General features: G+C 43.3%; 5 protein-coding genes and 1 pseudogene across 7 annotated transcripts; 3 read left to right on the top strand and 3 right to left on the bottom strand.

Moving 5' to 3' along the window:
* Window positions 1–12,262: 12,262 nt before the first annotated feature.
* On the bottom strand, window positions 12,263–23,981 carry LOC129829257 (disintegrin and metalloproteinase domain-containing protein 8-like). Its single transcript, XM_055890959.1, has 23 exons — window positions 23,741–23,981; window positions 23,313–23,419; window positions 23,084–23,157; window positions 22,919–22,997; window positions 22,717–22,793; window positions 22,096–22,294; window positions 21,882–21,947; window positions 21,113–21,175; window positions 20,694–20,863; window positions 20,231–20,455; window positions 19,938–20,115; window positions 18,143–18,232; window positions 17,403–17,598; window positions 16,980–17,082; window positions 16,622–16,787; window positions 16,440–16,520; window positions 16,262–16,346; window positions 16,003–16,123; window positions 15,703–15,877; window positions 13,758–13,805; window positions 13,583–13,633; window positions 13,381–13,452; window positions 12,263–13,217 (listed from the first exon to the last, which is right to left on the bottom strand). Exons 1-23 carry the CDS (start codon window positions 23,784–23,786, stop codon window positions 13,155–13,157), a joined length of 2,535 nt encoding a protein of 844 aa, XP_055746934.1. The 5' UTR covers window positions 23,787–23,981; the 3' UTR covers window positions 12,263–13,154.
* Window positions 23,982–24,044: 63 nt separating this feature from the next.
* On the bottom strand, window positions 24,045–40,885 carry LOC129829252 (gamma-tubulin complex component 2-like). The gene is made up of 18 exons (XM_055890952.1): window positions 40,782–40,885; window positions 39,656–39,816; window positions 39,409–39,537; window positions 39,113–39,283; window positions 38,706–38,865; window positions 38,310–38,517; window positions 37,905–38,104; window positions 36,061–36,250; window positions 35,748–35,893; window positions 35,399–35,579; window positions 35,121–35,301; window positions 30,901–31,073; window positions 30,583–30,711; window positions 30,354–30,474; window positions 29,896–30,039; window positions 27,977–28,105; window positions 27,539–27,702; window positions 24,045–24,484 (listed from the first exon to the last, which is right to left on the bottom strand). The coding sequence occupies exons 2-18, from the start codon at window positions 39,803–39,805 to the stop codon at window positions 24,409–24,411; spliced, it is 2,652 nt and encodes an 883-aa protein (XP_055746927.1). The 5' UTR covers window positions 39,806–39,816; window positions 40,782–40,885; the 3' UTR covers window positions 24,045–24,408.
* A 170-nt stretch (window positions 40,886–41,055) lies between these two features.
* Window positions 41,056–50,135, top strand: LOC129829256 (BTB/POZ domain-containing protein KCTD5-like). Its single transcript, XM_055890958.1, has 6 exons — window positions 41,056–41,729; window positions 42,022–42,130; window positions 44,652–44,743; window positions 44,959–45,054; window positions 45,251–45,376; window positions 45,980–50,135. Exons 1-6 carry the CDS (start codon window positions 41,376–41,378, stop codon window positions 46,007–46,009), a joined length of 807 nt encoding a protein of 268 aa, XP_055746933.1. The 5' UTR covers window positions 41,056–41,375; the 3' UTR covers window positions 46,010–50,135.
* Window positions 50,136–56,877: 6,742 nt separating this feature from the next.
* On the top strand, window positions 56,878–87,144 carry LOC129829254 (monocarboxylate transporter 6-like). Of its 3 annotated transcripts, XM_055890953.1 has the most exons (6): window positions 56,878–62,905; window positions 64,928–65,014; window positions 73,783–74,237; window positions 81,427–81,570; window positions 84,127–84,957; window positions 85,623–87,144. In XM_055890953.1, the coding sequence occupies exons 3-6, from the start codon at window positions 73,877–73,879 to the stop codon at window positions 85,898–85,900; spliced, it is 1,614 nt and encodes a 537-aa protein (XP_055746928.1). In that variant the 5' UTR covers window positions 56,878–62,905; window positions 64,928–65,014; window positions 73,783–73,876; the 3' UTR covers window positions 85,901–87,144. The 3 variants fall into 3 exon arrangements, with proteins under 3 accessions (XP_055746928.1, XP_055746930.1, XP_055746929.1); XM_055890955.1 differs by lacking the exon at window positions 64,928–65,014 and having other exon boundaries at window positions 56,878–57,052; XM_055890954.1 differs by lacking the exon at window positions 64,928–65,014 and having other exon boundaries at window positions 56,878–61,222.
* A 10,465-nt stretch (window positions 87,145–97,609) lies between these two features.
* Window positions 97,610–125,895, top strand: LOC129828532 (medium-chain acyl-CoA ligase ACSF2, mitochondrial-like; annotated as a pseudogene).
* Window positions 99,530–122,294, bottom strand: LOC129829255 (chondroadherin-like). Its single transcript, XM_055890956.1, has 4 exons — window positions 121,262–122,294; window positions 107,564–107,727; window positions 107,278–107,424; window positions 99,530–100,811 (listed from the first exon to the last, which is right to left on the bottom strand). The coding sequence occupies exons 1-3, from the start codon at window positions 122,045–122,047 to the stop codon at window positions 107,283–107,285; spliced, it is 1,092 nt and encodes a 363-aa protein (XP_055746931.1). The 5' UTR covers window positions 122,048–122,294; the 3' UTR covers window positions 99,530–100,811; window positions 107,278–107,282.
* Window positions 125,896–126,607: the final 712 nt, after the last annotated feature.

The raw sequence follows: 126,607 nt of genomic DNA, 5'->3' as shown, positions 1-126,607 counted from the left end.
AAATTATGTGGCTAAATTGAAGCAACATCTCAATGCTAACAAATACTAATTGAGTGTATGTAAACTTCTGACCCACTGGGAATGTGATGAAAGAAATAAAAGCTGAAATAAATCAAATGTATTTATATAGCCCTTCTTAGATCAGCTGATATCTCAAAGTGCTGTACAGAAACCCAGCCTAAACCCCAAACAGCAAGCAATGCAAGTGTAGAATCACTCTACTATTATTCTGACATTTCACATTCTTAAAATAAAGTGGTGATCCTAACTGACCTAAAACAGGATTAAATGTCAGGAATTGTTAAAAACTGAGTTTAAATGTATTTGGCTGAGGTGTATGTAAACTTCCTACTTCAACTGCACCTGTAAGAAAGAAACATTTGCCCTTGAACAGAAGATGTAAACAAAGACCCTCCAAACTAGTTCTGTCCATTTAATCTGGAGGTTGGCTAAAACACCTAACAGAGCATATGAATGAAAGGAGGTTAAGTAGTCCTCCAGATGAGCAGGGTGAGTTCGTGCCCGCATAGGCTGTTCTTCAGTCGCAACCGTTTGTGGCTCTGGCCCTTGGGGAGCCCAAAGCGGCTCGGGCTCAGGTGGTGATAGGAGTGGAGGAGGTCCATCAGGTGGTGTATCTGGCCTCTATGTCCATTTTGTGGGCATTTGTATTACTTGAGGGGCAGGGACTTTCCTGAGGTGGCTGGCGTGCCAGCGTGATCCATTTCTCAGCATGAAGGTGGCGAGCCCCAGTTGTCGACTGACCTGCAAGGGGTCTGATCAGAATGAGGCCATTCTGTTGCACCGCTGAGGCCGTCTGGCTCGGACCCAGTCTGACACTTGGATGATCGGCTTCTTCACCTTGTGTGCCTTGTCGAAACACTGTTTCATTGCTCTTTGGTGCCTGGTCACTGCCTGCTTTTCTTGGGTGCGCCTAGTCGTCTAGAGATGACTGCTCTGAGAGATGATGTTGCATCTGGACCCCTTTCGGATTGTTTGGCACTGAACTAAAAAAACAAAAGTATTTATCAAGTGAATATGTTGCAGGTACGCTCAGAGGATAGAGGTCTCTAGTGCCCAAAAGCCTGTATAACATGGGCAGCACCATTGAAGACTGATACATTGGGATCTCTATACATCTCCATGGCTCAGGGGTGCCAGCAATTAAAAGTTAGAGTTAATTGTCCTTTTGAATTTCACTTTTTTGTTAACTAATTTAAAAAACAGCCGCCCCCAAAAGTGGTCTCTACTGCTTTTGCTCTTGCTGCTGAAAGTCTCTTCAAGCAGCCTGGTTTAATCTGGGTCGTCCTTGACCTCAGGCAAGGGAATCATACAGGCTACCGGTCTGAGGTAAATTCTGATGTTTTCCCAGAAGTGTTCCGCCAGGACTTGGCTACTGTCAGTATAGATAGCTTGAGGCAGCGAGCTGTCGTGCCACCTCATGAGGAGCAAGTTCGGAGTGACTGGGTCTGATCAGGCAGGAGGATGATGAATGGGAGTCACCCCATAGAGCACCATGGGGTGGTTCTGGAGTAGGGTGGCTTGCCTGAATGGCAATTGGAGGAAGGAGGTATGGTTTGCCATCTGTCGGAACACTGAAGATCTGAGTGGTGGAGTTGGCCTTCACATCACAGAAAGGGGCCTTGGAGGGTCCTCTTCACCAGGAGCCAGGTTGAACTTAGGTGAGAGAGTGAGATGACTGTTTGGAGACAGAAGTGGCCTTGGGAGTCCTGGGTACGGAGAGAAGCTACGGTCCCATAGACTCACTCTGATGAGTCACAGAAAGTGTGCAGTTCACATTCTACCATCTGGTTGTCTGCCCGTGGGGGCACATAGCATCAGGGCAGAGGTCTGAGAGCTCTTAGCATGTTGGAGAGGTCTGAGAGCTCACTTTCCCATGTCTTCCTTCTGTCCATCAGGAAGTCAGGCTGTATGGGGTCTTCCCAGCCCCTCATGCTGTACCAGAGGTCCTGTGCAAGAACCTTTGCCTGGGTTGTGAAAGGGAGGATGTAGCCTAAGGGATCATATTAGCTGGCCAGCTTTGTGTAAATGACCCTCAGAGTTGGTTTATCTTCTCTTTGGACAGCTCGTTGTTTGTAGCCGAGGGTGTCTGGCTGACAGCTCTTGCGCAGTCCCAGAGTTGGTTCTTGTGGATCGATGGTGGTCTAGGAGAGCCATAGCTCACTGTTCTCAGACCTCGCTTCTGGAGGAAGGTGTTCCACAAAAGAGGGTTTGTTACTGGACCATTGCCTGAACTCGAAACCCCCCCGACTAAGAGGCAGCAGTACAGCCTATCCGCCAACAACTTTCCCTCTGTCTCCGTGGGTAGACTTGAGACAGTTGTCCACATAGAAGGTGTGCTTGACTCCTGAACATAAGTGTTGCCATCATGGAGCATGTTTCTGGAGGGCATAGATGGCAAAGCAAGGACAACACGTCGTTCCGAAGGGTTGGACCTGCCATTCATAGGTGCTGGGCTCTGCTTTTCAGTCCAAATCCCTCCAAATGAACCTGAGGAGTGGCTTGTAGAAGGGAAGAAGGCACACCTGGTGCAACATGCCTTTGACATTGCTGCTTATGGCCACTGTGTGTTGCCCAAACCTGAGGAGCATTCAGAGCAGGGAAGGGCCAAGTGTTGGTCCTGGTAGGAGGCATTCGTTCAGGATCTGACTGATGTGCTGATAGGAGCAGTTGAACACTAGTCTGCATTTGCCGGTGTGTTGCTCAACAAGGTGGTGTGGCAGGTACCAGAATTCCAGGGATCCTTCCCCAGCATCAGGAGGGAGTTTGGTGACAGCCTGATGTTACCAGCTTTTAGATCTCCTGATGGTGGACTTCGGCCAGCCTCAGATTTCTTAGCAACCGACGCTCAGTGCCACGAATGGAAGGCATCACTGCTCGTTTTGTAGCATGAAGCTGTGGGCTCTTGGGGGCCCTGAGTAGAGGCTTTGCATATCTCTGGACCCCATCCACCAAGATTCTTGTGGTCTTTTCTTCCAGTAGATTTAAGGCACACTGATCTTGTTTGGAACGTATGACTTCATTTTCGTCTCGATGGAGGAATGTGTCCACTTGCCATAGCTTTTCCACATTCTTCAGGAGTTCAGTGGCTGGGGGAACAATGGTAGAGAATAGGCATTGCTGGACGTCTGTGTGTGGCATCAGGCTTGCCGGGTCCTGCACAACCCAACCAAGCTGGACAGTGACAGGGCCTCCCAGAGGGCCAATATGGACTGGATTGATGGGAACCAGCAGGTGTGGATGGTCAGACCCTATGAGCAATAGAGGCTGTGCCCTGTGGATCTATGGAAGCGGCAAGGCCTTCAGGTGTGGGTTCCTCCTCTGAAGCATGTCAGTGGAAGGTGTGCTCGGCTAGTCTGAGACTGCCTGCTTTTGGACTTGATACTGGGTGCAACGGTCTCCATCAGGGTATATGGTGAATGACGCAGAAGTTCCGCTTACTTGGCGTACATCTTGATGTACAGGTATCCCTCGTTTATCGCGGGGGTTACGTTCCGAAAATGACCCGCGATAAGTGAAATCCGCGAAATAGAAACCTTTTTTTTTTTTTTACAATTAGCAACTATTACATGTATACAAATACAGTGACTCACGTGTAGGCCGTTTCACTGCTCTTCAGAGCGTTTCGTCGACATTATGGGTTTAGGAGATGTTCGAAATTACAAGATAATTTGGCCAACTTAATGTAAATTTGCCAAGCTGTTTTATGTACGTACACATAACTGCACGAGACGACAAAATGATAGCACAATTCGTAGCATGTTTTGATACAAGAAGCGGGAGTGAGTTTTTAGCGAATCAGAATGCAGAGCACAATGCACCAAAAAAAAAAAAAAAATGCATTATGAAAATCCGTGAAATAGCGAATCCGCGATAAGTGAACCGCGAAGTGGCGAGGGATCACTGTATAGTTCAAAGGCTCAGTACCTCTGGTTCATCCTCTACTGTAACCCAAGGCAGTAGGCAGCAGCAGGAAGAATGGATCGTTCAGAGCTGTCTTCAAGAATGTCTCCATCGCCTTCTCACCATGATGTAGGATGAGTGACCACTTTTAACGTCACTCGTGGTGAGCGGTTTGGGCGGTCAAGGTATAGGACCCCCGTCTCGGCAGTGTCGGTGCTGACCATAAGGACATTCCTGTGTTCTTGCGGTATGACCTCATGTAGCACGGTGAGGTGTAACTCCTTGAAGGTGTTGCATGGGGGGAGGCACACCTCCAACAAAGGCCTTTAACTAAGACCAATCCCTGACCTTCTCCCTCGAGAGCTGCTTAAACTCAGGAAAGGAGCATAGGATGTGTTCTTCTCCTTCACACTAAGGACAATATAATTTCATTCTTAGGCTTGTTCTAGTTCGATTGTTGCTGCTTACCACACAGAGCTGTAACTGGCTTGTTTGTCAAGTTCACTGGTCAGGAACATGTTGGTGGTACCCAGGCAACGTGGTTATTTCCAGTTAACTTCCTTCTTGTCCTGGTAGTGGACAGAAGCTGTCTGAGAGAGTCTTTTGGCCTTTGCTTTCACCAGCAACCAATCAGACAGGTTCTGGAGGGTATAGATTTGGCCTACTCTATCTCCTAAGATACCACAACTCAAGCAGTTCTCAATAAACCCATCACGGTATGCAGGTGGAAGTTTACCCAGCAACCAGTTCATGTGATCACACTTGAGCTCATCGCCCTGGTCACCTTTCAATGTCCGCAGAAATGCCCATCAACAATTGGATGGAGAGGGCTAATTCTTAGAAGGCTGTGGCATCTACCCTCACGTGGCACATTGAAGATGTTGCCAATTTCACTCTGTACGAGCTGACAGGGCTGCCCATACTTGGCATTGAGAGCTGAGGTGTATCGCCTGGTTTCGTACATGCATGATTTCGCCAGTTTCTGTGCACTTGGAAGTTCCAGACGATCCAGGAGCACTTGAAACTTGTACTGCTTTCAGAGGTGACCATGGTTACCTAGGAGCCTGTCTAGCGCTATTTTCAAGGGGATGAAAGCACTCCCTTTCCCACTTTCGAAGTAAGACAGCTTAGGCCTGGGTATACCATAAGCGGAGGCGACAAGGAGCTCCATCATGTTGGCCCCATTGTCTGGCAGTGGTAGCGTATAGTTAGAGAAAGGAGCTAGGGTGCTCCACCCCTGCCAGTTGCTTAGTGGAAGGCCCGAGAGGATAGTTGTGCTGGTGGTTCAGAGCCAGGGCCAGACTTGGCCCCCTGGCATTTTTCTGGTGGGTGTGGCCCAGAAGCTTGAGGTGGGTTTGGAACCCAGCTAAGCAGGGAAGGCTGGAGTAGCTCCCTCATTTGGACCTTACTAGTTATCATTGGAAACGATCGGTAATCAGCCTTTTTGGACGCCGATTATGGCCGATTACGTTGCAATCCATGAAACTGCGTGGCAGGCTGACCACCTGTTACGCGAGTGCAGCGTCAAAAGGATCTTGTGGCTGCAATGAGCCAAGGTAAGTTGCTAGCTAGCATTAAACTTATCTTATAAAAAACTATCTTAACATAATCACTAGTTAACTACACATGGTTGATGATATTACTAGGTTAACTAGCTTGTCCTGCGTTGCATATAATAAATGCGGTGCTGGTTAATTTATCATCGAATCACAGCCTAATTCAACTTCGCCAAACGAGTGATGATTTAACAAAAGCGCATTCGCAAAAAAGCACATCCGTTGCACAAATATACCTAACCATAAACCTCAATACCTTTCTTTAAATCAATACACAAAAGTATATATTTTTTAAACCTGCATATTTGCATAAATGCATGTTAGCAGGCATGTTAGCAGGCAATATTAACTAGGGAAATTGTGTCACTTTTGCGTTCAGTGCAAGCAGAGTCAGGACATATGCCACAGTTTGGGACTCCTGGCTCGTTGCGAACAGTGTTTCTTCCTAACAAAGACCGTAATTAAAGGTTGTGCAATGTAACAGCAATATTTAGACTTAGGGTTGCCACCCATTCAACAAAATACGGAATGGTTACGTATTTCACTGAGAATAAACGTTTTGTTTCGAAATGATAGTTTCCGGATTTTACCATATTAATGACCAAAGGCTCATATTTCTGTGTGTAATTAAGTCTATGATTTGATATTTGATAGAGCAGTCTGACTAGAGTGGTGGTAAACAGCAGCAGGCTCGAAGAATTCATTCAAACAACACTTTATTGCGTTTGCGAGCAGCTCTTAGCAATGCTTGAAGCACAGCGCTGTTTATGACTTCAAGCCTATCAACTCCCGAGATTAGGCTGGCAATACTAAAGTGCCTATAAGACATCCAATAGTCAAAGGTATTTGAAATACAAATGGTATAGGGAGAGATAGTCGACGAGTCAGAATTTCTATAATAACCACAACCTAAAACGTCTTAACTGGGAATATTGAAGAACTGGGAATATTGAACCACCAGCTTTGATATGTTCTCATGTTCTGAGCAAGGAACTTAAACGTTAGCTTTTTTACATGGCTCATATTGCACTTTTACTTTCTTCTCCAACACTGTTTTGCATTATTTAAACCAAATTGAACATGTTTCATTATTTATTTGAGACTAAATAGATTTTATTTATTTAAGTTAAAATAAAAGGGTTCATTGTTCATTCAGTATTGTTCTAATTGTCATTATTACAAATATATATATATATATATATAAAAATCTGCAGATTAATCGGTATCGGCATTTTTTGGTCCTCCAATAATCGGTACCGGTGTTGAAAAATCATAATTGGTCGACCTCTACTTTGGACACCAATCTGCTGAGGTGGTTTTGGAGCCGGGCGTGGTGTAGGAGAAGGTGGGGTTTGAACCCTACTAGTCTGTGGACGAAGTGGTGGTTTCGGGCCGGGTGTAGGAAGAGACCGATAAAGTGATGTTGAAGGAGATCATGGTGATGGTAACTAATCCTGTGATCCAGCCGGATCTTGAACCTCTCACTTCTCTGACTCCTCATCTTGAACCGGCATCTCCTAATTTTTTTTACCCCTCTTTTTCTCCCCAATTTCGTGATTACAATCTTGTCTCATCGCTGCAACTCCCCTACGGGTTTGGGAGATGCGAAGGTCGAGTCATATGTCCCCAGAAACATGACCCACCAAACCGCGCTTATTAGCACCCGCTCGCTTAACCCGGAAGCCAGCTGCACCCACCAATGTGTCGGAGGAAACACAGTTCAACCGACGACCTTAGTCAGCCTGCAGGCACCTGGCCCTCCACAAGCACTTGCTAGATTATCCAAGTAAAACCCCCCTGGCCAAACCCTCCCCTAACCCAGAGGACGATGGGCCAATTGTGCGCCGCCCTATGGGACTCCCGGTCACGGACTTTTTAAAATATTTTTTCTCCTTTGCGCCCCAGTATCTCCACTTGCACATTCATCTTCTGCACATCTATCACTCCAGTGTTTAATTGCTAAATTGTAATTACTTCGCCACTACGGCCTATTTATTGCCTTACCTCCCTAATCTTACCTCATTTGCACACACTGTATATAGACTTTTCTATTGTGTTATTGACTGTATGTTTGTTTATTCCATGTGTAACTCTGTGTTGTTGCTTGTGTCGCACTGCTTTGCTTTATCTTGGCCAGGTCGCAGTTGTAAATGAGAACTTGTTCTCAACTGGCCTGTCTGGTTAAATAAAGGTGAAATCGAACCCCAGGCTGTAGTGATGCCGCAACACTGCGATGCAGTGCCTTAGACCGCTACGCATCTCCTCCTGGTCTGGATCTTGAACCTGTGACCCCCCCTCTGACTCACTGGCAGAGGAGAATAACAACATGACAGGTTGTGGTGCTCTGCCTACTCCTGTAAGCCCCGTCCCGCTGTTGAAGAGGGCCATGAGCTCTATGGTGGGGGTCAGGCTCAACCATTTGTTCTTGTTGCTGTGGGTCAGATTCACCGCTTTTCTGTTGGTTCCTTTCTAAGAAGGCTGCTATCATCTAAGCCTCCTCCAGATCCCTTTCAACTTGCCTTCGACGTCACTGTCTTTCTAGCCGTTTGGCTATGATTTCATGTGGTTCAAAGGCTTGTCGCGTTTGGGTGTCCAAGCGTCGACACTCCTCGTCAACTTGAGTGTCCTTTATGATTTGTCGTTTTACCTTTAGTTTGAGGAGCTTCATACACTTCCTGAGAGCGGCAGCTTGAGTCACTCAGGGCCTCTGATGGGACTCCACTCCATACACTCGCACGGCTCTGAGATGACCGGTATGAAGAGCGGCCCTCTGTTCTCATTGAATGAGATGATTTAGTGGATACGAGAGATGTATCAGAATGTTGTTCTGATCCCCCAGTGTGCCTCCACCGTGAGGAGTCTTCCAGAGACTGGTGAAATGGCAGGCCTTCTTGTGTTGGGGCCTCCATAGGCTTTGAGGAATAGGGCTTGGATGGAGAGTGTTGAGCCAGGTAGGCCGCTGTGGTTGCGTGGATAATCTCTCCTGAGATCGGGTTATGTGGGGGTAAACGTCACTGTCTCTCAAATGGTCTGGGGGCGGTTTCCCCCTCCGTCTCTTCCCACCCAAAACAGGCTCCTCTTTAGGCCTAGCTCCTGCTGAATGTGCGCTTGCTGCACTTGGCTGAGACAGTGAAGGTTCAACTTGCTTGCATCTCACATGGGCCGGGCCCACTTTGGCGGAGTCAGGCTGTAGTTCGCCATTGAGGGTGGAGGATTTGAGGTCCCTATCCATGGGAACACGTGTCCCGCTCCATATCCAGCCAAAGGACCATTTGTTATTTTCTATTTTGAATGCACTGGGTGAGGAAGGAGCTGATACAGGTGCAGGTGTCCCGGTTAGAGGACAAGGATAGGGAGAGCGACTTGAGGTTGCATTTTAGAGGGTCAATCAAACATATTCCATCTTATTTTCCCTTGACTTGAGTATGTGTGCTAAATGATAAACAGGAAATAGAAAGTAAAATATATCTGCATTAGGAAATGTTACAAAGAATTCACATATCTTGGATCATAAACATATCACTTGTCAAGCATTTCACCACTAAATTATACACAGCACATCTTAAAATGTGCATCTATACGTACATGAAAAATGTTAACAATATTTTGGGTGACACACATACAGATAACATAAATAAAATGGATAATGCTGGAGAGGTTCTTTACAACTGCCTGGATTGTTTGGTACTGAACTGAAAAACGAAGGAACTCCAGTATTTAACAAGTGAATGGGTTGCAGGTGCACTCAGAGCATTGAGATGTATTGAGATATCTAGTGCCCAAAAGCCTGTATTACATTGGCAGCGCCATTGAAGACTGATATGTTGGGATCTCTATACATCTCTATGGCTCAGCAAATAAAGGAACAGTTAACAAAAAATGCAATTAAAGGGTAAGTTAACTAAAAAGTGTGAGCAAATTAAAGCCTTTTCTACACTGTGTGCAATAAAAGTGTTTAACTTGATTTCTAAATGACCACCCCAGCTCTGTACCCCACACAATTATCTGTAAGGTCCCTCAGCCGAGCAGTGAATTTCAAGCACAGTTTCAACCACAAAGACCAGGGAGGTTTTCCAATGATTCGCAAAGAAGGACATATATTTGTAGATAGGCAAAAAAAACGAACAGACATTGAGTATACCTATAAGAATTGTGCAGGGCCTCCCGAGTGGCGCAGTGGTCTAAGTCACTGCATCGCAGTGCTAGCTGTGCCACTAGAGATTCTGGGTTCGAGTCCAGGCTCTGTCTACCGGGAGACTCATGGGGCGGCGTACAATTGGCCCAGCGTCGTCCGGGTTAGGGGAGGGTTTGCTTGGCAGGGATGTCCTTGTCCCATTGCGCACTAGCGACTCCTGTGGCAGCCTGGGCGCAGTACACGCTGACACAGTCGCTAGGTGTACGGTGTTTCCTCCGACACATTGGTGCGGCTGGCTTCCAGGTTAAGTGGGTATTGTGTCAAGAAGCAGTGTGGTTTGGTTGGGTTGTGTTTTGGAGGACGCACGGGCTCTCGACCTTCGCCTCTCCCGAAGTCCATACAGGAGTTGCAGCGATGAGACAAGACTGTAATTACCAATTGGATACCATGAAAATATATTTTTTGTCCTTAATACAAAGTATTATGGAGCAACACAACATTAAGTACTAGTCTTCATATTTTCAAGCATGGTGGTGGCTGCATCATGTTATGGCTATTCTTGGGATAAAATAAATGGAATAGAGCTACGCACAGGCAAAACCCTAGAGGAAAAGTTGGTTCAGTCTGCTTTCCAACAGACACTGGGAAACAAATTCATCTTTCAACAGGACAATTACCGAAAATACAAGACCAAATACACACTAGAGTTGCTTTCCAAAACGACATTGAATGTTCCTGAGTGGCCTAGTTACAGTTTTGACCTAAATCAGCTTGAAAACGGCAAGAAAATGGCTGTCTAGGAATGACCAACAACCAACTTGACACAGCATGAATCATTTTTTAAAGAATAAAATGGGCAAATATTGTACAATCCAGGTGTGCAACGCTCTTAGGGCCCGATTACGACTTAGGAAATTACACCTTTCTTACTCACACCTTTCCTATGCACTTCTCAGTAGTTGGTATTCAGACTTACCTTATGAAAGTGCATAACCGGCTTTGCAGGCGTGGTTCCCTTACGAGCTCTGAATAAATGTAATTCAACCGCTGAAATCTGCCCCACTTGCTGGCCAACAGATTTTCTTATGGAGTTTTCATTCAGTAAGGATTTCAGTACATTGAACTTCAGCTATCCCTTTGAATAAGGTGTAAGAGAAAATATATAGAGTACAGGTCCAGAATATAGGGATCAATGAAAAAAAGTTATCAAAATATATGCATATTAGTCTCCGTACCAATTGGTAGATTTAAAAATACTCATCTCATAGATGATTTAGGGTTACCAAAAAAATGTCTTGGAAAGCCTTCACACACCAAAAAAATAAAAGTGTTTTGATTAATTCTGAAAATTGCCATTTAATTTCTTAAACCCCATGTAATGTTGGAAGATTAGTGTACATATAATTACAATAGGGAGAATAGTGTACAATAAATATTAGGGTGTAATACAAACTCAACATGTAAAGCGTTGGTCCCATGTTTCATGAGCTGAAATAAAATATCCCCCAAAATTTTCATACGCACAAAAAGCTTATTTCTCTCAAATTTTGTGCACAAATTTCTTTACATCCCTGTTAGTGAGCATTTCTCATTTGCCGAGATAATCCATCCACCTGACACGTGTGACATATCAAGAAGCTTGTGCTTGGAACAGTAAAAGGCCACTCTAAAATGTGCAGTTTTGTCACGCAACACAATGCCACGTCTCAAGTTGAGGGAGTGTGCAATTGGCATGCTGACTACAGGAATGTCCACCAGAGCTGTTGCCAGAGAATTTAATGTTCATTTCTCTACCATAATCTGCATTCAACGTCGTTTTAGAGAATTTGGCAGTGCGTCCAACCGGCCTCACAACTGCAGTCCACGTGTAACCATGCCAGCCCAGGACTTCCACATCTGGCCTCTTGACATGTGGGATCGTCTGAGACCAGCCACCTGGACATCTGATGAAACTATAGGTTTGTACAACAAAAGAATTTCTGCACAAACTGTCAGAAACAATCTCAGGGAAGCTCATCTGGGTGCTTGTCGTCCTCACCAGGTTCTTGACCTGACTGCAGTTTGGCATCGTAACCAACTTCAGTTGGCAAATGCTCACCTTCGATGGCTACTGGCTTGCTGGAGAAGTGTCCTCTTCATGGATGAATCCCTGTTTCACCTGTACTGGGAAGATGGGATCGTGTGGGCGAGCGGTTTGCTGATGTCAACATTGTGAACAGAGTGGCATTGGGGTTATGGTATGGGCAGGCATAAGCTATCCTGAGGCCCATTGTCGTGCCATTCATCTAACCGACCCTACGTTTTTTCTAAGGTATCCTTCACCAACTGATGCATATCTGTATTCCCAGTCATGTGACTAGGGCCTAATGAATTTATTTAAATTGACTGATTTCCTTATATGAACTGTAACTCAGGAAAATCTTTTAAATTGTTTCATGTTGCGTTTATATTTTTGTTTGTACAACTCTCTTATCCAAACAGATTACTCATTTCTGTAGCACTTATCAATAGCTGTTATCAAGTTGTAAATTATAGTGCATGGAGAGAATAGTGTTATTTCCATCCACTTGGAGCCGGTAGGTTTGTTAGACCCTATTCATGGTTTCCTCGCATGTAAATGTGGTGGAATTATTAGGGAATTAAGTCAAGGTCAGAGTATGGCATATCTGTAGACACACCTTCATTTATTCGATGTCTACCCAAACTGAATAGCATGCTATTCTCCTGCTTAAGTTCAAGGTCAGAATACGCATAGAGAAAAGTGCAGAAAAAGGAATTACGTTCCATTTATGTGCTTAACTCGGGTCGGAATCTGGCCCTTAAAATTACCCAGAAAGACTCACAGCTGTAATTGCTGCAAAAGGTGATTCTAACATGTATTGACTCAGGTTGAATACTTATCTAAATCAAGATATTCCACTTTGACATTAGATTTGTGTAGATCGTTGACAATAAATGACAATTAAATCCATTTATATCCCACTTTGTAACACAACAAAATGTGGAAAAAGTCAAGAGGTGTGAATACTTTCTGAAGGCACTGTACCTCTCATATGTACCATTCATTTGTAATATCTTGAAAAAAGAACATACATCAATGTAATACTTATTTTTTTAAAGGCACACTGGCTTGAGATCATGAAACAGTAAATTAACATTCATAAGTACAGGAATTCCAAAGTAGAATTAGGCTTTCCCCCTTGTAAAAAGTGTAAACAGAGGCAACCTAAGTGCAACTGCTAGGTTCATGTCAAAGGGAATGGTCTACTGTAACATGTTTTCTACCATACAGTAATTGAAGAAAGAAAAACACTGCATGAGAAATGCACCAGCAATCTGTTCCAGCATTTTCCAAACCACTTTTCCACAGTGGTTGAGAAGCACATTCTGAGACATCACTATGTTGATGTTGAGTTTTCAAAGACATTCTCCACAGTTGATATTAGGCTCGGTCATTCAGGACCTCCTAGAGTCTGAAACAAGAACTGGACTCATCAAAGGTCTGTCTTCCTATGAGTCAACATATGCACATGCAGTAGTCATCATCGACGTGGCATGGGGGGAGGCTTCAGTGCAATCTTGTGGCCTGCTCCTCCTGAGGTCTGCTGAACACACATCAGTTAGACGGCCATCTTGAAACATGCCCTTCAATTCTGGTTTCATAAGGAATTACCAACAAAGTAATTTTTTTATTTTACTTTTGTGCTATGTCATGGTTTCAGGAGACAAAAGACATGACTACAATAAGTGTGTTAAATGAACACTTACCTGTGGGTATTTGCTGGGTACCATTGGTGCTGTGGCCTTGACTGGTGGCACTAGGACAACATGCTTGATTTTCTAACAGAACAATATACAGCAATTGATAATGAGTTCATGATAAGACTGTGTAGAGACCACGTAGTTAATTGTTATACAGTTGTTATTAAATGTCAACAAGTTATTAACTGTAATGGCTGAAATGACTTACCGGTGTGCTACTCAGAGTCGGCAAAGGCTTTGGTGGAGGTAGGGGTTTAGTCTGATAAAAAAATGTAATAAAGAAACTGTTTGTACAAGTTTGGTACGTCAGTATACAGTACGTTTCTAAGATTCCTGAGTTTAGTAACATGATATGTTTCAGTATTTCAATTGGCATAGCTCACCGGTTCAATGCAAGACTGTGGCAGCACTGCAGGCAAGCTCTTTGGTGGCTGTAAGACAGAATATTGCTCTCCACTTAGTCTGCATTTATTTTCCTTTCCAAATATCCTTAGTTTACTCAAAACATAGCCTGCCTAAAGTAAAGTGGGTAACTCTACAAGTTCAGCAGCTGTTTCAATTCTTGTTGATATTATTATATATTACATAGGAACTACATACAGTTGAAGTTTACATAGGCCTTAGCAAAATATAATTAAACTCAGTTTTTCACAATTCCTGACATTTAATCCTAGTAAAAATTCCCTGTCTTAAATTAGGATCACCACTTTATTATAAGAATGTGAAATGTCAGAATAATAGCAGAGGATTTATTTCAGCTTTTATTTCTTTCCTCACATTCCCAGTGGGTCAGAAGTTTACATACACTCAATTAGTATTTGGTAGCATTGCCTTTAAATGGTTTAACTTGGGTCAAATGTTTCAGGTAGCCTTCCACAAGCTTCCCACATTAAGTTGGGTGAATTTTGGCCCATTTCTCCTGACAGAGCTGGTGTAACTGAGTCAGTTTTGTTGGCCTCCTTGCTCACACACGCTGTTTCAGTTCTGCCCACCAATTTTCTATGGGATTGAGGTCAGGGCTTTGTGCCACTCCAATACCTTGAATGTGTTGTCCTTAAGCCATTTTGCCACAACTTTGGAAGTATGCTTGGGGTCATTGTCCATTTGGAAGACCCATTTGCGACCAAGCTTTAACTTCCTGACTGATGTCTTGAGATGTTGCTTCAATATATCCAAATAATTTTCTTGCCTCATGATGCTATCTATTTTGTGAAGTGCACCAGTCCCTCCTGCAGCAAAGCACCCCCACAACATGATGCTGCCACCCCAGTGCTTCACGGTTGGGATGGTTCTTCTGCGTGCAAGCCTCCCCCTTTTTCCTCCAAACAAAACAATGGTCATTATGGCCAAACAGTTTTATTTTTGTTTCATCAGACCAGAGGACATTTCTCCAAAAAGTACGATATTTTTTCCCATGTGCAGTTGCAAACCGTAGTCTGGCTTTTTTATGGCGGTTTTGGAGCAGTGGCTTCATCCTTGCTGAGCGGCCTTTCAGGTTATGTCGATATAGGACTCGTTTTACTGTGGATATAGATACTTTTGTACCAGTTTCCTCCAGCATCTTCACAAGGTCCTTTGCTGTTGTTCTGGGATTGATTGACACTTTTCGCACCAAAGTACGTTCATCTCTAGGAGACAGAACACGTCTCCTTCCTGGGCGGTATGGCGGCTGCGTGGTCCCATGGTGTTTATACTTGTGTACTATTGTTTGTACAGATGAACGTGGTACCTTCAGGCGTTTGGAAATTGCTCCCAAGGATGAACCAGACTTGTGGAGGTCTACAATTTCTTTTCTGAGGTCTTGGCTGATTTCTTTTGATTTTCCCATGATGTCAAGCAAAGAGGCAATGAGTTTGAAGGTAGGCCTTGAAATACATCCACAGGTACACCTCAAATGGACTCAAATTATGTCAATTAGCCTATCAGAAGCTTCTAAAGCCATGACATCATTTTCTGGAATTTTCCAAGCTGTTTAAAGGGACAGTCAACTTAGTGTATGTAAACTTCTGACCCACTGGAATTGTGATATAATTGTGATACAGTGAAATAATCTGTCTGTAAACAATTGTTGGAAAAATGACTTGTGTCATGCACAAAGTAGATGTCCTAACCACTTGCCTAAGCTATAGTTTGTTAACAAGAAATTTGTGGAGTGGTTGAAAAACGAGTTTTAATGACTCCAACCTTAGTGTATGTAAACTTCCGACTTCAACAGTATGTGTATGTTATGTGTAACATGATACTACTAGTGACTCCACATAATAGGCCTTTATCTATCTGCCTGGACTAGTGGCAATGTTGAGATAATGTTGTGGTAATGTAGCTCACCTGTGGAGGGGGCCTGGAAGGGACCACAGTGACAGACAGAGGGGTGCAGGCTTGTGTTGCAGATGACTCCATGAAGGTGGGTTGGCTGATTTGGGGGGGCTTGCTAAGAGGATTACCCTTTCCACTCCTCTCCTGGAACATTGGGTTCAACTGGCCCGGAGTAGAGTGGGCTTTCCTTCAAATACAGATCAATATATAACACATCAATATGTTGATCGTGTACCAAATCATTTGAAATGACAACTGAAGAGGCATTCACAAAAAAAATACAAATAATACGTTGGCGGGAAAAAAACTTGCCTTTTGGAAATGTAGTTCTCTCTCTTGTCCTTCTTGCAGCACATCAGTCCTGCAACCAGGAAAGTAAGCAGCAACAAGACAGCTATCGCTGCAGAGACACCAGCTACCACCCCAAACTGGTCTGCAAAACCAAAACATTACTAATCATTAAAAGATGTCCATTTTTGTCAACTGTTCAGGTTTACCTTTACAAAATGTAACGCATGATATGAAATACATAAACCACAATGCATGTCACAACGGAGTGAATGAGGCATACCTTGAGGCACGTCTGAATACTTGACGTCACAGTAGGGTGGAGCCCAACCTGGGTTACAGTGGCACTGTCCCTTGTTGTTGCAAATCTAACAAAAGTGAGCGATGATTGTGATGACTACGTCCAAACAATTCGAGCGGAAGTTTACTGACAACTCAAAATCAACAATCAATGCACTCACCCCATTGTTGTGGCATTTTGATGAACAGTCCTCCGTTTGACCATAGACTTTGACATCTTGGCATTTGTGATCATAGCAAACCTATGGAAACAAAGATGAATTGTTCACTTCATTTGCACACTCATAGGAATTCCAATAGGCTCTCTCTCGAGGGATGATTTGGAATTCCGAAACAGTCTTACCTCATTCATTCCACATTTGGTTCCTGTCGGGACCATGTCGAGGGCTCTTATCTTATCCTGGTCCACTGCTATGTTGCATGTTCCCCTCATTGTATAGGAGGCCTTCTGCCCAGTGATGGGATACTCATCCCCTCCCGAGCAAAATAGCGTTCCACATTTTATATTCCTAGGAGAAGAGAATAATATGGCAATGTGTTTCTTAACAACACACACTTACGGAAGTCTTGTAATAGCTGTTTTCTATTATTTGTAAATTGCCTTGGGAGGGACATTGTGTGGTCATATTGTGATGGGAAATGTCAGGAAATGGAAATGTCAAAACACAGGAAGTCAATGTGACAGATGGGAGTGGACATACTGTGGCGTGCAACGCGCAAAGCCGTATTTGGTCCTTCCGCAGTGGGCTCCTTCGATGCCACCCAGGTTTAGATTAAAGCAGGAATCCGTGCCTACTTGTGCCGCTAGAAGATAAGAGAGATGACAGTTATGACTTTTTGGTTCCACAGGATATGACAGGAATTCTTACTGCAGATTATCATCATTGCACAAATCACAATATGACGTTTAACTTGCACTAACTGAATGAGATTATATCTAGGCCTATTTTGTTTCTGGAAGAGTTCTGCTTTGTGTTAATGAAATAGCGTCATACGGCTATGGATGGTTACGCTGTGTCGTAACTCGTGTAGTGTAAATTAATAGATAATTGATAGATCCAGTTTTCCATCACGAGTGGAAGAAACATCATTGGCTATATACTTAAAACAGTAAAGACAAGTACCTGGTCCCCACAGTCTCTTGCAGTGTTGCTGAAGTGTTGGGCATTGCCCATTGTAGCAGTACCCCTGACTATAGTTGCAAGGTTTCCCGTTCATTTTGAAGGTATCTTCTGGGCAATGCTCTGAAGTTCCAGTGCAATACTCTGCCAGGTCACAATCACTGGAAGCTGTTCTACACAAACTGGTTGCCTGTTTAAGCTGAAGGTTGAATGGAGAACAAATAGTTCATTGGTTGAGTAAGTAACATCATAACAGATTAATAACTAATACAGCTAACAAAAATTGTCTGCTAAAAATCTGACACTACTACTACAGCAAAGTGTATGATTCTTGGTTAGATGGCAAGTTTGGTTCATACAGTACAGATTTTATTTGATGACTGACTAGGCCCGCTTCTTACAGTCCCCTGACTGTCATATTGAGGAAGGATATGGACAGTACAGTACAGGGAAACACAAGGGCATCAGTCTGTTTCCTGGTATTATTGCTAGTATTCCAACCCTGGTTTCTCAATCCACCCATCTGTTCTTTATGGAGCCGAACCCTACTTCTCTTATGGCTATGTTATTTTTTATGCTGGTGGTTATTAGTTGTTGTTGGTTGGGTGTGTCTGTCTGAGTTGTGGTGAGCAGAGAGAGATCAGAGATGGACGTTACCACCTGGTCTGAGTCATTCAATCATACGTTTAATAAAGCACCCAGATTTGAATATGGCTTGACATAAAGATAAAAAATGCACGTACTTGGCAGTTTTCGCAGCATGTTCCATGATCACAGCTGGACCCCTCAGTGAGGCGACAGGTTGTGGGGTCACAGCAGGGATTCTTACACTCCTGGGAGGGACAAAAGACACACCAGGCCGAGACAAAAGACAAAATAACAATTTCATCTTACCACTGTCAAATTAATCTTTTATAAAAAGTCAGTCATCCCAAAAATGTCATTTACGGTGCAAAGCATTCATGCATGTGTATATTTTGTCTCCCTTTCATAAGCTTTTGAAAATGTTTGTCATCCTTATAACAAAGCCAAACCTTTGATTGAGTCAGAGGAATAGTGTAAGACAATATAATCAATGGCAGTGTACATACAGTACCAGTCAAAAGTTTGGACACACCTACTCATTCAAGGGTTTTAGATTTTTCAAAGTAGCCACTCTTTGCCTTGATGACAGCTTTGCACACTCTTGGCATTCTCTCGACCAGCTTCATGAGGAATGCTTTTCCAATAGTCTTGAAGGAGTTCCCACATAAGCTGAGCACTTGTTGGCTGCTTTTCCTTCACTCTGCAGTCCAACTCATCCCAAACCATCTCAATTGGGTTGAGGTCGAGTGACTGTGGAGGCCAGGTCCTCTGATGCAGCACTCCATCACTCTCCTTGGTCAAATAGCCCTTACACAGCCTGGAGGTGTGTTGGGTCATTGTTCTGTTGAAAAACAAATGATAGTCCCACTAAGCACATACCAGATGGGATGGCGTATGCTGCTGAGTGTTGTGGTAGCCATGCTGGTTAAGTGTGCCTTGAATTCTAAATAAATCACAGACAGAGTCACTAGCAAAGCACCCCCACACCTCCTCCTCCATGCTTCACGGTGGGAACCACACATGCAGAGATCATCCTTTCACCTACTCTGCATCTCACAAAGACACGGCGGTTGGAACCAAAAATCTCAAATTTGGACTCATCAGACCAAAGGACAGATTTCAACCAGTCTAATGTCCATTGCTCGCGTTTCTTGGCCCAAGCAAATCTCTTCTTCTTATTGGTGTCCTTTAGTAGTGGTTTCCTTGCAGCAATTGGACCATGAAGGCCTGATTCATGCAGTCTCCTCTGAACAGTTGATGTTGAGATGTGTATGTTACTTGAACTCATTTATTTGGGTGAAGCATTTATTTGGGCTGCAATCTGAGGCTGGTAACTCTAATGAACTTATCCTCTGCAGCAGAAGTAACTCTGGGTCTTCCTTTCCTGTGGCGGTCCTCATGAGAGCCAGGTTCATCATAGAGCTTGATGGTTATTGCAAGTGCACTTGAAGAAACTTTCAAAGTTCTTGACATTTTCTGGATTGATTGACCATCATGTCTTAAAGTAATGATGGACTGTCGTTTCTCTTCGCTTATTTGACTTGGTCTTTTACTAAATAGGGCTATCTTTTGTATACCACCCCTACCTTGTCACAACACAACTGATTGTCTCAAATGCAGAAATTCCACAAATTAACTTTTAACAAGGCACACCTGTTAATTGAAATGCATTCCAGGTGACTACCTTATGAAGCTGGTTGAGAGAATGCCAAGAGTGTGCAAAGCTGTCATCAAGGCGAAGGGTGGCTACTTTGAAGAATCTCAAATCTCAAATATATTTTTATTTGTTTAACACTTTTTTGGTTACTACATGATTCCATATGTGTTATTTCATAGTTTTTATGTCTTGACTATTATTCTACAATGTAGAAAATAGTACAAATAAAGAAAAACACTTCAATGAGTAGGTGTGTCCAAACTTTTGACTGGTATTGTACATGGAGCCTGACTAACCTCCACAGTTCCACAGTCACACTCCTCTCCAGGGTCCAGGAAGGCATTGCCACAGGCAGGCCCCACATACAGCCTGTCAGAGCCGGGTGTGTCCAGCAGACAGCTGGGATTGGCTCTCTCCAGGAAGTCACTCAGCTGCTCCTGACTGCAGCCACTGAACAGCTCTGGGTACACTGACCTGAAGGTGTGGGAATGATGGCTCACTTTAGAATGATTAACATAATAACATAGGAAATGCCTCAATTTGTCAATGTGTGAGTAATTGTGTAATGTATAAGTGTTTTTGTCTTTACCTGAGCCGATCTGCCATGACACAGTTGTCGTTGTACAGCGATGTCCCACAGGTGCAGCCTGAAGTATCATGGGACATGCCCAGGTTGTGGCCCATCTCATGAGCGATGGTCGAGGCAATGCCAATTGGGTTTCTATTGTGGTCCTGGTTGACTGCACCTGAACTTCCAGTGCACATGGCAAGTTTATTTGCCAGTCCGACAGTATCGCCCAAGAAATCTTTACCACTGTTAAAAACGACAACAAAATGTTGGGGGAAAGCTTTAGAACTGTGATTAGCTTTGCAAACCACACAAAACGAGACATTTGTCCATCGTTCCAATTTTATGCATTAAAAACAACATTTTATATTTACATTTTTTGCAGTACATAATATCAAACAATAATGTCATGGAAAAATTGTGATTAATTGCAATCCAGTTCCTTTCATCAACACAAAAAATAAAGATAAGGCTAATTACTCACGTGACAAACTGGGCATTGTCATGCTTTACCCTCTTTAGAAGGTCGTCTTGACGCCACTGGAGAAACCTATCCAGGGTGTTCTCAGGACTGGCTGTGACGTCAATGTGATCCCTGGTAGTCCACATCTCCAACCCCACCAGCATGACCCGGATGTTCAATGGCCGATACAACTAGGAAGCAGAGACGGCGATCTTTTCAATAACCCCTTCATGAATATAAGCTATACGTACTAGAGCTAGGTGGGAAAACTCCTGGCCCTAAGCCCTGAATATAAACAGTAAGCAATTCAATAAAGCATCCTAAGAACCTATAACTAGAGCCTGGACCTGGTCAGGTAAATCTCCTGGCCCTAACTATGCTTATGCAACATTCAAACATACAAAATGACAAACAAGTAGATGACTTCCTAGAAAAGGTACCTTATCAACATGATTGGCAATTTCCAGCATCCGAGCTTTGGTTTCGCTTCCAAATATTTTGGACTGAAAAATAAAATAAAATACATATAGTGAACAAAAATATAAATGCAACATGCAACCATTTTACTGAGTTACAGTTCATATAAGGAAATCAGTCAATTGAAATAAATTCAGTAGGCCCTAATCTATGGCTTTCACACGACTGGGCAGCGGCGTGGGCCTGGGAGGGCACAGGCCCACCCACTTGGGAGCCAGCCACCCACAAAAGGGCATTATCACAAACAGAAATACTCCTCAGTTTCATCAGCTGTCCTGGTGACTGGTTTCAGACGATCCTGTAGGTGAATAAGCCGGATGTGGAGGTCCTGGGCTGGGGTGGTTACACATGGTCTGCTGTTGTGAGGCCGGTTGGATGTACTGCCAAATTCTCTAAAACAATGTTGGAGTGACTTATGGTAGAGAAATTAACCTTAAATTCTCTGGCATCAGCTCTGGTGGACATTCCTGCAGTCAGTGTGCCAATTGCACGCTCCCTCAAAACTTGAGACATCTGTAGCATTGTGTTGTGTGACAAAACTACCCATTTTAGAGTGGCCTTTTATTGTCCACAGCACAAAGTGCACCTGTGTAATAATCGTGCTGTTTAAATCAGCTTCTTGATATGCCATGTGGATGGATTATCATTTTGTGCACAAAATTTGAGGGAAATAAGCTTTTTGTGCAAATGGAACATTTCAAACTATAACATATATGTTGATACATAATATACCTCTGTGTAGTCAGCCACCAGATACATCTCCACAAATCTTTCAGGCCCAGTGATGGGTTTACTTTTCTAAGAAAAAAAAGGGAGATAAGAAAACATTGGACTCTCCTTACAAGATAAATATAACTAGTAGAAAACATGAACCCTGAACACTATCTTTGGATGTGCATTGTTTCAACTAAGTAACAAAAGGAAGCAGTAGTAAGTAACTGCATACCCAGCCTTTGGACTTGAAGAGGCCCGAGAGTCTGGGGGCCGGGCCCTGGTCATGGTCATAGACCGTGCTGTCGTTGGAGTGACCACAGCTGGCCCTGTTGGCTCTGAGGTGCTCCTGCCTGTACAGAGCATGCTCCCCATCGGCAGAGTCTCCTAAAGGCTCAATCAAGTAGACCTTCTGCTCAGCCCTCACAAAGCCACTGGAAAGACACATCGGCGAGCGGTTTACTGAGTGTTGAGTTGCAAGGCACGGACAAATCAGTTTCTCCCCAATTAAAATAGCATTGTTACTCCAATTATATGATATAGTATGAATAATCAACATCAAAAGGCAGTAAGTTATTCAGTATAGCAACTCTAATCATTGTCTTGTAGGTGAAATGTCAGCAGAGGCTACGTCATAAAAGACAGGTACATTTCTAAATGTCTAAGACCGCTTTCAAAAATTATTTCAACCACAAATTTCTCAGTGATTTGAATTACACATATGTGGAAATGTAGCAATTTTGAATTTCTCAAACGAGAAGTTTGATTTCCTGAGAAATGTATTGATTGCCAACGAGTTCAGAAAGTTCAGAAAGTGCCGATAGTAAACAGGAAATATGCTGAAATACTCACTTACCTAATGCCAGAACAGATTCCAACACTAACGGATGAATCTTCAATGCCTTGAATATGACCATGATAATAGCAGTGGTCCTACAGGAAGTTGAAATTAGTAAAAGTATTGGTTTAGAGCTTCTCTTGAAATACTGTACACAGCATGCAATGAAACAAAACAAAGTGACACAAATCTGGGCTATTATATTTAATGGCTCAGATACCTCATAATTTGGAAATGTTGTCACCCGCTTTCCATCTTCAGAATAGTTCGTTTCAGTGTAATGCCTCCCAATAAGTTGCCTATGAAAATAACAATTAAAATAACTGCTACTAAACTTGCTACCAAAACACATCTAGTAATTAGTGGATGGTTAAAAATAATGTACCTATTCTTGTCAAGATGAATTGTGTAGTTCTCTCCAGAAATGGTTAATACATATTGTAGCCCATCAGGATAAACCTATAGGTAAGATGTTGTTAGTTGTCGACAATGAAACGCTGTTCTCCTCTTTATAACAGCCCCCTCTTCATTGGGGATTTGAAATACTGTATTTCCCTAATTTACAGGAACCACCGTTACATAATTATAGAGAAAAGATAACGGGATGTAAGCACCTGGTTTGAGAAAATGCTTCTTTTGACCCGACCAGTCAGTCTCTGAGGTCGGACGACATCGTAGCGCTCCACATGATCTAATGTCCGTGCGCCCTTGACCAGTACAACTAAAAGAACAGACATCCAGACCTATTATAACGTTTATCTATTTCGTATAGTAATTGCTATTCACTTAAAGTCTAGACATTGACCATACGACGAGCATCATACGAGTTCTAAACATTGCAATGTTGTATATAATGTCTAAATGCGTTATTATCCTAACAGATGCGCTAATTAGGTAGCCTTACTGTCCTTATAAATACAGTACCGAACAGCAAAATACACCTTTTTGTATTTCATTCAATTGTTTATAATTAGCCCATTATTTTATATATAAAAACTTCAGACAGTACATATTAAACCATAATTATATATGTTAAACTTACCACAATAGGTGATGCATAACAGGAATATATATAGAGTGTATCGCATGGCTGGAGCGTAATATCCCTGAGTTTCTCAAGTGTGCTGTATTGCACGGATACTGAACACAGACATTAAGCAGCTCTGTAAGGTACCAGTCCCGCCTCTCCGTTATGTAGCCTACGTTATCAGCAAAGGGCAGCCGTTGCGTGTAGCAATCATGACATCACATTTGACCGGAAAACCGGTCCAGATTATTAATACTGTTTACGGTTACCTAGGAATGGTTGAATTCTGTAAACAAAGATCACAAAAGAGAATGCTTGGTGACATTTCATATTTTTTTATTGAACAATAAAACACAAAAACAATTTTCATGAGGTAAAAAAGAAGTTACCCATAGAGAGGTCCAGGTTTTCTTTAACTTCTTCTGAGAGAAATTCATACAGTTCATGGTTATTTAATCCTATGCCCATATAAAAGGTAAAGGGGGAAACACCATATAGCCGTATAGTCAAATCTATGGTGATAGTTTCTTGAATCAAACACTAAACAGCTTTATGTTTGACAGCTTCATGCTTGATGTGGAGAGGAATGTCGTCGTTGAAGTTGGGTTTTATATGGGCATGAGTAGGAGAAATACATACTTATAGAGTGGATGACCATCATGAACACTCACATAAAAACAGTGCTATGTAGCAGCCTTCTGACTTCTCTCTATAGCCATCCTCTCAAGGCGCTCTGTGTAGAACCCGTTGAAATCCAACCTATGGAATCAAGTTCAAAGCAGTTTTTACTAGGATTGTAACTATAGCTAAGCCTATCCATTTAACTAACTAAGATCTATAGACCAGGGGTTCCCAACTCAGATCCTGGGCCCTTTTTCCCCAAAAGCAAGCTGTAATTATTTTTTTTTTTTTTAAAGCTTCATATTCATCATCTCCAGCACCATCCCAATATCAACATATGTGAAAATATGTTTTTCCAAAGGCATCAACCAATTATTAGACAATTAGTAGGCAATGCCTTAACATAATTGGTTAGAATCACACGATGCACACCGATGAGGTCAAGTGTCTTATATCGGCTGAAAGCTTAAATTATTGTTAATATAACTGCACTGCCCAATTTACAGTAGCTATTACTGCGGAAAAATGCCATGCTATTGTTTGAGGAGAGCGCCTAACAACAAAACACTTTTTTCACCGCAATAGGTTTGATAAATTCACCTCTGAAGGTGAAATGTGTACATACATTCTGAAATCTTGCTCTGATTTATCATCCAAAAGGGTCCCAGAGATAATATGAAGTGTCGTTTTGTTAGATAAAATCATTTTTTATATCCTAAAAAGACCCATATAGCATGCACTATCGATTTTGTATTTCCACTCGTTCAATTTGCAAAGAAAGGAATCTGTGAAAATCTAACCCTAAACGTTGTTTCAACCAGTCAAATCACATTTGTATGTATTCCTCAGAGATCCTAGAATGTAACCAGACTTCACTATATCATTAGGGGTGTAGTATATCCTATAGGACACCAAATTTGGTCAGAGAGCGACGCCTTCATGGCACGCCGATGACGCAGGCGGTCTTCACTTGATCGACTCTAACTTTGTCAAATAAGCACCAATCGGGGTCAAACAAAGCTAGCTAGATAGCCAATGAGCTGGGATTTACGGTGGTATCCGGAAACCCTGTATGTGTCGCAAAATGTAGCTGCTAACCTTGTGCGACAGCATGCCTTTTCCTTTTGGACAACAATTATAAGAATATTCAAAGTTATGAAAACTGGTTGTTTTGCAAATGTTGAACTTATAATATAATACTAATACTGGAAAAGCTAAATCAAAGTCCAAGTATACAGATTTGATGATATTTTTGCAGAAAAATGTCATATGAATGCAAATGTCTCCTTCAAGATTTGCCCAAACGTACCTGGGTGACTTCACACTAAATGTCATGTAGTTCGCTCATACTTCAAGAAACTTTGCACATACACAGCTGCTATCTTGTGGACACCATTGGAATTACAACCAGAGTGATGGCTAGAAGTGGGACCTTTCTGTTGCATTTCAAAGATGGTGGTAGAATAAAAATAAAAACAGTTGGTTTCTTCTTTGTATTTTCTTCTACCAGATCTATTGTGTTATATTCTCCTACATTCACTTCACATTTCCACAAACTTCAAAGTGTTTCCTTTCAAATGGTACCAAGAATATGGATATCCTTGCTTCAGGGCCTGAGCTACAGGCAGTTAGATTTGGGTATGTCATTTTAGGTGAAAATTGAAAAAAAGGGGTCTATCCCTAAGAAGTTTTAAAGGGAAATGTAAAAAAAAATGTCACTTCATATTCATCATCTCCAGCACCATCCCAATATCAACATATGTGAAACACATTTGGAAACACTTCTGTTCCTCTACCTTTTTTACTACAAAACACAGAAACACTGCAATTTTTGCCCTCCCAAGTTACTTTACAAACAGAAGATCTCTGCTAAACATAGAATCACATGGTTTATCAGTCTTACGATAACTTCAGTTGACGACAAATACAAAGTTGCCAACTTCTTTGCAATTTCTACAAACACGCAAAGTATATTGAAATCAAAACTGAGATGACTGCATTAAATTAAACAGTAAGCTATAGGCCTATTTCAATCATACTGAAATACATTTCATGTTCAATCAATTGAGTTCTATTGTGCTACTTGTAGGCTACATATTTCATGATGAGTAGCCTAACGTGCGCAATTATGTGCCAAATCTGTGATTTTTATAGGGTAAGCATTAGAATAAGCAGTGTGAGCGTTTGCAGCCGTGGTCATCTCTCTCTAGGAGCTGATCCATTGTCAGTATTGTGAAATTATTCTAATGTTAAGGAAAGATTTGTATGGAGAAAGCTGATCCGAGAGCAGCGCTTCCTTTCTTTCGATCCTATCAGTATTGACACATGCTCCAACAACACACTTAGTGACCGTTCTCTCTGCATGTTATTTTGGAAAAGGCATGTTACATCTTCGACCGTTGTAGGAAAGATGCATTGTTAAAAACACCCGTAAGCCTAAGTTCCATTGAGAGTTGCACTTGAAAACAGTCGTTATTTACCGACTGCCTCAGACCACTCGTAGAACGGCAATTGCATCGTTGGATAATTTTTTGCCCTTCCACGTCACTTTATACACAGATCTCCACTGAACATAGAAGACATTCATCCGTCTGTCTCTCTGTGACCGCTGACAACTTCAGAACGAAGTTTACTACAAATAAAAAGTTGCCAATGTCTTTGCAATTGTTACAAATAAGCGAAGGATAAAATGATGCTTCAAATGAAAACTGAGATGACTGCATTAAAAGATAAATACAGTAGGCTATATAGGTCTATATATTTAAATCAATTTCATGTTCATAATTGTAGACATTTTTGCCTTAATATATTTCATGATGTGTAACATGATGTGCCAAATCTACGATTCAGTGCATTATTATAGAATAGGCTAAGCATTAGAATTAGCCGCCTCAATATTTGCAGCCAGATGGGTGATAATGTATCTCTAGGCTGATCTGTCGTCAGTAGTGTGGAATAATTATAAATGTTATGGTAAGACGTGAATGGAGAAAGCTGATCCGAGCGCTGCACAGCGATGATCTTTCTTTCGATCCCATCATCAGTATCGACACATGCTCCAACGACGCACTTAGTGACCGTTCTCTCTGCGGGGTGTTTTTGCGAAACGCATGTCACATCTTCGGCCAAAATACGTCTAAGTCTAGATTCCATCGCTATCGAAAACCGGGCGCTGTGCAGTAGTAGACCCACCTGTAGATGATGTTAATCATGCTGTGCTCACAGTCGTTGGTGCTGTAGACGCTGAGCTTGTCCAGCAGGTCCAGGAGCAGTGTACTGAAGTTGCTGTCGAATTTGCTGACGGTGGCTTCGAAGCCTGCGTCTGACTGCAGGGCGTCCACGTGCTCCGCTAGGAACTGACAACGTGAGAAACCACATAGGTAAGACACTTGCTGATTGGAGAATAGCATAGCATCTCACATCATCAATCATGCTATATTTGATAGGTAGCATTTCTATTCTGTCTCAAATGCTAATTGCCATCATTACAATACTACTGTATTTGGTTGTTGTTCTATATAACATACTCATGTAAAACACTGATTTTCATACATGTTTAACCTTTGAAAACACTGCTACAAGTTGGTTAGTGAGTATCTGCTGTAAATGAGTGAGTATGTGTGTAGTTACCTTGGAGGTGAGTCTCTTCTTCTCTTGCTCCTCGGTGCGTTCGCTCTGGGTGGGAGGACCCTCCATGGTGCCATGCTCCAGAGACAGCCGGTTCATCTCCCGGTCCAGCTTCATGCTCCGGGTGAAACGCTATACCAGGAAATACAAAGTATTCAGACCCCTTGACTTTTTCCACATTTTGTTACGTTACAGCCTTATTCTAAAATGTATAAAATATTTTTTCCCCCTCATCAATCTACACACAATACCCGATTATGACAAAGCAAAAACTGGTTCTGAATTTTTTGCAAATGTATTAACAAAAAGAATCTGAAATATCACATTTACATAAGTATTCATACCCTTCTTCACTCAGTACTTTGTTGAAGCACCTTTGGCAGTGATTACAGCCCTGAGTCTTCTTGGGTATGATACTACAAGCTTGGCACACTGGTGTTTGGGGAGTTTATCCCATTGTTCTCTGCAGATCCTCTCAAGCTCTGTCAGGTTGGATGGGGAGCGTCACTGCACAGCTATTTTCAGGTCTCTCCAGGGGCATTTGATCGGGTTCAAGTCCGGGCTCTGACTGGGCCACTCAAGGACATTCAGAGACTTGTCCCAACAGGTGAAGGTTCACCTGTTGGAAGGTGAACCTTCGCCCCAGTCTGAGGTCCTGAGTGCTCTGGTTTTCATCAAGCATCTCTGTACTTTGCTCCGTTAATCTTTCCGTCAATCTTAAATAGTCTCCCAGTCCCTGCCGCTGAAAAACATCCCCACAGCATGATGCTGTCACCACCATGCTTCACCATAGGGATGGTGCCAGGTTTCTTCCAGACGTGACGCTTGGCATTCAGGCCAAAGAGTTCAATCTTGGTTACATCAGACAAGAGAATCTGGTTCATCATGGTCCGAGAGTCCTTTAGGTGCCTCTTGGCAACTCCAAGCAGGCTGTCATGTGCCTTTTACTGAGAAGTCCGTCTGGCCACTCTACCATAAAGGCCTCATTGGTGGAGTGCTGCAGAGATGGTTGTCCTTCTGGAAGGTTCTCCCAACTCCACAGAGGAACTGGAGCTTTGTCATAGTGACCATCGGGCTCTTGATCACCTCCCTGATCAAGGCCCTTCTCCACCGATTGCTCAGTTTGGCCAGGTGGCCAGCTCTAGGAAGAGTCTTGGTGATTCAAAACTTCTTCCATTTAAGAATGATGGAGGCCACTGTGTTCTTGGGAACCTTCAATGCTGCAGACATTTTTTGGTACCCTTCCCCAGATCTGTGCCTCGACACACTCCTGTGTCGGAGCTCTATGGACAATTCCTTCAACCTCTTGGCTTGGTTTTTGCTCTGACATGCACTGTCAACTGTGGGACCTTATATAGACAGGTGTGTGCCTTTCCAAATAATGCCCAATCAATTGAATTTACCACAGGTGGACTCCAAGTTGTAGTTACATCTCAAGGATGATCGACGGAAACAGGATGCACCTGACCTCAATTTCGAATCTCATAGCAAAGGGTCTGAATACTTATGTAAATAAGGTACTTCTGTTTTTTTTTTATAAATTAGCAAAAATTTCCAATAACCTGTTTTCACTTTGTCATTATGGGGTATTGTGTGTAGATTGATGAGGAAAATATTTAATTTAATCATGATTAGAATAAGTATGTAACTTAACAAAATGAGGAAAAAGTCAAGGGGTCTGAATACTTTCCGAATACACCGTAGGCACACATTTAATAAGGATCACCAGTGAGAGACACTGTGCAGTCATACACTGCACACTGGGGGGGAAGATATTAGGCTACATATCATAATACTGCAGTCAGATTATCTAATGTGGCATGAGATGCACGTCAATTCAAACATTCAAAAACACTACATGTAAGCTCCAACAAGCTGCCTTGACGTTCACGGTTTTGCAGTTGCGTCCCACATCCACGCACCTGCATGCAGTTGGTGAACATGACACACACGGACATGAGCTTGGAGAAGATCTTAAGCAGCTCTGGGTTGGTCAGCATGCAGTCCTTCAGGCAGTTGTCCAGGAAGCTGGTGTGATGACACAGCACGTCGTCTATGTTGGAGGCCTGGGGAAGACGAGATGGCCTATATTAAGACATTCCTGATCAATGCAGGGCTTGGGACTGTTACGACAGTGTGCACTAAGCCACAGCATGGAGTTATTAGGAGCAATGAAAATAAATGTCATTGGGACTGGAAAAAACGTTTGACCATAACAATCTTGGGTCAAAGCAAAGTAAAGCCTCACGCCTGACATTTGTAATGGATGCCACTACTACAACATGCACAGAACAATTATGTTAGAAGCAACTATAGGCTAATACATAATAGCACTGAATGCTATCAAGGTGAATAGCAGCCTTGGTTACAATCCACTCACAGATTTCAAGTTCTTCTCCATGATATGCCAGGTGGGCTCCATGACTTCAAACATCATGTAGTACTGGATGTTCTGTACAAAGTTCAGCATGCGCTGTCTCAAGGCAAACGCTGTCGCAAACCTACAGGGAGGAGGAAACCAGATAGTTTATATCAGAACTTGATATTAGGAAGCTGGCACTAGAGAAACAAACAAGGAAGGTTTAACTGAAGGAGTTTCGTCGACTCACCACTTGGCCCTGTGCAAGGCGTACTGCTTGGCTGTTTTGTTGCTGATCCACACGTTGCACAACAGCCTCTCGACATGCTTGCAGTAAAAAATGTGTCGGAACAGCATTTGGTATCTCGTCAGCGCTTTCCTGAAAAATACAAAAATATATATATACAAGTTCAGAACACATGATTATAGCATTAGCATTTGGCACGCCCTGGTTTATCCTATCTTCAAAGGAGCCTTTTTTCACCTTCTTTTAACCAGGTCATACTGAGGTCCGAAGACCTCTTACCCAAGGGAGACCTGGCCTTGGATATAGCCCCGGTGTACCTACCTGTTGATGATGAGCGACAGCGGCCACTTGACGATGTAGTCAAAGGAGAAGGCCTCCAGGCCGCTGAGGGCCACCTCGGTGGGGTCGGCATTGATGATGGCCTTCTCCTGCTTGGTCTCGATGGCCAGCACCCGCAGCAGCTGGGTGATCACGTCATGAGGCATTAAGTCAATCTGGGAAACAGGAACAGAGGGTGGGTGGATGGGTTTAGTGTGAAGCCCCTCCCAAAACAGTCATATTACATACCGGTTGTTTAACTTAAGTCTTTTATATGTATAGCCTATAAACAATTGTGATTCTGCCCTTCAGCAATTTTCTATTACTGTGCTAAGGTGCAGCTATAAGAAATGGTTCTAATGCAGTAAACAGCAATGACGCCATTTGAATAACAAGATAATAAATAACTTTAGGTTCTCCTTAAAGTACTCAACAGTGTGCCCAGCTGCTGTATTATTTCGTATTTTTTATTGGGATCCCCAATTAGCCAACACAAATAAAATACATAATATAATAACATAATATACATAACACTGAGGCCAACTGCTTGAACAGACAGTTTGGTACCTTCAACACATCAACACCTCACACAAAGATCAATAGTGATGCAGTCAATCTCTCCTCAACTTTTGAGCCAGGAGAGGTTGACATGCATTGTTACTGACATTCACGCTCCCTGTACATTAAGTGAAGTACGTGCTGCTCTGTTCTGGACCAACTGCAATTTACCCCATGTCGCTCTTTGCCGCACGACCACACAACTGGGCAGTAGTCCAGGTGCAGCACAACAACGGCCCGTGGGAGGGTCACGGAGAGACCTCTTCCCATTTTAGCAACCATTGAGTCAATATGTTGTTTTGACCATGACCGCTTGCTATCTAGGTTTACACCCAGCAGTTTAGTCGCCTCATCTTGGCTCAATCGCCACATTATTCGATAATAGATCTAGATGAGGTTTAGGGTTGAACGAGTGATTTGTCCCAAAAACGATGTCTTTTTATATTTAGCACCAGCCTATTGCTAGTTACCCATTCTAAAACTGACTGGAGCTCAATGTTAATGGGTACATTTATTTATTTTTGTGTAAACGCCAACATACATACTGTTGAGTCGTCAGCGTACATAGTTTGACACACAGGCTTTATTCAAGGTCAGTGGAAGGTCATTAGTAAAAACGGAAAACAATAATGGCCAAAGCCGGCTGCCCGGCTGTACACCAATCCAACTCTCAGTCCATAAGTAAAAGGATACAAATCCATAACACCTATGTTTTTTTCAGCAACAGGTTATGATCAATGATCTCAAAAGCTGCACTGAAGTCTAACAGCTCCCACAATCTTCTATCAATTACTTTCAACAAAACATTTGTGTCAGTCCCGAGCATGTTGAGTGCCCTTCCTTATAAGCATGCTGAAAGTCTGTCGTTTGTTTTCAGTCAAATAAGTTTGTATTTGTTCAAACACTATTTTTCCCCAAACGTTTGCTAAGTGTCGGTAACAGGCTGATTGGTCGGCTGTTTGAACCGGTGCTCTGATATTCTTGAGCAGCGGAATGACCTTTGCCTCCCTCCAGGCCTGAGGGCACACACCATCTTCTAAGCTTACAGTGAAGATGTGGCAAACAGGAGTCGCAATGTATTCCGCTACCAACCTCAGCAATTTACCATCCAGGTTGTTGGTACCAGTTGGCTTGTCCTTATTTATAGATAGCAACAACAACAAAAAAATCACCTCTTTCACTCCCACTTTGTGGAACTCAAAACTACAGTGCTTGCCTTTCATTATTTGGTCCGTTATGTATGAATATGAAGGCTCAGCGTTTGATGTTTGAATGTCATGCCTAAGATTGCTAATCTTTTCAACAAAACGTTATTAAAGTGGTTGGCAATATTATAGTTATTATTGTTATGAACAAGCCATGTGCCTCAATGAAGGCGCCTGCCTGATGGATGGAGCGGAGTTGGCTTTCTAGAATTTAATTTAAGGTACTCCAGAGCTTTTTACTATCATTCGCTATTTTAATTTATCTTTGATCCATAGTATAGTTTTTGCTTTTTGTTTAATTACGTGATTTCTCAATTTACTGTGTTTCACAGTCTGCTGTGTTGGCAGACTTATTTGCTATTCCCTTTGCCTCATCCCTCTCAGCCACAGTTTTTCAATTCATCATCTACCAGCCACACGGGACCAGTGGTCCCCATTAATACAGTGGTCCCGTGTGGTTCAGTTGGTAGAGCATGGCGCTTGCAACGCCAGGGTTGTGGGTTCAATTCCCACGGGGGGACCAGGATGAATATGTATGAACTTTCCAATTTGTAAGTCGCAATAGATTGACTCAAGGCTGTAGTCACTGCCAAAGGTGCTTCAACAAAGTACTGAGTAAAGGGTATGAATACTTATGCAAATGTGATCCGTTTTTTGGTTTTAATACATTTGCAAAAATGTCTAAAACCTGTTTTTGCTTTGTCATTATTGGGTATTGTGTGTAGATTGAGGGGGGAAAAAACGATTTAATCTATTTTAGAATAAGTCTATAACGTAACAAAATGTGGGAAAAGTAAAGAGGTCTGAATACTTTCCGAATGCACTGTATTAATGGGGATTTGGTAGTTCTAACAGTTTCTTGATGGGCACATGCCTATTAGAAACCGGAAGAAGCAGTTTCATAAATGCTTCATGTGTGGCATCAGGTTGTTCCTCATTACATACATCAGACCAACAAATATTTTTCACATCTTCGACATAGGAATCATCATTACACAATTTTAGGTCCAGTCTTTGGAACTTTGGTTTTTATAGATATGGCTATTATATTATGATCACTACATCTGATGGGTGTGGATATTGCTTTAGAGCAGATTTATGCAGCATTAGTAAAGATCTGATCAATACACGTGGATGATTCAGTTCCTATTCTGTTTGTAAATACCCTGGTAGGTTGACTGATAACCTGAACCGGATTGCTGGCATCGGTTACAGATTGAAGCTTCTTTTTGAGTTGACAGCTTGATGACAACCAGTCAATATTTAGGTCACCCAGAAAATAGATCTGTTGATATCACATACATTATTGAGCATTTCAAACATCTAGTCCAAATACAGACTTTTAGCAACTTCCTACGAGAATAGGAGGCAGATGAACCTGTAGCCATATTATTTCTACATCATCTGACAGAGGCTGAGAGAGGAGCACAACAGGAGTATGACTCGACATACATAGCAACACCTCCACCATTTGCATTTCTCTCTTTTCTATATATTCTAGAACCATGTATAGCTACTACTGCATTAAAGGAATTATCCAAGTGTGTTATAGAGACAGCCAGAATATGAATGTTTTCTGATGTTAGTAAGTTGTCAATTTCATGAACCTTGTTCGTCAGAATACATGTTAACATGGGCTATTTTTAGTACTTTTCAAATCAAATTTGATTTGTGACATGCGCCAAATACAACAGGTGTAGTAGACCTTACCGTGAAATGCTTACTTATAAGCCCTTAAAAAAAAAACCTCTGCATTATTGGTTAAGTAAGAAAATATTTGCTCAAAACATTAATACAATAACATTTTATTATTATTTTTTACTATAAGGAGGCAATATACAGGGGGTATCGGTACCGAGTCAATGTGTAGTGGTAGAGGTTAGTTGAGGTAATTGAGGTAATATGTACATGTAGGTAGGTTGCTTGCTTGTTTTTAGTGCTACTCTGAGAGGCAGATGCGAGGTAGACATGTCAGTGACATTTACATTTGAGCCAATTATACTGATTGGGCTGCCCACAGCGGGCATGTGATTATTGCTGACAATACAATCTGAGTTAACAGTTAAAGGAACATACATTAGGTTACTTACATTGAGTGCACTTTTATTTCTCTGGGATATACTGTAAAAGGATTTCCATGTCCTGCTTATAATGACAGGGAGGACTGGAGCGCTACCAAACCCAGACCGTCACTCTCAAACTTTCTTCAAGTACTGTAAGCTGTATGCTCAGACAAAGAGAACTTTCTTCAAGTACATCTTTTGGGAAGGTTACATGAGCCTATTCATTCATCATAATGCATGCATGAAATAATATTTCAAAACATACTGTGTACAGTATGTATTTTAGGTCATGAACCGGAATAAATAAGGAATTAGGCTCCTCTCCTTAATAACCACTAGATAGCGCTGTTGTAATCAAAATAGCATAAATTACAGACTGGTACTCTAGCATATTTACCTTCAGGTCATCTTTGAATGGGTCTGTGTTAGCAGTACTCATCCTCAGAGCCAGCTCTAGCAAGGCCTCCAGTCGGGGAGGGACAATGTCATCCACTGGCTTTTTGAGCTCCTCTTCCGTCAGGTCCATGAAATGGACAAAGAAATCTCCCTTGTCCATCAAGAAGTAGTGCTTGATTGACCTAGGAAGAATACATCTCTTAGCATACAACAGAACATACCAAATTCGAAAAACCCATCAGACTTTATTGACATATTTATGGTTTTGTTGTTGTTTACCTAAGGCGTGCAACCAGCTCCTTCTCCTCCATCAGGAAGTCTAGGAGGACCTTACTGGCGTAGTAGTAGGATTTTTCTATCTGCTCCACATAGGCTCTCTCCTTCAGAGTGTAAAGGACCTCTTTAGCATCCGGACAAGTCACGTCCCGGCCACACTCCCTCACCACATTGAGATATTTACCTATAGAACAGGACGAGAAGAAAAACAAACTCTAACAACTCAGCAAATGATCAAGAACTTGATACTATTCGTTTTTCACAGGAACACAGTGAATTGCACTGGGCATTGTCAGGAAGCAGTAAAAAGTGATCGGAACAAATCTGATCCGAATAGTATGACGTGTCGTACCTGTACTCAAAATTTTGTCTGCCATTTTCTGAAGAAAGGATGGAATTCTGTGCTGTACGATTGTGTACCGCTGATCCCAATACTTGTCGTTGTAGTCCTCTTGGATCTTCTCTTTCTGTAGCTCGTGCTCTTCTACCATGAATTCACTATGAAGACAAAATAAAATCACCAAAAATGTGCTGAACTAACTCATCGTCTGAAATCTAAATTGTGTCTTAAGTCATATCCAAGCCTGTGACCCGGTAGAAAAGTACTGATGTGATTCAATGTAAGAATTGTGGTAAATGAGTTGAGCGACAAAAGTAACCTGTACCTGTAAGGGTCCTTGATGATGCCTCTATAGATCCATTTCTCCAGTATCTCAAAGTAAGGGACACTAGCTGCTTTCGTGAGGTAGAGGCATAGTTCCTGGGCCTGACTGTCGCCAGTGTAGTTGAAGGTACGATCGTGAAGGAGGCTCAACGTCGACCCACCCATGCAGTCTCCTTTGTCCACCGAGGAGGCTTTGAAAACAGAACATGCAACCCACTGATTAAATAAACATCAATAACCTTTGGATAATTTTTTTTAATACTATGAGTACTTTTTACTTTGGGCAGTCTGCAACAACATACCTTAATGACCATACCATACACACAACCATCACCAAATCATCATAGACCATAAAACAAGACCGGCATAACACCACTGACAGGTCAGTTTAAGCATAATACAATTGAATGTCCAAAAGTGTGTCCAAAAGTGCAACGCAAATATATCTACCAACCACATTATATTGTATGATCGAATATATGATGCATATATGATGCATACGCAGACGACACTATTCTGTATACTTCTGGCCCTTCTTTTGACACTGTGTTAACAACCCTCCAGGCGAGCTTCAATGCCATACAACTCTCCTTCCGTGGCCTCCAACTGCTCTTAAATACAAGTAAAACCAAATGCATGCTCTTCAACCGATCGCTGCCTGCTCCTGCCCGCCTGTCCAACATCACTACTTTGGACGGCTCTGACTTAGAATATGTGGACAACTACAAATACCTAGGTGTCTGGTTAGACTGTAAACTCTCCTTCCAGACCCACATCAAACATCTCCAATCCAAAGTCAAATCTAGAATTGGCTTCCTATTCCGCAACAAAGCATCCTTTACTCATGCTGCCAAACATACCCTTGTAAAACTGACCATCCTACCAATCCTCGACTTCGGTGATGTCATTTACAAAATAGCCTCCAAAACCCTACTCAATAAATTGGATGCAGTCTATCACAGTGCCATCCGTTTTGTCACCAAAGCCCCATATACTACCCACCACTGCGACCTGTACACTCTCGTTGGCTGGCCCTCGCTTCATACTCGTCGCCAAACCCATTGGTTCCAGGTCATCTACAAGACCCTGCTAGGTAAAGTCCCCCCTTATCTCAGCTCGCTGGTCACCATAGCAGCACCTACCCGTAGCACGCGCTCCAGCAGGTATATCTCTCTAGTCACCCCCAAAACCAATTCTTCCTTTGGACGCCTCTCCTTCCAGTTCTCTGCTGCCAATGACTGGAACGAACTACAAAAATCTCTGAAACTGGAAACACCTATCTCCCTCACTAGCTTTAAGCACCAGCTGTCAGAGCAGCTCATAGATTACTGCACCTGTACATAACCCATCTACAATTTAGCCCAAACAACTACCTCTTTACCTACTGTATTTATTTATTAATTTATTTTGCTCCTTTGCACCCCATTATTTCTGTCTCTACTTTGCACTTTCTTCCAATGCAAACCAACCATTCCAGTGTTTTTTTTAGTTTTTATTTTACTTGCTGTGTTGTACTCACTTCGCCTCCATGGCCTTTTTATATTTTTATTTATTTATACATATATCTGTTTGCCTTCACCTCCCTTATCTCACCTCACTTGCTCACATTGTATATAGACTTATTTTTTTATCTTTTTCACTGTATTATATGTTTGTTTTTACTCCATGTGTAACTATGTGTTGTTGTATGTGTCGAACTGCTTTGCTTTATCTTGGCCAGGTCGCAATTGTAAATGAGAACGTGTTCTCAATTTGCCTACCTGGTTAAATAAAGGTTAAATAAATAAATAAAAATAAATATGGATCATATATAGATGTTTTATTGTTTGATCATGAAGGCTTTACCAATGGAGGCTAGGATCTCCATGGTCCTCATGGTGGGCTGGATGTAGAACCAGAGCTTCTGCAGGGAGAGCATGCCCTGCCTGTGGAGGTGCTCCAGCTGGGTCACCAGGATCAGGTACTCCTTCATCAGGGTCCTCATGGCTGCCGTCAGGGCGTGGTTCACCTGGCCGTACTCAAAAGACGACTTCTCCTCAATGAAGCTGCCAGACATAACACAGACAAACAATGTTAGCAGCCAGACATAACACAGCCAAAATGTCATGCCAGAAAACATAAACCAAATGATTTGACAACACAATAGACATTTTCCTTTGATACATCTCCAGATGGTGTAAGGATCTACATTTGAGTCTAGCAAATGAGACAAAACAAAGTAGCTATATTCCCCTTTTAAAGTTCACTCACCGTGTTATAGTAGAGTAGTATGAGGCGACTGGTAGTATCCTATTGACCAGCTCCTTGATGGACATGTCAAGGGTTGGGTCAACGATGAAGGAGCGATTCTGCCTCCCGAGGACAGGCTGGGCTGTGATGTCTCTGCCGTCCACACCGACCAGCACAAACAGCAAATCATCAACCAACGCCTGCTCCTGGGCTGGCAGGGGCATTGTACCTGATAATAAAACACCAACGAGATTATTTGTGGCGTGCTCATCCTCATAACCACTAAACCTACCAGGTACATTTTCACACATTTTGTTATTACATGAAAATGAGCAGCCACTCAGTCAGTGAAACAATGCAGGAATTTCATGAAGTCAATCAAAATATGTCAAAGTGAGATATGAGGAGCCTTCATACCAATGGCCACTGCTGGGTCTCCTGCTGCTGTGGCACCGGTGATGAAGTCCCCAATCAGAGCAGGACGGTCATACACCCAATTGGGAAACACCGGGTTGGGCTGAGTGGGGTTCTTTTTGTTGTGTCTGTCCCTCAGCATCTTTCGTGTGACTTCAGCAGACTGCAAACATGGGGGGAAAAGTAGTAGAACTTCGATATGTATTCAACTCTAGCCTTTTCAAAACAAATTGGTCCGGCTCACTTGAGGTAGTCACATGCGGGCCAGGAATTTTTCCTCAATACATGACCTGACCTAGTAATAGTAAAAATATGTAATAGACTATAATAGGGCATCAGGCCTTTCCTGGTCAGGAAGAAAATATCCTGGCCCTAATCAAAATTAACCTTAAAATGACACGAGTACACACCTGGGGCACATTGGAGCTGGCAGTGACGTTCCCCAGCTTCTTGCGCAGCTCTTCAAGTTCCTGCATTGACATCTTAGTGCTGGTTGGAGGGATAGCAAAGGTTGTAATTGTTGTCGCATTAGCAGACGCTTCAGACCTTTCTTTGGCATTCTGTTGCAGACATTGGAGCATCTGGAGAAGATCAACGCACAACACAATGTTATTGGGACATAACATAATATTGTACTGTACTTGACATTTGAACAGCGCAGTTGTCAGCATCTGAACAACATTAGATGTGAAATGTTAGTGATTACCTCTTTATCCTCACTAAGCTTTGATAGGAGGTAGACCAGTGGGTCCAGATTGCGGACATTTTTTGACTTGAGCTCATCATATTTCCTGAGGAAGTCCTCTGGCGTCTTTGAATACTCTGCTATTTTGACCTGTGAATGAAAGTTTAATCAACGTTGAAAGTTTAATGAAAGTGTAATCATCTGTAGGAAATGCATAGGAAAATCATAAACCTATGAAACATTTGCCAATAACTTCCCCATCAATCACCTTTGCACTGTGTGCAGACACTGTTGTGGTGATGTAAGGTGTCCTGTTCTTCTGCAGTAGATCAATAAACACTTCTGCCCCATCACCTCCTCGCACATGAAGCAGACTGAGCAGCTCATTGACATCATGGTGTATCCGAAACTCACTCATGGCTCAGGCAGCTGAAATGAGAAAGGTGGTGATAGTCAAACCTCTGTCAACTCTCTAACAACCAATCGGTTGAAAATTGTCATACTGGCACTTCAAAGTTGAAGCATGCAAATGTGTAAATGAATGTGGTAAATTGCTATCTTCCACCACGGTCCTGATGTTGCAACTTCTCTGGCTGCATAGGGACACGACTGGTGTTGTTTCAGATTCTAGCGGGTGCCCTAGTACCGTACGGTTCCCAACCAGTGGTACTACGACCCTTGGGGGTACTTGCCCTAGCCACAGGGGGCACTTGAGAAGACTCATGAAACCGTAGGCCTACTGGTAAAATTCATGTCAGGGGGTACTTCAGGGGTACTCTGGGCTGAGCAAAATTCAGTTGGTGGTACAGAAACCGAAAAAGGTTGGGAACCACTGTCTAAATCACATTGCTAGATTGCCATTATTCCCGAGAGCATTATATAGCTATTTCCAAAACTAGCTATGAAGCTAACTTATTCGTCTTCAACTTGGCTCAATTTGGCCGAACTAGTGAACTAGCCAGCCAATGTTACCAAGCAAGCTAACGTTAGTTGGCTAACTTTAAAAAAAGTTTAACCTTTATTTAACTAGGTAAGTCAAGTAAAGAAGACATTCTTATTTTACAATGATGGCCTACCCAGGCCAAAGCCACCCCCAACCGGGGCGACGCTGGGCCAATTGTGCGCCGACCTATGGGACTCCCAATCACGGCCGGTTGTGATACAGCCCGGGATCGAACCAGTGTCTGTAGTGACGCCTCTAGCACTGAGAAGCATTATCCTTATACTGCTGCGCCACTCGGGAGCTAGCTAGTTACGTTAAATTTAAAGTAGGGTCTGAAAATAGAGCTTTGAACTATATAGCTCCCTGGTTAGCTAATGAACGAAATCTTAGCAATGGCATTATGATTAACAGCATGCAACATTGATCGCTAGCTAGCTGTGTAGCACATTACCTGAAGCCTCTGTTGACTACAAGCAGTTACCGCCACGCCAACTACCTGCAAGTGGCAACCAATGGTATCAACACAACGTTTACTCAGTATATGATTTTTCATAATAAAGGTTCAGATATAAAATCCTCTAATTAAAAGTACTTCATATAAGGAAATTTACAACATCACCAACAGAGAACACATTTTTAATTTTAAATCTCTATTGTATGACTGACAGCAAGCAGAAAAAAATGTATATTTATTTATTAACTCTTATTTTGGAGGGGGAAAACGACATAGCGGAAGTATACAGTAATGACGTTACAACCCGGAAGGATTGCCCTCTTCTGATTAACGTTTGAATAAACAAGAATGACCAATTTGTTTTAGGAAAAGATTGCAAGCGACGTGTCAAAACATATTTAGTATATTTCAACTGAGTAATATCGGTGTCTTGTTTAGAGGGTTTATGTGTGGAAATTATCGAATGTGTATAGCAACGCCCTAATGTCAGCCACCTTGTTGGGGAAAAAGAGCCCCGTTGTGTTTACAAATCGATAAGCATTATTGTTACCCTGAAGTGTAATAATAGTGGTGGTTTTTGACGAAGAAAATATGGCCGAATTGCATGTTGTGGAGCAGAGTGTTGCTGCCACAATAGAACAAACCGAGCACCGTGATGTCCGAGGCTCTGTTCGGCTGGCTGCTTCGCCCACTCTCATGGTTTCACCGCGGAGTAGCTTGCCCACCAGTCCTGGGGTGTCGAGTTCTAGTAGAGCGGTGTTTGGGTTCCCAATGAAGAGCAACCTCAGTTCCCCATCGGAGCCAGCCGAGAAGCCAGAATCCCGCTGGGTTTGCCTAAATGTCGGTGGAACCTATTTTGTTACAACCAAACAGACATTGTGCAGGGACCCCAAATCGTTCCTGTACCGATTGTGTCAAGAAGATCCGGATTTGGACTCTGATAAGGTAACTTAATCTATAATAATAATTTTTGGCATAACGTTCTATCATCAATAAAGGTGCATCAATGTAGCATTCATAATGCACTGCCGCTCATCGCGCACGAGATGACACCCAAACACTTTAAAATGCCTAGCTAAAATGTTAGACAATTGTAACACTTATTAAAGTGTAATGCTCAGCCATTTTACAATAATGCATTATTTTATGTGCATGTGAAGAAACACCAGAGAAACCTTTATCTGACACTCAATAACAGACATGTGATTTGCATTTCACACTTTTATAAATATCCTAGGATGAGACGGGTGCTTACCTAATCGACAGGGACCCCACATACTTTGGCCCCATTCTGAATTACCTGCGGCATGGGAAACTGATCATGGACAAGAATCTGGCAGAGGAAGGTAAGACTGTACAAATGGTCCCCGAAGTGTAAAATACAACCCCTATCACACACCATGCTTTATTTAGAAGCAATGGGATTCTGCAGATGTGTAATACAGGCCGTTGCCCAATGGTTAGTATCATTTAAACAAAACCAAAAATAATTTCACCTTTATTTAATTAACCAGGTAAGCTAGTTGAGAACAAGTTCTCATTTACAACTGCGACCTGGCCAAGATAAAGCAAAGCAGTGTGACACAAACAACAACACAGAGTTACACATGGAATAAACAAGCGTACAGTCAATAACATAATAGAAGAAAAAAAAGAAGGTCTATATACAGTGTGTGCAAATGGCTTGAGGAGGTAAGGCAATAAATAGGCCATAGTAGTGAAGTAATTACAATTTAGCAAATTAACACTGGAGTGATAGATGAGCAGATGGTGATGTGCAAGTAGAGATACTGGTGTGCAAAAGAGCAGAAAAGTAAATAAAAACAATATGGGGATGAGGTAGGTAGATTGGGTGGGCTATTTACAGATGGGATATGTACAGCTGCAGCGATCAGATAGCTGATGTTTAAAGTTAGTGAGGGAAATATAAGTCTCCAGCTTCAGCGATTTTTGCAAATCGTTCCAGGCATTGGCAGCAGAGAACTGGAAGGAAAGGCGGCTAAAGTAGGTGTTGGCTTTGGGGGTGACCAGTGAGATATACCTGCTGGAGCGCGTGCTACGGGTGGGTGTTGTTATCGTGAGCTGAGATAAGGCGGCGCTTTACCTAGCATAGACTTATAGATGACCTGGAGCCAGTGGGTTTGGCGACGAATATGTAGCGAGGGCCAGCCGACTAGAGCATACAGGTCGCAGTGGTGGGTGGTATAAAGGGCTTTGGTGACAAAACGGATGGCACTGTGATAGACTGCATCCAGTTTGCTGAGTAGAGTATTGGAAGCTATTTTGTAAATGACATCGCCGAAGTCGAGGATCGGTAGGATAGTCAGTTTTACAAGGGTATGTTTGGCGGCGTGAGTGAAGGAGGATTTGTTGCGAAATAGGAAGCCTATTTTACATTTAATTATGGATTGGAGATGTTTAATATGAGTCTGGAAGGAGAGTTTACAGTCTAGCCAGACACCTAGGTATTTGTAGTTGTCCACATATTCTAAGTCAGAACCGTCCAGAGTAGTGATGCTAGTCGGGCGGGCGGGCGCAGGCAGCGAATGGTTGAAGAGCATGCATTTGGTTTTACTAGCATTTAAGAGTAGTTGTAGGGCACGGAAGGAGTGTTGTATGGCATTGGAGCTCGTTTAGAGGTTAATTAACACAGTGTCCAAAGAAGGGCAAGATGTATACAGAATGGTGTCGTCTGCGTAGAGGTGGATCAGGGAATCACCTGCAGCAAGAGCGACATTGTTGATATATACAGAGAAAAGATTCAGCCCGAGAATTGAACCCTGTGGTACCCCCATAGAGACTGCCAGAGGTCCGGACAACAGGCCCTCCGATTTGACACACTGAACTCTGTCTGAGAAGTAGTTGGTGAACCAGGCGAGGCAGTCGTTTGTGAAACCAAGGCTGTTGAGTCTGCTGATAAGAATACGGTGATTGACAGAGTCGAAAGCCTTGGCCAGGTCAATGAAGACGCCTGCACAGTACTGTCTTTTTTCGATGGCGGTTATGATATCGTTTAGTACTTTGAGCGTGGCTGAGGTGCACCCGTGACCAGCTCGGAAACCGGATTGCACAGCGGAGAGGGTACAGTGGGATTCTAAATGGTCAGTGATCTGTTTATTAACTTGGCTTTCGAAGACTTTAGAAAGGCAGGGCAGGATGGATATAGGTCTATAACAGTTTGGGTCTAGAGTGTCACCCCCTTTGAAGAGGGAGATGACCGCGGCAGCTTTCCAATCTTTAGGGATCTCGGACGATACGAAAGAGAGGTTGAACAGACTGGTAATAGGGGTTGCAACAATGGCGGAAGATAATTTTAGGAAGAGAGGGTCCAGATTTTCTAGCCCAGGGGATTTGTACTAGTCCAGGTTTTGCAGCTCTTTCAGGACATCTGCTATCTGGATTGGGGTGAAGAAGAAGCAGGGGAGACGTGGGCAAGTAGCTGCGGGGGGTGCGGAGTTGTTGGCCGGGGTTGGGGTAGCCAGGAGGAAAGCGTGGCCAGCCGTAGAGAAATGCTTATTGAGATTCTCGATTATCTTGGATTTATCGGTGCTGACAGTGTACAGTGGGCAGCTGGGAGGAGGTGCTCTTATTCTCCATGGACTTTAGTGTCCCAAAACTTTTTGGAGTTAGAGCTACAGGATGCAAATTTCTGTTTGAAAAGCTAGCCTTTGCTTTCCTGACTGACTGCGTGTATTGGTTCCTGACTTCCTTGAAAAGGTGCATATCGCGGGGACTATTCGATGCTAGTGCAGTCCGCCACAGGATGTTTTTGTGCTGGTCGAGGGCAGTCAGGTCAGGAGTGAACCAAGGGCTACATCTGTTCTTAGTTCTACATCATGTGACTAAACTATTGGTTGGCTCTCTCAGGTGTCCTTGAGGAGGCGGAGTTCTACAATATTGCATCACTAGTAAGGCTGGTCAAGGAGAGGATACGGGACAACGAGAACAGAACATCTCAGGTATGTCAGGGAAATGCAGACATAATGAATGGAAAGGCCTTGGACTGGGATGGATGATGCCATTGATGTTGTGAAATAGCACATGCTAAACCAAACACTAAAATGTCAGAGGATGAGTGTGTTTACATGACACTGTTCAAAAGCAAAACATTTACTGGCAAGCTAACCCTCATGTGTACAGGTGGCTTTTATTGTAGTGTCTGTTTTTCTCTCAGGGACCAGTGAAGCATGTGTACCGGGTGCTGCAGTGCCAGGAGGAGGAGCTCACCCAAATGGTGTCCACAATGTCAGACGGCTGGAAGTTTGAGCAGGTGAGCCTAATAGTCCTCATGTCACACTTGCCTTTAAATCTATAGGTCATTGGTGGTAAGTCTGGTAATGTCCCTCCCTTTTTCCAGTGCCTTAAAAGGTTATTTTGAAATCTCAAACTTTGCCTAAAATTTCATTTGAAGATGACTTTTAAGATTATTTACAATCCCACTTACCCTTTACCATTTCCCCTCACAGCTCATAAGCATCGGCTCGTCCTATAACTATGGCAATGAGGACCAGGCTGAATTCCTGTGTGTGGTTTCCCGGGAGCTCAACAACTCCACTAACGGCATTGTTATCGAGCCCACTGAGAAGGCCAAGGTGAGATCAGCATTTGAGAGTGTCTGGAACTCATGTGTTGGGCATGAAGTCAGAAGATTCTCGCTTGTAGGGATAGTTCACTGCAACATCAAAGTTTGTCAGGCGTTTCCGACTTCAAAAGTGGTCTAATGTGTAGATTGAGCTGCATTGTTTCCTTCAAATAAGATCATGAAATTAGCCGGTGCCTAATCTCGGAAACCCAGAACTAAAGTCTTGCATAATTATGTCAGATGTTCGATTAGGTTCTGGGGGCAGATGTGTTAGAAAAAGATACAAGAACGAGGAATGGAAGGAGACCTGTAGCTCCATCCCCCTCTTCAAGTCTATGGGCAAAAAGTCCCCTCTCCTTCCTAAATTTGAAAGGTGCGAACACCTGCGAAACTGTGATTTCTCCAAATGATCAGTGACGAAAACACCTGAGCATCGGAACAAAGTTCCCCGTTAGTCGTCGCATCCCACAGTCTGTTGACAGATGCTATGATACCATTTATATTGCGTGCGTCTGTCCGTGAGAGATTAGCCAGTGCCTATCTCTCCCACTCATTTTGGATTGAGGTATATACTGTTGCTGGATCTAGACTGACACGTTTTCTCTCCCTACAGATCCTCCAGGAGCGAGGTTCACGGATGTAAAGAGACTCCCAGGCCTGAGCTTGCCCTTCTCAGCTCATGTGACATTTCCTGACGTCTCCTGCACCACCTCAGCCATGGTTCATATCTTCACCCCTTCCACCACCAACCCCACTCCCCCCTTCACCTCCCCCTCCTCTGGATGTGCCTTTCCACAGTGGGGGGGGTTCCCATCCTCCTCGCCTACAATGCTACAACATAACCCCATTGCCATTTCTTATTTTCAGTTATATTCGTGAACATTTGAGGGATTCTGAAGAGATGACAATAGAGTATTTATTATTAAATGTAATACCTTTTGTCATAAGTTGGATTTTGAAGATTCCGGTTTTGCCCCTGATCATAGCCCCCCATCTTGTCCATAGTACATCCACACAGAGCTAAATCATTGTCACTGTCCTCATTCAGGTGATCACACAGTTAATGGGGAGCCGTTTCCTTTTCTGTCTGGCTTTGTCGACTCGGTGGAAATCTGTGATCATCTCCTCAGGACTTTCAAAGGACAAAAAAAGAAAGCCGAAAAATCTACTGACTGTGACCTGCCCCCTTCTACAACCCTGAAGATTCACCAATGGGGTGAGAGGATGCTGTAAGCAACATAGCCCACCCTCTGACCTCCACTCCTAGTCCTTACATCTCCACAGCTGGAGCGCTAAGGCAGTTCATAGTTGCTTGGGAAGCTGAAAGCCGAGAGGTGGGGCTAAGGACAGAGAAGTCACTGGAATATTCTACAGCCCTCAAATTCAAATCTGGACCTCAAAGCCAGTTCTACTGCTTTTTTTTGTTATTCTTCCCCTCTAATCGTGGACTGATTTTTAACCTGGGACACCAGGTGGGTGCAATTAATAATCAGGTAGAACAGAAAGCCAGCAGTAGTCCGGACCTCGTTGGGTAAAATTTGAACACCCCTGTTCTACAGCATCTCTCTTTTGGTCTTCTTGTGCAGTCAGTCCTGCTCTCACAGCAACTCTTGCCCAATAAGACCAGACGATAGTGGGGAGATACAGACCCTTGTCTAACAGAGGCTCCACCCCACCATAGTTCATCAGTGACTTCTACTGCTGAGCATCCATCACACACATTTTCTTTTTGGCTCGGGTCAAAGTTCTTTGTCACCAGGAGGGCACATATTTTCTTACAGCCGTACTAAGGATGTTTCAGTGCAAAAGAAAACACACAACTTAAAAGACTAAACCACACACACATGTACACAATTGTCAGGCATGTGAGGAATATAAATCTATATATAATGAAATTATATGGAGAAAAAAAATGAATGCAAATGATGTAGTTATTCATTTCTGTTTCATAGTTGTTATATTTGTGTAGTATGGGGAGTTCTATTCCATTGAGCGAGGAAATATCACTCCAATGTTTCCCCCAATGACAAAGGTGTACGTTTGTGTATGTAGTGCCTCTGCTATTCATCAATGATTTAAATTATGATCAGCGACCCAGTTTTTCAGCGACACATCTTCTAAGTCGATTTTTTTTGTTACTTTTAACCCTTTCAAATGATCCGTCTTGCAGATATACTATTATGTTCTCTTTCATATCTTAGAATTGTAATCGGAGATTAAAGAGACGGGTTATTGAATAAGCTTTTATTTGACATCGAAAGATGGTATGTGTCCTATACAGTGGTCTTGTGACCCTGTTGGACTTGTATTCGTCTGTATGATGCCTCAAAGCCTAGAGCCCCTTTTCCCTCTGGCGTTGTTTCCTTTTCATGCCAATTGTCACTCACTCTGCATTTGCCTGTTACACACCTTGGTGTACATTCAGTTGAACAGCTTTGCTTTACATTTTTGCAGTATTTACTGTATTAATTCTGTAGTATGCTGAAATGAATGTTTTAAATACCTACGTTTGGATCTTTTTATAGAGTAGACGTAACCACAGGAACATTGGGTATTGAAAATTCCGCATGGATGTGACTTCAGCTTTTGACTTGTTACGTTGGGGGAAAAGAAGGAAATTATACTTTGTTTCTCACAGTGTCACATCTCTCTGTGCCAACCAACAGTGATGGGTACGAGCTTGTCTGGAGTATAGCTCTCTTATTCACATATCATTGTCCCAGGAGTAAATCCTGGAATTACCCCATTTGTAATACTTCTGAAAAGTTAAATTTATTCTTTCAATCTGACTGTGTACTTAAAAGAAGTACCCTACAGGTAACCAATATCACATCATTTTTGTTTTACTGGCGTCACAAAATCCATACACCTTTTCCTGTGTATAATGAATATTTGGTGCAATTATGTTATATCAGCATGATTTAAGAATGCGTTCGGCTTAAAACACACACAAATAATTACCTGTGCTGTTGTCATGCTCCATGACTGTTTTATCAGACTCTAGAGCTCTGACAATGTTGCTGTGACTTTTATTTCTCTTCTTGGAGTGGATGTTGTGCAATTCTACTATGAAACTGGGACAAAAGTGCAGTAGTGCACAGACTGTGCTGCTAGAAGAATGCCTGACTGACTGTCTGATAGAGAGACACCTTCTCCTCTTTGGGCCTTTTTCAAAGCTCACAGAGGTTGTTCTATTTCCCTTTGTCGTGTCCAGTGTTGTGCCTTTGACCTGTGTTGTGCACAGTTGTCCCCCCCCCGCCCGTGGTTTATGAGGCTCGTATCGGAAATGAAAAGCTACAAGACACAGAGGGACTCGTGTTGTGTGGTCTTCGGTTGGTTCAATCTCCCATTTATTAGTCAGTGAGAGGAAAAAGCCCCCTGGAATAGACCTTTACGAGTCTATTCTGTCGTCAAGACTAGGGCCTGTTTGTTTATGTGTAATGCAGATTCATACTTAACTCCTTTTCTTTTAATGCCAATACTTTTGAACCAAGCCTCCTGTATTGACCCCTGTAGCTCTTGAACCTTTGCCTGTGTTTGTCGCTGCATTCTTCCGGTTTTCTTTCCTGAAATGTGTGTAGACTGTAGGTGTGGTTGGCTTTGTAAGTTTATCCCACAACCAAGGCAGAGAAAAGGAGACCGTAGTTGTAATCAAAGCAGGGCCCCAGTATATCTTAGTAAAAACCAGCAGTGCACTTTTCTTTTGGAAAAACGTCAAGACTGCATAAGCCACGTTTATTTGGCTTTCTCTCTTGAATTGCATGTTTAAGGTAATTTATGCTGTTTATTTTGATGCCATGATAACTATACTGACAGTTGTTTTGCTGTATTGTTTGCGTTCACTTTTGAAGCACTTATTTTTACGTTCAGTGAACCCAAATGTCTCCATTTGACATTTATTTGTTTTGTTTATACTTGCAGATTGATTCATCCGATTTTGAAAAGGAACTTTTTATTCGGATAAAAATGATCATTGCAAAAAAAGAAAGTGTTCCCCATCACTGCACCATTCAGATATTTGTGCAATTTTAACAAATCTGCAAAAACAAATACTCTCATTCTGGCACGTAAAAACATGAGAGCATGCATTGTACTAGAGATGATGTTATGTACTGGAATTTGTCTGACCTCTGTGTTAGTGCAACGTGTATTTGGTGCATGGTTGGAGAGCAGAGGGAAGGCATGGCTATGTGTTAGGTGTAGATTTCTTGTGTGGAACAGTGGGTCTGCAACTAGAAGTATTCTCTAATCATGCTTTGTTTTTATGTTGTTTTTGTATCCTGTCATGTCAATTTAACAGTAGGCCTAGCTAAAAAAAAAAAAGAACTAGCTTAAAGTTAACCTCAAATTAACATTGTCTAATGAAAACTGAACAAAACTGCATACCCCAACCTTGGATTTAGTATCAACTCAAATTAAAACTACACATGCAAAATGAAAAGGATCATTTGAATCCTGGCTCATTCTGCCGTAGTTAATCTGTAACACCTGCATGCATTTATAAACATACACACACACACACTTAGACGTACTGAAAATGTCAACTATTAACAGTTATTTTAAGTGTATTAATTTATCAACAGTATTAATGTCAAATGTGATTATTGTCAATGGAGACTGTGTAGAGTGAAACTTTTTGTCTGATGTCCTTTTGCTTTTATTTATTTTATATTTTGGAATTTTGTCTACCAACGTAGTTTCTTTAAATGTAACATTTTTAACAAAATCCAGTCTGGTTTTTAATCATAAAATGTGTCTGTGTTTTAAAATGTGTGTGTGTAACTTGTGTTTTGTACAGCTGTCTACTAGCCCCAACGGTTCCGCCAAACCCAACGGTTCGCCAAGGTTTACATCGTCTGGCCTTGTGCAATACACTCCTAACCCCCCCACGTCCGGTTCGTACATAAAACATCCTCCATTCAGGCTGCAAAGACATTGGTTTCCTCCTTAACTTGATTTAATGGGGGGGCTGGACTAAAAAACCTGGGAAAATATGTGTACTGTCTAAACATCGCTCATTCAATAGCCAACCATGCTCGAAAGTAAAATAGACCTGTAAATATAACAAATATTTTACAGTATGAGTAGGCTACAGTATTGCTGTGCAATAGGAGCCCGACATCATACCTATTTAATCTCGGAGCAGGCCTGGAAATGCAGGACAATCCACATTTATTTCAAAAGAATGGACTGATTCCACAAGCCATCCAATGAAACAACAGCTGACATATCTGATTGTCCATTTCACCAGCACTGCATAAAATATGATTCCTAGGAGAAAAAGAAAATGAGATTGAATAAATATGGTAGAAGCATATTTTGTAACAAGAGTGAGTAACGGTCGGTGACATCACATGAACCGCTTATGTGTATTGGTGTGAAGCGAAAGAGATGTCTGCAATGGTAACTTGGTGATAGTTGGTTTTAAAATGGCTGGTACACCAACATCTGTGAGTATACATTTGTGTTAGGCTCTGTTTCAAAAGGGAGAAATGAGAGGCTGACACTGTGGCGTTACCTTTGCCAGCAATGGCTGTCTAGTGCTGCCTTCTGTGGTAGTCAGTCTCACTGTTGTTTAAAGGCCCTGTCTTAACTGGGGAGAACAGGAGAGAGATGAGAGGGGAGGAGTTCACAGGATGTAACAGCAGAAATTCTCTGTGTGTGTGTGTGCGTTTGGCTCCGTTTTAACTAATTAGGAAAGGGGAGAAATGAGAGGGACAGAGGATTCAGTATACAACAGCTGAAACGGTGTGTTGTGTTACCTTTGCCTGCATGGCTGTCCAGTGCTGCTGCCTGCGTTTGTCAGTCTCACTGTTGTTCATAGGCTCGGTCCTAACTGGGGAAAGAGATGAGAGGGGCAGAGTTCACAGGATGTAACAGCACAAACGCTTTGTGTGTGTGCATGAGGAACTGTGACAAAGGAAATAGTAAGTATGACCGAACGGTTACTTGTTATCATTAATCCAACTCAATGAAAGGGGTCATACTTGGAACAGAAACAAACTTGATCGTTGTTAAACATCGTTATTAAGCCCATATATGCGGTATTACTAATAGGCTGTCAACTAAGTCACATGAGTAAGGATTAGCCTATGTAATGATGCACTATTAAACACTGAAGACATAACTTCCTTTTTCCTTTTATTAAATATTGATCATCTTTTCTCTCTATCCTGAAATTTAAAAAACGCATCTCATTGGTCCGAACCATGCAAATGGCCTCATTGAAGTGACAACACTACAAAGCTCAGGTGTTGTGGTGCGTTCCACACAAGGCTCCGTTCCAGATGAAAAAGTAAAAAAGCTGACCCCACCCCCGGAAAATGTAGGACGTAGAGTAAAGGAGGGGTATACTATAACTGAATAAAAGGGGTAATTTGGGGTTAAGGGAAACAATAGCCATGTAAGCATTTTTTGTCTAAAAACACAGAAGAAATGTATATAGTAACACTGAAAACACACCTATACATGACAAGAAAGTATGTAAACCTATACTTGATGTGAAGTTTATGCTCATCGTTCATCTTCTCCCTCAGTGCTGCTCGGATGAATTTGGTGGGGATATCTGGAAACTTGTTTTGCACCGTTTCTAGAAATCCAAATCGGGTCACAATTCAAACATTTTATGAGTTAATATATGGGTTTTGCCACTGGAAATCACTTTCTAGTGCTGCATTAGGATCTAAATGTTTCCCATACCAATTATCAGTTTGACTTTTCCCTCATCAAGGGCCGGCTTTGCTGAAGTCCCTTTATTGGCATTTCCAATTTTTGCAGATAATCTATGGGTAGCAATCACCTCCCTCCCAAACACAGCCACAGCCAGGTCTTTAACCATGGTTGTGCTTGGAGGTGCCACCTCTACCGCAGGCCTGCAGCATGGCATTACTTATGCCCAAAGGGGTAATCCCCTCTGACGATGGTCCTGGCTGTATAAATGTTAACATAATCATACACTAATATCTTAGCACTGTTCAACGTTGAAAGATGACAAATACAATTTCTGAATGGCTAATTAAGCACTTACCTTTGTAAGTGGTTGGGCAGTGACCTGAGAGGGTGGAGGCTGGGGCACAGCTTCAAGTTTTAGAAGCAAGGCTATTCATGAGATTGAAAAACAGAAACAAATAAACCAATTCAATCATTTGTAAGGAGTGAGAGACAGACAGAAGAGAGAGACATTCAGATTATTCCTTAATAACAATACAAACATCCCTATAGCAATACATACCTCTCTGCGGAGACATGTTCAGGATTTTCAGTTCCTGGTTTTGGACCTTCAACTGTTTCACCTCTTTTTTTAAGAGCCTTAATATCATCTTCCTCCTCTTCCTTAGCCTTATTTTCCCTTTCTGTGATCTTCTCCATAAGGAGAAGATCCTTTGTCCCGTCAGCAACCTAATCAGTCAAAAGTTTAATGTGAGAAAATAGAAGCTCCTAGATATTGAGAGAGCAATTGAATTATTACATTTAAGTATCTGCATAAGAATAAAAACTCTTTGGCCTACCTTTCTCGTCTTTGCCGGATTGGTTTCAGTGCCGAGGAGAGTGTATGAGCTCTTGGTCGATGTTTGCCTTTTGCGTTTGGCTTCCTCGTCCTTCCTTTGACTCTTAGGTGCCTCTGGTTTGAGCAATTTCCTCATCAATTTTGTCTTTGTGCTCTATAAAAGTGGGAGTTGATAGACAGCAACAATTAGGCAAAAAATTACTTAAGCATTGTAATAATAGAAGAGACACCAGTTTAACATATCCATGCAAACATTAGAGACAGACGTGAGAGAGAACCAATGTCACATAAGTTACAGACAGAGCGAGACCTACCACTTGTTTCAATCACTTTGGCAGGAGAACTCTCGTCCTCCCACACAACATCGTCCCCACACAACTCTCGTCCTCCCACACAACATCCACTATATCCCCCAGGTGGAACTCCTCTTTAAGTATTTTGTTGTGAGGTACAATATCAAAATTGGGTGGCTCCTCCTGCCACTCTGTTAGCATGGAGTAATCATTACAACGGGGGAGCGGTAGGTAGACTGGCGGGTAGGAGCATTGGGCCAGTAACCGAAGGATTGCTGGATCGAATCCCTGAGCTGACCATGTAAAAATCTGTCGTTCTGCCCCTGATCAAGGCAGTTAACCCATTGTTCATCGGGTGCCGATGACGTGGATGTCAAATAAGGCAGCCCTCTGCACCTCTCTGCTTCAGCTTAACTTAACTGTATACACGTTTTTTTTTACATTGTATTTATTTATTCAGAGTGTATATCAATGAAGGTGTTTCTTAAACTGGCAGCATGATATATAAATGCATTATTACATTGACTGAACTGTGGGCCTACTGAAATCATTATCAATTGTGTTGGTATCTATCAAATTAAAAAAGCATATACTATATTTATTGCATATGAACATTGTAATTTATTACATTTCTCATCTGCTGAGTTTAAATGTCTGATATTGCACTATATTTCAAAAGTCTATTTTCTCTGTTGTTACAATATACTGCATCTCAAATACTGTAGGAATATCAAAATCCTGCAGTTTTTGGTTCTGCAAGATTGCTGCAGGAATGTACTTGGCCCTGCAGTTATTGCCATATCCTATACGAATATCAAAATCCTGCAGGGTTTGGTCCTGCATGATACCTGCAGGAATATTCATGTTTGTGCAGGACTTTCAACATTTTTGCATGACAAGTCATACTTCCGCAGGAGTCCTGCAGGAGCATCAGGGACTTTTCCTGCAGGATTTTGTCATCCAACAGGATTCCTGCAGGACACCTGCACAATTCCACCACAAAAGGTTGAATTCCTGCAGGATTCGTGTAGGACTTTTTTGTAAGGAGCCAGTGTTATTGGCACTCGTTATATTTTTATGCAAATATAAAAAAATGCGACATGCATTTTCAGACAGTTCCAACATTCCAAATCCTACAGGAAATGAGGGTGTTTTTGTTATCAAAAAAAGTGAACTGTTTGATAAAAGTTAGATAATTCCCAATAATATGCTGCGCGCAAATCCTATAATCTCCCATTACATCTGAATTTAGTGAGAAATGTACACACGGTTGATAAATAAAGCCCCTGGACTCTATGCTATCACCTGAACTCTGGTGAAGTTGTGGTCCAAATTGTTGAGAACTAACGGGTTCCCCTCTATGGAGGACCAAACCTGTCATAATTAGAAATAAATGATTAAGTTAATAAATCCACATATACAGTACATTTGGAAAGTATTCAAGGTGAAACTTCGCTCCCAGTCTGAGGTCCTGAGTGGTCTGGAGCAGGTTTTCATCAAGGATCTCTCTATACTTTGCTCCGCTCATCTTTCCTTCGATCCTGTCTAGACTCGCCTTCCCTGCTGCTTCACCGTAGGGATGGTGCCAGGTTTCCTCCAGGCGTGACTCTTGGCTTTCAGGCCAAAGAGTTCAATCTTGGTTTCACCAGACCAGAGAATCTTGTTTCTCATGGTCTGAGAGTCTTTTAGGTGCCTTTTGGCAAATTCCAAGCGGGCTGCCATGTGCCTTTTACTGAGGAGTGGCTTCCGTCTGGCCACTCTACCATAAAGGCCTGATTGGTGGAGTGCTGCAGAGATGGTTGTCCTTCCCATCTCCACAGAGGAACTCTGAAGCTCTGTCAGAGTGGCCATCGGGTTCTTGGTCACCTCCCTGACCAAGGCCCTTCTCCCCTGATTGCTCAGTTTGGCCAGGTGGCCAGCTCTAGGAAGAGTCTTAGTGGTTCCAAACTTCTTCAATTTAAGAATGATGGAGGTCACTGTGTTCTTGGGAACCTTCAATGCTGCAGACATTTGTTGGTACCCTTCCCCAGATCTGTGCCTCAATACAATCCTGTCTCAGAGCTCTATGAACAATTCCTTCAACCTCATGGCTTGGTTTTTGCTCTGACATGTACTGTCAACTGTGGGACCTTATAGAGACAGGTGTGTGCCTTTCCAAATCATTGTAGGATGTCATTGTACATAAAAATTTGTTCTTAACTGACTTGCCTATTTAAATAAAGTTTTAAAAAATCAAATAAAAAATCAATTCCAATCATTTGAATTTACCACAGGTTGACTCCAATCAAGTTGTAGAAACATCTCAAGTATGATCAATGGAAACACGATGCACTTGAGCTCAGTTTCGAGTGTCATAGCAAAGGGTCTGAATACTTATGTAAATAAGGTTTTTCACTTTTCACCTTGTCAATATGGGGTATTGTGTGTAGATTGATGAGGAAAGCAATTGATTTAATCCATTTTGGAATAAGGCTGTAACGTAAAAAATGTTGAAAAAGTGAAGGGGTCTGAATACTTTCCAAATGCACTGTAAATAGAAACGTTTATAGATCAATAAATGCACACATAAATCAATGAAATACAAAAATAGTGACCAAAGTTCATTCCTGTTTCTCCACATATTTGTATGTATTAAATTATTGATCTATGTATCATCTAAATATTCACACTTTCATTCATATATATATTTATTAATGTATTTCTTCCTCTGATTTGATAATGTGGGGGTGTCAATCAAACATCTGTGGGTGGTAAGCATGCACACCATTGGTTGCTCAATGTTTTGATCAACCAATGTCTTGCAACGTCTTGCTTTTGCCTGGCTCTGATGGTCCAAAAAGAGAGATGTACAACCCGTAGATAGCTACATTAGCCCAGTTTTTCTGGCAAGTAGTATGGCTGCAATCTTGGGTCAGCTAGCTGCTACAAGGGACAGAGAGGTGAACCCATACATGTTTTACAATTTGGAGGAAGTTGCCTAACGACTTCACCAGAGTTCAGGTGATAACAGAGACTCCTGATGCAGCACAACATAGACAATTGGCCTCTGGGCCACCATAATCACAGTTTTTCAAATGGTCATTCAATACAATACTGTTTCAAAACTGAACGCACCCCAGGCAAATGCACCGTGGCATTGATCAACCAATGGTGTGTTAGATACCACCCACATACGTTTGTTTGACACCCCTTCATTATCATATTTGAGGAAGAAATACAGAAATAATATAAATGAATAAAATGAAAGTGGGATTAACTATTTAAATAATTATGTACCCTATGTATGTTTGCATCATTTATCCATGTATTAATTAATATTTTTATGCGTGCATCTATTTATGTATCTCTTTATTTATATATTTGTATATTTATGTGTGCATTTATTCAACTATTTCTAACTATGGCAGGTTTCATCCTTCATAGAAGCGGCTTGTACAGTAATGCCAAATCGGATAAACTGTGTTGGCCATTCTTGAGCATGTAATGTAACGGTATACTGGTAAATATGACTGCTAGTATAGCTCAGAAAAAATAAACCGTCCATCACACAAGGAAGTACGCCTCACATTGCAATTTCTTTGACCACTCTATTTTTTAAAATGTCATAATCAAGCAGATTTTTCTACCCCTCATGTCCACGACAGATTGGTCTGGATTGGCAGTACCAATGGACCAAAATGTGACTGTTCGTAATGCAATCTGTGATAAACATAGCCGCATCAAGGCTCTTACATCCTGGTCTCCTCCCACCCCACCGAGAACGCGATATTGTTGCTCCAAGGCAGAGGCTAGGAGTTTCAGTTGGTTTGTGTATGATGTGGTAGAAAGGGTAAAAATGGTCGAAGCGAAGTAATGGCCGTCAGAAATAATACTTAACCTCAAAAAGGTAAGAAACTTGCGCTATGGGTGGCTTGCCAACGTGTTTATGTGTAAGGTATACAAGCCTTTCTAGCCGACCTTAATTTGCTGAGCAATGTGACAGTCTACTGAAAAACAATAGGCTAATTGTGTTGCTTTCCTATTATGTCAGTGTTTTTTATTATGCGACTGGACATAAATTAAACTAAATGTAACCTATGTATTTTTGACGGGAAGTAGGCTATTTGAGCCAAGAAGATAATCTTCAACAATAATAACAGACAGTAAACTATAGGGCAGGCAAACTGTTTTCACATCGCCGTAGTCGACGAGTTGTGATCTCGAGCGTTGTGCTGTTGCTGTACATTTGATTCAAAATAGCCGCTCTGTAATTTGGAGTTCGCATACGGTCAATGGTTTGGATGTAACGAGGTCTAGGTCTTTCTTGACCCAGATAGATTTTGATCTCCTACAGTTAAGATTCCTAATATCAAATAGATTGATATTGGCATGCCACGTGGATATGCTACTAGAGCGCCAAAGGGACCAGAAAACCAATTGCTACTGAAAATTGAATTGGATGTTGATGCCCAAATTGGACCATGGCACCACAGTCTTTGAAGATTGTCCAACTACTCACACATTTAAGTTTTAGAATGGGATAAATGACAGCTGAGTTACATGCTTCTCATCCTGTCATGAATGTGCGCCTAAATGCAAATTATAGGCAATGTTTGGAAATATTTAAGGCTAATTACGCACAGTCGCAATGTGAATTTGTGCCACTAAACAAAGATTACATCCATAAATCTTCACTGGAAAAGGTATTGCACAGTAGGCCATTCATTCGAATTTGTAGACTTTCGCAAGCATATGCAAATATGTGCCATATATCCTACTCCCTTCCCCCTTCATGAACAGTCAACAATAGGGGAATTCTATGGGATTATTATCTAATCAAAATTGATTGGTTGCATACACATGATTAGCAGATGTTAATGCGAGTGTAGCGAAATGCTTGTGCTTCTAGTTCCGACAGTGCAGTAATATCCAACAAGTAATCAGTTCAACAGTTCCCCAACAACTACCTAATACACACAAATCTAAAAGGGAGGAATGAGACTATGTACATATACATATATGGATGAGCGATGGTTGAGCGGCATAGGCAAGTGCAGTAGATTATATAAAATACAGTATATACCTAATGTAAGATATGTAAACATTTATTAAAGTGGCATTATTTAAAGGGACTAGTGATCCATTTATTAAAGTGGCCAGTGATTGGGTCTCAATCTAGGCAGCAGCCTCTCTGAGTTAGTGATTGCTGTTTAGCAGTCTGATGACCTCTACCTTTGCTGCACCTGTACTGACATCACCATTTGGATGATAGCTGTGTGAACAGGCAGTGGCTCGGGTGGTTGTTGTCCTTGATGATCTTTTTGGCCTTCCTGTGACATCGGGTGCTGTAGGTGTCATGGAAGGCAGGTAGTTTGCCCCTGTAATGCGTTGTGCAGACCGCACCACCCTCTGGAGAGCCTTGCGGTTGAGAGCGGTGTCGTTGCCGGGATACAGCCTGACAGGATGCTCTCGATTGTGCATCTTTATTTTTTTACCGTTATTTAACTAGGCAAGTCAGTTAAGAACAAATTCTTATTTTCAATGACGGCCTAGGAACAGTGGGTTAACTGCCTTTTTCAGGGGCAGAACAACAGATTTTTACCTTGTCAGCTTGGGGATTTGATCTTGCAACCTTTCTGTTACTAGTCCAACGCTCTAACCACTAGGCTACCTGCCGCCCCATCTGTAAAAGTTGGTCAGGGTTTTGGGTGACGAGCCAAATTTCTTCAGCCTCCTGTTGCGCCTTCTTCACAACACTGTCTGTGTGGGTGGACCATTTCAGTTTGTCTGTAATGTGTACCCAGAGGAACTTAATACTTTCCACCTTCTCCACTACTGTCCCTTTGATGTGGATAGGGAGGTGCTCCCTCTGCTGTTTCCTGAAGTCCATGATCATCTCCTTTGTTTTGTTGACGTTGAGTGAGAGGTTGTTTTCCTGACACCACATTCCGAGTGTCCTCACCTCTTCCCTGTAGGCTGTCTCGTCGTTGTTGTTAATCAAGCCTACTACTGTTGTGTCGTCTGCAAACTTGATGATTTAGTTGAAGGTGTGCATGGCCACGCAGTCGTGGGTGAACAGGGAATACAGGAGGGCGCTGAGCATGCACCTTTGTGGGGCCCCAGTGTTGAGGGTCAGTGAATTGGAGATGTTTCCTACCTTCACCACCTAGGGGTGGCCCATCAGAAAGTCCAGGACCCAATTGCACAGGGCGGGGTTGAGACCCAGGGCCTCCAGCTTGATTATGAACTTGGAGGGTACTATGGTGTTGAATGCTGAACTGTAGTCAATAAACAGCCTTCTTACATAGGTATTCCTCTTGTCCAGATGGGATGGAGCAGTGTGATAGTGATTGCATTGTCTGTGGACCTGTTGGGGCGGTATGTAAACTGAAGTGGGTCTAGAGTGGCCGGTAAGGTGGAGGTGATATGATCCTTGACTCAAAGCAAAGCACTTGATGATGACAGAAGTGAGTGCTACGGGGCGGTAGTCATTTAGTTCAGTAATCTTTGCCTTCTTGGGTACAGGAACAATGGTGGACATCTTAAAGCATGTGGGGACAGCGGACTGGGATAGGGAGCGATTGAATATGTCCATAAACACACCAGCCAGCTGGTCTGCGCATGCTCTGAGGACGCGGCTAGGGATGCCGTCTGGGACAGCAGCCTTGCGAGGTTAACATGGTTAAATGTTTTACTCACGTCGGCCACGGAGAAGGACGGGGGGGGGGCAGTCCTTGTTAGCGAGCCACGACGGTGGCACTGTATTATCCTCAAAGCGGGCAAAGAAGCTGTTTAGTTTCTCTGAAAGTGTGACATCGGTGTCCGTGACGTGGCTGGTTTTCTTTTTGTAGTCCGTGATTTCCTGCTACATACGCCTCATGTCTGAGCCGTTGAATTTCGACTACACTTTGTCCCTGTACCGGCATTTCGCTTGTTTGATTGCCTTGCGGAGGGAATAACTACACTGTTTATATTCAGCCATATTCCCAGACCTCTTTCCATGGTTAAAAGCGGTGGTTTGCGCTTTTCAGTTTTGTGTGAATGCTGCCATCCATCCACGGTTTTAATAGTTACAGTGGGTACAACTTCTCCAATGCACTTCCTTATAAACTCACTCACCATGTCAGCGTATAGATTGATGTTGTTCTCTTGAGGCTGACCAAAACATATCCCAGTTTGCGCGATCAAAACAATCTTGAAGTGTGGATTCCTATTGGTCAGACCAGCGTTGAATGGTTCTAGTCACTGGTACATCCTGTTTGAGTTTCTGTTTATAAGATTTGCCGAAGGGAGGGTGGGGGAGGCCTTTGTATGCATCGTGGAAGTTAGAGTAGCAGTGATCGAGTGTCTTACCCCCACGTGTAGTGCAATCAATATGCTGATAGAATTTAGGTAGCCTTGTTCTCAAATTTGCTTTGTTAAAATCCCCAGCTACAATAAATGCAGCCTCAGGATATATGGTTTCCAGTTTACATTGTCCAGTGAGTCCAGTGAAGTTCCTTGAGGGCCGTCTTGGTATCTGCTTGAGGGGTAATGTACACAGCTGTGACGATAACTGACGAGATTTCTCTTGGGAGGAAATATGGCCGGCATTTGATTGTAAGGAATTCTAGGTCGGGTGAGCAGAAAGACTTGAGTTCCTATATGTTGTTATGATTACACCATGAGTCATTAGTCATTAAGCATACACCTCCGCCCTTCCTCTTCCCAGAGAGGTGTTTATTTCTGTCGGTGCGATGCATGGAGAATCCCGCAGGCTGAACCGATTCCGACGACATATCCCGAGAGAGCCATGTTTCTGTGAAACAGAGAATGTTACAATCTCTGATGTCTCTCTGGAAGGCAACCGTTGCTCGAGTTTCGTCTACCTTGATATCAAGAGACTGGACATTGGCGAGTAGTATACTCGGAAGTCGGAAGAGGTGGGCGATGTGCATGTCTACGGAGCCTGACAAGGCCGCTCCGTCTGCTCCTTCTGCGGTGCTGTTTTGGGTCGGCTTCTGGGATTAGATCCATTGGGTGGTGGTCCAAACAGAGGATCCGCTTTGGGAAAGTCTTATTCCTGGTCGCAATGATGGTAAGTTGATGTCGCTCTTATATCCAATTGTTCTTCCCGGCTGTAGGTAGTAAGACTTAAGATTTCCTGGGGTAACAATGTAAAAAATAATACATTAAAAAAACAAAATACTGCATAGTTTAAGGACTCGAAGCGAGGCGACCATCTCTGTCGGCGCCATCCTGTAATGATAACAGCATTACGTGAGTTTGTATTTTAGATTTGTGGTTGCAATTACGATTTGCAAATGTGTAATTTTTATTTCGCAAGCTTGATGTGTGAATAAATGTAACAACTATCGCAAACTTGTGACTTGACATTTGAACACGTTTTATAAAATTGGCAAGGATGATTTATTTTCAGAATTATAAAAATTCCATTTATGACATTGAATATTCTGCTGTGAATCAAAAACACACTTGCAAATTTTGAATCTACGCATTCTCAGATTTCTGTCGATGCGATCACAAACCCAGAGATTCGTACATTTATAGACAGTGTTTCGCAAGGACAAAATTGGGGGCAGGACCTTCAACACCTGACCAATCAGTTCCCTCTGTCAAAACCAATATCATTGGCTGTCTTGTTCCATCAACCAAACCGCATGCAACAACAAGAGCTGACCAGGAAGACCTGATGGAGGAAGATGGCAGGCGCGCGACCATAGGTGAGGTCTGGAAAGTTTGCTTTCACAGTTTGTATGAAGTGATGTTATCACCTTCGTATACGGTCGTGTGTGTAACCTTAGCACTATATAATGTTCATCCCTATAGTTAGATACATCCCCAAAGTTCATCCATTGGCTAGTCAGCTCCCGTTAGCTAACTAGCTAGTTATTTGTCAATAACAAGTTAGATTATCTTTAGCCAGATCCTACCCCACTACAGTGGTAATTTACATCAGCTAAATTGTGGATTTAGCTAGTTAGCTATATGTTTTCAAAATGTCACGTATGAATAAAAGATGGCTAATTGGTGAGTCATCCCTAGATGATACCAGATCTAGCTAATCTTCATGTTTGTATGCAGTAACTTTTACAGGAGAATTATGCAAACATAGTGTTGCCCACAGTCTTCTATCTATCTCTCATTCTAGAGCATAGAACCCTGAGTTAAATGTCATTGTTCATCATTTTTATTACATTACATGTGTTCACGTTGTCTCTTTTACCTATGATCACAGCGTTGTTTGAAACACAGCATATCTAATAGTAAAAGTTCTGGTCTAATTAACGAATCACCAATAATTCCAAATAGCTGAGAGATTTTTTACAAACTTACAGCAATTTTTTTTTTTTTAAACCAACCCCTTCCCCTTTCAGGACTGCTCTCCAATATGTGGAAAATAATTCTGACGAGATTTCATACAACATGAATGTTTCTGTGGCGGAAGGTACAGCTCTTAATGACACTGATATATTGATCATCTGATCGGTTTCTATTTCAATTAGGCTTTTTGTTACGTACACAGCATGGCTGATCTGAGGTGAAATAGTTTGAAAGCAAAGGACAATGTATCTCATAAATATGGAAAACTAGGAATTTCATGACATGCTTTGTTTAAATACATATTATTTGTATGTTCGAAAGATTGTCCACAGAGGTGTCAACATCCTTGAAGGGGGTGCTGTGGAAGGGGGTGCCAAGGAGGGGAGTGCCTCTGAAGAGTGTGTAGCTGGGCCATCACACAAAGCACCAGAGCCTGGTTTGGATTTAATTGTTTTGTTTCTCAGTTGTGTCTTTAAGCACTATGTGACAAAACCGATGTCACTGCATCTTAACAACAAGAGGATGTAGGGGTGCATGTCTTGTCACGTTAACACAAAATTCTGCGTTTTTCACACAGAAAAGAACGCATAAGAAATATCTTGCTGCGTTTTGTAAATGCAGATGTAAAATGTTTCTTAATGTAATTTCTGCTTGGGATCAGACCCATTTTTGTGCTTCACTCGGAGGAGAATTCACGAACGGGAGTGAAAGAACTATAGTTACATGCCCCTGATCACTTTATTGAAGCCAAAAAAACTATTGACTTTCAATATAAAACGCAGGTGAAATGGTTGAAAAGGCAGATTTCTGAACTCTAAACACGACCCCTGTGTCAATGATAGTATTGCTTATTGTATTGTCATTACCATGGATAAGATTTTACTACTAAAGAGTTCAGACCGATAAAGTCTGTGTAGTGGTTACATCCTGTCCAAGGTAGTTAGAGAGCAATAGAGGAAATTATATATTTGTATGTAGGCTTACGTTAAATGTACCGTGCATTCGGAAAGTATTCAGACTTCTTCCCCTTTTCCACATTTTGTTACTTTACAGCCTTATTCTAAAATGTTTGAAATTGTTTTTTCCCGTCATCAATCTACATACAATACCCCATTTTTTTTTTTTGCCAAATGTATTAAAAATGGATATCTTAATTACATAAGTATTCAGACCCTTTGCTCAGACTCGAAATTGAGCTCAGGTGCATCCTGTTTCCATTGATCATCCTTGAGCTGTTTCTACAACTTGATTGGAGTACACCTGTGGTAAATTCAATTGATTGGACATGATTTGGAAAGGTACACACCTGTCTATACAAGGTCCCACAGTTGTCAGTGCATGTCAGAGCAAAAACCATGCCATGAGGTCAAAGGAATTGTCTGTAGACTTTTGAGACAGGATTGTGTCGGCACAGATCTGGGGAAGGGTACCAAAAAATTCTGAAGCATTGAAGGTCTCCAAGAACACCGTGGCCTCCATCATTCTTCAATGGAAGAAGTTTGGAACCACCAAGACTCTTCCTAGAGCAGGCGGCATGGCAAAACAGAGCAATTGTGGGAGAAGGGCCTTGGTCCGAGAGGTGACCAAGAACCCGATGGTCACTCTGACCGAGCTCCAGAGTTCCTCTGTGGAGATGGTTGTCCTTCTGGAAGATTCTCCCATCTCTGCAGCACTCCACCAATGAGGCCTTTATGGTAGAGTGGCTAGACGGAAGCCACTCCTCAGTAAAAGGCACATGACAGCCAACTTGGAGTTTGTCAAAAGGCACCTAAAGACTCTCACACCATGAGAAACCAGATTCTCTTGTCTGATGAAACCAAGATTTTGGCCTGAATGCCAAGCGTCACGTCTGGAGGAAACCTGGCACCATCCTTACAGTGAAGCATGGTGGTGGCAGCATCATGCTGTGGGTATGTTTTTTTTTTTTTAGCGGCAGAGACTGGGAGACTAGTCAGGATCGAGGGAAAGCTGAACGGAGCGAAGTACAGATAGATCCTTGATGAAAACCTGCTCCAGAGCACTCAGGACCTCAGACTTGGATGAAGTTTCACCTTCCAACAGCACAATGATGTCCTTGAGTGGCCGGACTTGAACCCGATCGAACATCTATAGAAAGACCTGAAAATAGCTTTGCAGAGATGCTCCCCTTCCAACCTGACTGAGCTTGAGAGGATCTGCAGAGAAGAATGTCAGAAACTCCCCAAATACAGGTGTGCCAAGCTTGTAGGCTGTAATCGCTGCCAAAGGTTCTTCAACAAAGTACTGAGTAAAAGGTCTGAATATTTATGTGAATGTGATATTTCAGTTTTTTTAGTTTGAATAAATGTGCAACTAGAAAAACATTATGGGGTATTGTGTGGAGATTTGTATTTATTTAATCCATTTGAGAATAAGGCTGTAACGTCTGCATTGTCTGACAGGTTCAAACAGTTTATTTCAAAACCTACTTGTGTTATAGGGGATGCTGCCGTCGGAGACAGGGTCAATCAAGACTTCATAAGTTTCGCTGTGCATACGTTGCAAACAGGCTTCCACGTGAACTATGGTATGTTGATCAATTATATTATTTTAGGCTATAGTTCTCTTGAAAGGACAAATCCGCACACTGCTAGTTTTCTTTTTACAACATTTTACGTGTCTGCCTCTGGGACAAGCTCTGGTGAAGGCCAATAGGCCGTCACATAAGCTTTAATAAAGTGATACTAGCAAGATCATTGTGTGGGTTTCTCATGTCTTTCCAGATCTCATTGTTATCTGCAACAGGATTGCTCAGGTGTGTGTGTGCCTTTTTGAATTTTGAGCCTATAGTTTTCTCACATGGTGACACCTGAGCTTTAAACCGATCATTCATGTAATAATAAACACTGCATTGATCATTTGAAAATAGTGTGTTCCTGAGTGCAGGTACATCAGCATTTCTGGAGATATGTGACCAACACATCTGATTATGTTGAGTAACAGAAAACGATGGAGCTTGTATGTATTACAATAAAGATGTAGTAATATCAGCAGGCTGGATGTATTTGCTCTACAAATTGAAGTGAAAAATAAGTCACTTTTGACATGTTTATTTTCTGAACCTGGGGGAGTATGCAGAGCTGTCTGATGACCAAAAGGCTGTAATCGGGTGTTTGGCTGACATGTGGGACCTCCCTGAGGTCACAGCCGAGAACAGCAAATGGCTATTCTACCGTCTACTACAGCATGCAGTAATTTTTACTGCAAACTCCATGAGTAAACATAGTGGGAAAAGTAACAAGCTGTTTTGAACTTACAAAAATGTTTACAGATGTGACCATCTCACAACATACATCTCTACTCCCTGTCGGTCTCCAGCTTGTTGATGAAAAAAATGTAACTGAACCTTCAGTTGATCTCTGATCGTTATTATAATAGAGAGCTGGTCCTCTGCATAAGTATCATTTAGTTCTAAGGCTGAACAAGGGTTTAGAACCTGTGTCACTGTGCCACTAGTGACACAGGTTTTGGGCTAGTCTAATGTTGACACACTCAAGCACTTCTACTTGCCACTATCCTGACTGTGTAGCTTGGGAGACATTCCCAACAATCTATATTCAAGTTCGATTAAAATCAAGAACATAGACTTTTTTTTCCTGGCAAACCTAATAATCCTGGAATGTGTCATTTTAAAAGGGGCAATCAACTGTTCTCCCTGCTCTGTTTCGGTAAAAAGATGAGGGATGGGTCTGGAGTAATATAACCGCTTTCAAATACGTAGACCGAGCTATGTATGCAAGGACTGACCATCCATATCAAAATTATAGTTTTAACCATGTTTTGAGGCAATATAGTGTTTTGTTTACATTACTTTGTTTACAAGAATTGAAATAAAACAAGCTTATATTTTGGATTTTGACGGTGTAAGAGTTGAATTAATGAGGCATTTATAGTTAGTCTTCAAGAATCCATGGGCACAAATCATTAATTTGTAAGCCCAATGTATGTAGCAACTGCAGATTGACCATTTTAAGTCAGTAAAATGGCATGTTTACTTATCACTTGTTTATGGCATTCTGTGACATTGACCTACTGAACTTTATGCTCCTTTGAAATATTTGTGTTTAATTGGCTAAATAATTTAACCGTGCACCAGGGGTACTTGTGACTGATTCCTGATATAAAGAGCCTGTTGGAGGATTTAATTTACGAACTTGATTGCTGCATGTGTTTAACAGTTTTATATAAAAAAAATGTAACCATTATTTAACTAGGCAAGTCAGTTAAGAACAAATTCTTATTTACAAACCCGGACGCTGGGCCATTTGTGCGCCGCCCTATGGAACTCCCAATCACGGCCGGTTGTACTGACGCCTCTAGCACTGAGATGCAGTGGCATAGACCGCTGTGCCACTCTGGAGCCCGAGGTGTTACATGGCCTGGACATATAGATCACGTCCGTGTGACTCTGAAGGGGATAGGGGGTCAACCACTGACAAAAGCGATGTCATCTCTAGCATTTAAACTCAGGGATTACAAGTCCTCTTTCTGAGGCCTCATAGGTCATCAGTGCACTCTCCCAGTCGATGTCTTGAAGTTCTTAGAAAATTAAAACACCTTAGATATAGATGTCTTTGGCAGTAATGGAATCTTTTTGTAAGCACTATGGGAAAATTAGGCTTTTTGGATAATCACTGAAAATAAAGGTCTGTGGTTAACAGGCTGAGGAGATCTTGTCTGTTTTGTTCTGAGGGACTCATTTTCTGCTAATGTCAAATTTGAAGCATTTATGTAATGATTTTTTTTTAAAGCACAAGGCTTCATAATGGTCTTGTTAACTGACTGATATCTCATAGAACAAAACGTGTAAGACCTAAGCCTGTATTAACCTCTGACCTTATTTTCGGTGTTTATCCACAAACCCTAATCTTTCCCCATTCATGTTGTACAATGGCTTAACAAACCAGGTAACTCATTTACGTTTTTTAGAACTACAAGCTGGCGAGCTCTATTGCTTAACACATACAAGTGTTGCTGATGGTTTGACTGGTTTACTGCCATGTGGCACATCAAAACCCTGATGACTTCAGAAGCAGGTGTGATAGTAACAAAACGAGGGAAGGGAACATGAAGTAAACATTTCACTTGGAAACAAATGCACCCAGGGACTTTACCTCATTGTGCACACACAGGTGGAAGACCGCTAAATCAACAAATGACGTTGCAAGATGGCTATTAAAAACATTCTATGCATGTTTCCTTAATATTTATGTAGAAGTGGTAGGGGTTTTACATTGTGATACCTACTTTTTTTTTTTTTTTTTTACTGTCACAGCTGTATTAATAATTGATTAATGGTGATTTATGCTTCATTTGTCTGATAAAAAGACATGCCTTGATTGCACACCGTGGACCCTTGTGGACTGAATAAGTTGAAAGCCGTTGATGCCCTGTTGTTGGTAGCTGCATCCAAGTACAGGATCTGTATATACCAGTAGACAGAAAACACTCATGGTGTTGATAAATGTAAAATCATGACAACATTGCATTGATGATCATGAAGAAAAAATAACTAACTATGCTTAGGCTACTATTTTAATCATATCAAATATACATTCTTCAAAGAGTTTTGTAAGGGCTTGCACATTTTAGTATTTGAAATCATATTTCATTGTTCACAAACAGCGTGTCTGACTAGACTAGAAGCTGCCCTGGACTGTAACTGTAGATCAGAAGCATGAATGGACATGTTAGCCTACTACCAGTTTGGAGTCTCTGTTTCTATCGGTTACTCTAAGAGTGCTAGAAGTCTCACCCCAGACCATAGCGGCTAAACAATTGTCCTCTCCTTTACCCCCTTCCTCTCCCCGCTGAGCTCAGAAGACAGGGGCCTGTATTCACAAAATGTCTCAGTAGGAGTGCTAATCTAGGATCAGGTCCCACCTGTCCATGTTATCTTATTCATAATGATCACCCTACAAGGCAAACTGATCCTAGAACAGCACTTCTACTCTGAGACTCTTTGTGAATACTGGCCCAGATGTGACCATTGGTGTAGTTGTGCCTGGAGAACTGGGTATACTCTAATTTTGCCCAACATTTTTCAAACGGTCCGCCCAGCAAAGGAAAGAAGCAAATAAGCAAAGGAAAAGGAAAGGCGCCCTGCGTGAACATTTTTACGAGTCAGAAATTCACAGGTTTCAGATGTTTTCTAAGTCACACTTTTTTTAATAGAAAATCAACAAAATTGGATGCTTAAACCACATCAGGAGTCCACTTTTGAGGTCTAAAAAATATATAAAAGATTTTTTTGGTGTAGTTACCCTTTAATTATAGTGTGCAGGCACCTAGCACAGTTGTTTGGTTAGTGGTGTTTCTGTAGCACATGAGATTTGAGTTTGCAAAAAAAATGGCCACTGGATTGATGCAAATAATCACGATCGCATTCTGCCTGGTAGGCATGGCTACTTTGTATCTGGTTAACATTTAATTGCCAGAAGACGTTTAGGCCTGTCATTTGCATCGCTATATTTGACCTGTTCCTTAATTGTTTGAAACTTGTATGTTTACTTCATTATGCGGCATGCATATCTTAGCTTGCTTGAAAGTAGCCTATAGCCAAAATCTCATCATAGAAACACGGAGGCAATTATTTCACAATGATTTACTCATGCGTTCTCCTGTTCTATTGGTTTGTCTAGCAGCTAAAGCCATTATCCTAGTCAAATGCAAATAGTTTGGGTAGCCGTTTGATTAGCTGTTCAGGAGTCTTATGGCTTATGACAATTTTTAGGGCCTCCCTCTGACATTAGTATGGTATAGAGGTCTTGGATGGCAGGAAGCTTGGCCCCAGTGATTTACTGGGCCGTACGCACTACCCTCTGTAGTCCCTTGCTGTCTTAGACCAAGCAGTGATGCAACCAGTCAGAATGTTCTCGATGGTGCAGCTGTAAAACCTTTTATGGATCTGAGGACCCATGCCAAATCTTTTCAGTCTCCTGAGGGGGAATAGGCTTTGTTGTGGCCTCTTCACGACTGTCTTAGTGTGTTTGGACCATGATAGTTTTTTGGTGACGTGGACACAAAGGATTTTGAAGCTCTCAACCAGCTCCACTACAGCCCCATCGATGAGAATGAGGGGGTGCTCGGTCCACCTTTCCTGTAGTCCACAATCCTTTCCTTTGTCTTGATCATGTTGAGGGATTGGTTGTTATCCTGGCACCATACGGCCAGGTCTCTGACCTCCCTATAAGTTGTCTCATCGTTGTTGGTGATCAGGCCTACCACCTACCACTGTTCACCCATAACTGCATGGCCTACCACTGGCCATGCAGTTATGGGTGAACAGAGAGTACAGGAGGGGACTGAGCATGCACACCTGAGGGGCCCCCGTGTTGAGGATCAGCGTGGCAGATGTGTTGTTACCTACCCTTATCACCTAGGGTCGCCCGTCAGGAAGTCTGGGATCCAGTTGCAGAGGGAGGTGTTTAGTCCCAGGGTCCTTAGCTTAGTAATGAGCTTTGAGGGCACTATGGTGTTGAACGCTGAGCTGTAGTTAATGAAACGCATTCTTACGTAGGTGTTCCTTTTGTCCAGGTGGGAAAGGGCAGTGTGGAGTGCAATAGAGATTGCATCATCTGTTGGTGGTATGCAAATTGGAGTGGGTCTAGGGTTTCTGGGATAATGGTGTTGATGTGAGCCATGACCATTCTTTCAAAGCATTTCATGGCTATAGACGTGAGTGCTACGGGGCGGTATTCCTTTAAGCAGGTTACCTTAGTCCCTGTGCCCAAGAACTGCTTGAAACATGTTGGTATTAAAAAATAAGTGAGTATACGCAATGCCCTCTGAAAAATAAGTGGGTATAGACTAGGGATGCACCAATTATTACATGTTTGGCCGATATCCGATATTATCCTTGCCAAAAAAAAATGATACCGATATTTAAAAACTTTGCGGCCGTTTTAAGCATTCTAGTACAGTTAAATAGTTCACACACACACGGGCGCAGCGGTCTAAGGCAATGTATCTCAGTGCAAGAGGTGACACTACAGTCCCTGGTTTGAATCCAGGCTGTATCACATCCGGCCGTGATTGGGAGTCCTATAGGGCGGCGCACAATTGGCCCAGTGTCGTCTGGGTTTGGCCATCACTGTAAATAAGAATTTGTTCTTAACTGACTTGCCTAGTAAAATAAAGGTCACACGCACCACACTGACAAAAAAGTTAATTTTTGGGGCATTTACATATGTCCCCATTACCAGTAAAACATCATCAAAACCTATTTCTTTCACTTACTTTCTGTTTCGTTGTTCATTTGTTCAGTCTCAACCAGGATTTCATCATACATGTCAACCTGTAAAGTTTCAGCTATGTCTGACCGTGGCCTTTCTTTCACGGTGCGCACTGTCACTGTGTCCGTTTCCATCTTGTCCAGCTGTGTATAACAACATTTCATTTTAACCCTGTTTCTTATCTGCATCAAAGTAGCAGTCCTTGTACCTAGCATCAAGCATGGTGGCGACACAGTAAAGAGGCTCAGAGAGAATGCCACCGAATCGCTTGTTCACAGCCTCGAGTACTTTTGTAAGTTTTAATGGTCTGTGTTGGCAGTGTTGTTGAGCAGGCGTTTCTATGCCATGACCGAGGGTATCACGTCTGCTGCAGACGCAGTTGATTAGCTTATTTCTTGAGTCAGTTGTTTGAATGGCGCTAGGAATGTGTTCATGTTTCAAACATGTTCTCAAATGCCATTGAAATGGCAGCAGCGGTATGAGACCCAGTACGTTCTTGAGCATGCAATACGGCTTTCCTCAGTACGAAATCCTCGTCCACCCACTGTGCTGTCAGACTCTGCATGCTCATGGGGCTGACATCGCTGGTCCCAATGTCAGTGATGCCCATAGCAAGTAGCTCATAGATGTGCATTTCAACAATACTGTGTAACTCCGGTAGGGCAACATCTGAAAAATAGCACCTACTTGGTAGTGTGTACCTGGGCTCAAGGTGCTCGACCAGTCGGTGAAAGCCAACATCATCCACGACCGAGAACGGTTGATTGTCAAGGGCAATGAATTCCATTATCTTGGCGTTAATGGTTTCGCCTTTGAGTTGTCTCGCTGAAATGTTCTTACTCTTTCAAATGACTGCTCGACTTGAACTTGTTTAGTTGTTGGAAGTGTGCGCTTAGTATTTTTCTGCTTTTGTTCTGTGTAGCGCTTTATTTTTCGTGGCGTCATTACTTCATCTACCTACGTTATATAGGTATGCACGTCAGCTTTGACATCGGTTTTGCACATCGGCGTTAAACTAGACATCGGGCCGACGTTGGCATTTTTAGCTAATATTGGCCGATTCCGATATGCGTCACCGATATATCGCTCGCGCATCCCTAGTATAGACGTGACTCAACAAAATTCATAACCAGAAAGTAATACAGTTTGGCTACCTTTTTCTTGAAAATCCATCGACTTCCCCAAACATGACGATGTTGTACCTTTCAATAAAATAAACAAGGAGAACTCGCTAAATAATTATTCAAAAACGAAACAGTTTAATATGCTCAATATCTTATCAAAAAACCATGTACCAGAAAATGTTTAAAAATCAGGTTGCCTGATTAGTTTATGATTGGTGTCTGTGTGCACCAAGGAAAGGGGGCTTTGCACTGAATAACTTAGTCGCACCACACATCCAAGCCTGGCAAGGCGAGACAGGATCTCAGTTGCACCCACACGATGCACTGACACTCTCAATCTCCACCACTGAACATGGAAGCCCATTGACACCAACTGTCCCTTGACCATATGATAGCCAGCATTTGGCTTCTGGGACTTGATGGTTGTCACAGTGTTGTTGAGCTCTTCATCACAAATAGTACTATATAACCTCCACAGGTAAACCATAATTCATGCCTTCTAAATATGCTACACTTGGAGACCCCAAATAACTCTGCAATGCATGGTACTGGAAGGTACATTTTGAGTATATTCTTCACCTCTTCTGTTTGAATGACAAGTTTTGGACTGCCTGTTACCCCAACAACTGCCTCAAACTGATGTTGTTGGGCGAGCCTCAATTTCAGCTTCGACAAGATTTGATTGAAAGATTAATGTCTCTGTGATCATTGGAGGGAAATCAACCTGATCAGCAAAGGATTCAATGAGGATATGCTCATTATTGAACAGGAATTCCTGGTAATCCAGGGGTTGTATGATGGCTTGCTGCAACCTGGACTGCAACCTCTCCAAGAGCTGGTCTTTCAGAATGTTCTGATAATAGAAGACAAACACAATTCGCTAAGCATACAGTTCACTTATGTTTTTGGCCATCAAATATTTACCCACGTATTCTTGAATAATGTCTTAGAAATGCCCGATGTCATTACTGCCTCTAATGGACTGTTTCACTCCTATTGCTTAAGTGTTGCTGTATACAGGTTGCATGGCTGTAATGTGCAGTAGGTAGTTAGCTAGCTAAAAACCAAGATGCCACCATAGAAGTGTTGCTGAAATTATCACAGGCTACACTGCTCTATGGATGCCACTGTGCTGTAAATTGGCGGTATCTGGCTAATCAATGTAAAAAAAAAAAACGGTATCTGGCTAACCAATGCATGGATGAACTTGGGGGGGGGGGACTTCAATTTGATGATGGATGATTTTGAAAACCAGTCACGAACGTTAGCTACCCAATGCATCTGAATTCACACATTAGTTTGAACTTACCCTAGGTACGGGAACTACTGCCTAGCTAACGGGAGTTGGCTAGCCAATGCATGAATACACGTGGGGGGTGTAATTAATGTCAAAGCGATGAACAAGATCAAAACATCACTTCATACAAACTGTGAAAGCAAACTTTATAGAACTCGACTGCCGTCTTCCTCCATCACATCATGTCGTCCTGGTCAGATCTTGTTTGTTGGGATTTGATCGATGGAATAATCCAGCCAATATTGGTTTTGGCAGAGGGAATTTATTGGTCAGGATTGAAAGATTTTGCCCTCAATTTTCAAAACACTTTTCCTTCGTACAAATGTACGACTCTGTGCGTCACGGTGACAGAACTCAAGAGTGCGCGCAGATTCAATCTTTAAGTGTATTTTTAATTCACAGAAGAATATTAATTGTCGTAAATGGAATTGTAATAATTCTGAAAATGAATTATCCTTGCAAATCTTATGAAATGTGTTCAAGTAAAACATTTGCGATAGTTACATTTATTCACACATCATGATACAAGCTTGCAAAATTAAATTACACATTTGCAAATCGTAATTGCAACCACAAAATGAAAATACAAACTCATAGTTCTGTCATCATTATAATCCCATACCCCTCTCCCCATTCACAGGTGAGAAGGAGAGACATGGTGAGATGGAATATACTAGTGAGTGTCATCCACCCTGGCAAACTACTAGGGCATTGCCTCAGCATCTGAGAAGAGTATGAGCCGGAGGAATCCCAACAAGGTGGCAGGGGACTGTGACAGCTTCCAGATGGAGAGCAAGGCCCCGGAGCAGGCACCCAACATGGAGCAGAAGAATGGCGAGATCATGGACTCTGAGGAGGTGGAGAATGGCAAATTTGAACCCATAAACCCTCTGGCTATGGATGGGGCCGTCACTGCACCTGATGGGGGTTGGGGCTGGGTGGTGCTGGTGGCCACCATCCTGGTGCTAGCCTTGACTCTGGCCTTCCCCTCCTGCATGGGCATCTTCTACACGGACCTACAAACAGAGTTCCAGGCCAGCAACCAAGAGACCTCCTGGGTGCCTTCTATAATGACATCAGTGCTTCATGCTGGAGGTATGGTAGTCGAGTCACATCTTAGTTTCCATAGATTTCCATAGTTTCACCTTAAGAATTTAAGTAGTATTTTTTTTCAGGGTTCTTTTTGCAGTGACACATTCATATATGCTTGCAGGGAAATGTGCTCAAAGTAAGTTAAATGATCACTGACAGTAAGTATAGTATAAGACTATTAATGTAGGTGCTTCAGTGGCCGAGCCAGTCTAAACATGGTACAGACTTCCTTCCATTTAAAACCACTTAAAGCAGAACTTCTAAACCACTCAGCAGACTAGCAGTTCAAAGAGACTTTAAAGGTCCCAAACAGTCATTCTGATTCCCATGTAAAGTTTCCATTTGTGACTAAAATATCATCCATATTAATGCTATTTTTTTGGTTAAAATTAATTTCTCTAATGGCTAACTACCAGAAAGTTTGAAAAGACAAGGCTGAGTGGGAAGGGAGCTTATATTCATGAGCTCGCCTTGACTGACATTTGTATGAAATGCCTATGTGAAGAAACTTCGATGCAGTTTTGCAGTAAAATCATCTCAAGCTAATTTCTCTCTTCTGATGCGGTTCCAAGCAGCACTGACGGATGTGTTGACATGCCAATTGCTTCAGAGTTTTGAACGACCCTTCCCCCATTTGTTCCATGCTGGCCGTTGACCTAGCCAGCCATTAACTAGCTGACACCAGACACAGAGGAGACACATACGTGACTTTGCCATAGATGAATAGTGTAAACTTTTAACTATATTTGCTGACACCCTACAGTCAAATTTTGCCACCAGTACAATTGCTTTCTAGCTATATAAACTATACCCCTCTGCAATCACGCATTCTCTGATGTTGGTTACAAGACGGTACTTATTTAAATTAGGTAAGAAAATATCATGTAACCATTGGTGTATTGGAAGAGATGGCGAACGCACACTGTCAAAAATAAATGCCAAAATCCAAAATTTAGGCTTAAACGCAAAATAAAGATGTTCGTTAATAAAACGTTGTGGTGCAAGAAACTGCATAAATGAAAGGTAAAAACAAAACACAAATGTTTCGGCTTCAGGTCATCATTAGTGTGAATGTCGGCACACACATCTGGCTTCTATTTCAAGGCTAATTGCATGTCACATGATCAAGCAAGAAAACACATAACATCTATGAATTAGTGCCTGGTAGAATAGAATGCATGACAGATTATATACTAAAGCGGACAAAAATATAATCAATTATTGCTTTTACATAAACTATGAACATTTCCTCAGAATAAATAACACAGGATATTAAGAGTAGGGAGCTAGAGATACGACTAGATAGAGGTATCGAACACCAAGAAGAGGCTATATACTGTATATGACATTAGAAGAGCTGCATGTGAGGAAGTGTTTGATAATGTAATAAACAACTTTATTTTGCATTTAAGCCTCAGTTTTAAATGTATTCATTTTTTTCGACAGTGTGTCCCATCTTTTCCAGTAGTCTTATTTTGACTCCTACGCACCTGGAACAGACACTATTCAGTAGTAAGGAACTTAAAAGAGCGCAGAATGCCTCTTACCATTGGTGTATTAAAAAGAGACTTCGGGTGATATCACCCTATCCTCTTAATAATCCTGCTTGCTGAATCCAAGTGTTTGCCATGGGGGAGGGGACCAATAACTTATGATCAAACTTTATCAATGTAGAAGCAGTCGTCATTTTTCATACTTTGGTCATCATACTCTGATCTGGTTTCATCACAATATCATCACATTTCATGGAAAACATGCTTTTGATTGTTCATGCCCTTTAAGACCAAGGTGGAGTGTTTGTCCATCAGGAAATATTATATTAGACCATATGGATGATGCTAGGCATACATTTTCTTTCCAATATCTTTTATTTGCCGTATTCATTACAGAGACAGTGTGGCAGCTGATATATGTGTTTTATGACATGTCACTGTACAGTTTGTATTTGTTTCACTCTTGAACTACACTGAACAAAAATATAAATGCAACATGCAAAAATTTCAAAGAGTTTAATGAATTACAGTTCATATAAGGAAATCAGTCAATATAAATAAATTGGGCCCTAATCTATGGATTTCACATGGGTGGGCCTGGGAGGGCATAGGCCTACCCACTTGGGAGCCAGGCCACCCATTGGGGAGCCAGGTCCCAACCAATCAGAATGAGTTTTAGCCCACAAAAGGGCTATATTAAAGACGGAACCACTCGTCAGCACCCCTCCCCCATTCCAACGATCCCCCAGGTGAAGAAGCCGGATGTGGAGGTCCTGGGCTGGCGTGGTTACATATGGTCTGTGGTTGAGGCCGGTTGGACGTACTGCCAAATTCTCTAAAACAACGTCCTGACTTATGGTAGAGATATTAACATTCAATTCTCTGACAACATCTCTGGTGGGCATTCCTGCAGTCAGCATGCCAATTGCACACTCCCTGAAAACTTGAGACATCTGTGGCATTGTGTGACAAAACTGCCCATTTTAGAGTGGTCTTTTAATTAGCTTCTTGATATGCCACACCTGTCAGATGGATGGATTATCAAGGGCAAAGGAGAAATGCTCACTAACAAAGATCTAAACAAATTTGTGCACAACATTTGATAGAGAAGCTTTTTGTGCAAGGAACATTTCTAGGATCTTTCATTTCAGCTCATGAAACATGGGACCAACACTTTACATGTTGTTTATATTTTTGTTCAGTGTATATGACACATCATGATCATTCATTGTGCAAACATTTGATTTACAGTGAGTGCAGAGGTTTGCGGTCTCAAAGTGACTGGTCAGATCAGACAGTCTTGTATAACTGACCTTGTGGGGGGACACAATTCAGTCCCATTCAAAATCCTATTTTCCCTAACCCCAAAACCTAACTAACTCTAAACTTAATTCTAATTTGAACCTTAACCCTAAACCCCCTAGAAAGAGCATTTGACCTTGTGGGGATGAACAAAATGTCACCAGTTGGTCAAAATTTTGTTTGTTTACTATTCTTGTGGGGACTTCTGGTCTCCACAAGTATAGTTAAACACGGCCGCACACACACAACCCATGGAAAGTGTGTATGAGAGTCAACACAGCCCCTGTTTGTTTATTTGATAAGGGAGATTTCAAGGGATTGTGTTTCACCCTTACACACCAATGCTGTGTAGCGCCACATGAGCTTCCTTCCTTTGTTCAGTCACAGGGGGTCTGTTTCTGTGTGGATTTCAAGCCCAAAACATCTGGGAAAGTGTGTATGCGTGTGTGTGTGTCGACTGCTTCAAAGCAACAACAAAGACTCACCAGCATTTAATTAAGTTGCTGAGTTAGAGGATTAACTCCTGAGCAATGTGTGGAGAAATCAGTAAGCTGGTGGGCATTTCCATCGAAAAGGACCCAGGAGCACCAACATGGAGGATATCAAATTAGGTGTCCAATGACAGTTAAGAGTCTTTTTGGCTGCCTCCCGGGTGGCGCAGTGGTCTAGGGCACTGCATCGCAGTGCAAACTGCGTCACCAGAGTCTCTGGGTTCGCGCCCAGGCTCTGTCGCAGCAGGCCGCGACCGGGAGGTCCGTGGGGCGACGCACAATTGGCATAGCGTCGTCCGGGGTAGGGAGGGTTTGGCCGGTAGGGATAACCAGTACGGCTGGTTGGGTTGTGCTTCGGAGGACGCATGGCTTTCGACCTTCGTCTCTCCCGAGCCCGTACGGGAGTTGTAGCGATGAGACAAGGTAGTAATTACTAGCGATTGGATACCACGAAAATTGGGGTGAAAATGGGATAAAAATAAAAAAAAGTATTTTTGGGAAATTGAAGGCATAGATACAGTTGAAGTCGGAAGTTTACATACACCTTAGCCAAATACATTTAAACTCAGTTTTTCACAATTCCTGACATTTAATGCTTGTAAAAATTCCCCGTCTTAGGTCAGTTAGGATCACCACTTTATTTAAAAAATGTGAAATGTCAGAATAATAGTAGAGAGAATGATTTCTCAGAGTTCAGTGTGTCAAATCGGACGGCCTGTTGTCCGGACCTCTAGCAGTCTCTATGGGGGTGCCACAGGGTTCAATTCTCGGGCCCACTCTTTTCTCTGTATATATCAATGATTTCGTTCTTGCTGCTGGTGATTCTCTGATCCACCTCTACGCAGACGACACCATTCTGTATACATCTGGCCCTTCTTTGGACACTGCTAACAAACCGACAAACAAGCTTACAACACTCCTTCCGTGGCCTCCAACTGCTTTCAAATGCTAGTAAAACTAAGTGCATTCTCTTCAACCGATTGCTGCCCGTACCCTCCCGCCCGACTAGCATCACTACTCTGGACGGTTCTGACCTAGAATATGTGGACAACTACAAGTACCTAGATGTCTGGTTAGACTGTAAACTCTCCTTCCAGACTCACATTAAGCATCTCCAATCCAAAATTAAATCTAGAATCAGCTTCCTATTTCGCAACAAAGCCTCCTCGACTCATGATGCCAAACGGCCTCATAAAACGGACTATCCTATTGATAATTGACTTTGGCGATGTAATTTACAAAATAGCCCCCAACACTCTACTCAGACTACATACAATTTGCTATCAGTGCCATCCGTTTTGTCACCAAAGCCCCATATACTACCCACCTCTGCAACCTGTATGCCCTAGTCGGCTGGCCCTCACTACATATTTGTCGCCAAACCCACTGGCTCCAGGTCATCTATAAGTCTTTGCTAGGTAAAGCCCCACCTTATCTCAACTCACTGGTCACCATAGCAACACCCACCCGTAGCATGTGCTCCAGCAGGTATATTACACTGGTCATCCCCAAAGCCAACACTTACTTTACCCGCCTTTCCTTCCAGTTCTCTGCTGCCAATGACTGGAACAAATTGCAAAAATCTCTGAAGCTGGAGTCTTATATCTCCCTCTCTAACTTTAACCATCAGCTGTTTAACTACAGCCAATCTGTAAATAGCACACAGCTACTTCATCTCCATATTATTACTTACCCTCATGCTCTTTTGCACCCCAGTATCTCTACTTGCACACATCATCTGTACATCCATCATTCCAGTTTTAATGCTAAATTGTAATTATTTTCGCCTCTATGGCCATATTGCCTACCTCCCTACTCTTCTACATTTGCCAACATTGTACATGCGTTTTTCTATTTTTCTTTTCTTTTGTGTTATTGACTGTCCGTTTGTTTGTGTAACTCTGTTGTTTTTGTCGCACTGCTTTGCTTTATTTTGGCATGGTCGCAGTTGTAAATGAGAACATGTTCTCAACGGGACTACCCAGTTAAATAAAGGTGAAATTAAATAAATAACATTTATTTCAGATTCTATTTCTTTCATCACATTCTCAGTGGGTCAGAAGTTTACATACACTCAATTAGTATTTGGTAGCATTGCCTTTAAATTGTTTTGCTTGGGTCAAACGTTTTGGGTAGCCTTCCACAAGCTTCCCACAATAAATTGGGTGAATTTTGGCCCATTCCTCCTGACAGAGCTGGTGTAACTGAGTCAGGTTTGTAGGTCTCCTTGCTCGCACACGCTTTTTCAGTTTTGCCTACAGATTTTCTCTAGGATTGAGGTCAGGGCTTTGTGATAGCCACTCCAATACCTTGACTTAATTGTCCTTAAGCCATTTTGCCACAACTTTGGATGTATGCTTGGGGTCATTGTCCATTTGGAAGACCCATTTGCGACCAAGCTTTAACTTCCTGACTAATGTCTTGATGTTGCTTCAATATATGCACATAATTTTCTTTCCTCATGATGCCACCTATTTTGTGAAGTGCACCAGTCCCTCCTGCAGCACACATGATGCTGCCACCCCCGTGCTTCACGGTGAGATGGTGTTCTTCAACTTGCAAACCTCCCCCTTTTTACTCCAAACATAATGATGGTCACTATGGCCAAACAGTTCTATTTTGTTAAATCAGATCAGAGGACATTTCTCCAAAAAAGTACGATCTTTGTCCCCATGTGCAGTTGCAAACCGTAGTCTGGCTTTTTTATGGCGGTTTTGGAGCAGTGGCTTCTTCCTTGCTGAGCGGCCTTTCAGGTTATGTCGATATAGGACTCGTTTTACTGTGGAAATAGATACTTTTGTACCTGTTTCCTCCAGCATCTTCACAAGGTCCTTTGCTGTTGTTCTGGGGTTAATTTGCACTTTTCGCACCAAAGTACATTCATCTCTAGGAGACAGAACGCGTCTCCTTCCTGGGCGGTATGGCGGCTGCGGGGTCCCATGGTGTTTATACTTGTGTACTATTGTTTGTACAGATGAACGTGGTACCTTCAGGCGTTTGGAAATTGCTCCCAAGGATGAACCGGACTTGGAGGTCTACATTTCTTTTCTGAGGTCTTGGCTGATTTCTTTAGATTTTCCCATGATGTCAAGCAAAGAGGCACTGAGTTTGAAGGTAGGCCTTGAAATACATCCACAGGTACACCTCCAATTGACTCAAATGATGTCAATTAGCCTAACAGAAACGTCCAATTGCCATGACATCATTTTCTGGAATTTTCCAAGCTGTTTAAATGCACAGTCAACTTAGTGTATGTAAACTTCTGACCCACTGGAATTGTGATACAGTGAATTATAAGTGAAATAATCTTTGTAAACAATTGTTGGAAACATTACTTGTGTCTTGCACAAAGTAGATGTCCTAACCGACTTGCCAAAACTATAGTTTGTTAACAAGAAATGTGTGGAGTGGTTGAAAAACGAGTTTTAATGACTCCAACCTAAGTGAATGTAAACTTCAGACTTCAACTGTATATCCATAATTATGCATTTCTGTGTAGTACAGATCAGGGACCCATGATGTAATTCGATTACTGTAATTCTGTTACCAGGTGTAAATCCACTTCACTTACTGTAGTTTAATATCCAAAATATACAGTACCAGTCACACGTTTGGACACACCTACTCATTCAAGGGTTTTTCTTTTCTTTTTTAATTTTCTACGGTGAAGACATCAAAACTATGAAATAACACGTGGAATCATGTAGTAACCAAAAAAGTGTTAAAGATTATTCACAGTAGCCACCCTTTGCCTTGATGACAGCTTTGCACACTCTTGGCATTGAAAAAACAGAACAAACTGATATAGCGAGTGTCAATCCTCTTTCTTGTGCTTTTTGAGGTAGAACGTCCTTCTACTTTCTTTTAGGTTTTTGTGTGTTTTAACAAATAGCATGTCTCCTTTAGGTCCATTCTGCAGTGTATTGGTGGAGAGGTTTGGTTGCCGGGCGACGGTGATGCTGGGCGGGGTCCTGAGTGGGCTTGGAATGGTGGCCAGCTCGTTCACCCACACCATCACTGAGCTCTACGTCACAGCTGGGATTATCACAGGTCACTGCGCTCCCACATACACACACGGAGTCACTCCCACATCAGTGGCGGTTGGAGACATTTAAGATGAGGGAGGCCGATTTTTTTAAAAAAAATTTTTTTTTTTTTTTTTTATATATATATATATTTTTTTTTAATGAGCATGTCCTATTACAGCATATTGGATGATTGTCATATACAGTGCATTCGTAAAGTATTCAGACCCCTTCCATTTTTCCACAGGTTGTTACGTTACAGTCTCATTACAGTCTATATAAGGTCCCACGGTTGACAGTGCATGTCATAGCAAAAACCAAGCCATGAGGTCAAAGGAATTGTCCGTAGAGCTCCGAGACAGGATCTAGGGAGATCTAGGGAAGGGTAACAAAAAATATCTGCAGCATTGAAGGTCCCTAAGAACAGAGTGGCCTCCATCATTCTTAAATAGAAGTTTGGATCCACCAATACTCTTCCTAGAGGTGGCCGCCTGGCCAAACTGATCAATCAGGGGAGAAGGGCCTTGGTCAGAGAGGTGACCAAGAACTCGATGGTCACTCTGACAGAGCTCCAGAGTTCCTCTGTGGAGATAGGAGAACCTTCCAGAAGGACAACCATCTCTGCAGCACTCCACCAATCAGGTATTTATGGTAGAGTACCCAGAAGGAAGCCACTTCTCAGTAAAAGGCACATGACAGCCCGCTTGGAGTTTGCCAAAAGGCACCTAAAAGACTCTGACCATGAGATACAAGATTCTCTGGTCCGATGAAACCAAGATTAAACTCTTTGGCCTGAATCCCAAGAGTCACGTCTGGAGGAAACCTGGCACCATCCCTACAGTGAAGCATGGTGGTGGCAGCATCGGACTTGAACCCGATCGAACATCTCTGGAGAGACCTGAAAATAGCTGTGCAGCGACGCTCCCCATCCAACCTGACAGAGCTTGAGAGGATCTGCAGAGAAGAAAGTGTGCCAAGATTGTAGCATCATACCCAAGACGTCTCAAGGCTGTGATTACTGCCGACGGCGCTTCAACAAAGTAGTGAGTAAAGGGTCTGAATACTTATGTAAATGGGATATATATATATATATTTTTTTTATACATTTGCAATAATGTCAACACTTGTTTTTGCTTTGGGTATTGTGTGTAGATTGATGAGGGGGGGGAAACTATTTAATACATTTTAGAATAAGGCTGTAACGTAACAAAATGTGGAAAAAGTCAAGGGGTCTGAATACTTTCCGAATGCACGGTATATTCCATTCACCCAGCTCAATGTAACATCGAAAGGTTTAGGCTACTGCATGATACTAGAATTTTCCCTATACCCATCATGAGGTTTCTACAACCTAGCCTATGAATGAAAGTTTACAAAGTAGGTGCACAGGTCAGGATAAAAAGGAGAGTGATCAAGGTGACAGATAGTGACACATTCAATACTGCTTTGCACACTCTTGCCTACCTCCTAGCTGATCGAGGGTGTAATCATTAGTCAAATTCAGGTATGTTTATCCCCATTTTGTTCCATTTGCTTCTGTTAAATAAACGTTTTTTTAAACAGAATAGCGGAATGAATACCCCCCTGATCACACGCAAACACGGTTCACTTTCATAGCAGTCACATCCAAATAGAATAAAAATGTTGCTTGTTGTATAATTCCTTCTTGCATCTACATGCTCTCCTCCTCTCACCTTTTCCCTTCGCTTGTGGACTTCAGTGCACAACACGTCAGCTGTCTGTGACCAGGCAAAAAAAAAAAAAAAAAAACTTCATATCATAACCGCTAACTGCTACACACAGCCTACATCGTTGTCCCCATATTAGCTAAGGATGTTAGTAATGTCATAGTCAACATAGCTACTACAACTAACGTGTTAGTAACCCGCTACAATCATGCAGTACAGTGTACAGTGAGCAAGCAGTTTAGTAGTTATACCGGCAGGCCCCGGTGGCAATAAATTTGCTTATTAGCTGTAGCTTATGCTTTCAGTACTAGATTAATTCTCTAATCCTTTGATTGGATGGACAACATGTCAGTTCATGCTGCAATACCTTTGATAGGTTGGAGGATGTCCTCCAGGAGTTGTCATAATTACTGTGTAAGTCTATGGAAGGGGGTGGGAACCATGAGCCTCCTATGTTATATATTGAAGTCAATGTACACAGTGGAGGACGGAAACTATCTGTCCTCCGGCTACACCATGGTGCTGCCCTACAGAGTGCTGTTGAGGTTACTGTAGACCTTCATTGCAAAACAGTGTGTTTTAATCAATTATTTGGTGACGTGCATATATTTAGTGTAGTTTTATCTATAAAGGATCACTTTTTTTAATATTGCGCTATGTCAATTTTTTTAAATTCACTGAGGAGGATAGTCCTCCCCATCCTCCTCTGAGGAACTTCCACTATTCCACACAGCAGTTAACCCCTAACCACAGATCTAGAATCAGATAACCCTACATTCCAATCCTTCCCATTTATTAGGGCAGGTGAAAACATCTGACCCTGTATCAGTGGATGGGGGCAACCTCCCATGCATTCAGCCATGTGCCATACTCATTGTCTTCTTGTTTGATAGGACTTGGATTCTGCTTCAGCTTCCAGCCTGCGGTGACTATCCTCGGGCACTATTTTGTACGGCGGCGGGCTTTTGCCAACGCCATGTCATCCACGGGCACGGCTCTGGGCCTGTGCACTCTGCCCCTCCTAGGCAACTACCTCCACACTGAGCTGGGATGGCGTGGGAGTTTCCTGGTGCTGGGGGCTGTCTTGCTCAACTGCTGCGTATGCGGAGCTGTGATGAGGCCCCTGGGGGGCCCCAGACACCGTGGCCAGCCCCTGATAAACCACAGGTCTCTTCAGCTGAAGGAGGAGAAGCTAAAGGGGAGAATGAGGGCCTTGTGGGCTGGTCTGATGACTGCCCTGCGTCGTCACATGGCCTTTGACCTCTTACGTAACAACCTGCGCTACCGTATGTACGTTGTGGGCATCACCTGGATGATGCTAGGCTTCGTGGTGCCGCTGATCTACTTGGTTCCCTACGCCACGGCCCACGACATGGAGCAGAGCCAGGCCGCCCTCCTCCTCTCCATCCTGGGTATCGTTAACATCGTGGTGCGGCCTCCCATCGGCCTGCTCTTCAGCCTGCCCTGGTTCAAGGGGTGGCACACCTATGTGTTCTCTGCTGCTCTGCTGTTGAATGGGCTGAGTAATAGTATCTGCTGCATCGATGCCAGCTTCCCCGTGCTGCTGGCGTACGTGGTGACCTACGGCCTGTCCATGAGCGTGGTGGGCTCGCTGATGTTCACCGTCCTCATGGATACGTTGGACATGAGTCGCTTCCCCGCTGCCCTGGGCCTGCTCGCCATCATGGAGAGTGTCACGCTGCTGATCGGGCCCCCGCTCGCAGGTACCGAACTCACTGAGGCATTGTGTGTGTGTGTACTGTGTGTCTGCCTCCCCGAGAAGATGTACTATTCAATTAATAATTACATTTTGTATTTAATGAATGCTTAATAAGTGCTGTAGTGTAACTTGGAGTGCTAGACATGCCAACAAAACTCTTAGCTACAAATAACAACACACACAATGCTGTGTTAGTAGGCAAGCAGCATATCCTGTTGTTTGGATCCCATGGATCCAACCAATCATGTGTTTCCAAGGGAAACAGATGGTGTGTGTGTGTTTACACATCCGTACATGCCTGTGTGTGCATGTTGCGGGAGGGGGGGGGGTCTTAGAATAACTAGCAGACAGACTTGAATTAGAATGTAATGTTCAGCCCACAGTGTGGGTCTGGGATCTGCCTTTCCTGGGGGGGAGCACTGAAATAGACAGGGGGGCTCTCTTATTTCAGTGCCATTTTAGGCTGCATACCTGACATTTGAGCTGAGTTCTACTTTTACTGCTTACGCGGTTGGCTGAGTCTGCCTGTGCTATGGTAATACTGTATGTTATTGGTGTAGTTATCTCGTTATGTCATCATGATCTGTCTTTCATGCACTGCTAGGGTCCTACTAATGCTGAGATTGGCTCCTGTTATTGTTGTTGTTGAAGATGTTGTTGCCGTTGCAGGAATCCTGGTGGACAGAACGGGGGAGTATTTTTACGTCTTCTTCGCCTGCAGTGCCACTGTTGCCTCATCGGCTGTATTCCTCATGGTGTCTTTCTACTGGCTGGACAGAAGGGACAGGAGGGCGCTAAAGGAGCAGCAGGTGCCACCTCAGGCCCCCTTACCAAAGCCGGCCAGTGGTAACAATTTGATCCCCCAGTGCCAGTACCGCAGTGTGCCCACAGAGGGGGACAAAGACAAGGCCTCAGACTCCGAGACAGGGGACGTCACCCGCCTGTGAACATCGTCACTGTCCAAACACACAAACCAAACTCAGATGTGTACTTCCCGCGATTCTGTATATCGATTGTGTATCCTGTGCTGCTGATATTAAAGTAGAAGTGTATGATAATTTATTTCCCAATCTGTTAGGATCTGACATTCCATTTAATTGTAGTGTACACACTCTTGACTGTTAGAGTATTGATTGCAAAGGGGTTGAATATTTCATCCAATGGGTGAATATTACATATAGGAGTGGATTATTCGTTGCTATTACAGTCTGCACTGTTTATGCAGACTAGAAAATACTGTTACTGGTGATTGAATGCAGTACTTTTTCACACATGCCATAAACCTTAAACCTGTGCCTTTTCCCTCACACCCTGTTACACGTTCAAGAAGACATGCCACCTTAAGAATCACTCACCACCCTTCAAAAAGCAATGACTGTGCAAAAGACACGGCCTTTGTACAGACAATCAATCAAAATAAGCAAAATAAACATATTCCATTTCCTGTACATACTACACCAGAAGAAACCTCAACTGAATGATAAGTACTGTACCAGTTTATTTCAATATCAAAGACTGATATCATTGAGCATATCAATGTCAAACTCTTAATCTCAAGAAATTGTACATTTTTTGGCCCTAAACACATTTGTTTATGATTATTTTCATGTCTTGATATGTTCATTGTGAAACAGAGTTAGACAACAATCAGTAGCCTACTGATATGACTGAGAGTGGCTTGTGTAAAAGCACAGGATGAGTCACTAGGACATGGGTGCTTTTCATTGTCAAAGACGGAAGCAAGTACTGTAGCTGTTAGAGATTTATGTTACTTCTCCACCTATGAGTATTTAAAGTATGGACTGTAATTCATCACGATATTACTCTAAGGAACATACAGTCACATATGTGGCAACATACTTTAGGCCAGGGTTTACCAAGCTCATTACTGTTTTTTTCCCCAAGCAGCTGATTCAAATAATCAAACCTTGATGACGAGTTGGTTATTTGAATCAGCTGTGTAGTGCTGGGGGAAAAAACAAAACGTGGACCCAGAGGGGGCCCCAGGACTGAGTTTGGGAAACCCTGCTTTAAGCTATGGCTCCCTTGCAATAGGAATATGTATTTTTATATAAAGGGCTATTGTTGCTTGCACTGGGGCCAAATAATGAAATGTTTTTTTCATGTGATTCAATACATTATTTATATAAAATAATTATGGAAATTATAATAAATGTAATCCTAAAAAAACATGTTTTTAATTTTGTGTTTAAAAGAGTGATTAATCGGTTATCATCAGGAAATGTAGATGGGCAAGTAGCAATGTCAAAATTGGCTATTATTTGTCACATCTACTCCCGCTCCTCCCCTCCGGCGTTCGATATTGATGGTCTACTAACCACCGTTCCTGGCAACCCATCTTCACGCATACCTGTGTCTCATCATCAGTCACACCTGGACTTCAGTACTCCCTGATTACTTACCCTTCATATAGCACTCTTTTGTTGCTAGTCATCAGGTAGTGTTGTTTGTGTTTCCATGTCAAACGCTGGTCTTGGTTTGTATCGGTCCATGGTTGTTGTTATTCAACTAACTGCACCTGCTTCCTGACGTCTACGTTACAGTTCATTTCCCAGATGGTCAGCGAATAGAGACACCTATTTCGCCAACACCACAATCAGCTGGCACAACTGGGGACGGCTATGGAAGAGGTCCTCAGCTTCCTACTCCAGTACTTCCTATATTTCACTCATCAAATATCAGCCCCCACCATTGAGCGGTCCAAGGTTGCCATGGTTATTTCCATGCTGACCGGGTGGGCTAAGGCCGTCTGGGAGAGGAGGAGCTGGGTTCCTATGAGGGATTCAGGGGGGTCTTCGACCATCCACTGGAGAGCAGAGAGGAGGTTGAGCTCCTACTCCAATTACGGCAGGATGGCCAGACCCCGGCGGAGTACGCGCTCACCTTTCAGGCAGTTGCAGCATCCAGCGTATGGAATGAGCCGGCGCTCTGCACTCTTTTCATAAAAGGATTGCGCGAAGAGGTCCAGACAGTGTCATCTCGGCACACCAAATCTAACCTTGGACTCACTCATTGCGATGGCCATCCATCTGAATAACCTTCTTCGGGAGCGTCGGCACCCCCATCAACTCTCTCCCTCCTTCGTTGACCGTTCTGAATCAGAGCCTGAACCCATGGAGGTAGGGGCCACACACCTCTCCGCGGCTTCGCCGGAGATAGCTGGGGCTCTGTCCCTATTGCGGCCAGGAGGGGCACCAGCTTCAGTGGTGTCCGGTGTGCCCTAACTCGGGGTCCACTAGTGTCAAACCCTTTACGGTTCCTATTTCACTGGCTGGCTGGCCCTCAAGTGTTGTCTCTACAGCTCTAGTGGACTCCGGTGCTGCTGGGAACTTCATCATCCTCTCCTTTTCCTATCCAAGCTTTGGACACACAACCATTGGGATCCGGCACAGTGACGCACACCCCTCACCGTGGGACTCATGTTCCAGGAAAGCCTTCCCTCCTTCATCCCCTCCGCACCTGTACACAAGGTAATCCTCGGCCTCCCGTGGCGCCAAAGTCACAATCCCGCCATCAAATGGTCGAGCACGAAAATGACCGCCTGGGGACCATGATGTCGGAGGACCTGCTTTCCATGTGGTTCTACACAGGTTGAGGGCCCTGTGGGTGTCCATCAGCCAATCAATTGGCCCCGTGTGTTAGGATGTGGACATCGGCCAGGCTTTGGAGCGGGAACCTGACACCTGCCCTCCAGATCGCATCTACGTTCCCACAGGGGTGAGAAAACAGCTGTTGACCTGGGCGCACACATCCCTCGCCGCTGGACACCCAGGTTTCGGCCGCACTATCCAATCAATTAGTTTCTGATAAATACTGGTGGCCCACTTTGGCGCAGGACGTAGCCCACTATGTCAATTCAAGTTCAGTTTGTACTCAATCCAAAACCCCTGCAACACTCCAGCAGGAAAACTCCTTCCCCTTGCCTCAGTGTTCCTGGTCTCATCTGTCCATTGACTTTGTCACTGATCTCCCCTCTTCTGATGGTTTTACCACCATTTTGGTGATAGTAGACAGACTCTGACCGTGGCCCACAAATCACGTCACGTGTATGGAAAGCCTTCATAGAGATTCTGGGGATCACGGTCAGCCTCACTTCCGGGTACCGGCCTCATTCACCACCCAATAGGTTGCTTTTTGGTCTTTAAGGTTAGGTTTAAAATCAGATTTTCAAAGGGCGAATCAGCAGTTGAATCAGCAGTTGAAACGATACTGCGACTCCTCACCATTGTTTTGGCAAAAAGCTGAGGGACGGGGTTGGAGAAATTTGATCACTCAAATTCATAGGCAAGCTATGTAATGCAAGAACCAACCATCCATTATATCAAAATTATAGTATGAACCATGTTGTGGTTACAGATACATTATCCATTTGAAATTATCCATTTATAAAATATGTACCCATGGCTGCCAGTCTAAAGAAAATTTTAAAAACAGTAAGCAATACATACAGTGTTTAAGTGATTAAATTCAATATAAACAGGAAAAGACAACCAAAAAACAAGTGGGACTCCAGCCCTAACCTCCGGGGGTGGGGGGGGGGGGGGGGGGGGGTTGTATTAAGTTGACATGGAATTGGTTTTTTAAGATGTTCATACCATGGATCATTTAGATATTTGATTTGGAATTTTAGGACCCCTTTAGGTAAATGATTTGATAAAATATTGAATTTGGCCTTAACTACTATAGCCCATGGAACCACATTGAATAACATTCATAAATGGCAAAAAAAAAAAGACAGTCAAATAAATCATAAGGAATAAGGTTTTGATGTGTCTGTCCTGTATCTAGGAGAAAGCTCAGGAAATATTTTAGTTTTTTTGGACATATTTCACTCCTTATCCAATGAGTCCGTGGCACTCCTGGGGGTCGTAAAGCAAAACGGAGATGGTTTTCATGAGTCTCTCCTAATTAGTTTATAGCCCAAACGGTACGGACGCAACAGACGGAAGTTGACACATCAGCGTTACCGACGACTTTAGACGAGTCCCGTGTGGTCGTAGACCAAAATGGAGAACACCATTGTGAGAGTAGTCTTTCCATAGTGGTCATATTAGTTTGAAGGCCAAACTGTTTGGATGCTACAATAGGTGGATGTGGTGGATTGAGACTCAGCCCATGCAACAACAAAAAAATCTCTAGCTTAAACCAAAGTCTCTCCGCCCTAAAAAAGGGACTTGTTGTCCACGAAGCGGCAAGGCGGCTGTCTAGCTCTCGCCTATCATTTCTTTGGATTGGTGGATACATCTCATTATTGTAATTTATTTTTGAGTATGCGATAAGAGTTGTTTATGTCAATGGCCGGTATTCAAGTGAGAGAGATGTTAATCTACTAGCCTCATGACATGAATATGCGTAGCCATCTTGAGACAACTCCAATATAAAGTGTTTTTTCTCAAAGTAGCCGGGATGTCACGTGTCCTACTTATATCAGTACACTCGTAACAACTTAAGCATTACGAAACTTCTATTCAATCAAATAAACCTCATGTAGCAAATAAGCCATACATTTTTGGGGGTTTACCAAATTCGACTCTCTCATTGACCTCCATACAAATACTCCTTGCTTGGTGGGCCAAACAACAAAAAAACGGCACCTGCTGGAGGGAGACTGATTTTCCGCCGAGTTGGGCCTTTCTCTACCTCTTCCTCTCTGCTAAAACTGACGGATTTTGATGGGGATTATTTTATTATACTACTTGACCCGGAAGCCAGCCGCACCGTCGGCGACCTGGTCTGCGTGCACTGCTGGTTAAGTGTGCCTTGAATTCTAAATAAATCACAGACAGTGTCACCAGCAAACCACCCCAACACCATCACACCTCCTCCATGCTTCACGGTGGGAACCACACCAAATAAAATAACATTTATTGGTCACATACATATGGTTAGCAGATGTTATTGCGAGTGTAGCGAAATGCTTGTGCTTCTACTTCCGAAAGTGCAGCAATATCTAACAAGTCCACAACAACTACCCAATTCCTCCAAAGTTTAAGTAAATAAATAAGAATATATACATAAAAATATTCGGATGAGCAATGACAGAGCGGCATAGGCAAGATGGTATAAAATACAGTATATACACTACCGTTCAAAAGTTTGGAGTCACTTAGTGTTTTGATGTGTTTTCCACGAAAACAAACATGAAATGAGTTGCAAAATGAATAAGAAATATAGTCAAGACGTTGACAAGGTTATAAATAACGATTTTTAATTTAAATAACAATTGTGTCCTTAAAACTTTGCTTTCGTCAAAGACTACTCCATTTGCAGCAATTACAGCCTTGCAGACCTTTGGCATTCTAGTTGTCAATTTGTTGAGGTAATCTGAAAATATTTCACCCCATGCTTCCTGAAGCACCTCCCACAAGTTGGTTTAGCTTGATGGGCACTTCTTACGTACCATACAGTCAAGCAGCTCCCACAACAGCTCAATAAGGTTGAGACTGGTGACTGTGCTGTGAGACTGGTGAGAGACTGGTGACGGTGACTGTGCTGGCCACTCCATTATAGACAGAATACCAGCTGACTGCTTCTTCCCTAAATAGTTATTGCATAATTTGGAGCTGTGCTTTCATTGTCCTGTTGTAGGAGGAAATTGGCTCCAATTAGGCGCTGTCCACAGGGTATGGCATGGCGTTGCAAAATGGAGTGATAGCCTTCCTTCTTCAAGATCCCTTTTACCCTGTACAAATCTCCCACTTTACTACCACCAAAGCACCCCCAGACCATCACATCGCCTCCACCATGCTTGACACATGGTGTATAGCACTCCTCCAGTATCTTTCATTTTTTTCTGCGTCTCACGAATGTTCTTCTTTGTGATCCGAACACCTCAAACTTAGATTAGTCTGTCCATAACACCTTTTTCCAGTCTTCCTCTGTCCAGTGTCTATTCTTTTTCCCATCTTAATCTTTTCTTTTTATTGGCCAGTCTGAGATATGTTTTTTTATTTGCAACTCTGCCTAGAAGGCCAGCATCCCAGAGTTGCCTCTTCACTGTTAACGTTGAGACTGGTGTTTTGCACGTACTATTTAAATAAGCTGCCAGTTGAGGACTTGTGAGGTGTCTGTTTCTCAAACTAGACACTCTAATGTACTTGTCCTCTTGCTCAGTTGTGCACTGAGGCCTCCCACTCCTCTTTCTATTCTGGTTAGCGCCAGTTTGTGCTGTTCTGTGAAGGGAGTACTACACAGCGTTGTACAAGATCTTCAGTTTCTTGGCAATTTCTCGCATGGAATAGTCTCAATTTCTCAGAACAAGAATAGACTGACGAGTTTCAGAAGAAAGTCCTTTGTTTCTGGCCATTTTGAACCTGTAATCGCACCCACAAATGCTGACGCTCCAAATACTCAACTAGTCTAAAGAAGGCCAGTTTTATTGCTTCTTTAATCGCACAACAGTTTTCAGCTGTGCTAACATAATTGTATAAGGGTTTTCTAATGATCAATTAGCCTTTTAAAATGATCAACTTGGATTAGCTAACATAACGTGCCATTGGAACACAGGAGTGATGGTTGCTGATAATGTGCCTCTGTACGCCTATGTAGATATTACATGAAAAATCTGTCTTTTCCAGCTACAGTAGTCATTTACAACATTAACAATTCCTACACTGTATTTCTGATCAATTTGATGTTATTTTAATGGACAAAAAATTTGCTTTTCTTTCAAAAACAAGGAGTGAACAAAAAGTGAACCCAAACTTGAATGGTAGTGTACATACAAGATGAGTAATGCAAGATATGTAAACATTATTAAAGTGGCGTTATTAAAGTGACCAATGTATTTAGGCAGCAGCCTCTCTTCGTTATTGATGGCTGTTTAACAGTCTGGTGGCCTTAAGATAGAAGCTGTTTTTCAGTCTCTCGGTCCCAGCTTTGATGCACCTGTACTGACCTCGCCTTCTGGATGGTAGCAGGGTGAACAGGCAGTGGCTTGGGAGGTTGTTGTCCTTGATGATCTTTATGGCCTTCCAGAGACATTTGGTGCTGTAGGTGTCCTGGATGGCAGGTAGTTTGCCCCCGGTGATGCGTTGTGCAGACCGTACCACCCTCTGGAAAGCCTTGTGGTTGTGGGCGGTGCAGTTGCCGTACCAGGTAGTGATACAGCCCGACAGGATGCTCTCAATTGTGCATCTGTAAAAGTTTGTGAGGGTTTTAGGTGACAAGCCAAAGAAGGCTGGACCATTTCAGTTTGTCCTTGATGTGTACGCCAAGGAACTTAACTTTCCACCTTCTCCACTGCTGTCCCGTCTGTGGATAAGGGGGTGCTCCTTCTGCTGTTTCCTGAAGTCCACAATCATCTCCTTTGTTTTGTTGACGTTGAGTGAGAGGTTATTTTCCTGACACCACATTCCGAGTGCCCTCACCTCCTCCCTATAGGCTGTCTCGTTGTTGTTGGTAATCAAGCCTACTACTGTTGTGACGTCTGCAAACTTGATGGTTGAGTTGGAGGTGTGCATGGCCAGGCAGTCATGGGTGAACAGGGAATACAGGAGGGGGCTGAGCACGCACCCTTGTGGGGCCCCAGATTTTGAGGATCAGCGAAGTGGAGGTTTTGTTTCCTACCTTCACCACCTAGGAGTGGCCCGTCAGGAAGTCCAGGACCCAACTGCACAGGATGGGGTCTTGTCCAGATGGGATAGAGCAGTGTGATGGCGATTGCATCGTCTGTGGACCTATTGGGGCGGTAAGCAAATTGAAGTGGGTCTAGGGTGACAGGTAAGGTGGAGGTGATATGATCCTTAACTAGCCTCTCAAAGCACTTCATAATGACAGAAGTGAGTCCTACGGGGCGATAGTCATTTAGTTCAGTTACCTTTGCCTTCCTGGGTACAGGAACAATGGTGGCCATCTTGAATTATGTGGGGACAGCAGACTGGGATAGGGAAAGATTGAACATGTCCGTAAACACACCAGCCAGCTGGTCTGCGCATGCTCTGAGGATGCGGCTAGGGATGCCATCTGGACCGGCAGCCTTACATTTACATTTACATTTAAGTCATTTAGCAGACGCTCTTATCCAGAGCGACTTACAAATTGGTGCATTCACCTTATATCCAGTGGAACAGCGACTTTACAATAGTGCATCTAAATCTTTTAAGGGGGGGGTTAGAAGGATTACTTTATCCTATCCTAGGTATTCCTTAAAGAGGTGGGGTTTCAGGTGTCTCCGGAAGGTGGTGATTGACTCCGCTGACCTGGCGTCGTTAGGGAGTTTGTTCCACCAGCCTTGCGAGGGCTATCACATTTAAATGTCTTACTCACGTCGGCCATGGTGAAGGAGAGCTCACAGTCCTTGGTAGCGGGCCGCGTCGGTGGCACTGTATTATCCTCAAAGCGGTTAAAGGTGTTAAGTTTGTCTGGAAGCAAGACGTCGGTGTTCGTGACGTGGCTGATTTTCCTTTTGTTGTCCGTGATTGTCTGTCGACCCTGCCACATACGTCTCGTGTCTCAGCCGTTGAATTGCGACTCCACTTTGTCTCTATACTGACATTTCGCTTGTTTGATTGCCTTGCGGAGGGAATAACTACACTGTTTGTATTCGGCCATATTCCCAGTCACCTTTCCATTGTCGAATGCCGCCATCTATCCACGGTTTCTGGTTAGGGTAGGTTTTAATAGTCACAGTAGGTACATCTCCTATACACTTGCTTATAAACTCACTCACCGAATCAGCGTATACGTCGGTATTATTCTCTGAGGCTACCCGGAACATGTTCCAGTCCGTGTGATCAAAACAATCTTGAAGTGTGGATTCCGATTGGTCAGACCAGCTTTGAATAGTCCTTAGCACGGGTACATCCTGTTTGAGTTTCTGCCTGTAGGAAGGGAGGAGAAAAATGGAGTCTTGGTCAGATTTGCCGAAAGGAGGGCAGGGGAGGGCCTTGTATGCATTGCGGTAGTTAGAGTAGCAGTGATCCAGTGTTTATCCAGCGCGAGTGCTACAGTCAATATGCTGATAGAATTTAGGTAGCCATGTTCTCAAATTTGCTTTGTTAAAATCCCCAGCTACATAAAATGCAGCCTTGGGATATATGGTTTCCAGTTTGCATAAAGTCCATTGAAGTTCCTTGAGGGCCGTCATGGTATCGGCTTGAGGGGGGGATATACACAGTTGTGACAATAACCGAGCAGAATTCTCTTGGGAGATAATACGGTCGGCATTTGATTGTGAGGAATTCTAGGTCAGGTGAACAAAAGAAGTTGAGTTCCTGTATGTTGTTACAATTACACCACGTTAATCATGAAACATACACCCCCGCCCTTCTTCTTCTCGGGGAGATGTTTATTCCTGTCGGCGTGATGCACAAAAAATCCAGGTGTCTGTACCAGCTACCAACAGCATATCCCGAGAGAACCATGTTTCCGTGAATATGTATGTTACAATCCCTGATGTCTCTCTGGAAAGCAACCCTTGCCCTAATTTCGTCTACCTTGTTATCTAGAGACTGGACATTAGAGAGTAATATACTCAGAAGCGGTGGGTGGTGTGCACGCCTCCAAAGTCTGACCAGAAGACCGCTCCATCTACCTCTTCTCCGGGGGCATTTTTTGGGGTCAGCCTCTGGAATCAGTTCAAATACCCTAGGTGAAAGTCGTATTCCTGGTCGTAGTACTGGTAAGTTGACTTCGCTCTGATATCCAATAGTTCTTCCCAGCTGTATATAATAACACTTAAGATTTTCTGGGCTAACAATGTAAGAAATAATACATAAAAAATGGAAATACTAAAATACTCTTCTTATTATTGGTGTCCTTTAGTAGTGGTTTCATTGCAGCAATTCCACCATGAAGGCCTGATTCCCGTAGTCTCCTCTGAACAGTTGATGTTGAGATGTGTATGTTACTTGGACTCTGTGAATAATTTATTTGGGCTGCAATTTCTGAGGCTGGTAATTGTAATGAACCTATCCTCTGTAGTAACTCTGGGTTTTCCTTTCCTGAGGCAGTGTCACGACTTCCGCCGAGGTCGGTCCCTCTCCTTGTTCGTGCGGCATTCGGCGGTCGACGTCACCGGTCTTCTAGCCATCGCCAATCCATCTTTCATTTCCATTTGTTTTGTCTTGTTTTCCCGCACACCTGGTTTGCATTCCCTCATTACTCGTCTTGCATATAACCCTCTGTTTTCCTCCATGTCTGTGTGTGGAATTGTTATGTGTAAATGTATGTGTACTCCAGGCTGGTTTGCGCCGGTTTATTGTAACCCGTGTGTGTTTAGTTTTCTGAGTGCTGTGTTTTTGTTTGCCTCAATAAAGGTTTGCTAACCATTTCTGCTCTCCTGCACCTGATTTCCCTGCAGCCAGTTACACACTCCCTTACAGGCAGTCGTCATGAGAGCCAGCTTCATCATAGCGCTTGATGTGTTTTGCAACTGCACTTGACGAAACTTCTTATTCTTGAAATTTTCCAAATTGACTGACCTTCATGTCCTAAATAAACGATGGACTGTCGTTTCTCTTTGCTTATTTGACCTGTTCTTGCCATAATATGGACTTGGTATTTTACCAAATTTTACCACTTGATATACCACTGTATATCACCCCTACTTTGTCACAACACAACTGATTGGCTCAAACACAATAAGAAGGAAAGAAACAGGCACACCTGTCAATTGAAATGCATTCCAGGTGACTACCTCATGAAGCTGGTTGAGAGAATGCCAAGAGTGTGCAAAGATGTCATTAAGGCACTTTTTTTGGTTACTGCATGATTCCATATGTGTTATTTCATAGTTTTGTTGTCTTCACTATTATTCTATAATGTAGAAGATAGTTAAAATAAAACTCTTGAATGAGTACATGTCCAAGCTTTTGACTGGTACTGTATATTTATTTTGTATTGGTCTGCGAGCCTACAAAAGGGGGGCCGGCCTGCGGCCCGCCAGTTGCCCATCCCTGCTTTATAAGTACTATTTCACTCAACTGTCTCTTTCCATTCCTCTGTCTCTTTCATCAATGCTGCTGTGAATCTATGAATCACTTTCTAGTGTCCAGTTATGCATTGACTGTGCTCCCTTATGGCTCAGGTGGACCAGGCTACTGCAGGCATCCTGGCCCTGGGACTGAAGAGGGGGGACAGACTGGGCATGTGGGGACCTAACACATGAGTGGGTCCTGTTCTAGTTTGCCACAGCCAAGGCTGGCATCATACTGGTGTGCACGGATACTGATGGCACATAGAAGGAGGAATCTTAAGGGAAAAACGTGCTAGTTTTTGCACCCTCTTTGTGGGTACATTAAAGAAGATGTTTTCAGTGGTTATGTTTTGTTCTCTCTGACAGGCGTCTGTTAACCCAACCTATCAGGTGCAGGAGTTTCAGTTTGCTTTGAGGAAGGTGGGTCATTTGAGTTGGCAGTCATTTCATGTCATATGTTTTGTTCAATGAGAACAGCACTGGGTTTGGAGCTCTTAAGTAGGATGGGCCGCTGATTGCTTTTGAAACATTTTATGATGATAATGATGTTGATGTTCATTGGTGGTAATAAGTGTTATGCAGGTGGTAATGCAAGCAGGTGAATGTAATATTCTCTTCTTTGCTGGTCTTGACCCAGCTGGGATGCAATGCCATTATGTTCCCGACCCAGTTTAAGACCCAGAAGTACTGTGGCATTCTCAGATAGAGCTGTCCAGAGATGGACACTGCTATCACAGGATCTGTCAAGAGTGCCAGGTATGACCAGACTGCTTTCTTCTTTTGATGAATTCTCAACTATCAGTTACATTGAGTGATGGTCAAAGCACAATACCCACAAAAAACCTGCATCCTGTTCTGGAGGGTACAACGCTTTGAACATTGCAGATAGAAATATCTTCATTGGAGCTGGCATGATTCCCTATGCTACATGGTTGAGGCGTGTCTGTCTTTTCTACATCTATGTGAACGTTCTGTAAAATTGCATGCCACTGAGCGTGACCCCTCCTCCTCAGACTCCCAGACCTCCACACAGTAATAGTGACAGACGGCCAGTAGCTGGGGATGTACCATCCGGAGGACGTGATGCAGGCAGGGAGTAGGAAACACGTGCAGCAGCTGGATGAGCTGCAGAAGAAGTTGTCCTTTGACGACCCCATCAACATTCAGTTCACATCGGTACTTTAACTAACTGCATACTCTCTCTCTCTCTTCATTCTTCCTATTGGATCCTGCACTCACAGTTCATCTTTTCTTGGTCATGGTATTCAACAAATCTACGTTGTGAATGTTAAATCGTTTGTTGACATCGATCTGAATAACTCACAGTATTGAGTAATGATGCATGCTCCAGTTGACCTATTCAAATTCATTTGTATTTTCATTGCTTTGTTTTTGCTATTTCTCTGACATACTTTTTTGTCTGTTGTCAGGGCACGACGGGAAACCCCAAAGGTGCCACCCTCTCCCACCACCACATCGTCAACAATGACTACTTTTTTGGCATGCGAGTGGGCTATGACTGGAGGGTGAGTGCCCTGCCCACACAGACACATATGATTCCAGACAACGGGTGATGTGCCAACCTGGCAGCTATGGAGAGTGAAAGGTATGGCAGAAATATCTAAGTCCTGGTGGAGAACATGCATTCATTGTTATTGAGAAGTTCTGGGACAGTAAACCGTGGTGTAGGTATATTTTTGTCCCTCAATCAAGTTTTTCCACTCTTCCACCCCCCCCCCCCCCCCCCATGGTGTACCTTTGTCGACATGCTGGGCCAGCCTGACTTGGCCAAGTTCAACTTGTTGTCAGTGGAGGGAGGTAAGAGATCATGATAAACTCCGGTCATTGGTTTCTGTTCTAATCATATTCTTGAAATCAAATGTATTGAACATTCGTTAGGATGGTTTGAAATCCTGCATACTCGGGGGACCTAGAGGACCGGTATTGGAATCTTGGAATTGATGATAGCAAATGTATGTCTTAGATGACATATATGTGTTTGTTTCTGCATTTTAGGCATCATGGCTGGTTCCCTGTGTCCACCTGAAGTAGTGAAAGTCATTTCTACCATGGGCGTTAAGGAACTCTTAGTGAGTAATGTTTTTCTTAAGTTAATTGATTACTTTAAGTTAATTGATTATTGGATATAAGTGATTGTTCAGAGAGTTCATTCACATGGTTTCCCTGGCCTGAGTCAGTCCCTGGTTAGCAGGGAAGGCTCAAAACGAGCTGTGAACTTGCCCTTCAGGACCGTCACTGCAGGGCGCAGTTAATATATTTTTTCGTTAGAGGGAGACATTTTAACACGCAAACGTCCTTCCAGATTCATCATTGCAGGGTTGTTGGCCAACTCTACTGCATGTGTTTGTTTTAGCCCAGCACTAACACACATGCTTCTACTAATAAGCTACAGATTAATATTTTGATTAGCTGAATCAGGTGTATTAGTGTTACGCTGGGACAAAAGCCTGCAAACCCTGTAGCTCCCCAGGAGTAAGGTTGGCTATCCCTATGATATTGTCTCTCTGTTAATGTCTTCATCTGTTTACGCACAGTAGTTGAACATGGAATCAAGACAGACAAGATAACATCTTTATTTCTTCGATGTTTATTGGATGTGAGTTGTTCACCTCCGAAAGTCGAAAAAAAATACATTTATGATGTTCAATATACATTAAAAAAAAGAAGAGTCAAATCTTAAGAGTTATGATACTCGCAGAGTTCGGTAAGTGTTTGATGCTTATAGACAATCCATTGACTTAGCAGTAAAAAGTATATTTTTTCAATGTCAATCAATTACTTTAAATGAAATGTAACACAGTGTGTCTGGATGTGTCCGCTAACAAATGAAGCATTGCCACAGCAGGGGGGATGGAAAAGGCAAAATATTTAGTATATTACTTATTTAGTCAAAGACATGACACCTCTGCCACCTTTTCTCATATCCATTTTGAACTGTACACCATTTTCCCCTGTGATAACAGATTTAAATGCATTGCAAACCCTTTTAAACTTAATTCATGTAAGAATTAAGTATCTTTGTATCTCTAGGGAGATTGTCCTTTGTATGTATTCAGTCTTTAAACAAAAGATACTGTTGGAGAACTGGAGTCCTCTCTTTGTTCATGTCGTCTCTGACTGTTCCTTCTCAACGTTGACCTGCCGTCGCTCCGTTGTCTCATAAACCCTTTCAGAAAAAGTCCTCAGCCGCCTGCGCTGTGATGTGTCGTTTACCTTTAGTCAGAGTTTGAGAGGGGTCACGCTACGTCGACGTCCGTTTTACGGTCACAGTCCTTTCAGGATGTTTCCTCAGTCTGACAGAGAATTTCTCACAGGAAAAGCGAGACAGCGAGACATGACCAGCCGAGTGACCCATAGTAAATAAAGGGAGACCTGGCCTGGAGCATTCCATTTATGTTTTTGGGGGGAATTTGGGGGAATTATGCAGGCCATTGCTGTGGCAGTAGGCGGCAGGGTCCTGAAAGGTGAAGGTGTAAAGCTGGCGTCAGGGAGAGCGAGACGAGGAGAGTCAACAGTGCTGTTTGTCTGAGTGTTGGTTGTAGGATGCTTGACAAATTCCTCAGCCGTTGAAAAGAGAGTGGGATGAAAGAAAGGTGTGTGTTTGTATTGATAAAGGTTGTGTGTATGTTGTGTGTGAACTGAACCACACAATTCTTCCCCTTGTGTACAAGTGTTTTCTTGAGTCTCTGCTTCGTGTAAGCCTTTTGGTTTTCTGTATGTGTTTTTTGTGTGCATGTGTTTGTGTCATGTATCACTCCCTGTGTGTACATGTGAAATCGAGATTTGGCAGATAGTGAGATGGACAGTCTTGAAGTAGCAGTTAGAGTTGCTTTCTTTCTTTCTCTGCACACGTACCAAGCCCGTCACCTGGACAGGCCTTTCCCCTCAGGCAGCGTCTCCTGTAGAAAGACATAAACATCAGCAGCCAAGTCAAACAGTCTGCCATCCTACTGGTCAACGCCATGACCGGGACACGCTGTTCTGTTCTGGACAGGACACCAAGGCCAAGATGGAAAAAGAACAGCCAGGGGACAGACTCTGACGAGCAGACAAAGAGTTCTGGGGGGAAGAACAGGGAAAGGGAAAGAAGAACGTCAAGCTAGGCAGGTCCCAAACCATCCCCCGACATTAAGTGCTACTGTCTCAAGCCAAAGTCATGTTGTGTCCTACACACACAAATTCCCGCTTTCATATGAATACAAGCTGTGAGGAAAGCATTGAAGCCTGAAAGGGACCAGCAAAAATGTAAAATGTGTATCAAAAATCAAAACCCTTTGTCAAGATGTACTTTGGTAAATTCATGACTTTAAACTCTCGCAAGTCTGATACTGAGAAACTCATAACCCGTTGGGCACACCACGTCATTTCAGTATGGATAGTTGGGTAATATTTGGTTGAAACATTGATCAATAAGATTTCAACCTACAGTGCATTCGGAAAGTATTCAGGCCCCTTCCCCTTTTCCACATTGTGTTACGTTACAGCCATATTTTAAAATGTATTAAATAAAAAAATCCTCATCAATATACACACATTACCCCATAATGACAAAGCAAAAACAGTACACCTGCGGTAATTTCAATTGATTGGATATGATTTGGAAAGGCACACACCTGTCTATATAAGAGCAAAAACCAAGCCATGAAGTCGAAGGAATTGTCCGTAGAGCTCCGAGACAGGATTGTGTAGAGGCACAGATCTGGGGAAGGGTACCAAAACATTTCCGCAGCATTAAAGGTCCCCAAGAACACAATGGCCTCCATCATTCTTAAATGGAAGAAGTTTGGAACCACCAAGACTCTTCCTAGTACTGCTCGCCTGGCCAAATTGATCAATTGCGGAGAAGGGCCTTTGTCAGGGAGGTGACCAAGAACCTGATGGTCACTCTGACAGAGCTCCAGAGTTCCTCTTTGGAGATGGGAGAACCTTCCAAAAGGACAACCATCTCTGCAGCACTCCACCAATCAGACCTTCATGGTAGAGTGGCCAGGTGGAAGCCACTCCTCAGTAAAAGGCACACGGCAGCCCGCTTGGAGTTTGCCAGAAGAAACAAGAATCTCTAGTCTGATGAAACCAATATTGAGCTCTTTGGCCTGAATGCCAAGGGTCATGTCTGGATGGAACCTGGCACCATCCCTATGGTGAAGCATGGTGGTGGCAGCATCATGCTGTGGGGATGTTTTTCAACGGCAGGGAATGGGAGACTTTTCAGGATCAAGGGAAAGATGAATGGCGCAAAGTACGGACAGATCCTTGAGGAAAACCTGCTCCAGAGCGCTCAGACTGGGGCAAATTATTACCTTCCAACAGGACAATGACCCTAAGCACACAGCCAAGACAACGCAGGAGTGGCTTCGGGACGAGTCTCTAAATGTCCTTGAATGGCCCAGCCAGAGCCCGGACCTGAACCCGATCTAACATCTCTGGAGAGACCTGAAAATAGCTGTGCAGCGACGCTCCCCATCCAACCTGACAGAGCTTGAGAGGATCTGCAGAGAAGAATGGGAGAAACTCCCCAAATAGAGGTGTGCCAAGCTTGTAGCGTCGTACCCAAGAAGACTCGAGGCTGTAATCGCTGCCAAAGGTGCTTCAACAAAGTAGTGAGTAAAGGGTCTGAATACTTATATATACTGTAATATTTCAGTTACATATACATTTGCAAAAATGTCTGAACCTGTTTTTGCTTTGTCATTATGGGATATTGTGTGTAGGTTGATGAGGGGACAAAACAATTTAATCAATATTAGAACAAGGGGTCTGAATACTTTCCTAATGCCCTGTACATTCAACTCACTCAATAAGACAGCCAAATGCAAGTTGAATTTCTAAAAGCACAACCAAATACCAAAGGAAAAACAATGTCTGATTTTTGGTTTAGTTGTCAATTCAAATGTCTATCACTGCGCTTTCAACCTATTAAAAGCACAGCAAAGTTCAAATGGTAATACAATGTCAGATATTAGGTTTATTTATACAACAGATGAATTTGTTATCATTGTGAATTTGTTATCAATTTTATAGCAGAACCAAATGACCTGGATTGCAGTTGAGATTACATTAAAAGTGCATATTGCAAGTGATCAATGGCAGTCAAGATTCTGAGCAAATTATTACCGTAATTGTGAAGATCTCCACAGACCTGTGACGACCTACTGTACGCATGCTATCTTGCCCATACATGCTTTATATGATTACATAAGAAGAAATGTATAGTTACAGTAACCTCAAATGTGGCCATGGATGTGTGACTCATTGTAAGGTTCATTTTTACATTCCTTTGTAAGATACTATTTACTGTATTACAAAAGTAATATTAAATTGTGTTTGGTTGACAACACAACCAAATATTAACATTTAAAGGTGATGTATCTACTGCTTGGAAAGTTCCATCTAAACCACTGGTGTCACGTTCCTGACCTATTTATGTTAGTTTTTGTGTGTTAGTTGGTCAGGACGTGAGGTTGGGTGGGCATTCTATGTTATCTGTTTCTATGTTGGTTTCGGTTTGCCTGGTATGGCTCTTGATTAGAGGCAGGTGGTTTGCGTTTGCCTCTAATTAAGAGTCATATTTAGGTAGGGCATTCTCACTGTTTGTTTGTGGGTGATTGTCTCCTGTGTCAGTATGTTTGTTCGTACCACACTGGACTGTAGCGTTTGTTTGTTTCGTTTTCGTTTCGATGTCGTCTGTTTCCTGTACGTAAGTTTATGTCTAGTTATGTAAGTTTATGTTCAGGTTTCGTCAACGTCGTTTTGTTATTTTGTAGTTTGGAAAGTGTTTGTTTCGTTTCGTGTTTTGCCATCATCGTGTTTAATAAAGATGGCTTATTTCCCTGAGCCTGCGTTTTGGTCTGAAGATCCTTCTCTCCTCACCTCATCTGAGGATGAGGAGAGCGTCACCCGTTACAACTGGCTTAATCCTATTTTTTTACTTTTATTTTTGTTTGCGTTGGAGACGTGAATCCAACACATCATTTGTTACCTTGTTGACAAGTTAATAGGTTATTTATTGTATTTCAAAAGTGATAACGCAACCAAACAACATTTGAAAGAGATTTATCTACTGCTTGGATTGTTCCATCTGTGCCACTGATTTAGTATGGCTTTAATTCCAGTTTGTTGACAAGTTAATAATGGATATGTTGGATTCAAGTCTCCATCTCAAAATAAAATCGAAGAATAGGACTAAATCAAACTTTAAATGCACTTTAAAGTGGCAATATGTAAATTTTTGGGCAACGTGACCAAAATCACATAGAAATATGAGTTATAAATCTATCATTCAACTTGAAAGCAAGTCTAAAACGGTAGATCAGTTTTATATAAGCTATTTCTATGCTTCCCATTCTTAAGTTTTGTTTGTACACCAGCTTCAAACAGCTGAAACAACACTATTTTTGATTATGGAAAATATATTTCACAGCGGTTTAGATGGTACAATAGTTCTCTACACTATACTAGCTTATATTGTCACACAAACTGAAATTAGGCAAACTATTAGAGATTTAGCAACCAGAGATTGGGGCAGGGATTTCTGCTTAGTGCAACTTTCAAATAAAGTTTGATTTGATTTAGTCCTATTCTTTAACTTCGATTTTTTTTGGTTGGATGGAGGAGTGAATCCAACATATTAACCATTCATTTGTAGACCAACTGGAATTAAAGCCAGACGAAGTCCAGTGGCACAGGTGAAACTTTCCAAGCAGAAGATGCATCTCCTGCAAATGTTGATATTTGGTTGCGTTGACAACCAAATAAAATTCAGCATCACTAAATATCATATCATACAATTTTAAATCAGCAAGCGCCTGAAATCGTAAGTCTATTGTATTGTCTTTTTGTTGTTGAATTCAGGGTTGAATTTAAACAATAGCTGTTAGGGTTGCAAATTATATATATGCCTAAATAGCATGATTGATGATGTACAGTGCCTTCAGGAAGTATTCACACCTCTTGACTTTTCCACATTGTGTTGTCTTAGTGCCTGAATTTAAAATCTCGAAAAAAAATTTTTGGCACTGGCCTTAACACAACACCACCATAATGTCAAAGTGGAATTATGTTTTTCAAAGTATTCAACCCGTTTATTATGGCAAGCCTGAATAAGTTCAGGAGTGAACATTTGCTTTATAAGTTGCATGGACTCTGTGTGCAATAATAGTGTTTAACATGATTTGTGGATGACTACCTCATCTCTGTACCCCTCATATGCAATTATCTGTGAAGTCCCTCAGTCAAGCAGTGCACAGATTCAACCACCAAGAACAGGGAGGTTTGCCAATGACTCGCAAAGAAGGGCACCTATTGGTAGATGGATCAAAATGGAAAAAAGCAGATACTGAATATCCCTTTGAGCATAGTGAAGTTATTAATTACACTTTAGATGGTGTGTCAATACACACAGTTACTACAAAGACACAGGTGTCCTTCCTAGGAAACCACTCAGGGATTTCAACAATGGTGACTTTAAAACAGTTACAGAGTTTAATGGCTGTGATAGGAGAAAACTGAGGATGGATCAACAACATTGTAGTTACTCCACAATACTAACCTAATTGACAGATGAAAATAAGGAAGCTTGTACAGAATAAAAACATTCTAAAACATGAATCCTGTTTGCAATAAGTAAAGTACAGTAATATTGCAAAAAATGTGGCAAAACAATATATTTCTGTCCTGGATACAAAGTGTTATGTTTGGGGCAAACCCAACACAACACATTACTGAGTACCACTCTCCATATTTTCAAGAATAGTGGTGGCTGCATCATGTTATGGGTAATGCTTGTAATTGTTAAGGGTTGGGGAGTTTTACAGGATAAAAAATAAACAGAATGGAGCTAAGCACAGGCATAATCCTAGAGAATAACCTAAAGCCTAAGGCCCACTCTGGAGTTGCTTACCAAGAAGACAGTGAATGTTCTTGAGTGGCCGAGATACAGTTTTGACTTAAATCTACTTGAATAATCTATTGCAAGACCTGAAAATGCTTGTCTAGCAATGATCAACAACCAATTTGACAGAGCTTGATTTATTTTATTTTTTTAAACATAATGGGCAAATGTTGCACAATCCAGGTGTGGAAAGCTCTTAGAGACTTACCCAGAAAGACTCACAGCTGTAATTGCTGCCAAAGATGCTTCTACAAAGTATTGACTCGGGGGTGTGAATACTTGTATAAATAAGATATTTCTGCATTTCTTATTCAATAAATTAGCAAACATTTTCTACAAACATGTTTTCACTTTGTCATTATGGGGTATTACGTATAGATGGCTGAGAAAAAAATAGATTTAATCAATTTTGAATTCAGGCTGTAACACAACAAAATGTGGAATAAGTCAAGGGGTATGAATACTTTCTCAAGGCACTGAGTGATAAAGTATGGTCACATTTCATTTGCTCTGTTAAACCTACCCTTTGGAATTACTTTTTATCCCCAATTTCGTGATACGATCTTGTCTCATCGCTGCACGGACTAGGGATAGGCGAAGGTCGAGAGTCATACGTCCTCTGAAACATGACCTGCCAAGCCGCACTGCTTCTTAACACACTGCTCGCTTAACCTGGAAGCCAGCTGCACCAATGTGTTGGCGAAAACACCATCCAATTGACAACCAAGTTCAGCTTGCAGGTACCCGGTCGCCACAAGGAGTCGCTAGAGCACGATGAGCCAAGGAAATCCCCCCCGGCCAAACCCTCCCCTAACGACACCTTGCCAATTGTGCATCACCCCATGGGGCTTCCGGTCACGGCCGGCTGTAACACAGCCTGGGATCAAACCCGAGGCTACAGTGGCACATCAGCACTGCGATGCAGTGCCTTAGACAGCTGCTCCACTCGTGGCTGGTCAAATGATTTTTATTTTTAAGTGGAGATCTCTCAACTATCATTCTCACAATAGCACATTGGTAATAGTCAGTGAAAATATCAGAGCTGGGCTGTGCTTGGTTTAAACCCTGGATGGGAGACCATAGGGTAGCTGTAGATAAATCAATTATCCAGCCCATAGTTTTTTTCTGATAGTGTATATAACGTTGAAGATCTGACATGGTTTTAATGGTACAAATTCAACATATTTTAAAGGGTTTTCTATGTTGAAATTTGGTTAACATGATGACAATCCTGTGCTTGAAATTTCACCCTCAAAACAACAGTTTAGGTTGAAGACCTTTTTCAAATCCAATGTATTTTCCACATGAATTCCACTACACAATACGATGACAAATTACATTGAAACAACGTTGATTTAACCAGTTTGTGTCCAGTGGGAAGCTTGCTAGCTTCAGCTCATAAATTCACTTAACTGAGGTTTAACTTGCCTATTTGCGGACTAGTTTTGTAATTTGTCAGTCGCCAGTCAGATTACCTCTTTTAATGGCGCGTGCCCTTCTTGGCTCTCTTTGTCTTGACTTTGCAGCTGCTGAAGGCAGAGCTGTCTCTGATCTGCTTTCCTCTCTGTGAGGACGGAGAGACACAGAGCGCATCAGGGCGCTGGCGGCTAGAGTCCATCCACCTAGTGGGGGGGAAACAGAGAGAGTTAGACACAGGGTTTTGGAAAAGGACGGGACATTTTCCAATTACTGGAGGAAAAGTGTGGTACAATATGGCTACCACGTTTGGCTTGTTAGCCAGGTTAAATATGAGCTCCTTACTTGCGCAGAGGGGCAAGCGTGCAGGTGCAGCTCCAGGGGTTGTTGGAGAGCGTGAGGTTGGTGATAGTGGTGAACTCCAGGCTGTTGGGGAGGGACTTGAGCTTGTTGTTGTCCAGGTGCAGAGACTTGATGGCCGTCACTCCGTTGAACGCAGCGTCAGAGAACTAGAGGCAGAGACACAGACACAGTATAAGAGGCTTTTTAGTTTCATTAAAAGAGATCGACTTTGACAAGATATTCAAAACATAACCAAGAACAGTCTTGTCCTTCAAAAGTAATTAATTGCATGTTTAATAGCTTCCCACGGCTCATTTGATATCCCTAAATTCAACTATTGAAATCCCTAAAATCAACCAGTATATCAGGTAAATCTCCCCTTTCATTTAGCAGAAGCTTTTCTCCAAAGCGACTTACAGTAAGTAGTGAGTGCATACATTTTCGTACGGGTCCCCCATGGGAATCGAACCTACAACCCCTGTATTGTAAACGCCATGCTCTACCGACTGAGACACTCTCACAGGGCATTGAGGTCACACCAAGCCAGCTGATAGATGGATGTAGAATTTGTTCTACCTTTGTAGTTAGACCTCATCCATAATATCTGTCAGAGGGCAGACCGAGATGTTTGGTAGAGGGAATCCTTTTTTTTTTTCCTACAGCAGAGTCACTCTGTCATGAAAGCCTCCACTCATAACTGGTTCCTGCAGCGTTGCTTATGTAAACTTGACTGTCTCACCCCTCTCTTCTCCTAAACTTCATATGCGTTTGTGAGGCTGCTAAAAACTTCACAGAGGTGCAAGATGAACTGATGCTCACCATGTCAAGTTTGGCTCTTAGCCTTCTAGCAGGAGGAGAGAGGGAAGGAAGGAGGTCCGGGGGCAGCTGTGAGAGGAGGGTGGGCTTTGCTTTGGGGGGATGAGTTATGTATGTCTATAAGAGATGAAGCTATTGATTGAGGCGTCTTTTAGGAAATTTCCACTGTGGAGGTTCGCGAGCACCGAGGTGGATATTTCTGGTAATTTGAGGCAATGGAAGATGGATGACTTCCAGCATGGCCAGGTTGCTCTCTCTCTCTCTCTCTCTCGCTCTCTCTCTCGCTCGCTCTCTCTCGCTCGCTCTCTCTCGCTCTCTCTCTCGCTCTCTCTCTCGCTCTCTCTCTCTCGCTCTCTGTCGCGCTCTCTCTCGCTCTCTCTCTCTCGCTGTCGCGCTCTCTCTCGCTCTCTCTCTCTCGCTCTCTCTCTCTCTCTCGCGCTCTCTCTCTCTCACGCTCTCTCTCGCTCTCTCTCACGCTCTCTCTCGCTCTCTCTCGCTCTCTCACGCCCTCTCTCTCTCTCACGCTCTCTCTCTCTCTCTCACGCTCTCGCTCACGGTCTCTCTCTCTCTGAGCCACTCCTCTGCCAGGAAGGCTTGCAAAGGGCCCAATTGTCCATTCAACTGAGGGGCGATGTACAAGCTAAAAATACTTGTCCTTCATGGGCCACGGAACACCCTGCCTCTATTTACCTCTCTCCTAAACCTTACTGACCTGTTTGTAGGATCCTCGTGCTGAGGGCAAAAAAAATGCACAAAGCTGAAAATAACACTTGTGTAAGAATTAGGCTGGGACATGCTTGGATATGGCCAAGCAAAAACAAAACACCTTCAAAATAACCATGTTCCCCGCCACCCCAAAACCTCGACATCTCCCGCTGCTTTTCCCTCACTCTAACTCATAGGTATACAGTCTGCCAGAGAGATGTCTTCACACTGTAGCATGGATACTGTACACATAAATATTAGATTCACTCCTAGTGTTGAATAAACTTTGAGTTTGGAATGTATGCAGCAAGGTAGTCCCTCCGTCAGTATATGGAGTTATAACGGGCAGTGTGTTCATTGGGAATTAGGCAGAAAAGCTCTCATCTGAGTCTCTCTCGAGGCCTTCTCATCTCTCCACTCAGGCCTTGATTGGGGTTGGTCAGCTGAGGGAGATAGCGATCATGCAACCTTGTTACATTTAACATCGTTACGCTATGAGTTACTAGGTGAAGGGTTGGCTATGTTATCTCTAGATAGGAAACCATTTCCAGTGCTACCTGGACTGTGCCTGCTGTTGTTCCATGAACTCTGTAGCCTTGGGGTGTCTGTATGATAGTTCAAACTTCTCTGCCATAGACTGGAGCGAGTATAGGGGACATCTATGCATCACTTGATTTGTAAATAGTGACTCCCCAAAGGATGGAAACTAGCCAGATCTTAAAAGCCTCTTCAGACTGCACCATTTAAGTGTAATGAGGCAGTCACCCACCTCAAACACCAACGTGAACCTCAGGAATGATCCATCACTGCGTCAACACCGCCCCCCTCACTGTATGGTCAATGATATCTTGGGCTTTCTGTATGTGCCTTGGGGAACCCCTGTCTGACGGTGTGTTTGGGTTTACAGTACATGCTGAAGAGTGTGGTCCATACCAGCGGTTTGTAATGATGCTACTAGGTGATTGTTTGGAATCTCTCAGTTGGGAAGATGTACATGCTGCCCATATCATTCCCATGTATTTCCTTAATGTAAAGAGCAGGGACCTCAGCCCTCCAACTTCACTTCTTGTCCTCCCAAAGCTAGATTGGACATGAATCCAATCTTCAACACCAACTGTCCACCAGCCAACTACATATGGGAATGGAGCTACACAATACTAAAACACCAATTCTCTCTACCACTGTGCAAAACTCCAGACCCACACAATCTCAGATGCAGAGTAAACTTAAACTAAAACTAAAAAAAATATTTTGTAAACTGATATGAAATAATTAACCCATTTGAAAAACTAACACTATACTGAAACTATGTTTGCCTCCAAAAAAAAAAGTTAAATAAAAACCATCATGAATTATGTTACGTTTTAGTTTTTTTTCTAGATCTAATGGGGTTTTCAAGCTACTGAATCTAGCGGGTAAATATGGCTAGGAGATGGTGATGTTACAAATAGACCTAGCTAACATGGAAAAAAATCTGCTAGGTAGCTAACTTGATTGTTCTTACATGTACTACAAAAGTTAAAAAGCATTCGATTGGTGTAAACATGGGCGAGAGAGTTCCCTTTCGGCATATTTTTTGTACCAGTCTCGGTGCTATTCCTTTTAAATCTAGGGCTCTATTCAACGCTTCAGCGTTAGAGAATCTGCGATTGAAATTGTAAGGTCATTTCCAATTGAGCTGACATGCAGCGTTTACCGTGTCTCCGCTAAAGTGTAAACATTGCCTTTAAATTTTAATCACGCTGTAAGGCTGATCTTATGTGATGTCGATTTAACAGAACCCCTAATCTATGACCTGACCCATCACCTTACGTATTACTGCCCCCCCAGTTGCAAGATGTGACCCCCCCAAATACAAAAATACAAAAATAAACTATACAACAAAATGTAGCCTCCCAGGCAATGCTTTCTGTCCAACACAGCAATTAAATAATATAAAAACCATATAGAAACTAGCAAATCAGGTCTGAAAACTAACTGAAACTAAACTGAATTCAAATAAAAATTGAAAAATTAATAGAAATAACACATTTTACATTTACATTTAAGTCATTTAGCAGACGCTCTTATCCAGAGCGACTTACAAATTGGTGCATTCACCTTATGATATCCAGTGGAACAGCCACTTTACAATAGTGCATCTAAATCTATAATAACCTTGAAAAAACTATAATAACCTTGACTTTTGAAAGATGCTCTCTTTTCACCACACCATACCCCCAAGCAGAGCAATCAGGATCAAAGAACACAATCAACAGTTTTTTTTGTGTGTGTTTTTATTTTCCAACCGGGAGTCATGCTGAGACCAAGTCTCTTTCTCAGATGAGCCCTGCATACACATCAATACACATCAAAAGCATCAATATACACGATACACATGAATAATACACATCAATATACACATCAATACACTAAAAGCAAAACGCAACCATAGAAAATAAACACGTTGTTCAGTGAAAAGGTCCTCAATCAGCCTTTTGAATTGCCCTAGAGGCACCGATTCATCCAATTTTAGAGAACCTTGGAGAGCAAGGTGCAAAAAAACTAAAAGCAGATTGACCTAACTCAGTGGAGATCAAAGGGATTTCCGGAGTTATCCATCCCTGAGACTGGGTCTGGCATCTCGTAAGTCTATCAGTTAACAATGAAGTAAGGTATGGCGGAAGTTTATGCAGGAGGCTTTATAAAGAACGAGTGCAATGCATCGATCTACAAAGTTTTAAAGAGGGCCAGCCTACTTTCTGATAAAGAGTATAGTGATGTGTATGGAACCTATTGCCTGTAATAAAGTGTAGTGCGCTATGATAAACTGCGCCCGATGGCTTCAATACAGTAGCAGCTACATTCATATAGACAATATCCCCATAGTTTATAACCAGTATGAATGTTGACTGAATGATTTGTTTTGTGCTATTTAATGAAAGGCATGACCGATTCGTATAAAATAAGCCCATTTTAATTCTTATCTACTGTAACTCATCAACATGCTTTTTGAAAGATAGATTTTCATCAATCCAGATGCCCAGATATTTATAAGCAGGGACATGATCAATGAGGGCACCATTCAATGTACATATGCATAAATCCTCAGATTCATTTTTATGTGGTTGGGAGAATAACATGTATACTTGATTTACCTGCATTAAGTACCAATTTCAGTTCAACAAAGGCAAATTTCAGTTCAACAGATTGAAATAAGAGGCTGGTCAACCATGGATGCAATAGCACACACAACAATGGCATCTGCATATAGGTTTATGTTAATTGTTTTTGCAGATATACCAACATTGTTTATATAGACAGTAAAAAATACAGGACCTAAAATCGATCCCTGTGGGATACCTTTTGTAATATCTAGGAAACCTGACTTGACATCATCAGAAAAAACACAGGGCCAGGACGTGTGTTCCGGGCATGTGCTGACCAACTGGCAGGTGTCTTCACTGACATTTTAAACATGTCCCTGATTGAGTCTGTAATACCAACATGTTTCAAGCAGACCACCATAGTCCCTGTGCCCAAGAACACAAAGGCAACCTGCCTAAATGACTACAGACCCGTAGCACTCACGTCCGTAGCCATGAAGTGCTTTGAAAGATTGGTAATGGCTCACATCAACACCATTATCCCAGAAACCCTAGACCCATTCCCATTTGCATACCGCCCAAACAGATCCACAGATGATGCAATCTCTATTGCACTCCACACTGCCCTTTCACACCTGGACAAAAGAAACACTTATATGAGAATGCCATTCATTGACTACAGCTCAGTGTTCAACGCCATAGTACCCTCAAAGCTCATCAGTAAGCTAAGGATCCTGGGACTAAACACCTCCCTCTGCAACTGGATCCTGGACTTCCTGACGGGCCGCCCCCAGGTGGTGAGGGTAGGTAGCAACACATCTGCCACGCTGATCCTCAACACTGGCGCTCCACAGGGGTGCGTGCTCAGTCCCCTCCTGTACTCCCTGTTCACCCACGACTGCATGGCCAGGCACGACTCCAACATCATCATGAAGTTTGCAGACGACATAACAGTGGTAGGCCTGATCACTGACAACGACGTGACAGCCTATAGGGAGGAGGTCAGAGACCTGGCCTGGTGGTGCCAGATTAACAACCTATCCCTCAACGTAACCAAGACTAAGGAGATGATTATGATTATACAGGAAAAGGAGGACCGAGCACGCCCCCATTCTCATCAACGGGGCTGTAGTGGAGCAGGTTGAGAGCTTCAAGTTCCTTGGTGTCCACATCAACAACAAACTAGAATGGTCCAAACACACCAAGACAGTTGTGAAAAGGGCACGACAAAGCCTATTTCCCCTCAGGAAACTTAAAAGATTTGGCATGGTCCTGAGATCCTCAAAAGGTTCTACAGCTACAACATCCTGACTGGTTGCATCACTGCCTGGTACGGCAATTGCTCGGCCTCTGACCACAAGGCACTACAGAGGGTAGTGCGTACTGCCCAGTACATCACTGGGGCTAAGCTGCCTGCCATCCAGGACCTCTACACCAGGCGGTGTCAGAGGAAGGCCCAAAAATTGTCAAAGACCCCAGCCACCCCAGTCATAGACTGTTCTCTCTACTACCGCATGGCAAGCGGTACCGGAGTGTCAAGTCTAGGACAAAAAGGCTTCTCAACAGTTTTTACTCCTGAACAGGTAATCAAATGGCTACCCGGACTATTTGCATTGTGTGCCCCCCAACTCTCCCCAACCCCTCTTTTTACGTTGCTGCTTCTCTCTGTTTATCATATATGCATAGTCACTTTAACTATACATTCATGTACATACTACCTTAATTGGCCCGACCAACCAGTGCCCCAGCACATTGGCTAATCGGGCTATCTGTATTGTGTCCCGCCACCCACCACCCGCCAACCCCTCTTTTACGCTACTGCTACTCTCCGTTCAACCATATCTACATGTACATACTACCTCAATCAGCCTGACTAACTGATGTCTGTATGTAGCCTCGCTACTTTTATAGCGTCGCTACTGTATATAGACTGTCTTTTTACTGTTGTTTTATTTCTTTACTTACCTATTGTTCACCTAACACCTTTTTTGCACTATTGGTTAGAGCCTGTAAGTAAGCATTTCACTGTAAGGTCTACTACACCTGTTGTATTCGGCGCACGTGACAAATAAACTTTGATTTGATTTGATTAATGATTCAAAAAAGTTTGCTTGACATTTTTAAGATGGGGCAATAATTATTTTGGTCGGAGGGGTCACCACCTTTGTGGAGAGGGAGCACATGGGCAGCTTTCCAAACCCTCGGGAAAGCACCCGTGATAATCGTTAGTGTAACGCGCTTCCTCCTTCTCCTCATCAGAAGAGGAGTAGCATGGATTTGACCAACGTGCAGCGGGTTGTGAATACATCATGAAACTTTATTTACAAGACAAAACTAAACACACGAAGAACACTTGAATATTTTACAAAACGAAGAAGACAGACCTGAACGAGAGTACTTACATAAAACACGAAGAACGCACGGACAGGGAAAACAGACTACACAAATACCGAACAAACGCTACAGTCCCTGTGGTACACCGACAAGGACACAGGAGACAATCACCCACAAACAAACAGTGAGAACACCCTACCTTAATATGACTCTCAATTAGAGGAAAACGCAAAACACCTGCCTCTAATTAAGAGCCATACCAGGCAACCCAAAACCAACATAGAAACAGAAAACATAGACTGCCCACCCAAAACTCACGCCCTGACCATCACACACATACAAAACAACAGAAAACAGGTCAGGAACGTGACAGAACCCCCCCCCCCCCCCCCAAGGTGTGAACGCCGGGCGCACCAGCACAAAGTCCAGGGGAGGGTCTGGGTGGGCATCTGACCACGGTGGTGGCTCAGGCTCCGGACGCTGTCCCCACACCACCATAGTCACTCCCCGCTTCTGTACTCCCCTCCCAATGACCACCCTCCAACTAAAACCACCTAAATGAAGGGGCAGCACCGGGATAAGGGCCAGCACCGGGATAAGGGGCAGCACCGGGATAAGGGGCGGCAGGTCCTGGCTGAGGGACTCTGGCAGGTCCTGGCTGAGGGACTCTGGCAGGTCCTGGCTGAGGGACTCTGGCAGGTCCTGGCTGAGGGACTCTGGCAGGTCCTGGCTGAGGGACTCTGGCAGGTCCTGGCTGAGGGACTCTGGCAGGTCCTGGCTGAGGGACTCTGGCAGGTCCGGGCTGAGGGACTCTGGCAGGTCCGGGCTGAGGGACTCTGGCAGGTCCGGGCTGAGGGACTCTGGCAGGTCCGGGCTGAGGGACTCTGGCAGGTCCGGGCTGAGGGACTCTGGCAGGTCCGGGCTGAGGGACTCTGGCAGGTCCTGACTGTGGGGGCAGCTCATGACTGTAGGGCAGCTCATGACTGTAGGGCAGCTCATGACTGTAGGGCAGCTCATGACTGTAAGGCAGCTCATGACTGTAGGGCAGCTCATGACTGTAGGGCAGCTCATGACTGTTAGGCAGCTCCTGACTGTAGGGCAGCTCCTGACTGTAGGGCAGCTCCTGACTGGCTGGCGGCTCTGGCGGCTCCTGACTGGCTGGCGGCTCTGGCGGCTCCTGACTGGCTGGCGGCTCTGGCGGCTCCTGACTGGCTGGCGGCTCTGGCGGCTCCTGACTGGCTGGCGGCTCTGGCGGCTCCTGACTGGCTGGCGGCTCTGGCGGCTCCTGACTGGCTGGCGGCTCTGGCGGCTCCTGACTGGCTGGCGGCTCTGGCGGCTCCTGACTGACGGACGGCTCTAGCGGCTCCTGACTGACGGACGGCTCTAATGGCTCGGGACAGACGGGCGGCTCTAATGGCTCGTGGCAGACGGATGGCTCAGAAGGCGCTGTGCAGACGGATGGCTCAGAAGGCGCTGTGCAGACGGATGGCTCAGACGGCGCTGGGCAGACGGATGGCTCAGACGGCGCTGGGCAGACGGATGGCTCAGACGGCGCTGGGCAGACGGATGGCTCAGACGGCGCTGGGCAGACGGATGGCTCAGACGGCGCTGGGCAGACAGATGGCTCAGACGGCGCTGGGCAGACAGATGGCTCAGACGGAGCTGGGCAGACAGGCAGTGCAGAAGGCGTTGGGCAGACGGCCGACTCTGCCCTGCTGAGGCGCACAGTAGGCCTGGTGCGTGGTGCCGGAACTGGAGGTACCGGGATGACGGCACGCACTTCAAGGCTAGTGCGGGGAGCAGGGACAGGGCACACTGACCTCTCGAAGCGCACTATAGGCCTGGTGCGTGGTACCGGAACTGGAGGTACCGGGCTGAGGGCACGCACCTCAGGGCGAGTGCGGGGAGAAGGAACAGTGCGTACAGGGCTCTGGAGACGCACAGATGGCTTAGTGCGTGGTGCCGGAACTGGAGGCACTGGGCTGGAGACACGCACCATAGGGAGAGTGCGTGGAGGAGGAACAGGGCTCTTAAAACGCACTGGAAGCCTGGTGCGTGGTGTAGGCACTGGTGGTACTGGGCTGGGGCGAGGAGGTAGCGCCGGAAATACCGGACCGTGTAGGCGTACTGGCTCCCTTGAGCACTGAGCCTGCCCAACCTTACCTGGTTGCATGCTCCCCGTAGCCCGTCCAGTGCGGGGAGGTGGAATAACCCGCACTGGGCTGTGTTGGCGAACGGGGGACACCATGCGTAAGGCTGGTGCCATGTAAGCCGGCCCAAGGAGACGTACTGGTGGCCAGATATGTAGGGCCGGCTTCATGACATTTGGCTCAATGCCCAATCTAGCCCTACCAGTGCGGGGAGGTGGAATAACCCGCACTGGGCTATGCACCCGTACAGGAGACACCGTGCGCTCTACTGCGTAACATGGTGTCTGCCCGTACTCCCGCTCTCCACGGTTAGCCTGGGAAGTGGGCGCAGGTCTCCTACCTGCCCTCGGCCCACTATCTCTTAGCCCCCCCCCCCAAGAAATTTTAGGGTAGTACTTGCGGGCTTCCAGCCTTGCTTCCGTGCTGCCTCCTCATAACGTCGCCTCTCCGCTTTCGATGCCTCCAGCTCCGCTTTGGGGCAGCGACACTCCACTGGCTCTGCCCAGGGTCCTTTACCGTCCAGGATCTCTTCCCATGTCCAATCCTCCTTTTCCCACTGCTGCTGTCGTTGCTGTCTGTTAACCCGCTGCTTGATCTGGGTTTGGTGGGTGATTCTGTAACGCGCTTCCTCCTTCTCCTCATCAGAAGAGGAGTAGCATGGATTTGACCAACGTGCAGCGGGTTGTGAATACATCATGAAACTTTATTTACAAGACAAAACTAAACACACGAAGAACACTTGAATATTTTACAAAACAACAAAACGAAGAAGACAGACCTGAACGAGAGTACTTACATAAAACACGAAGAACGCACGGACAGGGAAAACAGACTACACAAATACCGAACAAACGCTACAGTCCCGTGTGGTACACCGACAAGGACACAGGAGACAATCACCCACAAACAAACAGTGAGATCACCCTACCTTAATATGACTCTCAATTAGAGGAAAACGTAAAACACCTGCCTCTAATTAAGAGCCATACCAGGCAACCCAAAACCAACATAGAAACAGAAAACATAGACTGCCCACCCAAAACTCACGCCCTGACCATCACACACATACAAAACAACAGAAAACAGGTCAGGAACGTGACAGTTAGTTTAAAAATATGTCAGTAGCTAGGTTTCCATCCAATTTGTGACCAATTTTCATGTGAATATTCAAAAATCTGCATAAAACAATATGCACATTTTCCCACCTTAAATTCCCATGTACCGAATTAAAAATGGGGTTCCATCTCATTTTTAACTGCACTGATGGATTTGTCACAAAAACTGTTGCGTTATATAGCAAATGTACACAGTCTGGTCTTAGCACATGCGCTGTAGCCAACAGCTCACAGATACAGTGAGTTCAGGGGCGACAGATAGCCTAATGGCTAAAGCGTTGGGCCAGTAACCGAAAGGTTGCTGGATTGAATGCCCGAGCTGACAAGGTAAAAATCTGTCGTTCTGCGCCTGAACAAGGCAGTTAATCCACTGTTCCCGGGTAGGCCATCAACGTAAATAAGAATTTGTTAACTGACTTGCCTAGTTAAAAAATATATATACACTGCTCAAAAAAATAAAGGGAACACTTAAACAACACAATGTAACTCCAAGTCAATCACACTTCTGTGAAATCAAACTGTCCACTTAGGAAGCAACACTGATTGACAATACATTTCACATGCTGTTGTGCAAATGGAATAGACAACAGGTGGAAATTATAGGCAATTAGCAAGACACCCCCGATAAAGGAGTGGTTCTGCAGGTGGTGACCACAGACCACTTCTCAGTTCCTATGCTTCCTGGCTGATGTTTTGGTCACTTTTGAATGCTGGCGGTGCTTTCACTCTAGTGGTAGCATTAGACGGAGTCTACAACCCACACAAGTGGCTCAGGTAGTGCAGCTCATCCAGGATGGCACATCAATGTGAGCTGCAGCAAGAAGGTTTGCTGTGTCTGTCAGCGTAGTGTCCAGAGCATGGAGGCGCTACCAGGAGACAGGCTAGTAAATCAGGAGACGTGGAGGAGGCCGTAGGAGGGCAACAACCCAGCATCAGGACCGCTACCTCCGCCTTTGTGCAAGGAGGAGCAGGAGGAGCACTGCCAGAGCCCTGCAAAATGACCTCCAGCAGGCCACAAATGTGCATGTGTCTGCTCAAACGGTCAGAAACAGACTCCATGAGGGTGGTATGAGGGCCCGACGTCCACAGGTGGGGGTTGTGCTTACAGCCCAACACCGTGCAGGACGTTTGGCATTTGCCAGAGAACACCGAGATTGGCAAATTCGCCACTGGCACCCTGTGCTCTTCACAGATGAAAGCAGGTTCACACTGAGCACATGTGACAGTCTGGAGACGCCGTGGAGAACGTTCTGCTGCCTGCAACATCCTCCAGCATGACCGGTTTGGCGGTGGGTCAGTAATGGTGTGGGGTGGCATTTCTTTGGGGGGCCGCACAGCCCTCCATGGGCTCCCCAGAGGTAGCCTGACTGCCATTAGGTCCTGAGATGAGATCCTCAGACCCCTTGTGAGACCATATGCTGGTGCGGTTGGCCCTGGGTTCTTCCTAATGCAAGACAATGCTAGACCTCATGTGGCTGGAGTGTGTCAGCAGTTCCTGCAAGAGGAAGGCATTGATGCTATGGACTGGCCCGCCCGTTCTCCAGACCTGAATCCAATTGAGCACATCTGGGACATCATGTCTCGCTCCATCCACCAACGCCACGTTGCACCACAGACTATCCAGGAGTTGGCGGATGCTTTAGTCCAGGTCTGGGATGAGATCCCTCAGGAGACCATCCGCCACCTGATCAGGAGCATGCCCAGGCGTTGTAGGGAGGTCATACAGGCACGTGGAGGCCACACACACTACTGAGCCTCATTTTGACTTGTTTTAAGGACATTACATCAAAGTTGGATCAGCCTGTAGTGTGGTTTTCCACTTTAATTTTGAGTGTGACTCCAAATCCAGACCTCCATGGGTTGATAAATTTGATTTCCATTGATCATTTTTGTGTGATTTTGTAGTCAGCACATTCAACTATGTAAAGTAAAATGTATTTAATAAGAATATTTCATTCATTCAGATCTAGGATGTGTTATTTTAGTGTTCTCTTTATTTTTTTGAGCAGTGTATATATATAAAAATGTGCGGGTACGCAACCTACATTATGAGATTACTATGGACAAGAGCAATATTATTTGTATCTGTCAAACTGCAGCCAAGCATCGATCATCATGTCACCAGATTGATGATCACCAGATTGATGAAGACCCTTGATATTTATTGGAAAGGAGCATCAAGCTTATCACCTTCACCACAACTTATTTCATCTGTAGCCTAATAAACTGCATTTAAAAAAAAAATGTTGTACTTAACCTTTATTTAACTTGGAAAGTCGGTTAAGAACAAATTCTTATTTACAATGATGGCCTACACCGGCCAAACCCGGACGACACTGGGCCAATTGTGCGCCGCCCTATAGGACTCCCAATCACAGCCGGTTGTGAAACAGCCTGGATTTGAGCCAGGGTATCTGTAGAGATGACTCTAGCACTGACATGCAGTGCCTTACAGCTATGCCACTTGGGAGCCCCTTTCCCGATTGGTTGGATGGAAACCTGGTTAATGACTCCGCAATCAGGGAAGCAGAAAAAAAACAATTTTAAGCAAGGCATCTACAGTACAGTTGCACATCACAAGTAGAACGTTTTTCAACAACCAGACACAGAGATCCCGCTGGTCTCATCCTGACCACGTGTGGCCTGCTTTCTTCCCATATGGGTGGATAAGTCATCATAAGCATTTTATTACCATACAATGAGACAGATGGGGAGAAAGCACAACAACCAAAGCATAAAAATTGTCTCCGTATCCTGCGCTCTCGTAAACCTGAAAGGTCAGTCAAAATATGATGAATGGCAGAGATCGGCTAAACCACCTCCCATTACCACCTGCCCTTGGCCTACAGTATGTGACCACGGAACTGGGAGAAGAGAAACAACTTTTGACTACTGGAAAATGGGGAGTTGGCCAGTGTCTAGCCAGAATGTACATATACATAAGCAAATGAAATATGCCAAGCCAGAACCAAAACAAACAAACAACAAGCCTCCCTAATCCGCAGGGCTGCTAGAATTATTAGGACAAGAATACAGTTTTTTATATCTACCGAATGGCTCATGGTGCCTCTAATCGTTGAGTTGCATGAAATTAAACTTGCAATGCTCTCTCATAGTAATAGAATCATATACTGCTTCTACGCCATCCTACTATTGCATTGCGCTACTCTTAAACCAGGGCTGCCCAACCCTCTTCCTGGAGATCTACCGTCCTGTGGGTTTTCAATCCAACCCTAATTTAACACACCTGATTCTGCTAATTAGCTGCCTGTCAACAAGACCTTAACTAGCCTGTCAACAAGACCTTAACTATCTGAATCAGATATGCTAAATTAGTGTTGGACTGAAAACCTACAGGACAGTAGATCTCCAGGAAGAGGGTTGGGCAGCCCTGTCTTAAACTCTCAATTGCCAAACTCTCTCCCTTCCCAAATCAATAAGCTCTTTGTGCAGCCATAAAAGTACCCCCCTCCCCTTAAACAATATGAGACTGACCTTTTCCAGCCCCATGCCATCCAAGTGCAGCTTCTCCATGTAGCGTCCGAAGCTCTGGAAGGCGTTGTCGGGGATGCTCCTCAGGGGGTTCTTGGCCAGGCTCAGTTCCTCCACCACTCTCAGCTTGCTCATAGCCAGGCCAGGATAGGTGGACAGCCTGTTCCTGTCCAGGTGCAGGATGGCCAGATTCTCCACGTCGTCCAGAGAGCCCGGCTGCAGCGAGTTCATCTCATTGCCACTCATGTGCAGCCAGCGCAGGTCTTTGGCTCCGGCGAAGGTGCCTGGCTTGATGTCACGCAGCTTGTTGTCGTTGAGCTGCAGGATGAACAGGTTGATCATGGGTGAGAAGATTCCCTTAGGCAGGTCGCTGATGCGGTTGCCATCCAGGTAGAGGTAAGTGAGCTCAGTGAGGTCCTCGAAGGCACCTGGCTTGATGCTGGTGATCTCGTTGTTGGACAGGTAGAGGTAGATTAGCTTCTTGAGTCCCTTGAAGGCCTGGCCACCAATCTCCTTGAGCTGGCAGTGCTGCATGTGCAACGAGATGAGACCTTTGCTGCTGGCGAAGGAGCCGGTGGGCAGGCTGCCCAGGTTGTTCCTTTGCAGGTTGAGCAGACGGGTGGCCTCGGACACCTGCGGGATCTTCTTCAGCCCCACGTTGTCACAGATGACATGCTGCAGGTCCCCATGGCAGTGACACTGAGCCGGGCACTGGCTGGGGGCGCCCCAAACAGCCGGGCCGAGGACCAGCAAGCAAGTCCCCACCAACAGGAAGCTCACACACGGCATACTGACGCCACTACTCTGCTCAGTCTCTCCACCTTGTCTGTCTTCTGTCTTCTTGAGAGCTTCTTCTTACTGCTTGACAGGCACTCTAAGCTAGAAATTCCTCCAGAAAGACTTAGGGAGATAGAAAGAGAGAGCAGAATGATTCAGAGAGGGAAGGCAAGAGGTGAGATGGTGTGAAATAGGGGGAGAGTGAGAGTGCACGTGACTGAGAGAGGAGGGCAGCGCAAAAAAGATTCACTCCGGGCTTTGAGAGGAGGACGGCACGGCAGTCAACAGAACACGGCACTTTTTATAACATTTATTTAAGGAAAAAAACTGAGAAGGGCTTGCCAGGGTGTTACGTGGAGACCGCGGGGCTGCAAGGGGAAGTCAAGTGTCTTTGACAGTTTAACCCTGCACATGCAGGAGGACAGGTCAGGATCTTCCACTGACCGTAGTCAATAAATTTGACTAACTTCTGGTTAAACTTTGTAAAAAGCTTTCAGATCTTCTGCATGAGACATTTAAGCAAATAGTTTGTGTGTGTGCATCATTTTCTGTTGCTTGTTATGTTTAGCACGCAAACGATCTCTAGTTAATACTTGGTCATTTTAGTAATATAAGCAGAACAATTGTGTAAACATTGCACTCTCAAGAAGTTATCAAATACAGTGTCTTGGTGGTTCAGGCACTTTTGACTGCCACTATGCAGTAGCAATGGTCTGTATACCTATACAGGTTACCTGGGTTTTTGTTGGGTAGATAAGGAGCCCTCCACTGGCCGTGGTCATTGAGATATTTCTAAAGTCATTTCTAAAATATTTGCCTGAGTGAGTTAGTGAGTGTGCAGTCAGACGGCAGGTAAGAGGTTAAGGTGGCAGTGTTTAGGGTTCCAGATGTCTATTGTTTTTCAGTCTGCGGTCGGAGGAAAAGGAGCCCGTAATCGTCCCCAGATGGTTGGCAAGCGGCTGGACTCCTTTTCAATTCACAACAACGGGTGCGTTTATGAATCCGATGGACACTCTCATGATAAGTGAAATCTTGAGTGTACTCAACAAATCTAGCGGTTTATCGGGAACATCTTTCTCCTGGCTGTCCGAGTGAATTTCTCACCGTCCACATCCCCAAACAGCTCCTGCAATGCTTCTTTGTTCACCAGTCATGACCCTACTCAGCCACTCCATCACTACTGGACTTACACCTGTGAGTTGAAAATTTCACCCTCAGAGGGATGGGCTCATGTGGCAGCAGATCAATCATCTGGCAAGCGCGTCAAAGGCTGTTTACCGCTGCTGACTCTCCATTGGTCCAGATGCCAAAGTCTTTGTCGTCACTTCACTTAATTTACAAGTTGACCTAGTTAAAACGTGTCAATTTAAAACCAATTATCAAGAACAGGTTATCAGGAGGACTCACTCATGGATGTAAACAGTGACACCTCACTGAGCTCCCATGCCCTGGCCTGCTGACTCAGCTGGGCTCGGTGTGTGAACAGCATAGTTCCAGCGCTGACAGGGAACTCTCCACCAGACAGTGGGCACTGGCATACAGACATACTTTTCCATGCCCCCTCAGTCACCTTACCCGACTACCTCTGCAAATAACATCACTTTTGACCGGGTTGTAGATAGTCATGAATAGCGGTGTGGTGATACTGTATGTTTAATTGAGCTCTAACGGTGTGGTTTCTTTTTTTGATTGACAGACGGCCCATGGAACTATGGAGAACAGCCCTGTGACATTCTGTGGCTTCCCATTAGACAACTTGGCGAGAAAGTCACACACTTGGATGCATTACCAATAACTTAGAGGTACGTCTCATCCACCTGAGTCATTTATGTGAATATGTTTGAATGTCTTCAACTTAAATATACTTCTTGGATGATAAAAGTTACAGTTTTATTGTCACGTGCACGAGTACAGTGAAATGCCTTTCTTCCAAGCTATGTCTATTAAGCATGTCTACACATGTACATGTCTTATGCACAAACATAGAACCGCTGCGCGCATGATTTTATTACCTTGTGCTAACTGATTGCAGGAGAGTCGCACACTGTTGTTCTTACCACTGCTGTTTCTCAGGCTAAGGTAGTTGACCCTGGCTCTGGAGAGCTCAAGCCTCTTCAGGGGCTACTGGATGATGCTGGAGTACTGGGAAGACCGTTGCCAAGACAGACGAGTGCATCACCAAAGACCACTGGTTTAAGGCTGGGTGAGTGGACATGTCTGGTCCCAGACCCCTCCCAAACGCGAATGTCTCTCCTTTAACTAAAGTGTCACACGTGTCCTCCTTACACCAATATGCAGTGACTTTGCCAGTCTCGACAAGTATGGCTACTGAATCAAGGACATGATCATCCAAGGAGGGGAGAACATACAACCAGCTCAGATTGAGCAGTTCCTACACACCCACCCTAAAGTCCAGGAAACACAGGTTAATTCTGTATCTGTTTGTTTGTATTTGCTTGAACAGAAGCAGAGGGATAGTTTTATAGGGAAATGTTGTCCTTTTGTCAGTGGCTGTAGACTAAGGACAGCTAATGTTGTTTCTTTCTTGCTCTCTCTCTCAGGTGATAGGGATAAAGGGTGGGCGTATGGGAATGGAGGTGTGTGCCTGCATTAAGCTGACGGAGAGCCAGGATTGCAGTGCTGAGGACATCAAAGTTTACTGCAAGGGAAAGGTGAAAGATTTAAATAAAAAGGCCCAGAGACTTCCTCCCGTGGCTAAATACCCCAAAATGTAATGTTATTCTGTTTCTCTTCTTTCCCATATCAAATTGCTAATTTCAAGATCCCACACTGTGACATTTGTGAAGGGCTACCCACTCGCCGTTTCAGGAAAGGTAATCTCTTAAACCACACACTCTTGCTCAAAGCTCATTTTACACGCTCCATATGTTTCTACATAAAACAAGGGAGACACCGACCAAAGTTTGTTTTTGTTTACACAATTCTGAAGATATATTCAGGAGGTTTAAGTACAATCATCTTTGATGAGCCGTCGATTGCATTACCTCGCCCATTCCTCGTGGCCCTCAGTCTCTCTCGAGGGACACTTTAAAATCCTTTAGAAATGGAAAGCCATGTGAGTAGCCCGGCCCTGCATGTCTCTAGACAGGAGGGAAGTGAGATGAAGCACTCTGCACGCAGCAGTCCTGCTAAACCCATTCAGAGGGCGTCACGTTGGAAGGAGTCACGAACCACCACGACTGTCTGTTCGATCTAAGAACCCCCCCCCGACATTAAACGTGTATTTAATATAAAGAGTTATTCTCTTCTTTATTTTTAATTCTTCTTTCAGATACAGAATAGTAGACTGCGTGAGCAGACAGAGAAGCTTCTGGCTCTGTGAAGGACTATGAAGGAATGGGAGAAAGTCTAAGGCTTCTACCTCAGATGCAGGTCCTATGTTTTTTGATTAACTCTGCCAAAGCACTTCCTGGAATCAAAGCCAAGCTATTGTGTTGAGCTCAAATGTACCAACATTTTTGCAGAACTCGTTGAACCAATGTTATGTTTTAGCAGGCACAGGTTAACAGGAAAGTGAGGCCATGTACAGCAAAGTGCCTTACACAGCAGTCAGCTTAACACCGACGGCCAAATGATTTTGTTCTGTCTTTAGGACCAGACCTGATTATCTTGTGACAGCCTTGAAAACCACCTCATCAATCTGTGACTTACAGACTTACAAAAAGCTGCTTTTTACACCAAATAAAGGTTTTACACTTTTTAGCCATGTGACCAAATCTCTAGGGACCAAGAGTTGAGAGTTGAAGGATCTCTACCTGCCTTTTTACAGTGCATTCGGAAAGTATTCAGACCCTTTCACTTTCTCGTAATGCTAATCTTATTCTAAAATTTATTAAAATCGTTTTTTTTCTCTCATCAATCTACACACAATACCCCATAATGACAAAGCAAAAACAGGTTTTTAGAAATGTTAGCAAATGTATAAAAAAAAACGTACATTTTTACATTTACATAGGTATTCAGACTCTCCACTCAGTACTTTGTCAAAGAACCATTGGCAGCGATTGCAGCCTCGAGTCTTATTGGGTATGACGCTACAAGCTTGGCACACCTGTATTTGGGGAGTTTCTCCCATTCTTTTCTGCATATCCTCTCAAGCTCTGTGTGGTTGGATGGGGAGCATCGCTGCACAGCTATTTTCAGGTCTCTCCAGAGATGTTAGATCAGGCTCTGGCTGGGCCACTCAAGGACATTCATATACTTGTCCCGAAGCCACTCCTGCATTGTCTTGGCTGTGTGCTAAGGGGCGTTGTCCTGTTGGAAGGTGAATCTTCACCCCAGTCTGAGGTCTTGAGCTCTCTGGAGCAGGATTTCATCAAGGATTTCTCTTTGCTCCGTTCATCTTTCCCTCGATCCTGACTAGTCTCCCAGTCCCTGCCGCTGAAAAACATCCCCACAGCACTATGCTTCACTGTACGGATGGTATTGGCCAGGTGATGAGTTGTGCCTGGTTTTCTCCAGACATGACGCTTGGCATTCAGGCCAAAGGGTTCAATCTTGATTTCGTCAGACCAGAGAATCTTGTTTCTCATGGTCTGAGAGTCCTTTAGG

This window comes from Salvelinus fontinalis, chromosome 30, assembly GCF_029448725.1.
Source record: "Salvelinus fontinalis isolate EN_2023a chromosome 30, ASM2944872v1, whole genome shotgun sequence".
Classification (NCBI taxonomy): Eukaryota; Metazoa; Chordata; class Actinopteri; order Salmoniformes; family Salmonidae; genus Salvelinus; species Salvelinus fontinalis.
This window is presented reverse-complemented; position numbering and strand designations above follow the sequence as displayed.

Coding starts and splice junctions, on each gene's coding strand:
- LOC129829257 (XM_055890959.1), bottom strand. CDS start 23,786: ATGCGATACACTCTATATATATTCCTGTTATGCATCACCTATTGTG. Junction 20,456..20,693: donor GACAATGCCCAGTTTGTCAC/GTGAGTAATTAG, acceptor CGTTTTTAACAG/TGGTAAAGATTTCTTGGGCG. Junction 17,599..18,142: donor CATGCTGCGAAAACTGCCAA/GTACGTGCATTT, acceptor TTCAACCTTCAG/CTTAAACAGGCAACCAGTTT.
- LOC129829252 (XM_055890952.1), bottom strand. CDS start 39,805: ATGAGTGAGTTTCGGATACACCATGATGTCAATGAGCTGCTCAGTCTG. Junction 27,703..27,976: donor AGAAGAGACTCACCTCCAAG/GTAACTACACAC, acceptor TCACGTTGTCAG/TTCCTAGCGGAGCACGTGGA. Junction 24,485..27,538: donor ATGATTAACATCATCTACAG/GTGGGTCTACTA, acceptor TTGATTCCATAG/GTTGGATTTCAACGGGTTCT.
- LOC129829256 (XM_055890958.1), top strand. CDS start 41,376: ATGGCCGAATTGCATGTTGTGGAGCAGAGTGTTGCTGCCACAATAGAA. Junction 41,730..42,021: donor CGGATTTGGACTCTGATAAG/GTAACTTAATCT, acceptor TAAATATCCTAG/GATGAGACGGGTGCTTACCT. Junction 44,744..44,958: donor ACGAGAACAGAACATCTCAG/GTATGTCAGGGA, acceptor TTTTTCTCTCAG/GGACCAGTGAAGCATGTGTA.
- LOC129829254 (XM_055890955.1), top strand. CDS start 73,877: ATGAGCCGGAGGAATCCCAACAAGGTGGCAGGGGACTGTGACAGCTTC. Junction 81,571..84,126: donor CACAGCTGGGATTATCACAG/GTCACTGCGCTC, acceptor CTTGTTTGATAG/GACTTGGATTCTGCTTCAGC. Junction 84,958..85,622: donor GATCGGGCCCCCGCTCGCAG/GTACCGAACTCA, acceptor TTGCCGTTGCAG/GAATCCTGGTGGACAGAACG.
- LOC129829255 (XM_055890956.1), bottom strand. CDS start 122,047: ATGCCGTGTGTGAGCTTCCTGTTGGTGGGGACTTGCTTGCTGGTCCTC. Junction 107,728..121,261: donor ATGGCATGGGGCTGGAAAAG/GTCAGTCTCATA, acceptor CTCTGCCTCTAG/TTCTCTGACGCTGCGTTCAA. Junction 107,425..107,563: donor ACGCTTGCCCCTCTGCGCAA/GTAAGGAGCTCA, acceptor CCCCCCCACTAG/GTGGATGGACTCTAGCCGCC.